The 144,179-nt window shown below is 36.0% G+C and overlaps 1 protein-coding gene across 3 annotated transcripts; it reads left to right on the top strand.

Moving 5' to 3' along the window:
* The first annotated feature begins 41,769 nt into the window (after window positions 1-41,769).
* On the top strand, window positions 41,770-137,452 carry CDH9 (cadherin 9). 3 transcript variants are annotated; one of them, XM_062617700.1, is made up of 12 exons: window positions 41,770-42,065; window positions 70,987-71,302; window positions 97,074-97,368; window positions 115,162-115,281; window positions 116,771-116,938; window positions 120,009-120,196; window positions 121,495-121,748; window positions 123,053-123,189; window positions 124,564-124,685; window positions 133,526-133,643; window positions 133,743-133,994; window positions 136,457-137,452. In XM_062617700.1, exons 2-12 carry the CDS (start codon window positions 71,072-71,074, stop codon window positions 136,942-136,944), a joined length of 2,373 nt encoding a protein of 790 aa, XP_062473684.1. In that variant the 5' UTR covers window positions 41,770-42,065; window positions 70,987-71,071; the 3' UTR covers window positions 136,945-137,452. The 3 variants fall into 3 exon arrangements, with proteins under 3 accessions (XP_062473684.1, XP_062473686.1, XP_062473685.1); XM_062617701.1 differs by lacking the exons at window positions 41,770-42,065; window positions 70,987-71,302 and adding an exon at window positions 90,470-90,595; XM_062617702.1 differs by lacking the exons at window positions 41,770-42,065; window positions 97,074-97,368 and having other exon boundaries at window positions 71,166-71,302.
* The last annotated feature ends 6,727 nt before the right edge of the window (window positions 137,453-144,179 follow it).

Genomic DNA, 144,179 nt, shown 5'->3' with positions numbered 1-144,179 from the left:
TCTGTCCCAGACATCTATACATAACTCACAGGGTAGGGATAAAAACTGTAGTCTAAATGAGTGATGAAATTTGTTGGTTTTCAAACAAGCAAAGCCAAAATTTGTTAAAGTATTGTTGTTAACAAAAAATTATTAAATGCTAGAATTTATTTTTTTTAAGCAGAGTTTCATAGACATTCCAGATCCATGTAGTTAAAAGGGTTAATGAATGTTACTTTCTATATAATAAATTTTCTTCATTGTCCTGGTCGAAGCAAATACTGAACATAAGCTATATTTTAATATATTACTAATAAATAATTGTTAAATCACACAGATCTTAAGAAGTAATATCAATCACAATTAAGAGATATATATGTAGATGTAAGCGGCGAGGAGAAGCAGACAGGCCAACCCAATATGGGTGATAAGCAACTTCTGGTTTATTTGTGACGCAGTTCACACATATATAGGAGTGGTAGTATTCAGCCACTCCTTCTTGGCATAACAGTATTGGTTAGCCCCCACAGCTTCCTCCACATTCTCCTCCCAGGTCCGGTCTCTGGCCACCTGCGGGGGCCACCCCCTGCCTTGCTTGCACAGTCCTCCAGAACTCTATGGTTCTGCTCTTAAAGTCATTCTGCAACAATTCCCCCCTTTTTCTTTGTGCAAGCAAGGCATTATGGGTTAACCTGTTCACCTGTTTTATCACACAACTATAAACAAGTCTAATAGCTACGATGATTAACCTAACAATGATACATAAGTGCAATGCTTCAAACAACAGTGTTTGACTCAACCTGTAATGGTGAAGACAACCATCTAGTTATTCTTAGGATATTGCTCATTTACTATTGCTGGGTAAGCTGAGCCAGGGTTCTCAGCTGTGCGTGCATCGAATTAGCATAATCAGAGAGACTCATACAACACATTCCATCAAACTCTTCACATCCATGTCCCTGTTCCAACAACAAAAGGTTCTGCAGTGTTGCATGTCTCACAGAGTCAACCTTAAAACAAATCAGAAATTGCCTTCGATGTAGAATTGTCTGCTTAGCAACTCAGCAACCCAGTCTGCTTAGTTGAGCCAAGGCCCTGGCTGAAGCACTTACAGTGATTTGGCATATTATGATTGGATACATGCTTTGAAGACCCTTAGTGACTAACATATAATTGGTTAAACACAGGTGTGAGAACTCAACCTTGAAAGCTTGCCAACAGTCCACAGTTCTCATTAACTTGGTGAATTCCAGCCTCTTATCTTGCTTGCTTAAGCTTCTTCAGGCCTCTCATGGCCTTGCTGTATCTTTCCGGACTGTTCAAAGTTTATGTACCAATTATGCATTCTCCTGTGAGAACACTGTCTCCACATCTCCCCGCTTTTGTTTTATCCAGTAACAAGTCGCTACTACAGCAAGGCACACATTTACATTAGCAGAGTAACTATTACAGGGTGCAGCAGCATATTGAAGATATGCTTCAATATGAAATTCAAAAGATATGCTTTTGGATATGAATGACTAGCCAAAGAAATTTCTTACCAGTGGAATTCTCCCCCCTCTTAATTTGTTCCATCACCTGCTTTATAACACTACCATTGTATTAAAATTTTTCTAGCTTTTGCCTTAGCATTTTCTAGCAGCTACTGCAAATTTCCATACTCTTAACATCTCTTTTACAAGTGACAAATCTATACAATACAAGGTGCAGTTTCTTATTAGCAACTAGCTAGTAAATACACAAAATCACAACCTCTAATAATAGCTACTTTACAAGCACACATATTCAGGATGTTACTTTTCAGTTGCCCCCAAGTGATGTTTTGCAGTTATTTGTTCTTTCTCTTCCTCTATCTCATTCTGCTTGGGGTAATCACGGTCAGCTCCTGTAGCTGAGGCATCAGGTTTATCCATTCGTCTGTCCAGCTCATGGCAGGGCTTCACAAACTTTGCACAGTCGCCATGGACCTGTAGGCAGGAGGGCACAAATATACCCCCTCCCCCAGGTTATCAGTTCTTCAGAAATAGACAGGTTAGACAGGTTAAAGTTAAATGTAACATCATTACTCTCTCTCTCCCCCCTCTTTTTTTTTTTTTTTTTGAGTCCCTGCAAAAGCCATCATTACTCCCACTACAGTCCCACGTACAGAACAAAGCACAAGGACCCTGTGGAGACTAACAGCAAACCAGCTCCGAGAAGCATCACTGCAGTGCGAGGTGGCAGGCTCAACCTTAGCGGGCATCCCTGCAGAGGCTCTGCCTCCCCCACATCGTATGAGGCTTGGGCTTTTATACTGACCAAAATGCACACTCATTCCGACACAGGTGGCCAGCCTGTGCTGGAAGAAGTGGCCAGCAGTATCTACAGAGGATCACCTCCTTTGGCCTGCTGCCTTATGTTCATTTTCTTGTCAAGCAATACCCCTAAGTCCTCCACAGGGCTGCTCTGAATCACTTCTCTGCCCATCCTGTAGCTGTGACTACGAATTGCCCTGAACCAGGTACAGGGCCTTGCACTTAGCTTGGTTGAACTTCATGAAGCTGGCATGGGCCCACCTCTCAAGCATGTCAGGGTCCCTCTGGATGGCATCCCTTCCCTCCAGTGTATCAGCCAAACCATGTAACTTAGTAATAGTTATGTAGTGCATAATAGTAATAGTTATGTAGTGCAGGCTATGGTGCTATGGGAACTGCCGTATGCTGTCATTGCCAGATCAATTCATCCATTTTCCAGCCTATTCTTCTGGCGCTAGAGGGGCAGAGTGGAAATATGTTTGGTGTATGTGTTCTTTCTGCTGAGCAAAGGCTAAGGCTAAATGTTGCATATCATAGCCTTTAGCCTTTAAACTACAACAGAGCGTGCAGCATTTCCATGGATTTTCTCTTTCAAATATTTTTCATGTGGTATCAAAGGAAAAATATGCTCAATTTGTTATCAACTTGAGATAAACACAAGGGGAAAGTTGTCTTCCAAATAGCTCTCTGTATTCACAGTCTGTGTCAATAAATGTAATTATAGTTTCTGCATATTATTAATTCATACCGGTAGAGGATTTGGCTCTAACTTATTTTATTAAACTTGCAAGATTTTTTGCATAAAATTCATATGAATATGTATATTATCTAAAACACGCATCTACAGGGAATGTGAAACTTTTCTCTCAGAAATGTAGACTGATAGATACTAAAACAAAACATTTAATTTTGAGTTTTCCAGAATATTGTAGAATATATGTATATTTAATAATTCTCCATCTAAATGAGAGACACCTGTTCAGGTCCACTTAGATTTTGTTTGATTCAGAACTAGCTGGATTTGGATTAAGAAGGAAAGAATTCAAAAGCAGTGCCATGGTTTAAACCCAGCTGGTAACTCAGTGCCATGCAGCCACTCACTGACCTCCCCCAATTTGCCACCCATCCCGGGCACAATGGGAGGAGAATTAAAGGAACATAAAACCCTCAGGTTGAGGTAAGAACTGTTTAATAACTAAAATAAAGTAAAAAATAATGGTAATAGAATACCAACAACAGTAGTAACGGTAATAGTAGGAAATAACAAGAAAAGAAATGAAAATTCAGAATATGTAAGTGATGCGCAATACAACCACTCAGCATCTGCCGATCGATACCCATCCCAGCCTGAGCAGCAATCAGCCCCTTCCAGGTAACTCCCCCCCAGTTTATATATTGGGCATGATGTGCTGTAGTATGAAATATCCCTTTGCCTACTTTAGGTCAGGTGTCCTGTCTCTGCTGTCTCTCAGCTTCTTGTGCCTCTCCTTACCAGCATAGCATAGGAAACTGGGAAGTCCTTGAGTTACGTTAAGCACTACTTTACAATAAGTAGAACATCAGTGTGTTATCAGCATTACTCTCAGACAAAAGCCAATTTGCACTGTGCCAGCTACTAGTACAAAAAAAAATAACTGTTACAGCTGAAACCAGGACAAGCAGCTTTTACCCTTAAATCCATGAAAAATTGTCTGCTTTTAATTTGTAACTAAATGCAATGAGCCTTGCAGTGATTTCTGAAAAGCTAATAACCACTGGAAGTGATATTCAGCTAGGACATATCTCCTAAGGCCAATTTCCACAGTGCAGATAGTGAAAGAAAAAAATCAGTTGTACTACTTTCATGATTATGCTTCAGCTAAAAGCAATGTGGACCTAGCCAAGTCTCAGAGCCCTGAATGTACAGGGTCCTGACCTGTTCTTCTGTTCAAAATGGTAACAGTCAGAAATGTTGTGTCAGCTGAGATATAGCAGCCAGGTGATGAATTGTGTTATGGAGACACTTGTGTTGCTAAACTAAGCGGTTACCTATCATGTGACTGGTGTTCATCCCTTAGAAAGCTTTATTCCTTCAGTAGCAGTGTATCAATTTCAGATTAAAAAAGGGTAATTCCCTCATGAAACATTTAATAGAAGTGTTAGCTGACAGAATTCCTGTGTTACGGAGACCCAAAAAGGCTATCTGAGAGATGATTGGAATTTTTACAAGGATAATCTCAGGATGTAAGGATTTAACCCTTTGCATTTTACAGCAGTAGCCAGTACACAAGTCCATGGGACCTGATGAAATCCATCCACGGGTCCTGAAGGAGCTGGCGAATGAAGTTGCTAAGACACTGTTCATCATATTTGAAAAAATCATGGCAGTCAGGTGAAGTTCCCGATGACTGGAAAAAGGGAAATATAACCCCCCATTTTCAAGAAGGGGAAAATGGATGACCCAGGGAATTACAGACCAGTCAGTCTCACCTCTGTGCCTGCCAAAATCTTGGAGCAGATTCTGCTGGAAGGCATGCTAAGGCAAATGAAAAACAACAGGGTGCTTGGTGACAGCCTTGAACACTGCCAGGGATGGAGCATTTACCGCTTCTTTTGGCAACCTGTTCCAGTGCTTCCTTAGTGGCTTCACTAAGGGGAAATCCTGCCTGACCAATTTGGTGACCTTCTATCATGGAGCTATGGAACTGGTGGACCGGGGTAGAGCAGTTGACGTCATCTACCTGGATTTGTGGAAAGAATTTGACACTGTCCCATATGACGTTCTTGTCTCTAAACTGGAGAGACATCAATTTGGTAGATGGACCAGTCAGTGGATAAAGAATTGGCTGGATGGCAGCACGCAAAGAGTTGTGGTCAATGGCTCCATGTCCAGCTGGAGACCAGTAACGAGTGGTGTCCCTCAGGGATCAGTGTTGGGACCGGTCTTGTTCAACACCTTTGTTGGTGACATGGACAGTGGGATTGAGTGCACCCTCAGCAAGTTTGCCAATGACACCAAGCTGTGTGGTTTGGTTGATATGCTGGAGGGAAGGAATGCCATCCAGAGAGACCTCGACATGCTTGTGAGGTGTGCTGATGCCAACCTGATGAAGTTTAACCATGCCGAGTGCAAGGTTCTACACCCGGGTTTGAGCAATCCCAGGCACAGCTACAGGCTGGGCAGAGAAGAGATTGAGAGCAGCCCTGTGGAGAAGGAGGAAATTCTTTCCTGTTAGGGTGGTGAGGCACTGGAATGGGTTGCCCAGGGAGGTTGTGAATGCTCAGTCCCTGGCAGTGTTCAAGACCAGGTTGGATGAAGCCTTGGGTGAGATAGTTTAGTGTGAGGTGTCCCTGCCCATGGCAGGGGGGTTGGAACTTGATAATCTTAAGGTCCTTTCCAACCCTCACTATTCTATGATTCTATGATTAAGTTCTAGTTGGTCTTTGGCCCTTCTAATTTGCTCCCTGCATAACCTCACCACATTTTCGTAGTCTTCGTGAGTTCTCTGCCCCTTCTTCGAAAAGTTATCAATTCCTTCTTGGTAATATTTTGTGTGTGTGTGTGTGTTTTATGCGATTGGTTGGGATTTTTGTTTGTTTGGGGTTTTTTGTTTTTTTTTTTGTTTTTTTTTTTTTTTTTTTTTAATTTTTATTTTGGTTGGTTGAGTTGGGGTTTTTTGTTTTTGGTTTGGTGTTTTTTTTTATTTTTATTTTTATTATTATTACTATTTTGTTTTCATTTTCCTGAGTTCCAACCAAAGCTCTTTTTCAGGCAGGTTAGACTTCTTTCCTGCTGGTTTGTCTTTCAAAACATGGGGATGGCCTGCTCCTCTACCTTAAGATTTCCTTCATGAACAATGTCCAGCCTTCCTGGACTCCTTTGCTCTTCAGAACTGCTGCCTAAGGGACTTTGTCAGCCAGGCTCCTAAACAAGCCCAAGTCTGCCCTCCACAAGTCCAAGGTAGCAGCTCTGCTGACCCCATTCCTTACTTACGTTCAAAATTATTATCATTTCATGATCACTCTGCTCAAGACATTCATCACTTCGCCCATAAGTCTTCTGTTTACAAATAAGGGGTCAAGTGGGAAATATTCCCTAGTTGGTTCATGCACCAGCTGTGTCAGGAAGTTGCCTTAGACACGCTCCAGGAACCTCGTAGACTGTTTCCTCTCTGCTTTGTTACATTTCCTGCAGATATGTATCAAGTGAAAGTTCCCATGAGAACAAGGGCTAACAATTGTCAGACTTCTCCCAGTTGCTTTTAGCGTATTTTTTCTGCCTTTTCATCCTGGTTGGGTAGTCTGTAACAGACTCCCACCATGATCTCTGCCTTGTTGGCATTCCCCCTAACTCTTACACCGAAACCTATCATCACCATCATCAAGAACTAGACAATGAAACCGCTCCCTAACATACAGGGCTACCCCACTGCCCCTCCTTCCTTGCCTGTGCCTTCTGAAGAGTTTTAGCCATCCACAGCAGCACTCCAGTTCTGTGAGTCATCTCACCGTGTTTCCATGATGGCAACTATGTCATTGCTTTCCTGCTGTGCAACGATTTCCAGATCCTCCTGTTTGTTGCCCAGGCTGAGTGCATTGGTGCTCATGCCAGGGAGTCAGATGTCATCAGATAATGCTCAGTATTATCTTGTCTTTGTTGTAGCAATAGTATTTGTTAGATTTGTGTGACTTGCCTGCAAGATTTTATATGATGGGCTTAGAATGCAGTAGCTGTATTTTTTTCAGACCTTTTTAGTTACAGTAATTAAATTTTTGGCAGGATGTTTAAGTCAGTAGATACAGTACTTTGTTGCAGTAAGTGGAAGCTGACAAACTAATGAACTAGACAGTGTGTTAAGGTAAATTTGTATAAAGACAAAAAAATTTATAAAGAAGCGGTTATGATCAGGTATTCATCTCTACTGCATCATAATCTAACCACTATTAAAAACTAATGCTGATTCTTCTTAATTACATGTGAAGGGAACTCTTGAGGCTGAACCATAATCCATGTGAAATAGTGACTGGCCTCTACTTGAAATACAGTGACAACCACTTGGTTTCATACAATATGGGCATTAATTTTGTTAATAGGATAACATAAAATTTATCTAAAAGTAATCTAGTTCATCTCACGGAAATGAAATAGGATTGCTGTATATTATGTAATTTCTGAACAGAAGTTTGTCCAGCCTGCTCTCAGTTTACTAGTGTCCTGAGTTCAGCAGTAGCAGTCATTTTTCTCCTTCGTAGTAGCTGGTGCAGTGCTGTGGTTTTGACTTTCATCCTGGGAACAGCACTGATAACACCAACGTTTTTAGTTGTTGCTAAGTAATGATTACTCCGACCAAGGACTTTGTGAGTCTCATGCTGTGCCAGGGAGGAGGAGAAGCAGGGAGGAAGCAGAGACAGGACACCTGACCCAAACTAGACAAAGAGGTATTCCATACCAGAGCACATCATGCCCACTATATAAACTGGGGGCAGTTACCCTGAAGGGCTAGATCTCTGCTTGGGTTGGGCTGGGTATCGGTCGGCAGGTGGTGAGTGCTTGTATTCTCTTCCCTTGTTATTTCTCTTATCGTTATTATTATTATTGTGGCAGCAGTAGTGGTTTGTGTTATACCTTAGTTACTGGACTGTTCTTATCTCAGCCCATGGGACTTACATTCTTTTGATTCTCCTCCCCATCCCTCTGGGAGGGTGGGTAGAAGAGGGGGAATGAGAGAGCAGCTGCATGGTTCTGTGTTGCTGGCTAGGCTTAAACCGTGATAACTACTGACAAAGATCCCCAAATATTCTAAATAATCTATGCCAGTGTTTAACCATCTTTACCTATATGAAGATATTTTCAACTTAAACTCAATTTAAACTATTTTGGGGAATTTAGATGTACTCATAGTTTGTAGATGGCTCTGACATCAGCAGTTATAAGCATTTCTTTGCAATGTGTAGTCCTAGATAGGCATCCTCCCAAATGTCTGCAGAAGGTTGTATCGTGAGTTTCAGGCGACAGATATTCACCATCTCCTTGACCATTTGCTGTAGTAAACCAGTAAAAAATGTATGATTTAATTATTTATGAAATTGATTTTAAGCCCGTGGACTTGAATACATAATTATTGAACCATCTTGGGCAAAAAAACTAATACTTTGGATTTGTGGAAAATATTTTTCTGTAGTTTTTATGAGCTTTAAGCAAATCTATTCAGAGGCCTGAAAAGCTATTGTAAAATCTGAATATCTAAATGATACAAAGATTAATTTTGTCTTAAAAAAAATTATTCTAAGTATTTTCCTTCTAAAATAAATGTTTGTATGGCTTCCATTCTTCTGGATTCTGACAAATACTGTCACGCAACTGCCAAAATTCTCATAGCTCCTCTAACTTAAAACAGATATATTAATTGCTAGAAATTTCCTGAGAGTCAGTTCTCATGAGATTTCCTATACATTTGCCAATTAATATGGATAGTTGGAGAAGCAGCCAAATTTTTGTGACGTTTATCTGAAGCAATTCACATAGCCTGTGGTGGTTCATCCATTGCTAATGAAAGAATTAAATTTCAGTTTATGTGTGTACTGTAGAGAATATTATGGATAAAATCTGTATGCTCAGAAGTTAGGGTCCAATTTATCATTAATTTTAATGGGGCCAGAGTTTAATCCATTGAACAAAAGCACTGTATAAAGCAGGCGGTTCAAAATGGCACTAAAGTCTGTTGCCTTTACCAGAATTCTGAAATCCTGAAAAAAGATGAAGTACATAAAAGGAACACAGAAGTAACAAAGATGGAATTCTGTATTACTTTACATATCAGGGAAGTTGTATACAATCTGTAGATCTGACAACTGCAAATATAAATAAAACCAAGATTTGGCCCTGCCAAGTACTAAATTATAAGCAAAGCTTTTTCTTTATTCTTCTCACATCAGTAATTTTTTGTCATTTTTCATAAAGATACAAGCCCCATTATTCAAACCTCTGGCATTTTGATTTAATTCTGGTTCAACATCACATATTAATTAATGTAACCAGCTGCTATCCAGGTTTTCATGAACATCCCAAAATTTCATCTTGGGCATTTAAGCCATTTGGCCTTGGATAATTTTTTGTCCCATTTTTGGTCATATTGATTTATATTTACTGTACTGCAGATTCATACAGCCTATTCTCATTATATAGTGATAATGTTGCTTCGAATCTCTTCCTCCTAACCAGTTTGATTCGACTAGTTGAAAGACTTTCAACTACTTCATGCCTTTGCAGTGTCCTTCTGCATGAGATCAAGAGCAGTGGGTTGACTATATTTTCCAGTCAAAATTAAAAACCCATTCGTTCAGCTTGACTTATGCTTAGTGACAGCTCTGTGTATTTCTCACTGTGATGTGAATACATGAAGAACACAGTATGAAGATGCACTGAATTATATTGCATTGTGTGTTAAATCTGATTGGAGTAATTACCAGTGTCCAAGTTTTTTATCTTTTTTTTTTCATTAAGTTGCTATTATGCCAGTGAGAGAGATAAATGATAAGTCAGCTTTAATAGCGTCTGTCATGCCTAAAATCTGAATGGCAAAAAAGCAATAAAGCGGGCAGTAAAAATATAGCATTTAAGAAAAAAAGCACTTCTTAACTGTGCAGGTGTAAGTGAAGTAAGAACAAGTATTACTGTTAGTTATTCTGGATTACTTAAGAGCAGGTGAGAATATAAGAAGTGGGGGATGCTTGTAAACAGGAGAGTCAGACAAGTTCATCATCATACTGTATCATTCACTCTGTTGAACACCATATTCATTTTGCTCTACGGTGTAGCAAATCCTGTATAACCCTGTTATACTGCATGGACCAACTTTGACTAAAATATTCCACATATATGTGAGATTATTTTTTTTCCTGTGGTGTTTACAGAAGGTGTGTTTTCAAACAAACCTGTCTGAACCAGTCCCAGGTAAACTGTGGGTACTCTTGCATTGTATATCACATTGATACAATTATCATTTATTATTAGTTAACATTACTTCTGGTGTTGTCAACGTTATTTTTCCAATGAGACTTTATTGGCTTAGCATTATTTCTGGTTTACTGCTTGCACCTCTGGAGGAACTAAAATGTTATGGTGTACTTGTCATTGACCATCCTACTTATCCAGTTGTTGGGTAAAACTCCCAAGTTTTGACTGTAATCTCAACAATGGATTCATTATTCAAGTCTGGAAATGTAATATTCTTTTAAAGGTATGCCACCATAGTTCATAACCAAGCACAGATCATAAAGTTTCATTAAGTGCTCTATGCACAGATGGTCTGTGTAGGGTGGTCACCTTGTTATTTATGGATGCAGCTATTTCAACGTATCATGTTTGAAACATGGTAATTCCTGAAGTTTTTCTTCCTTGCACAGAAGTCGTCATTCAGTAGTTTAGTCTGATTCAGCAAAGTGTTTAAATGAGATCTTTTAGACTTTTCCAAATAGAGGCTAGTGAGAAATTGAGGTTAGTTTTTAACTTGTCTAGCTCTATAGAAGCAAGTGGAGCTAGGATAATTTACACCAGCTCAGAATATGTCCATAATACTTATGGTCTCATTCACTAAATTACCATCGTATCATGTTGATTTTGTGGAGTGATTAAAATTGCATGTTAAGAAATTTTGATGAGAAATGGAGAAAAGAAACTTTAAAATGTTTTAAATCAGCATTTCATTTTAAAACAACACTGCAAGGACCACCTGCTTGGAGAAACCACCAAAAGCAGCTCTTAACCATACAAATTCATTTCCTAAGATGCACAAAATAGTCAATATTCAAAGTTTATTGTTCACTAATGTCATTGTTTAGTGAAAATGGCAATAATGAGTCACGTGGAATGCCCTTCATACTGAATGGCAGTAGCGATACCAGAGTTACAAAACAAAATGCTAAGACTACCAAAACATTAGAATTCTAACTAGAAGTAACGCTGACAGAGATGTTACTAGAACAGTGTACTTGGTGAGTGCTATATTTGGAAATAGCCAACATGTTTCTTAGACTATTATCACAGCATGATTGATTCAGTATCCAAACTCAGTTTAAAAATAATTTCTGAGGAAAATAATACTGCTAAATGTAGGAAAACAATGATTTAATATTGGTAACATAATAAAGTTTAATTACAATAATTCAGTTAATGTTATTTGGCTAATTTCTCACTACCTTTCAGAAAAAAAATGGATTCAATTTAATATCTCTCAACCTTGACATGGAATCATCTGACAGGATTTCAATATCCACATTTGAGCAACTGTTCACATAAGTCGATTTGCTAAGGTTTGAAACATTCAAAGCCCTATTATAGTGTTGCAAATGCTCAAAAACACCATTCCAAGATCATTTGGATGCATTAAATACAGACTTGGTTGTCAAATTAAGCACTGGTCACACAAAACTCCAAGATACTGACAGTAAAGTGTCAGAACAGTCGTAATGGACTTGCTCATGTTTTCAGTATTCTAAAAATAACATCACAGCTGTTTAAATTGTTAAACACCAGTAACATTTTTCCATTAAGGCTTATTATTAATTAGGAAGAAACGCTCATGGAAAGCTTAAATCATGTTTTTCTCTTCATTTGATAGGAAATGTGTGAAAAAGTAAAAAGATCACAATTCTCAGAAATAATGAAAAATGTAGAACAATATTTTAAATATACCTAAATAATGCTAGGAGAAAGAAGGTAAATTCTTTAGAAGCACTCCAGTAGTCATTTGAACATTGAGAGCCTCAGAAGTTTTAATCCCTTGCGCCTTTGAGAATTCTAGGTGTCTAAATCACATTTGCAAACTTCCCTTACCTTTAAGTCTGTTAATGAAAGTGAAAATCTGTTTCATTTCTAAATAATTTATATGTGTTTGAAAATGTTACCTCTAGCTAAAGAAATTACTGGAGCTGCTTCATTACAAAGATTTCTTCCTTAACTGTTTCTTCATGGTGTCCTCAGGTTAACAAAAGAGCAGAGGGAAGCTGTAATCTCAAACTTAAAAGGTGGATTTTCTTTTCCTTACCAGCTGGACACAAAAAAAAAATAATCTTTGACAATGGGTTTCTTTGAAGTATATTGGCAGTTATTCATTCACAGTAAAAAGAGAAAAGTACATTAAACCGTCACTTTCATTTTCAGTTATGTGATTCCGAATGCAGAACTCAGCCTTATAAAGATCTGTAGTTGCTGATAAGAATTAAAGGTGTGAAAGATACGCTTGGCCTACAGTTACATAGCCTTTTATATTTCATATAAGACAGACAAGTATACTGTATGTTCATTCAAGTATTTGATTGCTAGGCTGAAAAGCTGTTACTTTAATAAATATGGAAGTTAAACGATAAGATTCAGACTTTGACAGTGTACAGAGGAAAAGGATGAGTCAAAACAGCAGTCTGCACATCTCTCCAAACCAAACCAAAAAGAAAAAAAAAGCTACATCTACTTTAATCCAAATACAAAGTAGACTGATAAACATATAACCCCAGTAGACAAGATATAATGTTTATTTTAGGGTTAAGAATGCAGAAAAGGGAAGAAAAGAACAATAACATAGATTGGTGTTTATCATCTTTAGTTATACATTGCTGGAGTTAAGCAAAACAAATGTGAGTAAAAGCTGTTCTTTCTTTTCTGGCAGGCATATTTCCTTTGCTGATTTCAGACAAGAAAATCTTGTACTATCTGAAACTGTAAATCCTACTCCTAAAATTCAATTCACCAGAGCCTAGAGGATTAAGTAGGACTAAATTGTGAACACCAAAAGAAGCTCTGAAAAAAGATTAAAAATTAAAAAAGACAGAATGAATTGGTGGATGTTTAAAACATAATTAAATTTATTCTTCTCTCCTTTTCTCAGAAAGTAAAAACAACCTCTGCCCAAACATAGTAAAATCCTTTTTTAGTGACTTAACCCTTTTGAATGTTAGAACTGATTTTCTTTTCCACTGATCTGCATGGCAAACCAGTTTTAAATGATAGATTATCACTGAACAAACTACTAATAGGCCAATACATATGACGATGTCCAGCACTCAGCCCTTTCCCAGGCTGTGCTTCACACTGACTGAGCACGTACTCACTGTTACTATGAAAGTCTTAATCTGGTATAATTTCCTATTTTCTGAAAGCCCTGTGCCATCAGAAAGTAAACACAGTATCATTCCTGCAGTTGAGCAGGTGGTGCAACAGAAAGAGGAGGGTTATGTGTATAGCTGCCCTGACTAGTTACAGAAAAGAAGAAGCTGATGCCTCAGAGGAAAGCTCCAGTTTTCCCAGATGCTTCTTGTCTGGAGAAGCCAAACTCATCAGAAATGTTGAGCCACTGGGAGACAGTATTGGGAGACAATCAGTATTGGAAGACAACTTACCCAAATCTGGACACACAACTGACAAGGGCATAGTTCTTCTGTTTCAGAACATCAGGCAAGGAATGAAGGAAAGATAAAAAGAAAAGTTTAAGATATGAAGAAATCCTATATTCTTCAGTGTTTTTATTAATACATTGCCTTTTACTAAAGATTTGCCCTCCCAATTTCCAGAGGTTTTATTTATACTTAAGACAAACGTAACTGGTACAGGTTTGCTGTGGTTTGGCAGCTTGTGCCTTTCAATGACAAATGGAATGGTGGTGGGGAAATGTTCTTTAGTAATTAAGTTCTGACATATGGTCAAACATACTTTCATACAGGCACATAGAGTAGAAAGGAGAAAATTAAATTTCCTTCATCTTCCGTCAGTGCTGGGGGATTTTTTGCAGAAGAGGGCTATCATGAAAACCTTCCTCTGGACTGCAGTTACACCATAGAATGTACAGCACAGGAACTGAGTCCTCCCTACAGAGGAACTGAGTCCTGAATAAAGACTGATGGTAGATCTGTTCATTGCATGATGCATTCTGTCAATAGGTTCTTAAATGCAAAGGTTTCAAAGGTAACCAGTGAGTGACCAGACCCTCAAGGTGATGACTTCAATATATTTAAAAAATCAGATTTTCAGCAGGTGATAAACACTGTCCTTCAAAACCCTGGATCCTTTAAGGCCTCTATTTCCTTTTCTTTGAACTAGAAAACCAGAAAGACACACTGTAAATCATTGTCTTAAGTTTGAGGGGATGTGAAAATTTTGCAGTGGGGTATAACTGGAAAAATTTTGCTGTTGCATTATGATACAAAATGTCATGTGTACATTAGAAAATGAAGTTCAGGCACGGTAAGTATCTTACCAAAGTAAGAAAACTGTTGATTAAATAGATTGATAGTGCCTTCCCCACTCCCTCAGCTTTAAACATTACATTATGTTTCTTTTATGGCTGAACCAAAGCAATGAAATCATTGCATATTGAAAAAGCAGGAGCCCTCAGTTCGTAATTATTTATGACTGTAACAACAGGAAAAAAAATAAATCCTTGTTGTACTTCTGATTCATTTTCATGATCCATTGACCAGCTGGTATGAGAAGCATCATTAATGGAGCATGAGATTTCACGCAGTTTGGCCACCCAGCAGGCAATAGGTTTCACCTTATGCTGATTCTCTTTTTACTAGCTCCTACAGCCAGGAAAGTCAATGTGTTAAGGACACATTAAAAGTAAGATATGTATATATTATTCAGTCTTCTTTGGGTATCATTGACAACTATCATACTGCTTCTTAGAATGACAGCTTTCAGAAGAGCATTGCCCTGTGAAATAGAGTGCTGAGTCACACACTGTGAAAGAAAAAATGTAAAATCAAAGGAGTTTTGTAACAGCTGTTATTCAGTGAGGGTTTAGATATTTTTAATAAAAGCAAACCAGGATTTTTTCTTTCTCATAAGAAGTCAGTACTGGAAACAAATTAGATTTCATTTATCAAGTCAGTAACAGCATTGAAAACACACAGAAATATTTTTAAAGAATAGTCTCATATTTATATCAATGTGAATTTATGGGCATTTATTTGATACCTCTGTACAACAGGTATAAAATAATGACCAAGATCCAAAATCTAGTTCAGCCCCTGAGACACACTACTGCCCTCTGCATATCCTGGTCACTTAAGACAAAGGATGGACCCAAGAGTTTTGTTAAACTACATGTGAAAATTAACAAATGGTGTCAAAGTAAATTCATACTGAATTTTGACATTCATTTCCATTTTAACTTCCCAAACTTAAATTTTAAAAATGCTGCTGAATTACAGTTCTGAAATTGAAGTAAAAGAAATGACAGGGGAAATCACTGAGGTAGGACCAGGCATCTGGGAGACGTGTGGCAACAGTTATAGCTCTGCAAGATTATATGTCAAGTTACAAAGTCAAAAAGCCATAATTTTATACACTGTTCATTGCAAAGTGAAGAGAGGATGTTCATTACTTTGTAGGACTGGGTTTATTGGTTCAAAGAGGAATAAAAAGGTACAATTTGGTTATAATAAGAGGTAATAAATATACCTCTGGAATCAGCAATGAGTGTCACCTAGAGCAGGTTACATGGGAACGTGTCCAGGTGGGCTTTGAATGTCTCCAGAGCCAAAACACAGCACTGTACCAGCTACAGGGAAGAAAACTCTTTCCCAGCTGAAGCCAGGACAGTAGCCGTCCTCTGGATTCTTCGTTGGCTTCTTCAGCCCTTGTAACACAGATTTGCTTTCAGCAGTCATAGGAATTTCCTAGACTGTGTGTGCTGGGCTGTGTTACCCCTCCAACAAATATCTGAGTGGTTAAAGTGTCCCAGGAGAATAAGGGTCTGTGATCATGAGGCTATTTCTAGCTGTCCATAGAAGACTTCATCAGTTTCCTCCTCCTGATCAGGTGGCCTGGGATAAACACCCACAACAGTGTCCCTCATATTGGCCTGTCCCTTAATTCTCAGCCATAGACTTTCAACTGGTTCACCTGTCCCTGCATAGAGCTTGATACATTCCAGTTGCTCTTTCACATAAGGAGCAACTCTACCGCCTAGCCTCTAACCTGTTCTTACTAAAAAGTACATAGCCGTCTGTGACAACATTCCAGTCATGTGAGCTATCCCACCATAGAAACAAAGCTAGCTTCTGGGAAACTGGCTGGAATTCCTCTAACAATTTGTTTTCCTCTGTTTAGAGGTCTTGCTGATACCACCTGACAGAGGAGTAATGTTTCCCCAGGTGAGAAGTATTACAGTTTAAAATAACATGTATATTAGCACCAGACTTTTAGGATGATTGGGAATCTTCTGAGAGAGAATGTTTTTCATAATAACAAAACAGTGTAAAGGAAAGAGACCTCTTGGGCTGAAAGGACTTTATCAAAAGGCTTCACCTCACTTGCTAGCAGGTGTTATTTTCTCCTCCAGAGAGGAATGCTCCTTCTAAAGATAGACAGGGAAGTGCCTGAAAATAATGCTAACATCTAGAATTCAAAAGATAAAACTGTGAAGGAGGAGCAAGCTGAAGCGTGGGGAAGGTTCCCTTTGATGAAAAGAAATGCATACTGCAAGAGAGTGATGCAGTGTGTACAAGGTGGTCCAGAGGCTGTAGTACACTGGAGTCTAGAGTACAGTTCACAGGTGGTTAATAAAAGACAGAAATAGTACTCTGTCAGAGAAAATCTTAGCTTTCATGTTTTACAGAAAAGCATTATACTGATCTTCCTAAAAACAGTCTAGAAAAACAAATAAAGCCTGATGCTAATGCCATGCATGAAGGGAATAGAAGATTTTTGGTTTTGTGTCAAGATAATGGACGGATGTAAAGATTTCATCACAAACATGAATCAGATAAAGTCTAAAGTTTTGGGACCTTTCACCTTCTTCATGCAGGAAGGAATCTTGGTAACCCTCTCCCCGGCTGGAGAAAAGATTGAATTAGATGAACTTTGGGTCTCACCTGTTAGGGCTGTTCTTTGTTTCTTATTCTAAGAACTAAAATCCCTGGAGTTTTGACTTCCTTACAGCTTGGCTACCATAAAGGTCCACCAAGGCTATTAGTGAGTATAATGCCAGGGGGGTTTCTGCAGAAATAAAAAAATCTTTAAATTTCTGCTGACATTAAATTCTTCGTGTTACTTAAATGTCACAGTTCTGAATCAGTATCAAAGGAGGCAGTGCTGCGCTGATATAAAATAATTAAAAACTTGTGTAACATACAACTTGCACTGGTTATAAAACAAGAAGTATGGGGTGAGTAAGACAAAAGTTATGGAAATATGTTGCCCTAGCAGGCAGTGATTTTGAAATATTTACAGCCTAAATACCATAAAATTTCCTGTAGAAATTTTTGACAAATGAAAGAAGAGGGGTTTCACAAGTAACAGTGCAATTCCTGGACTTCTTTTATGTTAGAGGATAAGCATTATAAAGAATTTTGAAGCTGTTTATTTCAATGTTTAGGAAAATAACCATGTGGAATAATGGCTGATCTCACCAAGGGTTCCAGGTAACTTTTTGGTAGACAGTAAAGAGTGATAAGCAGAGTGATATGCAATTGTGATTGATGGTCTTAAAAGCAATGCCTTTTAGGCAAGATATAGAAAGATAAGCCAAAGGAAGGCGACAAAGAAAAAAAAAAAAAAGAAAAAGAGTCATTCATTTATGGCCTTGGTAACAGAGAATACAAACAAACTTTGCCGAAGTTTGCAAAAAAAAAGATTTGTTCTTTATTTATTTGTTAGGGGTAGGTAGGATGATATGTAGTAACTGAGGCAATATTTTAGCTTTACAGGCAACTTTCAAAGGAGTTGTCTTAGGGGCATTATACAAAACTGAAAGATTTCATATCTAGTAAATTTGAGAATTAATGATGTGTCCTGGGTTCAGCAGTAGCAGTCATTTTTTCTCCTTCTGTCGTGGTTTAAACCCAGTCAGGTAATTCGTTCGCTCACTTCCCCCCCTTTCTTGCCCTCCCCCTGCTCCCGGAGGGACAGAGAGGAGAATCGAAAAGAATGCAACTCCCACGGGTTGAGGTAAGAACAGTTTAGTAACTAAGGTATAACACAAATCACTACTGCTACCACCAATGATAATAATGATAAAGGAAATAACAAGGGAAGAGAATACAACACCTCAGCACCAGCTGACCGATAACTCGCCCCCCTCAGCCCGACCAAGCTCCGACTGATACCTCCTCCAACCCTGCCGTCTCCCAGCCCTTCCGGCTAACTCCCAGTTACCTCCTGGGCATGACGTGCTGTGGTATGGAATACCTCTTTGGTCAGTTTGGGTCAGGTGTCCTGTCTCTGCTTCCTCCTGGCTTCCCTTCCTCCCTGGCAGAGCATGAGGCTCACAAAGTCCTTGGCCAAACCAAAACATCACTATCAGTTCTGTTCCCAGGCTGAAAGTCAAAACACAGCACTGCACCAGCTACCAAGAAGGAGAAAAATGACTGCTACTGCTAAACCCAGGACACCTTCTTAGTAGCTGGTGCAGCGCTGTGTTTTGACTTTCGGCCTGGGAACAGAGCTGATAACACCGATGTTTTTAGTTGTTGCTCAGTAATCATTTACTCTTTCCAAGGACTTTGTGAGTCTCATGCTCTGCCCAGGGAGGAGGGGAAGACAGGAGTAAGCAGAGACAGAACACCTGACCCAAACTAGCCAAAGAAGTATTCCATAGCACAGCATGTCATGCCCAGGGAGGTAACTGGGAGGGACCCAGAAATGCATTTTCTTCTCTGTCGGGCTCTTTTCAGTGGGTGATATCGTATTCTCTTCTCTTGTTATTTCTCTTATCATTAGTATTATTGGTGATAGCAGTAGTGATTTGTGTTATACCTTAGTTACTGGACTGTTCTTATCTCAACCCGTGGGAGTTACATTCTTTCGATTCTCCTCCCCATCCCTCCGGGAGTGGGGAGGGGGAAGGAAAACAGGGGGGGGGGGGGGGTAGTAGAAACTGTGTGGCTGACTGGGTTTAAACCATGACATGATGATAGCCAGATGGAACTGAGTGCCATTCAGGATGATGATGTCAATGAAAAATAAGAATACTCTTGGTTGAGAAGAACAGTTCAGGGAAGCCTCCTGGATAAAGTGGAATGTGAGAAGACTAGCTCTGCAAAATGCTATGTATGCTCTGACTTGAATGGTGGAAGAGCAAATACAGATGAGATGGTTGTTAGAAAAGCAAAATGGTCACTGGAAGACTATTGGAAAGGGAAGAATGCATGCTTTTATCGTGAAGAAAAAGAATGAGAAAAGAACTGTCATTTAAGAAGATTTATAGAGCAAACCAGAATTGTCAGGAGAGAGATTCAGGGAAAGTAAGACGATGAGGTTAAAGAAGAAAATTAATTAATTGCAGGGAAGAACAGATTAGTAGAAGATGGCTGGGTGAATCAAGCTGCGTGAGCATTGCAGCAAGAGATAAAGGGAAAAAAACCCAAAACCAAACCATGAAGTAAGAGGGTGACTCAACAGATGAACTAACATTTTTCAAGTGCAAGTCTTTCCCAAAACACCTTCCAATTCATTCTATGCAAATATGTGACACAAAACCCCCTGTGCAGTTTTAAAGCCTTCTGAAATTTTCTGTCTTGTGGTCTTTCAGATTGTGTGATGGGCAATGTTGCCCATTATATCACTTCCTACAGTACCAAAACATTCCTTTGGTGACTCTGTCGGCATAGCTGACCAAACCCTTACTTTTAAGATCATTTTATTAGAGTGGCATTGCTGCTGAAGAGAAATGAAAATGCTGGAGGGCAAACTCCAGAGGCAGTGAGACTTTAATTAGTTAGATGCCTAGCCAAGGCTTACTTCATCTTTCAGTGAAGTCAAGAGAAAGTCCCCTACTGATTGGAGTGGAACTGGATCAAAGGTGCATAAGATGAAGATTCTGAGAGTTCTTTGTCCTCCATGCTTCTTAACAGGGAAGTAAAAATTCATAATTTTTCTTTGAAGGATATATTAAAGTTTGGACTTATTTTCATGTATTTTATAAAGAAAAAAAAACAAACCTGCAAGATGCTAGATGGTTTGTTTTTCTTTCATTTGCTTTGTCAGTTTTTTTTTTCCTTCTTGTTTTCCACTAGGTGAGAAAAGGCAGAAGGAAAGCAACTTGGAAGAGTCTTCAGAAAAGAAATATCCTTCTAAAAGAATATTTGCCTCTCTCCTTTATATTTCTCTTCTTCCAGTGAAGGGTCTATTGCCTGCTAGGAAGTTGGTTTCAATTGTTGCAGTACTTTTCTTGCTTGTAAAGACCTAGGGATGTTATGATCTCTCTACCTTCCTTCTTGGGTCAAGGAAAATGAAAAAAGTTCTGTATTCTCTGCTATTACTTTTTCCTGAAACAACCTGCTTCTGTTGGTAATTGGATATAAATGAGAGCAGCCTTTTCAAAAAACTAGTCTTAATCAGAAAATTAACACTTGGCAATGTCAGAACTTGCAGGCAGAAAATTTGCCGTTTAGGTAAATGCACTCCCTGACCAGCTGTATTGATCTCAAAAGCACATAAGCCAGTCATATATGTCAAAGAATAGTTGATTTAAATACAGCTTTAGGCAGTTGAAATTCAAAGGCTAATTAGTATGTGTGAAGAAATCACAGCTGGGCTACTAGACCTATGGGTATCTCTTAGGAAATAATGATCAAGCAAAATATCTAATATTTATTAAATAAAACTTATCTTTCAGGAACACACATTTTATATTTTTCAACATTTAAGTTAAGTCAGGAAATATTTTTCCACTTTAAATGAATGGTGTGTCAAATTAAAAAAAAATAACAAATTCAAGTTTGGAAAATAATTTAAAAAATAAACATTTTTACTAATTAATCTGTCCATTTATTTTTTTTTCATCTACTGCAAGGAAATGCTCTGTTCAATTCGCAAAATATTCAATTTCAGATCAATAATTTAATGATTTTTCTTCTGCCTAAACTTCAAATCACATTCAAAAAGAAAAATAATGTTCAATCCTAAAAAAATATTTTGACATCATTACAACAGTATCCTTTTGGGCAATTTGTAAAAATGCCTTGGTTTTCTTCAAAATGGGAAATTCATTTATACTATCCCTTTTACCTATAATCTTCAGTTTCCACAATCATAATTTTGTCAAAAAAACCCTGAACTCTAGATTTGGCTAAGTCAATAAGACATAAGTTTGTCAGCTGATCAATTATATCTGTATATCATTCCCGCTTTCCCTTTGTTCTAACATTCCAAGATGAATTAATATATTCCTTTAATTCATTCTTGTAAAACTGATCTTGTACTTACCAAGTTGAGGAGAATCTTCTGAAAACACCTCCACTGCCAGCAGAGGATGAAGTAAAAATCAGAGTCACCTGAAAGAGAAATACTCTTTAGGAATTAGTGTGCATCATCAATCATTAATAATGTTAGACACAGGTAAACTTTGACACACAGGGAAGTGTCCTTCTTTACAGAAATCCAGGGGTGAGTTAAATGACAACATTTTATTAATGATTTGATAAATAGTCATCACAGAATAAGAAGGAACTTTCAGCACCTTTTAGCATTACCCTACAATAACAAATTAAAAAATAAATTAACATCAGGGCAAACAATAGAGCATCACATTTCTATATTTGACATTTATGTAGAAAATGGTTATTCCAGTAAGACCTCAATCGATATGAAAACATCCATCATTGGAGAATGAATTTAAGTAAGGAAGCTGAGAATTTCCTCAAACTGGTTAATACTTTCAAGTTTACAGGTGTGTATATTTTTCCTCAGGTTTTACTGTCACAAAATGAAAAAACATACAGTGTGGAAAAATGTATACCTATATTTCAATCTACAAAAAGCACATTTGCCCAGCTCCACCATCCTAAGTTTTTCATTTCTTGTATAGTAATGAGGATTTAAAAATACATAAGTATGAAGCATTCAAGCAAGGTTGAAATAAGACCTGTAAGTAAGATCTACCAAAAAAAGGTATTCCAGAAAACTTTCTTACCTACAATCTGTTGTTGTTAACTTCAAACTCTGGAGCTAAGGAAACAGAGATGCAGTTAAAAGCAATAAGCAATATCAGAAGATTATTGTAGAGTCCTACAACATTATTGACAAAGTGATCTGTCAGCCTCATCCTATTTATACTTAGCTAGAAATTGAGCCACCTTCTTAAAACACCAAGAGCAATAACTGGTGAAATAGTAGCCTGAGAATCAAATTAAAAATATTTTAATTCCACTGAAATTATACATCTAAACCTTTCTTGTGTGTGTGTTTGGTTTTTGTTGCCTTTTTTTTTTAATTATTATTGTTGGTTTTAAATAAGTGAAAAACACTTTCAAGAATCTGAAGACTGTATGGTTTTATTGGTTACTGAAAATGTTATATTTTTCTTCTTGTTTCAGGTTCTACGTGACCAACTAGAAATGTAGTTAAAAAGAAAAAAGAATATCAGGTGTATTCTTGGATTTTTCCTTTTCCTCAAGCCATGGTGATCAAGAATTATGTAAAATACTACCTTGCAGTGAGTTTTTCCTCACAGCTTTTGCTTCATAAGAAGGCCCTCTGGTCTCCTGATTGGATTAATGGAAGTTTATTTATAAATAAATCAAAGTTGTGAATACTGATGATGCCTGTGGTCAAAAAACAGCTAACATGTGGAGTGCTGGAATTTGTAAAGATAGGCTGTTTAAACTGAAGTTTCTTGCCTATTGTTTAACTGTCTAAGGACCTAATGCTTCATTCTTATTGAAAGCCAAAAGCCTAGAAGAAGAATACCAGGTAGTCAGTTTGCTAGAATCACTTCTTCTAGCTCAAAAATTGAAAAAACTCTCAAAGCTATTAGATATGGGAAGAACCAGCATCTGTAGGCCGAACTAAGCATAATTACAGAAACAGAGGAATTTCAAAATGCCAAACCTAAAAATTCTATTTTTTCTCCAGCAAGCTGCATCATACTTTATATAACCCACAAGTACTTTTTTTTTTTTTTTTTAGCAAAAAACCTTATTTCAATCAATTATTTTCAAATGAGAATGAAATCTAATGTGAAGAATGATTGGATCTTACAGAATCCCTGCTTGTCAGCAAGCACTATGTAACTTTACTACATTATTCAACTAATCTGAGAACAAGTCAAGCCAACTTGTTATTTTCACATGAGTAAACGTCAGAGTGAACTCCTTCAAGACTTTAGCTTTCACTAGTAACTTAGATTGAATCAACAAACTTCTTTGTTTTCACTGAATTTTTGTTGTAGCTTGATTCCTCTGAACTAAAAAAAAAACCCATAAAACTTTTTATATTAGTTATTCAAAAGTTAGACTTTTTCTGAGTGCAGAGCTTCAACACTGTCTTAAACAAAAGAAACTTTCTTGGGTCAACTGTTTCTTGACTTTTACTATGCTTCCAGCCTGTATCTATCTCATTCAGAAAAAATAGTGTCATTTATTGCCATCCAAACAATCATAATCCTAAATTAAGCACTACAGCTTCACAAAAATAACAGCTGACATGAGCAGAAAATACTACTATAAAACATATTTAGTTACAAGATGGTGCTTTACAAAGTGCAGGTTTTCAGCTCTGTCCCTTAGACACATTTGAATTTGAAGAGAGCTCAAGCAGACAAGAAATTAGAAGGACAAGGTAAAAGTAGGTTAAAATAGGAACAAATACAGTGCAATCTACGAGTATATAGGACCAAGTGATTTCTGTCCAAGCCAAGCTTTTTCTCTAATATATAAGAATTATTTATCATAGGAGAGTAGCTTTTTAAAACTCTTTTTTTCAAGTGACAATAAAGTCTTAAACCTTGGCAGTACAGATAATAATGCCCTATACTTATTTAAAGAAATAGGATTCTTTCTCTAATCATCCTGATCTGAGACAACTGATAGCTGTAAACCCTTCTAATTACTTCCTAGAATAGGATTACTTTCACCTGACTGAGTAAACTGACATTTTAAATTCCTTTTTACAATATAATAGGATGTGTTCTGTTCAGTGCTGCATTTCTAATGTCCCAGTGTCTGGCAGAAGCATATTGTGAATTTCATTCTAAATACCAAGGCAGGTGTTTAAATAGATATCCCAAGCTCCAAAGAAAACACAACAAAGCCAGCATTTAACTTTCAATGAGGAAGGGAAGGCAAGGAAACATGTTAACTTGTGCAATCCTTAACACACAAGCTATTCAGACTTGCATCAAATTCATCTACTTGGTATGCAAACCTTTAGAATCACATTTTGCATGAAAAATCACACTTTGACTGCAGGGATCAGCTAAATGAATGTGCTTAGATGCAAATATTGATGTTACTGGAGTGGTAACAGTTAGAAGTCAGTAGAAAATAGAAGGACCAGACTTGGTAACATATGTTACAGCTGTTTACAGGTGGATATGGTATAGGTGAGAAATGCAGAAAACTTTTCCCATCTTCCTCGAGCAATGCAGATTATTCATAGTAATTGAAGATGCTCTTGAAATTTAGAATTTGGTCTGGTTACTCAAATACGTAAAGATAATGACTTTTCCCATCAAAGTCTCGAAGAATGAATCTGATTGAAAAACTTGGAATATAAAATAGAGAAAATATTTCAAGGATATCAGTTTAGCAAGGATGCATGTGAATAACTTCATACAGCTGAGTCATCCCACCAAGTCAAAGGAACAACTTACTTTAGCAGCCTAACATTTGAGATTAAAAAAGTTATTCATACGTATTTTAGCCAACTTCCCTCCTATAAATCCTCATTGTGAAGTTTATTTCAAAACCTTTTCAGGAAGAGATTTTGTATGAGCTCCAGCTTCTTCCAGTGGAACCCATTGGCTGCACATGATTGACATCAGAGAAAAAACAAAAGAAAAAAATTCTTTGGGGAAAAAATACTGTTTTCAGATGAGAATAGGCTGCCCTGAGAATATTTCCTGTGGTGATATACGATGTACATGTTTAAAGAGTGTAAAAGAAGCACTGATCAGTAATCTGAGATTTAAGTGAAAAAAGAAAAAAAGTAGCCAGACTTAAGAATTGGAGGTTAGTACAGCAGAAAGGGGTAAAAGCTTGGCTCTGTATCAGTCATTATATGATTTGGCATGAGCTCCAATGGATGCAGGACTTCAGTCAAGAAGTTTGACTGTTGTTCAGAAGGCTTTCAGAATTAAATGTGTAAAAAAATTAAACACATTATTACTTAAAAATGTACAATCAAGGCTACTAAATAAATTTAACTTTTACACAACATGAAATACGATGACAAATAATTAATAAGTTTATTGGCATATTTTCGTGAGACATTGATTACATTTTTTCCTCTCTAAGATTATTGAAGAAGAAATTTTTGACAGTTTGAGAGTCATGACTTGCATATTTTAACACTGGTTTGTATTTCTTTCAACTTAAATCTTAGCACTACATTTTCTTAATGTGTAGTGCTTGATTTTGTGAAAATTATATTACTATAATAATTTCTGCTCTGGCAGTATAAATATGTATTTCTAATTTTTCTACATTTCTTTGAGAAATTCTCATGAAAAACTTTAATCATAGACAAATACAAATCAAAGATATTCTTGAAGGAATTTTCTTATAAAATATTTATGACAATTTAAGGGTTTGTATTTTAAAACTTTAAGCTAAAATGAACATCAAAATGACCTTGCTGATTTTGGTTTTGGTTTACCTGTATCATCTGGATCTTTTGTTTACCTCACAAGAATGGAAAACAATGAAAGCATGTTAACCAAATTAAAATGCATTTGCATCTGATTTAGATTTCCAAGTGTATCTGTCAGTTCAAGGCTGAAAAATCTAACATAGTGCACTGGAAATCTCAGAAGTGTGTTTCTTCCAACAGTAGAGATTGCACTATGTGGCTTTTATAAGGTGATTTACGTTGTAAAGACAGGTAGAAGGGAGGACATCCCTCTTTTTACCTAGTCTGATGTGTTACACATAATTTAGACACAGTGATGGTCTCTGGTTCTAAAGAGACATTATTATGTGAGTTCATCAATGCCATCCCAGTTTTGAGAAGTTGTAATATGAAATAGATGGAGTTTTCCATGAAGAAATGATCAGCTGCTTTCCAGATTGATTATAGGGAAGCTGGGCTAATGAAATGGTTGCTGAAGGCAGTATCACAGATGTTGTGAGAGGAAACAAGAGGAAAAGTGGTTTTCTAGTGAGATGAGAACATTCATGCCTCTTTTATCACAGATAATTGGATTAATCATAATTCTATCGCCAGCAGAACCCTATATCCCTAGCCAGCAGAACCCTATATCCCTATCTCTTGATTAGTCTGTCAAAGATACTTGTAAGCAGTGGCCCATGGAGATGTCACACCAGAGGGAAGGGCAGCATCAGCACAAAGGCATCATGTCATTTGGTAGCATATTCAGGAATCTGACATCCCTGTAAACAAGATATTTTTATATTTGTAAAGAAGTTAACTACTGAATTGCTTAGCCAACCTAACCAAAACTTCAAAACATTGTGAAGATATATGGATAATCAGAATCTTGAAAACATTCTATGTTATTTTAGACCCTTGGGATGTCTCCTTGGTATGAACAACTGAAATTTTTTTGTGAGTTTTACCTGACATACAAAATTTGCATTAAATCAAAAGTAGTTTCCATGGAAAGTTTATGCCTTCTGGATTCTAATTTTACTTTTAAAGAAATTAAAAAACTAGAAAAAAGATACGTAGACATATGAATCTCTCCCTTGAAGAAGGACTAGATTTCCAGTTATCACAAATATCATGCTCTCTTAGACAAGTCATCAAGGCTTTGTCTGCTATCACTATGGTTCATTAGGGTTTGTATTCCTAACATTAGGAATATTATAGATGAGTTGCTCTGGTATTTAGTAAAAAGAAGGGGTGGGTGGTTTGAACAGGATTCAGTACAGGAATGTGATTACAGATGGAAAGGAGCAGGCTGCAACACTGGTATTTGAAGGAATATGTAACTGCTCTGCATATTGCAGTCACAGTACACATGAAAGTGCTTGAGAGATTTTCCAACTTTTTTTTACTGGAGAAGGCACTTCTTGTATCACCCTCTAATCCATGCAATGCTACAGGGTGCTAATGTGCTTAGATAATAAAGCATTAACCAATGCGTGTTCAAGAAAAAATTGGGTGTCAAGTTGCTCCTTTAAGGTTTAATGAATAAGGATCAAGTTTTCACTAATTCAGAAATAAAGTAATGGTTCTTGAAGTGCATAGACTACTTTCTTTACCCAGTAAAAGATGTCCTCCTCTGGCATCTCTCTGCTTGTTCTGTTTGCTGTATTTGTACTGTGATCTTGCTGAGTTATTTGGTTTTCTTTTTTTTTTTAATACCTTTTTGACATCCTTCAGGGGTTTTCTCACCATGAGCAGTAGTATACATCACAACATGGTAGCTTCAGACACCTACCCAGATGCTGTTTGAAACATGCCACCTTGATTTGATGAAGACTAAAGACTGAAAAACAAAACACAGAAAAACAAGCAACCCCTCCATATACACACATTCCAGAGCTTCTGAATTTTCTCGTTGAGTTCTGAACGTATAATGTGCTTGCTCACTGTACAGAGCACTGCTCAGTCTGTGTTCACTAGCATGCATTATTTCCTCTTTTGAAGCTCGTGCTGTGTCAAAAAGCTGCTTTGTGTGAAAAAGGGCAGTAATTCATAACATAATTGTATGTAAGAACACAATTTTATTATTATCATAAACAAGTAATTAAATGGGAAGTAATGATAATGGCACACTAGCAACTATGTATACAAAAAGAAAATGAGGTAATCTTTCAGTAGCAAAGAGAAATCGATTACTGTACTATGTTATCCAATAGGCTTAAATAATAACAGTTATGACATTAAGTTTATTCAATTTTAAGTACTTTATTTTTTTATTTTAATGCTTTTTATTTTAATAATACTAATTTTTATTAAAATGCTAGTTTCATTTTAATACTTAAAATATCATATTCATTTTGTATGAATATACTTACTCTTTTCTCCATGCTACTTTGAAAAATACTCTATAATACCCTGCCATACATCAATTTCAAAGAGTTGGAAGGGTATCTTAATTTACAGCCTGAAGTTATACAAATTCAATCATATTGGTACAGCTGTCAGGAAACAATTTTCTTATCCTTTAAAATTTTTTTAATTAGCAAAAATTTTCCTATCTAAAATGAAGCCAGAAAAAGTAAAAATGCTTCTTCCCTCCCCCAATAATGAGTGCTGACTAATCCTTCAGTCCATACCCAGTTTAGTTTCATATATTGTGTTTTGCATAAGCAACAACAAAAATAAAAACACCCCACCAATTCCTTTAAAATAAATTGTATTACTTTGGTAATTTTCTTTTTAACTATTAATTGACTATTATTAACTAATATATTAACTATTAATTAACTTTTAAGATATTTTGATAGAAAAAAATACGGTTAAAAATATTAATTCTGTTAGCGTTAGCTCTATTTACTAGATCCCCAAATCTGCACAGAGAGCTGCCATGGAAAACTGATTTCTCCTTAGTAAGGAGAGGTCTGAATCTCTGAATATGCTTAAAGGCAGCTTTTGAACTTAAGAAGTATCACACACAAACTAAAGATACAAGGGTTCCCCCAAAAATTTATTAAAAAAGAAAATCAGAAGATTGGTAAATTCTTGTCTGATTTTTAATAATCTGCTTTGTACAAGTTTTTGCAACCCAACTCATATTTATATCCTTGTTTTGTAATTCTAAAAAAATACATTCTGTGATAGATGGGAGAAATTATACTATATATTCAGCACATGACTAGCAAACACTAATCATGGTAATAGTAATAAATTTTGAATAAACAGTTTCTTAAGTGTGTTGTAGACGAACAAAACCATGTTATTTTTTAAAAATGTGTACCTCTGCTGATAGCTGTTTTCATGTTTACCCCATGTTCATTATTTATATTTGGTACCTTAAAAATTTGTTTATTAAAAAAAAAAATGAAAACAAAACTTATGGCAACATAGGAATACACCAGAATGAAACAGAAACTGTCAGAATAAAGCAATTTTGCCCTAAAGCCGTACTAATCTGAGGCTTAGCACAAGGCCTGCTGCTTGTGCTAAGATGTGAACAGCTGAAGTGCTGTAGGTTTGGGATATTTTTAATCTCTAAATGCAACAACCATCAGTCAGAGAAGAAATTACATTTGAGTAAATGAGTGTGGCTCTCCTTTGGGGTAAAGGGAAATGTGTCAGAGTTATCACAGCGAGCCTGGCATAGTGTCTGGGCTGAATTAATCTGTCACGGGTGTCTTTAATGTCTCAGGAACAGTAGTGCACGCAGATTGCATGCTTCTTCTGACACATTGAGCGATTTCCCAGAAGACCTTGCTTTGTTCTCCAGTACCACAAACAGTTTTAGGCAGCTTGATGCAGACTGAGTTTCAGCAGTAGTCTATTTTCCCTAGGATTTACATTGCCCTGAAAACAAACAACAGTGTTTGTCCTTGGGGAAAGTTGCACATGGATGGATTTCTTTTTTCCTTTTTTTCTTTAGGATTATGAATGGCACTGTGGGTAAAAACAGTGATAATACATAGTTTAAGGCTAATCCATGACATGTAGTATATCATCAAATTGTTTTCTCACACTCACTACATCCCTAACTTGAAAGGAGAGCAAATTCATTTTAATCTTCTAAGCAGCTTGGCAGAAGGTATATAAACTTAAAGACAAGACAAATAATTTAGAACTTATAAAAAAGAAGGGACTCTTGAAAAGTCTCAGAGAGTAGTTTTAAAAGAATGGAACTTGCACTCAAGGAAATGCAGCAACCACTGGTAAGCTAGTTCCTGCATCGATTCTGACGACAGGTCTGAGGGATAAAAGATCATTTCATTGCCATGAAGGACCCTATGGCTGCACTAATTTTTTAGTTTAGCAGGAGAGAATTAATTTTACAATACAAGCCCTTCAGAGTCATACCATAGAGGAATTTCTTTTTTACTCAGAACCTCCTTTTTAACAACCCTCCAACTGTTTGGTTTTGTGTGCTATAAGACATCCAGTTTCAAGCTAAAGGGCAACAAAGTGGAGTTTAGGGCTCAGGCACTGGGGAAAAGGACAAAAGTCCTGTCATTACTTCTCAGATGAAGGAGGAGAAGAGCAGAGCAGTAACAGGAAAGCAAGTGTTGAGGCAGGATCACACCAGGGCTCTGGTTTAGAAGGGACTAACAAAAGGGTGGCTGCTCCTTTTTAGTCTTCCCAGCAGGGACCATATAATTGTCTGAAGAGAAGAATTGTGACTGGAAATATGGTAAGATCAGGTCTGAATGAATCTGTATATTTTATACCTAGAGAATTGTTAATGGTACAGTGTGGTTCAAACTGAATGCATTGAGATTAGAACAGAGGCATGCATTTTATTCTGCTGAGTTCTTACACTTAAGGTAAGTATTACTCAGACTCATTTTTCTAAACAACATGGTAAGCTTGCAAAATAAGATTTGCAATAGAAAAGTCAGCAAACCCTACGCTAAAACAGTAAAATGACACCATCATAGAAAAGGCATTTATTCTTTGTTACCTATTTGATCATCTATGAGGGCCTGTAACCTAGAGGTTTCCTTACTAAAGTGTCCTCAGCTCTCTGGTGGACTTCGCTTCAGAGAACAGAAGAGAATTCACTGTATTAACAGCACATACACTAAGTAGCTAAACTTATTCTCGAAGCAACTTTTTGGTAGCAGCTGGACAATATTGTTACTGAAGGTTTATAACAAAAATCCGTATTGAAAACTGAGGAACAACAATTCTCACTCAAAAGTTTTGAATTGAACATAATTTATTTCTACAAGCAGAATTGCAGACTCAGTACTCAGAAATAACTATGGTTACTGGAAAATTATGTTCTCTTACTTAGAGAGTATATAAATTATTTGCTATCAAAATTGTGGAAAATTCAAGGAAAAAATGTTACTGGTGGCTTAGTTATTGCTACACATGATTTGGGATTTTTATTGCTTATTCCCATACTTTAACCCAGGCTTTCAAGAAAGGTGGTTTGATTTGGTTTGGTTTCTTAATTTTCCATACTGCCACAGCTGATGTAGCTATAATTTTAAGTTTTCATCTTTATTTGTTCCAAAGCAAATTTTTAAAAGGGATGTGCATGACATCTGAGCTCAGAAATGATACTGCTTAGTTTGTCTGGCTCATCTTTTCAGAATGATTTCTTTGAACGTGTTTTATGTTACTTCCAATATCTGGCTTCATGAATTTTGATCTTGGGGGGTGGGAGTGCTTCTGAGAACTCTTTTAACTCAAGAATAGATAATTGTCTCTAAGAGAGAAGGGATCCAAAGGGAAAGAAATGGGAAGCAGATAGGATTTGAATATGTTCATGGGGGAGCTTTGATTTGCAACTGACAAAAATATGCAAGCAGATGGAGCTGTGTTATCACTGCTTCAGCTTCCTGGACAACTTGTGTCACAGTTATTTGGCCACTGAATACAATGGTTACAGCTGAGAAATACTGAACATCTCCTGACAAGATAGAAGACAGCTCAACTTAGTCAAAGGCATGCTACATTTTCACAGATGACATTCTGATAATCTGTGACCATTTGAAGAAAATCCCTATATGTAGGAACATGCAGTCCATTTGATTGTATGGAACTGTACTTCCCCACCCCTAAACAGCAGCAACAACAAAACCCAGAAAAATCCAAAAGTTATAACTGGCAAAAGCTGCTGCTGCTGAACTGGCAGGCAATGCACTGCTGAAGTTCTGACTAATGTGTCAGAAAGCAGAAGGTGTATATTACATTCCCACTAACCAGGGCAACGTGGTGAGAATTAAAGTTTGAACAAGTTCCTCCAAAGTGGTCTGAGATAATCATTATAGTCTAAGGGAGACACAACACTTCAGGGTGAACATGGAGAACTCATCCTCCTGTCCCTTTCCTAAGCTGGTATATGACTGAGAGGAGTTATTGCAGCATACTTTGATAGGTGCTGTTCCTTTACTTCTCTTCTACTGACATTAAGAGGTTACATTAGGTTGGAGAAGACCTTTAAGATTAAGCCCAACTGTAAACCTAGCACTGCCAAGTCCACCACTAAGCTGTGTACCCAAGTGCCACATCTACACCTTCAGGGATGGTGACTCAACCACTTCCCTAGGCAGCTTGTTTCAGTGCTTGACAAACCCTTTCCATGAAGAATTTTTTCCTAATATCCAATCTAAGCCTACATTCAATAATGTAAAACCACAGTCCTACAGCATGCTTTCATAGCATCTAGTATAATGTTCCTGAAGTTTACCAAAGCCTTCTATTCACCACAAAAATAGAAATATATAATAATAATAAAAACCAAATGCCACAGTGTAGTGTTGGAGCATCATTCAAACACGAGTGTATAAATCTGGATATATTTAAACTACTGTGTTGTCAGTCTGCTGAACAAACCTGACTATTTTGCTCTCAGGGACGACTCAGTTACAAAAAGTACAAAGTACTCCATTACTCCATCTGGCCTTTGTCCTAAGAGGAAACCCATTCACTCCAAGGTAATATTTTGAAGCTTGATCTATTCTGTACCTCTTAGGATAATGCATTTTTGGAGCACTGCATATTGTTTTTCGCTAACATGCAAAGATCTTTTGGATTTTCAGTATCTGATTCTGAACTAATTTTGGATGCCGTACTAGGCAACAAAATAATCAGATGATCAGACCTCCCATTTGGATTCATTTATCTAATATATTTTCCTCTCATCTGCCTCCTTTCTTTTTAACCCTGAGTTATGCTCCCTCCTGAAATTTTTTCACATCCCCATACCTTATGTGCAGTAGAAAACAGTGACTGGTTTCAGGTTATGAAAAAAACCAATAAGTAAATTACAAGTATGGCATTTTTATGCTAATATCTGTCAGTTTAAATGTTACTTGCACACTTGCAGAATATGGTTATGGTTTTTCCATTAACCTCCTGGTAATATCAAGCAATGCAGTATAATCTAGACAGTATTGCTTCTGAAACTTATAAAGAATGGTTGATCTTACACAAAACCCCTCATAAGGGTGTCTCCTTTTAAATCATCCTGTTGCGGTTAGAGTAACATTTGCCAAAAATGAGTGTTGTTTAAGGAAACCTTATTACAGGGGACTTGAAGCCACTAAATGTTTCCAGTTAAGATAAATGCATGATAAAACCATCAAAGCTTTATAAAAATAAAGGCCAGGAAACTAATCACTCTGTAGATTGTAGTCCCATACAATAGAGCATATGGGTTTGCATAATAATAGAGATGGCTTATAAATTCTAGCATAATATTAGTTCTGTCTCTTCCTCTCCTCCTACTAGAGAAATAAATGCTATTAGAATTGACTTAAACAGAAATTGTTAAATACTTTAGGGTGGTGGATTGTTTGTTTGTTTGTTTGTTTGTTTAATCAAAATTAAAGGCTGAAATGCTAATGATGTTTTAAAAAATGATCAGGAGAATTAAATATTCTGAAGAAAAAACCTGAAAAACTTGGACTCTTCAGAATACCAAAATGGACTAATTTTTTTCAGAAGACATGAACCAAGTTGTTTCCCCATGTGCTTAAGTATATTGCCATTGGAGAAGCCTACACAAGGCACCAGGAAGATTTGCCTGCAGAGGATACTGCCTTTCACTCAAGCCACACAACCCAGCTCAAGTCATGGGATCTGCCTTTCACTCAAGCCACACAACCCAGCCTCAACACCACAGCTCCAGCCTGGGGATCTTAGACCTGACTGTCCCCGAGACTATTGTCAAGCCCTCAAATCTGAATCAACTACCAAAGCCCAGGAACTCTGATTGTCCTGACAACTAACCAAAGGCCAAAACAGGTTTCATTAACTTCTTGATTGTGCTTTGGTGAAATCTTGAGCAAATCAAAATGTTTCCTTGAAGTCTACTGATATTGCCAAACTGATTTTGTTGTTGTTTTCTTCTTTTTTCTACTCTAAAATACTTTTAATTAGAAACAACTTTATCATCTGTGTGCTTCTTGTGCATGCATGACTATTAGAATCTATCTATATATCCATTAAATCTAACTAGTTTGAGCAGGTCAAACTGCTCAATAGCACTGCTTGCTCTCTCAGTATTGCTGTATCTGTATGATATGTATAGATACCTTTTTCTAATTCAGGAGCATGGAAAAGCCAAGCTTTCAGAAAATAGTGAGAGACCATCATATTTTTGAACAAATAACATGCTAAAATCATTCTTCCTTGTTTTTCAGTTGCTCTTTCTTTCTTTCCCTCCAATCATGATGACTAGAAACAGGCTTTAACAACAATTTAGGGGAAAAGAGGCGCTTGAATAAATGGCATCATAATCATAGACATGTCAGAACTCCAGGAGCTGGAGCTTGAGGACAGGATTCACCTCACCTATCATCAGCAGCTGAAAGTTAGGCAAACAGTTGAACTTCTCAGCAGGGTTCCCTCCATAGACAGCTGAGAGAAAGAAAAAAAAACCCAGGTGAGGTTGCTTAGCAACTCCAATTTTCTTCAACTATCTTAGACAGCTATCTTAAAAAGGGATGAATCTTCCTCTGGAGACCTCTTTCTCCTTCCAATGATTGTAGATGAAATAGCTTAAAGTAGCTGTCTAATTTTTGGACCGGTAAAACAGGTGAAATTAATTCTATCTCAAGATCCAATTATAGCACAATTACGGAATCTGGTTGTGCTCCAAGGGCTGTAGTAGAAGGAAATTTGAGTATTACCATACAGAAGGTAAAGAAGTTTATCTAAATAACTAAGTAAACAGAATAAGGATTTGCCAAATTGATGGAGGACAGCAATGACATGTGCTGTGAATATTATGCATTTATGCATTGGTTTACATCCATAAGCAGAGAACAACATTGGAGAGGTCTAGAAATATTCTACATTGACAGACTAAGATCCCTGTTAATAGAGATATTTATGCATGTATATTTATCCCAATGTAGAAAGAATTAAAGTTGACTTACTCAGTTTTGGGATAATTTTTGTCATATCAAGGGGCAAAGCATCATCTGACAATTTTTTGTTTCTTTTTTAAAAAAGCTGCTTCTTCTGCTATTTTCGTTATTCTAAATCAGCTTCATCTTCAATGTGAGAGGAAAAAACCTCTCCTCCCACAACTTCTTTTCAGTAACTCTTCGTAACTGTCATATGTCACACACTGTAAGCAAAGAATTTAGGCATCAAGCTTCTGAAGCAACGACAGCTGAAGTGTTATCAGTTCATCGTGATAAATTTTTGAATGCACATGCAAAGCTCATATGACTCTAGCTATGGAGTTAAGGATGGAAATATCATGTGAAGCTGAAGTACTTTCTAGCTGTTCCTTAGTAAGTCAGAAATACCAGTATTTAATCTCTAGAAAATAAAGGGTGGGTTTTTAAAAATCATTATTTTTACTTATATTCTAAAATTCCACTCAAATTAAATATCTTTTTAAAAAATGTTATAATTTTATGTTGTAATATTTGCAAATTATTTTTAATACAATATAGCTCTACAAATCCTTGTATCTCTTCTGAACCACAAGGACTGCAGTCGTTGCCTTAAAACAGCTAGGTAGGTAGGTAGGTATTTTTTATGCATGCATACACATGAATGATGGTGGAGGCAGTTTCATATAAATGTGCCTGAGATGAGGGCTTTGCTGTGGCTCACCAGAGTGATTTTTCTGTCACAAGAAAGCGAAGGTGGGTTACGTCTGTCCATGGGAGTGGCACAGTTTTTAAAAGTAATTACATGCTTTGTTTATATTGTTATTTTCTCTCAAAGTACTTAAATGCCATTGTAGTCTTATTTTTTTGTAACGTTTTGAAGTAAAGATGATGTTTTGAATAGAAAGTGGATTTAGGGTATCCAAATTAAATTACTGCCTTAACTTTATTTCCTGTTTGAAAAGAATATTTAAGTTCCTATTTCACCCCTGAAGCTGAAGATAATTTATTCACAAGTACATCTTATAAAAATGTATTGCTATTGCAATTAATTGGGTAATTACTGTAAGGAGGTCAGAAATTTTCCATTCAAAGTGATTTTTCAAATTTCTGAGAAATAAGAAGTCCCATCCCCAAGTAAAACAGTTTCAAAATATTTTGCAGACTGAGATTCAGAAAACCATTTTCATTGGGTTGATCAAGACAATGCATTTAAATAATTTTGAGAGATTTCAATTCACGCAGGAATCATATGCTCACAATTTTATTCCAAAGGAACTGATAGATAAACAAGAAGCAACCAATATTTGTCAATAGCTTAAGTGAACCTATATATCCAAGAAAAAAAAGCATTAAAGATTGTGATCAAATTTAATTACTGAAGTAAAAATTTTTTATACAAGACTTCAAAATAAAGTGCTGAATTCAGTTTATAAGAGTTACGACATGAAACTCAGGCTAGCACTCACACTTTTCTGTACATGACTTTACTTTCTCTTCATATGTTAGTATCTTCCATCTAATACTTGTTACTTCTACTTAAGAACACTGTACTTTTTTGTGTATGTAGTAAATAATGCTTCTATGAATGTTTTGTTAAACTGATTGAAAATTAGAGCATTTTAACATTACATAGTTACATTAGTTACGATGTACTTTCAAAATCAGCTTTGAAGTGATTAAATCCTAAGAAAATAGTAAAGCCTTGCTGCTGTGAAATCTAGCCTTATGTTTTAAAATTTCAGATCAGCAAAAGCTAACCCAGACTTATTTTAATATTTCAAAACTGTATCTGCGGACCAAGGAAAGAAAGCAAGATAGAATTGATCAATAACACTGTGTCCTGGGCTCATCAGTAGCAGTCATTTTTTTCTCCTTCTTAGTAGCTGGCGCAGTGCTGTGTTTTTGACTTTCAGCCTGGGAACAGCGCTGATAACACCATCGTTTATAGCTGCTGCTTAGTAATGTTTAGTCTGACCAAGGACTTTGTGAGTCTTGTGCTCTGCCAGGGAGGAGGGGAAGCCAGGAGGAAGCAGAGAAAAGACACCTGACCCAAACTAGCCAAAGAGGTATTCCATACCACAGCACATCATGCCCAGGATGTAGAACTGGGGGCAGTTGCCCGGAAGGGCTAGTTCACTGCTCGGTTGGGCTGGGTATTGGTCAGCGGGTGGTGAGTGGTTATATTCTCTTCCCTTGTTATTTCCCTTATCATTATTATTATTATTGGTGGTAGCAGCAGTGGTTTGTGTTATACCTTAGTTACTGGACTGTTTTTATCTCAACCCGTGGGAGCTACATTCTTTCAATTACATTCTTTCAATTCTCCTCCCCATCCCTCCGGGAGTGGGGGAAGGAAGAGGGGGGAGTGAGAGAGAGACTACTTGTTTCTGGTTTACGGCTGGGTTTAAACCACGGCGCACTGATATATGGGTAGCAAAAAAAAAAAAAAGAATTGAAAACAAACTAATAAATTTGAAACTTCTAGGGAAGTCTAAAAATATTTTTCTACCTATCCAACCCATGAAATCAAGTTAATTACTTTTTTCACTTTATTGAGATAAACAAACTTTCCAGTAGGATTGTGTTGAAGGTGTGAATATATGCATATGCATGTTTGTGTGTGTGTATGCAAATAACTGCAATCATTCTGTGCCAACTATCTAAAAAAAAAAAATATTGGCTTTTTACCAAGCTGGGGCAAATTCAAATTTAGGGATATAATTGACTTTAAGATGCTGTAAACAGAATATAGAGATTAAGCTATGAAACTGATTATTGCATATATTCTTAGTTGAATCTTTTACTACTGTATTTCTCAAAATAGAAACATAAATAAGTCTGGAGGCATGTTAGCCTTATCCAGTGGTCTGTGTGGCACAGGTTTGCCTTATATATGGTTTAACTTTGCTTTGTTTTAAAAAGCTCAAAGTTTAGCAATTTCTAATTGTTCTTACCATCTTTGAGTCTTGTTACATGTTATTCCCCCGCTCCCATATATATGTTTTCCCTCCCCTCATGTCTTTACTGGAAGCTTGGAGCATATGCATAATGTAATTCTCCTTTAGACATCATAGAATTCCTTGCATTATTGTACCAAAGGGAGAGGTTCAAAAGTGGGAAATGAGAAGATTTCTTATTCTCTCTCTTATGCCCTATCCTTTGTATAACAAAAGGGGCAGCCAAAATCTACTGTTTATCAGGTCTGATTGGTAACGCTCTGACAGCCTTTCAAAGTCATGTAGTTCATCGGTCGTTAACAAATGAATCATTTAAAGTCTTTTACAGAAAAAGAGAAGAAAGCTTGGAAAAAAGCTGGAAAAGGAGCTAATCACATTCTTTTGAAATGATTGACTAAGTGAAAATACAGATGTGTTTAGAACTAGTCTTTGAACTAGTGGTAATTATTTGATCCAGTTTCTTTATGTTTCAGAATCCTAAAGGCTCCAGAAAATGTACAGAGCTGCAGTTGCACAACTGTTAGCTTTGTTCTTGTGAATTGTGGGAAGCTTTTCTTACTTATATGCTTCTTGATTGTTCTATTCTGTTCATCTGCTCTTTTTTTCTAGGATCACATCGACTCTCTTATTTGAGAAAGATTAAATACATATTTAACATTTCTGACAATGGAAAAAATTCATAAAAGGGGCATATGGAAGGGAAGTTGTTACTACCAAATCCCAGACCAGGTTTTCTTTAAAGATCCTAGGACATCTGTGGGAACACATATTTGTGAGAATTCAGGCTTGCCTTGCTTTATTAGAAGCATGGGAAGAGCTTGCATGAGAATCACACTGGCAGATTTCCAGACATCATCTGCTGAGTGTATATAGGTAGAAAAATCTGGAAATAAAAATAGATTTCTTCTGAAGTTTTATTGGCATTTAGTTCTGCCTAAACAAGTTAAGTGTAAACATGTCAGGGAGAAAAGATGATCGGAAACAGTGACTGAACTCAGACTGATTTAACATGGCAACCAGCCTAACTCTGTGTACCACTGAGTGATCTTAGCCTCTGTGAAATAAGGAAATATTCAGAATTTCAAGAAATATTAGGGATGTAATCACTGCTTCCATGAACACCAGCAGATAAATCTTTAGGAAGGTAAAGAAAGGAAGATGAGCAGGGGTCAAAAACAAGAGACCTGATTCCAAAAAAGACTTCATAAAACTGAAATACAGTCTATCTCGCACTGAAAGTAATTCCACCTTACCCTTTTCTGCTTTTCTCACTTTCTTACCCACTTTTCTGCTTTTCCATATCTCTTTCCACTACCCACTCTTTTTCAGAAGGAGCATTTTGTTTTCTTCCCCTATATGGAGTAGTAGCCTTCTGTGTGTTAAAGCACAGCCTCAGATTTCCACCCATCTCTCCCTATTTGCTGTCACGCCTATGCTTTTTGCATTTTTGGCTTACTTTTGATGTGTATTCCATTTACAGTGTGTATTGCAAAACTTTTTACCCCCAATCATGTAACACTGTTTGCATTAGAAGTGCTTCTTAGCTGTGAATGTGTAAACCCCGACAACTACACAATTGCAATATTTCCCCTGTAGTAGTAACTATGCTATATTTACAACACCATGGAAAATATATGTGAGATAGCAGGCATTATGCTGTCTAATATAAATAACGTTGCCTGGTTTACTACAAACTTGTAGATGGCATCAACAGAAATGGAGCCATTGCTATTTATCTGTGTCATCCGATGGTATTAAACAGAGCTATGCCTGCCTGTAAAGCAGAGGCCAGTCCTCCTGTTGACACTGAATAATGTTTTCTAGAGCTTAAGGAAGCATTGTGCAGTTTCAAGGGTCTCTCTGTACCTGGATGGTCTCCTAATACTGATTAGAGTAGCCACAATGTTCCTTAAGAGCAGCCAGAATGGTGAAAAAAAGCCAGTACAGTGATAAGCGTAGAGCCATTACTCATGCCTTTTTATCATCCAGCCATCTTCCTATTAACAAAATATCTTTTAGGATCCTCGAGATTTAAGGTTACGCAGAGACCATAGGGCATCAGAGATGTACACTTGTCTGTAACTTTTCTTTTCACTCTCCCCTATGATGACTGACGCAAAGACTATACTAAATATTTTCTTCCATCAGTTCCACTGATAAAATGGACCTCCTACGCAATGAAAGTTATTAAACCTTTGCATTATACATTTTAGCTAAGGTATAGTAATTGATATTGTTCTGGGTGTATATTTTGCTTTTTGATTTTCAAAGTATTAGACCAAATTCTGCAGTCTGTTACACATATGCAAATATTGATTTAATGGATGTGTAGCAATCTTAGAGAAGGCTTAGTTCATTCATGGCCCAATTTAACTGCCATTAAAATCAATGGAAGGGCTCTGACTGACGTCTACATGAATTGAATCAATCCTTTAATCATTTCAAATGGGATTTAATGGTGAAATGGTTCTCATTAGAAACAGTGTACTGCAAATATGAGCCTGCTGAGCTCATCAACAGTACTTTTAAAGCAATAATAAGAGCATAAAAGGAATAATTTACTTAGGTTTCTCAACTGGCTATTTGAGGAAAATATTCATTTTATTACAGCAAAATTTCTCCACCAGAATAAACATATTCCTCTGTTCAGCCCAACTGATGAACCCTACTAACCCTAATGATATTTCATAATTAGAAGTTAGCCTCATGATCCATCTTTATAAGAGGAAATTTTGGTACTAAATTGATTATGCTACAAGCCCAGAGAACTACACTCTGCAGCATTTCATTTTTCAGTTATTCTACTGATGTCCACAACAGACATGTCATGAAAGCTACCTTCAGGGTTTGTTGGTACAGAAAATGATTACAGTGTAGCAATTCCTAGAAGTCTCATTGCAAATGTTGATCTTATGCCAGTGGTTGAAATAGCCATTTGTACTCAGAAACCCACAAAAATGCACAAATAGCAGATCGAAACCCAGAACTTAAGATACTCCAGTTCTCTCATTCTAATAGGTCATGTCTTAAGCTTCAGTTGAAGATGCTAGTTCAAGCAAACCACAATATTCTGTAATATTGAACATCTGATGACACAGGAGGGAGGAATGGTTACTTGTATCCAAACAGGCTGCACTAGGAAACAGGAAATTCTATGCTGTTGCCTGCAAAACCCTATATTTCTGTGTAAGTCATGAACATTATTAGCTACAATTCCTGAAACACCCTTTGCAACTTTGTATTATGTCCATTTTCAGGTACCCTGACAAGTCCATCATTATCAATAGCTGTGACCCTAGTGTTTTAAACCTACTGAGTACAGGGGGCAATCTCCCACACCTTTCATTCTTTCTACTTAAAATAATTTTTCACTGTAGTGCTACAGAATATTTTTTCATTCTTTGACTATTTGCAACTAATAGCACTGTACTGCTAATGTAGATAATCAGGGTAAGTTTTTTCTCCACGTAATTCATGGGTTATGAACATGCCTTTACCCTTACTATTAAGACTGAAAACATACCAAACTGAGCTGGTAGCATGCGTCTCTGTATTTAAGCCTTAGTTAATAAGAGGGTCCTCAACAAAGCCCTCCTCTCTGAACCCTCCCTCTGCATTCACTTGCAAATCACTGCATAGCTGTCAAAGTCGTAGTCCTGCCCCCCCGCCAGCCCCAAACCTTCTCATGTTGAGCACTGCGGTTCTATCGGCAGCAACATTTCTGTCTGTAAGGGACGTTTCTGATTAAGCAGGGGCACTGAATAGAAACTAATCAGATAGAGAGTCCCTTTGGCTTCAGCTCCCTGCCTGCCTGACTTAAAAGTGATGCTGGGAGAGAGGGAGATGTAGTTAGATGCAAGTGCATATAATGCTGGAGATACAGTAACAGGCAGAAGGGAGGAAGCAGGTAAAGAAGCAGCATTGAATGGAGAGAGCTAGGCTCATGCTGACAGACACGGTGAGTAGATTAACTTTCTTTGGCACTGAAATTGCCCACAGCAGAAGAGCAGATGATTTCTTAAAAAGTGTCTAAAATGTTAAAGGTGCCTTACAGATACTTTTTAGGGAGGAAGGGTGGGGGGCAGGGTGAGCAGAGCACTTTGGGGAGATTTCAGTTCAGAAAGAAAATAATTGCACTAAATGGCTGAAATATAAACTTCGTTGCTGTATATAAGACAACCCCTTGTTGTCTTATATGCAGCTAGAAAGCTAACAATGTGTATGCTATTTGGCAATGCCATTAGACATTTTTCAGGTTTTACTGCAATGTAGTCTTAACCATATAGCCTAACTTTTGTGCAGGATGCTTTTTCACATGTCCAGATAGAAGCTATCTTTGTTTTCTTTCTTTCACATTTGTTTTTATCAAAAATATCTAATCAAAGCAAACCCAATTAAAAAGGGTGAAAAAGGAGGAAGTCTTTACTACTAATAAGAATGAAGTACTGGTGCTTTGTTTAGTTTTTCTTTAGTGGGAGTAGAAAAATGGTTATATTTTTAATATGTGTTAGAGGGGGAAGTGGCAGCTCAGGGTTCAGAAGGATTAAGAGCTGAGGAAGATGTCCCTTTGGATATTCATAGCAGTAAGTCAAAGTCAACAGGCTTTAATGTGTAAGGCTGTTTTCCAGAAGTGCTACCAAACAACCAACCTTATCATCAGCCTAATATGTATAATCAGAGACTAGCACAGAAAGGCAGAAAGCGTAAAATGTAGAACTGACTACTTGATTGTGAGGTAAAAAGCAGAAACTAATTTCCCAATGAATGACATTTTGCTTTTTCTTTTCACATGCAAGAAACATGTGGTCACATCCATGCACATTCACTGTATGAGCTTCAAAGAAAGAATGATGCTTATGAACTACAAATAAATTGATATCTCTTACAGTTGTGTGTCAATGTGCATACAGTAGCCACTCACTTTTTCACAGATCTAAGTAGTAGGTCAGAAAAACAGAATGGTATTTTCTTATGATAATTTTAATTTTCAGTAAACAAATAATACAAGTGTATCAGTCTTGCTCTGATTAAAGGCAGCGACAAACTCATGTATCACCTAAATCACACCAGGTTTGTGCTTCATTGCTGATTACTGTAATAGTTTGTCTTGCTAAGGTCAAATATGGATAAAAGAGGCAAGTATTTGTACTTTCACTACTTTCACTAATGGGCTCAAAAGCTTTGTTTAATAAAAAATATTGGTAGTAATGATAGGAATTGCCAATACCTTTAAAAATCATTGGTTGCAATACAATTTTCCACATCTAAAATGTTAATTTCTATTTTTAAAAAAATGAGAATGGACTAATTAAATATTTAGAATGTTTCTGTTGTGGTTTTTTCTCATGATTATTAAGAACTACATCAAGAACTTTTTAACTTTAAAAAGGACGGGTTGTTATTTAAATGTCAATTTGACAGGAATTACATTGTCTTGTCATTTTTCCTTCATGATGTAATAGTATAAATTCAAGATAGAATTAAATCTGTTTAGAGTTACTGTAATATTATGTTAGGAAAAATATAAAACTTTACAAGGTCACATTATACAATCAATCAAATGCCTATGAAAGAAAGAATTATTGGTTTCTTTCCTTAAGATAAACAAAATTAATTTTAAATGTAGGAATGTAACTGTATCAGTGCTACATACTAAACTTATACCTAAAACAGTTGTAAAGTCTTCTTAAACTTGATGGGGTGATTTCAACAATCAAAGATTTTCATATGTTTACTTGTGTGAACAAAATAGAGTATTTAATTCCAGAGTCTGTCTTACAGACATCATTATGAAAAATTATGTTGTATAAGTAACCAGTACATCTCACCTAAGCACAAAAAGCAGACTGGAGATGCATTTGGAGACAAAATGTGGAGAGAACCAGCTCTGCCATATGTTTTGTACAGGTCCATGGTAAAATTTTCAGGCTTTCAGCATTTTCACACCTGTCTGCAGAAGTGACCACTGCGAAAAGGCTGTTCTCCTTTTCGGACAGCAGACCATTCGCAAAGATCTGTTTTCTCCCCTCATCTGGCTGCTGCTCCACAAAGTTCACCATCCTCTCATCATCGGATCAACCAATGAGTATGATTTAACTGTGTGACTAATCTATGAAATAAAATGTAGAAACCTAAGTCCATCAGTTTAAATGTTATCAACCATAATGCTGCAGAAAGAACTGTATAAATTAATTCTGACATTTGCTTCTGCCCTGGCATTAGAACATAATTTCTGAAGCTGCACAACAGAGGTTGCAAGGAATCTACTAGCAGAAGCTTTGAGAAGTAGAGATAGAAAGTAACAGGACTGACAGTTTCCTCTGAGGATGAATTTGTTCAGGAGATAAAACAAGGTAGACTGTTGTCTTCTGCTGGATGTCCAAACCTGGTGATAATAGGACATATGAGGTAAAAAATGATACTTCAGAATTTTAATTTTTTCATGTAGTAGCACACACACAGAATATTGCACCTATTTTCAGAGATTCTCCTTTTCTTCATCCTCCCCCTTCTTTTCCCAATTTAAAAAGCTGTTCTGGAAATACAGCAAGACCTTACTGAAAATTAAAACTCAGTAATGCCCACTGTCTAAAAATTCTCCCAATTCCTGCACAAATCTTGTACTAACAAGAATGTTGGGCTGTATAAACCTGGATACAAGGCAATATAGATATATATACTTATATGTGTTTCTTTTGTGCAGTCAGTGCTATTTAACTGCAGAAGGCAATTGGAGCAAAAACCTTGAAAAAATGCATCTCCTACTCATATCAGAATGCCTTCTGAATTTCTAAGGCTTGCAGCAGGTGTTACATGCAAATGCTATCTGCAGAAGCACTGATATTTGAGCATGAATAGGGATATCTGAGTGAAAGCTAACTACATTCTGCATGTGAGTGAGTTTATGAAAAGTCATTTGTAGAAATAAATCAAAAATTTTGTTAAAAGGGGGTGGGAGGAGAAGAAAAATAAAGCAAAGAGAAATGAACAAAAAGAATCTTTGTAAAATCAGTCAAGTGTAATTTCAATAACTTTCTCCTTTTGCCTTTTAAATAAACAGGAAATTGCTGAATGGCAAAAGGAAAGTTACTGTCCTGACTTTCAGCGACTGATCGTGATAAAAAACACCCCAGTAGCTGAGACCTACTTGCCAAACATGACTGAACAGAAGAGACATGTCATGATCAGATCATACCATGTGTTTGAGGTGCAAAATCCTAGTGCAACTGGGATTTGATTACTTCAAGGAAAATGTTGTCAATGACTTCAGGAAAAAAAGGAAAAATATTGGATGTATAATACAGATTATAGAAAAACTCTATGTTTTAGAAATATTTTTTTTAATGTATAGTATGTGATGTAATTATTGAAAAGATAGGAAGTGAAGTATGTTATTTATAATCATCATTCTGCAATGTCTGAAAGGTTACAAAAGGAGATGGGTGGCATAGTCTCCATCCCATAAACAAAAATTATTGCATAAAGTTGAACTGACTTGGTCTCAGCCATGGAGTATCTGTGTTAGAGCCAGGGGTAGACCAGGGCTTCCACTCTCCCTGTCCTCCAATTTCTTCATCCGAATGCATCAATATTCATAAAAAATAAATGTGCCTCAAAACACCCATGAATGTTTCTCTGGAAATATATTTCTGCAACTGCAAAATAGGATGTCTCAAGGGATGGGCAGTATATTTTTTGCCAGTTAAATGTAAATTTCTATGTTTAAATTTTACACATTTTAGTAGTAATAGTAGCATTAAGACAACATCACATTAGATTCAGTTTTCCATGTCTCATCCAATGCGGCTTTCATATTAGAATCTCCTGATATGAAAGTGCTAATGTCAGAGAGGCTTATGTATGTACAAATATTCTAGGTGCTAAATGGTGTTCAAGTTCCTTCATCCTCACAAACCCTATTCAAGGGCAATAACCACCAGCTTCTTGGATCTTTTGCCTGGAAGAATACTGAAGCATAGGGCCATCAATGCCATTGCTTAGAGACTCGAGTTTTTGAAAGCATTTTCTCATTGTACATAAGTATGTTGAGAAAGAGCTCCTAAATTACTTGTCCAAATTCAAAATATGCTCTTTATAAATGATATCCAAGAAAAGGTTCTGTGAAATAGAGAAAATTGTGGTTAATGCTTTTATGTCTGAGTATGGAAACAGAAGGCCTTTCTGTCACTAGAGACAAGCTACACAACTGTCTGAAGGAGATTATCTCAATTTGTATATTTTAATAGTTCAATATAAGGCAATTAATAATATATGCAAGCCTATCTAGCAATATATACAGACATCAATAGATTTAGCCATTACTTTCAGAAAATGATGATCAATTACATTGATAATCAGTGGTGCAGAATTCAACATTTATATTTTGGTACCTCCTAAAAAAGAATTCAATAAAATATAAAGTTGTATAAGAGTGTTCAGTAAAGGAAATTGTAAAAGTATAATAATGTAGCACACTCAGTTCAAGATCTTGCCTTGAGCTTACTCAAGACCTCAAATAGTTGTTCTTTATTTCCTCTGTATTCTATCATTCAATATTTACTCCTGAGGAAATGATGAAGAGGTAAAGTGAGAAAGGTGTGAGTTGAGGGTAAGGCTGAAGTTAATCCATTTACTTCTGCTTTGAAGGAAAAAGTAGGTAAAATAGAAATGAAAATTAACATTTAAAAATCCAACAGTTATAGGTTATACATAATTAGAAGGTATCAGGAAACTACTCACATCTGAATTTAATAAATCAAAATACCCCTAGTTCCTGAACAAAATTATTATATACATGCACATACATCCATGCACACATATATATACATATATCTATAGATATAAACTCAAGCACAAATCATGCAAATTCTAAGAAGAATGATAAAATTGTTTAAACAGGAACAGATTAAAATAGGTTTGCTTAAATTTGCAGTGCTACTTTTTAGCTGAATTTTTTTGCCTGCTTACTTTGTTGTTTATCACAATACTTTTACATCATTTCCATTGTTCTTTATCATAATACTTTACACTTATGGATTCAAATATGAAGTTCTTACTATTGTAAAGAAGTTTTTTCTTCTGACTTTTAATGTATAGGTGCTGGTTGTGGGAAATTATTTTGCCTGTGTAATAGCAGAAAAAAATAATGAGGTAAACACAGTAATTTAAAAATGAAATTCTTGAAATTGTTTATATTATTTGTCAGGAGAGCTGTTTGTGATTGTGCCACATTCTGGGACCCTTATTCAGAATGACTAATAATTTGCAATAAGACTAGTCCCACTGAAGCCAGCGAAATTGCTTTTATGCGTTTTCCTTAGCCAGAGTAAAAATGGCTGCTGAATCTGTGTTTTTGTAATGCTTCTGTCTGATGAAAAAATATATTTTTCTCAGAGTAAAAATAAAAATACTATGTTGCAAAAACTATTTTCCTATTTCCTGCAAGATTTGCAATAATCCCTACATTTGCTTCCCAAATGTGAAAGGAAATTTCACCTTTGATGAGAATTTAGACTTGTGGGCAATTGGAAATATAAAAATTAATATAGATTCTTAATTCCTTGTTGTTATCTGTATCCCATGGATTACCAGAAATTGAGCCGGATCTTGCTTTTAAAGTTTTTAAATTTGTGCGATACATGCCTTCTGTCCAAATGAAGGCACATTTCTGAATTTATTTCTGTATTTATATCTTTTCTAGGAGTAAGATACTAAATGAAACCCATTGTGTCCTAAAGAAAAATCATTAGTCTCTTCATTTTCCTTCATGCAGCTAGATAGAATTTCTCTATCAATGATGCTGAAGATACTGTTTGCTGCTTAGTAGTGGTAGCAGTAGTAGCATCATTAAGGCTGAGAACCCACATATCACTTCAAGTAAGGGGTCTGTAATGTTTTAATAGCATTTGTCACATTTTAAAGAAATATGTTTTCTGGTAGTGCCTGCTCTTCCAGTCATAGTTCTACTGAAAAATCCTCACTACTCATGACGGCAAACCATCCCTACAGCAAGGTACAGGACTTTAAAACCAGAAAAGTATGCCATATATTTAATGTACCTCCAACTACTTTTTAAGACAATTAAAAAATTCTCCAAAAATGTAGTACAGCTGTTTTCAGCTGCAAGTGGCCAAAAAAACCCTACTGGTTGAAAACATTTCCCTGACACTTTCATTCAGGAAAGGAAAAAATAGCACTAGCAAAGTAAAAAGGGGAGTAAATTAGGAACAAGCTAGACTCACCACAGATTAATTGTTGGTTTGTTTGTTTTTTTTTTTAAAGTAAAATAAAAGATACTCATTCATATTGTCTGACATAGATCTGAAAAGGTTGAATCTAGGAGATAACAGCTTAGGGAAGTACCTAGGGTTGCACATTCAGAAGCATAACTGCTGGTACTGCTAGAAGAAAAGATTTAGCACTCCTGCCAATGGTACTCACTCATTATTTATTTTCCATTTTAATTCACACTCATTCAATTCACATTTAAATTTTAGAGCAAATTTGTCAAACAGCCCCGTACAATATGAACCCACAAAGAATAAATGTTTCAAATATAGAAAGGTCCTCTATGTTTTTTTCCTGTCTACAACACGTTGACTAGTTCATAATATTTTCCCAAAACTGAAACCTACAGGAAGAATAGATTAAATTTTAAAACTACTTTAAGCATTATATTTACTAAGAATTTGTTTGATTAAATAGTGAACTGCACTGCTATACACAGACATAGGATCACGGTTTACCTTTGATTACTCAAGATGGACATACTCAGTAATACCAAGTAATACATAAATGAGGATTTCAAAGATAGCATACATCTGAAAATTCCCTAACGACTGCATATGAAAGAGACTAGAAAGTTCTTGTGTAGTCCGAATCCAGATTGTCATGGTTTAAACCCAGTCAGACAGCTTGTTCACTCACTTCCCCCCCCTTCTTGCCCTCCCCCTACTCCCGGAGGGACAGAGAGGAGAATCGAAAAGAATGCAACTCCCACAGGTTGAGATAAGAACAGTTTAGTAAGTAAGGTATAACACAAATCACTACTGCTACCACCAATGATAATAATGATAAAGGAAATAACAAGGGAAGAGAATACAACATCTCACCACCAGCCGACTGATAACTCTCCCCCCCCAGCCCGACCAAGCACCGACTGATACCTCCTCCAACCCTGCAGTCTACCAGCCCTTCTGGGTAACTCTCAGTTACATCCTGGGCATGACGTGCTGTGGTATGGAATACCTCTTTGGCTAGCTTGGGTCAGGTGTTCTGTCTCTGCTTCCTCCTGGCTTTCCCTCCTCCCTGGCAGAGCATGAGGCTCACAAAGTCCTTGGCCAAACCAAAATATCATTGTTATCAGCTCTGTTCCCAAGCTGAAAGTCAAAGCACAGCACTGCACCAGCTACCAAGAAGGAGAAAAATGACTGCTACTGCTGAACCCAGGACACAGATTTGTGTGTTCAAAAGAACTAAAATGGGTTTTAAGGATTAACCAGCACGGGATTAAAGTTCTTGTTCTCATGCCATAAAGAGGATCTCAACTTCTATTAAAAAAAAATGTAACTACTTTTTAACTGGCAGAAAATTTTATAAACTCAGTATAACTAAGTGATATTTTCTGGAAGTGCAGTATTTTGAAACATATGTGCTATGCATGTCAGTAGGAACTTTCTGAAGACCTATACATAGGGGTCCGAAGCAATACAAAGCCAGGGCAGAAACATACATTGAGTAACCTGATCTAATTATTAAAGGACATGCCTAAAGCCACTGGAGGAAACCCTCACAGTCTGGTAGAAAGAATCATTAGCTTTCTGGAGAAGAAAGGAAGGAAAGGCAGGCTTCCTCTTCAAAGCTTCCAGAATGGATTCACAAAGCTGAAGCAGCCTAAAGATTTGTGTAAACCAGAATAAGATTCTGGATTACTTGATTTATTTTTAAACACAGTGCTATGGGCAGCTACACTACAAACAAGACGAAAATGCATGTTGTAGTGTTTTTCTGTCCTTTCTGTGCAATTAGCATCAGAATCATTAATTTATACAGACTGACAACTGAAATCTGAGAAAACAGTCTTTTAAAGAACATAAATAGAAGGACATTGATGTAGAATTGAAAAAAAGAAATGAGTCACATTAATTTTCTGCTCCTTTCACCTCAAGTTGATTAGCACTAATTAGATTTCATGTCAGTCAGCCTGTGAGTTGAGTAGGCAATAAAAAAAATCCTGAAATTTTATTTCTTGTGGTGAAAACAAACACATGTATACGTGCATACATGTATGCACATCTGTATTGATGTTATCATTTTAGAGGCAGAGGTGAGAAAAAGAGATCTAGAGATATCTATTTGAATATACCTCTATCTCTACATCTACATAATGCTATCAATATATTATTTTTAGGTTTTTTTATGTTCACAGCATCAGTTTCATTGAAGCCATGCGTGCACTTGCATTTTAAGGTCTCCAGTGTACATGCTCTTGCCAATATGAAGTAAATAAGATGCTTATGTGCTCCGAGCTGAGGAGATCTCTGCAGGCCATTTCAAGTTTCTTTTCTTTAACAGCAGGCCCAGACTGGTCAATAATAAAGGAAAACACAGCAAATCAACTGCTCTGCCTACATCATCAATCCAGAATCATAGAATGGTTTGGGTAAGAAGGGACCTTTAAAGATAATCTAGTTCAATCCCTCTGCCATGGACAAGGACATTTTTCACTAAATGAGGTTGCTCAAAGCCCCATCCAAACTGTCCAATATTTTATTCACCGGTATCACCAGGTCCTTCTCAACAAGGATGCTCACAATCCCTTCATCCGCCAGTCTGCAGTGATACTGGGGATTGTCCTGACCCAGGTGCAGTACTTGGACTTAGTACTGTTAAACTCCCTGAGATTGACACAGGCCCACTCCTCAAGCCTGTCAAGGTCCTTTTAGATGACATCCCTTCCCTCAGGTGTATCAGCTACACCACATAGCTTGGTGTCAACTGTAAATTTGATGAGAGTGCACTCAATCTTACTGTCTATATCATTTAGATATTAAGTAGTACTTTTTCCAGTTCAGCCTCTCAAGGTGCACCACTCATTACTGGTTTCCACTTGGACATTAACTCACTGACTCCACTGACTCCACTGACTCACCTATCTGTTCAGCCAGTTCCTTATCCATCTAATAGTCAAACCATCAAACCCATATGTCTCCAATTTAGTAGCAAGAATATCACGGAGAACATACAAAGGCATTAAAGAAGCCCAGGTAGATAACATCTGTAGGTCCTAGTGCACTGATACAGTCAGTGCATTGTAGAAGGCCACTAGACTATCAGACAGGATTTGCCCTTGATAAAGCCATGTTGGCTGTCCCTAATCTGTCCCTAATCTGTCCCTAATCACATCCCTGCCTTCAATATATTTTGACATGTTTTTCAGGATGATCTCTTCAATGATTGAATCATGCACAGAGGTGAACCTGACTGACTGGCATTTCCCCAGGCCCACCAAGAAGTCAACCTCAGTTTATTCTTTCAAGATTTCCAGTAAATAATTTTCACTTTATTCAATAACTTTGTATTGAGGGAAGAACTCCCCGAAAGAGGAACTGATGACTAAATCACCTTAATAAAATTATATGGCATGACTGATCACTTTCAATGAAGCACCTGTGTTTAATATCCATACACTTTCTACCTGATTACATATTTTGATAAAATTCCTACTTTCAGAAAATTAAAGCAACTATTTCAAAATGAGGCTTTCATTTTGTCTCACTGTTTTTCACCTCAAAAGACAAAGATTCAGGAAACATGGAATCTTGTTGCTACAATACAGTTTTCAGAATATCTTCACCCTTACTGTATTGGTATCTAAACAATCATCCCCAAGGTAGACAAATTAGTACCTTTGATAACTTTTATAAATGTCCCTCTACAATGAAAATATAAAGCTGACTTCTTCCTACTTTACATAATTGTTCCTGAATTTTAGCTTTATCCAGATAACTGATGGGTCAAGTGATGTGGGCATGCTCATTTTCAACAGAAATTTCTATTCCAGTAGCCACTACCACTTAGCTGAAGAGCAAGAAGGACAAGGAAAATATACATGTTCTCTTTTTTCCAGGTAGTCTGTAGTGGTGAATTCTAAGGCACACTGAATGAAGTATGGGGTTTTCAGGATTGCCACATAGCATCCATAATTTCTTCTCCTATTTTTTAAAAAAAGAGAATTGTAGATATTAATATTTATATAAAAAGGTAGCCATAGAAGAAAACAACAACTTCCACTTACAAGCAATTGTTTTCTCAAATGTATCTATCCTATTCAAAAGGTGAAAACCTGTTGTTTACCCTGAAATATAATGGTGTTCATCTTTGGAAGTAGGATGTATTGTAATTTTCTTTTTTTCCTCAAGAAATGGAATGGTACATTAAGCTGTTGTGTCTGAGAATTGGTGTATCTTAATACTTTACTAGTCATGTTCATTAATGCTAGGAATAGATGTTAAAACTTGCAGTTTATCTCACTGAGAATTCAATAAGAAGTACATGTCTGTGTTCGTTAGGATTATTGTCCACAGTTTTATGAAATTACATGTGAAAGAAATCTAAATGTAACCAGTACAAAACCCTGCAATATTTAAACTCATAAACATACATATGCTTTACTTACGTATATATATGCATTTAAAGGCATAAATAAGTGTAGTTAGAAAGCTGGAACTTACTAGTGACATTCAGGTGTATTATAATTTCATATTGTGCATCTGTTAGGGAGCAGGAATACCTCAAGATCCCAGTAGAATCTAAATTTACATTATGCTAATTAATAAAATTATTATCTGCAGGAACAGCAGAGGTATAACAACATTTTAGCATTTATCTCTTCTCATACTCTGTAGCCCTTCCTAGGGTCTGGTCTCACTGATTTCTGGAGTAAGTTGCTTTCCTGTGTCCTTCCTGTGGTTTGAGCCAGAGGACTATTGAGTTTTGTGGGATCAGACAGACTTGCCAGTTTGAAAAGAGCACAGTGAAGCAGACAGAGTGGTCCTCAATTTGAGGGAAGTGAGGGAAAGGGGGAGGACACCCTCCACAATACTGTGATGTATCAGTGAAAAAGTTATTTCCCTTTACTCTGGAGACCAAACTGGTTTAGCAAATGGAGGAGAAGATCCTTCCCTTCACTTGACGTCTCACTGACCTCTTCTCCAAAAGAATGAATCTTGCCATCATGTTTGTTTTAATGCTTTATTGATATTCAAACAATGAAAAAAATGGAAGAAATTTACAATCACTAATGCTAATGTCTGTACTGCATCATTAAGAGACCTCCAGCAAAGGCCAGGAGTGAGCTAAAACATAGGATCCAAACTAAGCTACGTACATCCATAGTTTGTCATCCTATTATGGTGGGTTTGATAGGGCCATCTGCAAGTTATATATTCTTCTGTCATATTTATGGCCACTGATAGTGTCTGCCTGGAAAAAAATCACAATTGTTAACTAATAGAAAAATTAGTAAAACTTCTGAATTTCCCAGTACGAAAAATATTGCATATTATTTAAGTGAAAGTCAATTTATAGTTTGTAAATTAAAGACACTAAACCCAGGTCTCACATGACAGCAAAACACTACCTAGCTCACTAAGGATACATTGTTTTAAGTGAGTAGTTTTTACTTTATGAGTCTCCAGACTTCTAAGGAGCCTGTTCCTAAGAGACCCGTACAAAAAATATATATGCCAATTGCAAGCAGCTTTAAGTTTGCTGTACAGAATCCCACTTCCTTGATGGAAAATATTTATAGTGTCTGTAAACCGCAGCAATAAAAAAAGAAACTTGGAACAACATTTGTCTGCTGCATTTTCAACTGCTTTGAGGTTCATAAAAATATATGTGGCCTAAGTAACCTTAGGCCACATATGCCACAAATACTGGAAGCACACAAAGAGAGAGATTGTGAAAGGATTTGAGAGTGGAGAATTTTTTATTTACTTTGCTGTGATTTTGATATCACTTATAAGTCTGAAGGACAAGATAATAGACAGGAAGACACAAACAGTGCATTTTAAAAATTAGAGCTATTAACCAGTCAAGTTTCAATATGAAGCTATTTACAAGTTCAGAAAATTTTATGGATATAAGTCTGCATTGCTTAAGTCCAAGTTTTATCTTTGACTCCAGTTGAGAGAAGAATAACCAAATAATTTTATTTCTGAATTTAAAGTCTTGTTAAAGTACTAATACAAAAGGAAAGCGTAAACAGTTGTTGCTTACAGTTTAGTAAAAAAACATGCAGTAACTTGAATAACAGGTTTTCTCATTGAGCACAGAATAAAATACTGAAATTAGATCTTGAAGAAGAAATAATAGAACCTGACAAAATGATACAAATAATATTAGTGTATCATATGTAATGTCTTTGTAATGATATGGTTTTATCCTTCTATCAGTGAACTGAAATATCCATGTTATGCTAGAGATCAAGTAAATCACTATTCATGTAGTGGCCCTCAGAAATTACCAAGTAACAGCTAACAATTACAACAAAGTATTACAGTGTTCTGTGAAAGCAGAGAAGTAGAAGCTTCAGGTAAGCATCAGAAGTGTACATAGTCCTGATGGAAAGCTCAACATGATCTAGCTGAATATTCACATGGACATTGGTAGTATTTAGATCCAATCTTTATAAAGGGAGGAAATACTGTCATAGTCATTGATAAGACAAGCAGAGGAGATGAAAGTTGTAAAGAGACAGGAAGGGCAGAATTTGCACACAGCTGAGCACCAGCTTGTTCAGGAATGCCTGAAGTGTCTGACCCACACCGGAGCCCACTAGCTGGAAAACAGCAACCAACAAAGGGGAAAAGGGACAACTGTTGTGTGTAGTCAGGGCTAATGTTAAAGTATAAGAATTTTTTAATTTCCAGCCTCTTCATACTCTTTAACAGGGGTTGTTATGTGTAGAGAATCCACATTAGTTTATATAACGTTCACATGAATATAATTTGAGTAGATATATAATATTACATGACAAAGCCAATTGACATACAATATCTGACGAAAAAATTCAATTATTTTTTAAAAACATAGTTTCTTCCGCACATAAAGCATCAGTATTCAGACAAACAAGTGAAATAACTCCCTTTTCTTTGCAAGCTAAATGTCATGAAATGCCAACAAATACTGATTTTGGATACATCAGAGAATAGTTAGAGGAAAATTCAGCTTCTTGCTGCACAGTCTGGGAAAGAAAGGGAAATTATACCTTTTTCAGCTATTATAATGAGAGTGAAATATAATTTCAATATAACTTAAAACAGGATAAATGGAAGACTGTGAACATACTGATTATAAAAATAATAAATTATTTTATTCAATAAAACAAATAGTTATACTTGAGTACCTTATAATTAAAGCAATTGATAAGCACAAAGCACACAATTTTAAAAATTGTACAGGGCTAAGAAATCTTTAGTTAAAAAAAATCAAAATCAAATTTATACATTAATAACATGTTGAAGAAGCCGTTGCTTTAAAAGGCATTAAAATGTATATATTAAAATTTCATTAAAAGACAGAGACGCTGACTTATGCCAGACAAAAAGTAAAAAAACTTACAGAAATGCAATAAAACCTAGCTGTAAGCCACTGAAGTTAGCAGAATATTTTCTGACTTATGCAACTTGGAAGAAAGAGCTAAAAATTCCTGCAAAGACTAGAACAGCAAAAACCTGAACAATACTATGCGTACCTGAACAGGGCAAATACTGTTCAGGGAAGGAAGAGGAGAAAAGAAAAGATACACCTTGTTTATTGAAATACTGTTCTGTGTAAGTGGAGAAGGAAAGAAGAATAAAAATAAAAAGTGGCTTACCACACTTAAGCTTTGAATGCATGTGAAAAGAAAGATGATACTGAAATAAATACATCAGAAAAATCCAGAATGCTTTGGCTTTCAGAAAGAAAAAAAAAAAGAAAAATAAACATTATATGTTATAGAGAAATCACCATAAATTGGGAATTTCAGCTATGAAGACCATCTTTTTTTAGTGATAGGTGCAAATACAACCTGAGTTAAAAACAAACTGTAATTAAGCATTAAATGTAATTCACTCTATGACAGAGGACTCACATGATTAAAACAAAACAATAAATAGAAAGTATGAGTGGTTTTGACTTGGTAATGGAGTATTTGAAGTAAGCCTGATGGCACATAAAAGAACTTCAGTGAACATAATTGGAGAAAATGTGTGCATATTTTCAAATGCCAGCAGGGAAATCAGAAAGTAAAAATATGGCTGGAGTAAGCATTTCTATTTTTAATTAACTCATAAGGCTCACACCCAAATGATGAAAGTTTCACTTGTAGTATATTTTTCAATGTGTTGTCTGTTATAATTTCAACACTCAGAAGCTGATGTTAACAAGTGTATTTTCTTATGTATTCATCAAGACCAAAAGGGAAAGATAAAGATCAAGAAATAGGTTTAACCTCAAGCTCCTAATTTCTTTTATGATGGCTTAAAGGCAACTGATAACACCTTTTTTATTGTTTTATTTTATGAAATTAAGTTATGTTCAAAATTACTCACTTTCATTATAACACAAGTGTGTGTAGGGGCTCAATCTGGAAATTAAGATAAAGTATTTAATTCTGTATTAGATAACAAGGTCTTCAATAATTATAGTGGTTTTATTATTGCATATGAACTAGTAAAGCCTACTATGTCACAAAAGAAGTTGTGAAGTGAAAAGCCATTTCATGTGGTGAGGCAATATAATAAAAGCTCCTGAAATATTGATATTAAATCTGAAAAGCATAAACTTTAAAATACACCAATTAAAGAAGTTCTCTTTTACAGGAAATTTGCATGATAGTAAATTCTGAAAGGTGAACACCTTTTAACAAATAATAACTTGTTGAACATAAATAGCTGTAAACATCTTTTGTTCAAGTTTTGAGTTCAAATGTATTGGAACAAATTATTGAGAAAGCAAGTCACAAGCTGTTCTGACAAGGCATGTCATAGACTGTATTGACCTTATGTGGAAAGGGATATCTCCTAAGCAAAACTGATTTAAAGTATTTCAAAGTGAAGAAGAAACTGCTTAGATGCTTTGTTCAGCTGAACTATTTTAAGGTGGAATGTTTATTCTGCCGTACTTTATTCAGTTGATTGCTTTTCTACTTAGTCCTACTTGTCTACTTTGCAGTAGAATAATTCTTAAAATGTATCATAACCCCAATAGCAAAGAAGTTTTTCTAAAACTTATTTATATGTTATATTTTTAATTGAAACAGATAGATGACTTCAGGTACTACTGTGGTAGACACTGATTTCCGTGAACTATGCTTATTCCCAGGCATGTGTACCTTTGAAGTTCCACAGAAAGCAGCAGAGGCTCTTAAAACACATGTAGAAAGTACTATTATTGCATATATTTTCAGTAAGGAAAAGGCTAGGGGCAGAAAATTTTAGTGGATTTCAAAATAAATAAAACAGTAGATCCAATGTAACATAGACTGTTTTCATACTTTCTAAGCATTTATAAAACTAGCTTAATTCCTGGCACTCAGAAGCTCTGAAAAAGTCAAATCCATGTTTCTTGAACCGATTAAGTGAAAATAGTGATTCTAATGGACAGCCAAACTTTATCTACTGAATATGCATTATGGAAACTTGCATTTAAATTTCTGTACTTTTTGAAGAACAGTTGTCCTCCTTTCCTGCAGCTTTTTTGTTCTTAAGTGTTTGTATTCTCTCTCTTCTTTCCTCTTCTTGAAACACTTTCCCTTTCCCTCCCCTATACTTGCCTTCATCTTTTCTTATTTTAATACTAGAAGCAATTAAAAAAAAAACACATTCTATACAAGGGGTAACATATTTTCACATAAGTTTCATGTATGTTTTCATAAATATTTCAACACAGGTGCTTTCAACTACAGGAATTGCATTTGACTTGGATATCTAGGGTTTTAATTGCCCTGTATTTTCTTCTTTACCAAATAGGTCTGTAATATCAATATTAACATTACTTTCTGCCAATTATGTCACTACCAAATAATGAGATATGGTCACAGCCAAACCAGCAAGAGAGCTTTTTTTGTAAAGCAACAGGCAAATCAAACCTATACTTCAATTAAAAAAATATTAGAAAAGGATTAAATAACTATCAATGTTTGTCTGATGTCAAAAATACCAAAGTCCCTCCTCACAATAGGCTTACTGGGGTGTGCCTGTCTCCCCATGAGGTATGCAGAATATCAGGGAGAGATAAAGAGAATGCTCTAAAGAAATTACGAGAGCAAAGCAAGTACTATTTATCACTCTCTGTATTTCTATTCTAATTTCTACTCTTTTAGATATATGCTAGTCTACTGAACTTTCAGATATGAAGTCAATCCAGTCCATTCTTTCCAAAATATGAGTAATGCCTTTATGAGTGCTGTGTTCCTCCAAGCGAAGTTTTCATAGAACTGGACATCTCATCAGTTATGAAGAGTGATATGTCAATCTCACTTCCTACAGCAACAAGCAATAAAAGTATGTTTAGCAAATGCCTCAGCACTCTTCTTTAATAACTATATATTTTTTCTATTTCATAAGGTGAGAAATGAGTATAGAGAGACTCAACTTTTCTCTAAATTAGCAAAAAAAAAAGCATGTGGTGGAATCAAGAGCAAGGGAAATGAATCAGCATTTTTTTATGACAGGATGTTTTTCTCTTACAGAATCATAGAATCATAGAATAGTTAGGGTTGGAAAGGACCCTAAGATCATCTAGTTCCAGCCCCCGTGCCATGGGCAGGGACACCTCACACTAAACCATGCCACCCAAGGCTTTATCCAGCCTGGCCTTGAACACCACCAGGGATAGAGCATTCACAACCTCCCTGGGCAACTCATTCCAGTGCCAGTAAAGAATTTCTTCCTTATATGCAGCCTAAACTGTTTAAGTTTAATCTAAATCTGCTTAAGTTTTAACCCGTTACCCCTTGTCCCATTACCCATTATAGTCCCTAATGAATAGTCCATCCCCAGCATCCCTATAGGCCCCCTTCAGATACTGGAAGGCTGCTAGGAGGTCTCCACGCAGCCTTCTCCAGGCTGAGCAGCCCCAACTTTCTCAGCCTATCTTCATATGGGAGGTATTCCAGTCCCCTGATCATCCTCGTGGGCCTTCTCTGGGCTTGTTCCAACAGTTCTATGTTCTTTCTATGTTGAGGACACCAGAACTGCACACAATACTCCAAGTGAGGTCTCACGAGAGCAGAGTAGAGGGGCAGGATCACCTCCTTTGACCTGCTGGTCATGCTGCTTTTGATGCAGCCCAGCTCTTGTCTAAACATATTTATATTTAGTAAAACCATTTAATTTAGCTACAATAAGATTAGAATGTACTATCTAGTTGTGTATTCATGTGAAACAAAAATCAAAAACCCAACAAAACAAAAACCCAGAGCAAACATCAAGTACAATTAAGAAAAAAGAACAAAAGACTGGATGAAGTTTCATTGTCTCATAAAGTGGAAAGATATAAAATAATGTTGTGGCTCCCTCTCTTGGACAGCATATATCTAGTATTCAATAATAAGAAAACTCAGCCTGTCCTTAACACCAAAAAATAATACAAGGGGCTCTGTTTTTCCCCCATATCTTGATTAGCAGTGATAAATGCAGCCAATAAAACCATTTTTTTTGCAAAATACAATTATATCGCAGATATCTAAACTCTATAAAAGTAGGCATGCATTTCCCAGCTAGGACTGTAGCTGTAATATTTTTGAAATATGGTAAATATTAGTCTATCAAGGACCTATAAAAACTGGAACATAAACTTCTCTTATGGATTACTCCTTAGTTTAGCAGTGCTGTTAATACAAAATGAAGGAGAACCATAAACAGAAGATTGATGGAAAACACTTACTGTCTGGACAAGTCACCAGAAAGGAACAAAATTTGTTCCTGCACTGTTATTACTTCATTAGGAACTGTGAGTGAGGCATAAAATAAACGGTCATTTGGGTTGCTCTTTGAAAATTTTCAGCATAACTGTGACACAGTTAAAAGTCCACAGACTTCCGTGTGCATTGGCTTCATGAAATTCTTGAACATATCCTAGAAGAATTAAAAGACATATAACATTTTTAGAAGAATATAAATTATGTGTGTAAAATATAAGGTGTTTTATGATGTGTGAAATGTGATGAAAGTTTTAAACTATCAAAAGTAATCAATCAACAAAAAGGAGTGAATCCTGACAGAGCCTATGGTTTAAGATTTTTTTCCTAATATAAGAGTAGTAATCAAATAATGTTGGTTTTATAGATATATTTAATTCTGAATTTAGATCATAGAATCATAGAATCAATAGTTAGGGTTGGAAAGGACCTTAAGATCATGTAGTTCCAACCCCCTTCCATGGGCAGGGACACATCACACTAAACCATATCACCCAAGGCCTCGTCCAGCCTGGTTTTGAACACTGTCAGGGAAGGAGCACAGGAACCTCCCTGGGCAACCCATTCCAGTGCCTCACCACACTAAAAGGAAAGAATTTCCTCCTTATATCCAATCTAAACTTCCCCTGTTTAAGTTTTAAGCCGTTAGCCATTGTCCTATCACTACAGTCCCTAATGAAGAGTCCCTCCCCAGCATCCCTATAGGCCCCCTTCAGATACTGGAAGGCTGCTAGGAGGTCTCCACGCAGCCTTCTCTTTTCCAGGCTGAACAGCCCCAACTTCCTCAGCCTGTCTTCATATGGGAGGTGCACCAGCCCCCTGATCATCCTTGTGGCCCTTCTCTGGACTTGTTCCAACAGTTCCATGTCCTTTTTATGCTGAGGGCACCAGAACTGCACACAATACTCCAGGTGAGGTCACACAAGAGCAGAGTAGAGGGGCAGGATCACCTCCTTTGACCTGCTGGTCATGCTTCTTTTGATGCAGCCCAGGATACAGTTGGCTTTCTGGGCTGCAAGCGCACACTGCTGGCTCATGTTCATTTTCTCATTGACCAACACCCCCAAGTCCTTCTCCACAGGGCTGCTCTGAATCTCTTCTTTGCCCAACTTGTAGCTGTGCCTGGCACTGCTCTGACCCACGTGTAGAACCTTTCACTTGGCATGGTTAAACTAATAAGGTTGGCATCAGCCCACCTCACAAGCATGTCAAGGTCCCTCTGGATGGCATTCCTTCCCTCCAGCGTATCAACCGAAACACACAGCTTGGTGTCATCGGCAAACTTGCTGAAGGCACACTCAATCCCACTGTCCATATCAGCGCCGAAGATGTTAAACAATTTTGCTTTTTTAGCTATTGGAAGCATACTATCATTCTTCTACATTAATATCTAAGCATAAATCCACATTGCACAGCAAGTTCCATTTTCTCCACATCACGATGAATGCTGCTGTATGACAACTAGAAATAATTTTTTTGGTAAAAAATGTTCATGAAAAATTCAGTAGCACTATTCAATTACTTCAGTTGTTTTATCTAGAAGATAGAACTTAATTCACTCAAAAATCCTTCCTATTGCTTTCTTATTACCTTTATATAAAAGATTCATGAATTTATATATTATTATATGTTATATATAATATCCAAATAGTTATATATATATTATTACATATTCATATATTGTTATATTCATTATAATATAAACAGCAAAATTAAATTATTAAATGGATATGAAGATTGCATGTTTCCCCACCTTCAGACTCAGTTCCTGATGGGTCTGAAGTTTTCTGAAGTTGCCTGTCGTGGTAGCAACAATAATCTTGAAACTTCAACTGCGGAAAAAAACCCCAGCCAACCCCAAAACAATTGCTTTAGATGAATTCTTTCCCAAGTGAGCTTTAAAACTTGAAGTAAACAAAATTTCAGTATGAAATTGAGCATGGAAGACAAATTCTGAGCTACTGATCAGAGTTCTTGGTGGGCTTTTCTGTAGGACTGTCAAACACCAGAGCGGGCCTGACTGACAGCATCTAGGCTACTAGCTCTTGGAGGGAGCATAAACATTTAGGATACAAGGAGCTGAAACAGGCTCCACTAGAACAGCATATACACCCGACACTTATTGCCACATATCTGTGTGATACATTTTCTGTCATTTCATAAGAGGCTGTGGAAACATTTTGATTTTAACAAACTATTATAATTAAAAAATGAAAGCTTGTTTGGTAAATTCCTTGAAAAATTTTACCATCAGTGATATGCTTGTGGCTACCCAGTATTCTGTGGTTCATTTGTCACAGTTTTCAGGAGAAAATAGGAGTTATAAACCTTTAAGTGTTAAATACCAGGTTGGGTGTTTTTTTTTTAATTTTTTTTTTTTTTTTAACCAGGGACTCATCAGAACATCTAATTTCAGTGTCGTGGTATTTCAGGTGCAGCTATTTCACACATAAAATCAGGAAGCTTCGAAATCTCAGTGATGAAACTGCTGAAACAGTTCTATCAGGGACAAATTGCAGGGACAATGTCTGAGGCCTAAACCAGTGAAACTTATCAGCTCATAAAGAATACCACTGTTGGACGTACGACATACTGGAGAAAACTCAGTACAGCCTTTGGAAAGAGAAGTCCTGCCTCACAGATATATTTGAGTCCTCTGAAAAAGTTATCAAGCATATAGATAGCTTTGACCTCTTTGATATGAGCTAGTTGTGCTTCTAGAATGTTTTTGACACGGTCACTCACTGAAGGCACTTAAGCAGGCATGACCAGAAGTTAAGGTCCCCGCATATATCAGTGACTGATTAAATGACAAGAACTAGGAGGAAGAAGTGAATAATGAGTTTTCACATTGAAATAAAGTCTGCTGTAGTCTTACACAGGGATCTGTATTAGGGTCAGCAGTATTCAACATACTCATAAGTAACCTGAAAATAGGTTTGAATATCAAAGTGAAAAACTTTGTGACATTCTGTATTTTCTAGTTTTGACTGAAATAAAATTAATTTTCTTCATAGTAGCTAGGATGAAGCTATCTTTCAGATTTGTGCTGGAAATAGTGTTGATAATACAGGGATGTTTTATTTACTGCAGAGCAGTGCTTACAAAGGGTCAAGGCCTTTTCTGATTCTCACACCACCACACCAGCAAGCAGGCTGTGGATGCACAAGAAGCTGCGAGGGGCCACAGATGTGACAGCTGACCCCAGCTCACCAAAGGGTTATTCCATACCATATATCCTTAAGCTGGCAAGGAAACTGGCTTTTCCAATGCAATTGTCCTTACCATTTCACCATTATTACAGTCCCTAACGTAAGTTTAGCCTGTACAAATTGGCACTCTCCCAGAAAATTCTTGTTAGTGTTTGAGGATGAAGCACAGGATGATTTGGACATGGTAACGCAGCTTTGGAGAGAGACAGGGAAGAGAAGAAAGTTCAGCCATATGGGTTTGAGCCTTTCCATGCAAATCCATCTCTAGCTAGCAATGGGTATAATAACTATAGTAGTTTTATATATATATATATATATATATGTATATATATACACACACACACAGTTGTGGTCTATGCAATGCAGAGAGTGGACACCAAAATTATCTATGGTGAAATTGTTACAGAATTATATAAAAACACACATGTGGTAACCCCCAGATTTTACATTTAAAATTATAAAGTCTGACAATTGTCATTGAGTAATAACCATAATGCCACTAGATAATAACAGGAAAACTTTAACACAGAGCTCTGAAACAGAGAAAAAAAGCTATGTATCATGATGAAATTAAGTAGAGAATATGATTAAGCTGCTGTCTATACATGCATGAAGTTCCTGCCGCTTGAATACTACAACAGATTATGATCACCAGTCTCAAAAGATTTTGTGATCCCATTGGAGATGGTAGAAAGGCATAAAAGGGGTTGAGATCTGATAAATGGTAGCATTCAGCAGCTGCTTAGTTACTTCAAGAATGAAGCAGCAACTATGGTCTGCAATTACCAGTCTAAATCTGCCAACTACATTTAATTGGTCAGCAACTGAATTTTTTTTCCAGTCCAGGGAAGTGAATGCCTATTTCCTTGTAGGCAGTAATTAAGTCTGATTTTCACGATCCTTTGCTATAAGAAAAGAAATTTCTAATGACTCAGATGCACTTGAGAAAAAAAAAAAAAAAAAGGACGATAGGAGGCACTAATAGTTGTGAAAAATCTAGGAAATACTGGCTTAAAGAGGTTTTTATTCCAGGAAATGCTGGCTTGTAAGTACCTCTTAGGCCATTATACAAGCTGTGGACTCAGAAAGTTCAGAAAGCTCTCATCCTTGCACGTGTTATGCTTAGGAGATATGCAGAGGTATGAGGCACCTGATATGGAGTCTCAGGCTGCTTCATTAAGACCTATCTGTGTGACTAACATGGACTGCTTCAGAACGAAGCAGCAAGAAAGAGGCATTTGGCAAAAGTACTTAGTCCTAGTTATCAGGACTATGTGTTTTCATAGGATATACCAGGACATTTGGTAAGTACATCCTGTCATTAAGAGTGCTGCCATAAATGAATCTCATCTGCTTCATGCAGAGAGACTGATGAGAATCAACACACCTGGAAAACAGGAGTCTATGCCTACAGATACTGCTTGGTTTTGTATCGGGCAGATAGAGGGCTATGCTGTTTGAGAAAAAACAAAGCAAAGCAAAGAACCACAAATAACAACCAAACAACAACCACCACCCCCCACCCCAACTAAGCAATAAAAGCCTTAAAAATATTTCAGGGTATCAATATCATAGTAGAGCCATCCAGTTTATGAGTGACAGAACTTGAGTCAATCATAAAGGGGAAGTGAAGAACAGAATTTTGCTTTGATGACAGCATTTATTTGTCTTCCTTTTTCTGAAGGCTATTCTTTAAAAACTGTGAATGTGATGAATATGCTGCATTTGTAACTAAGATGTGATATAAAAACATATAATATAGCTTCATTATATGGTGAGTGAAATATGTTCCCTGTGAAGAAAAATTGATAGTAAAGATCAAAGTAGTATCTTCAAAAGGCCTTGTGTTAAGGGTTTACAAGCGCTATATTTCCTAGTTTTTCTCATGCTGATGAAAAGTAGATCCTGTAGAAATTTTTATTATTGGATTAAAAGGTTGTGGGTTTGTTTTGGGGTTTTTTTTTAATGTGAAAATACACATTTCACTTTTGTAATCCAGTGGCCTGCTGCCTCAGGAACAGGTATTTTCAAAGTCTCTTTTTAGCTTGATTGAATACTGTTGCTAACAAGTGAGAGACTCTTATACAGGATGGCTTGGAAGTGCTACAGGCTTCATTTGTTAGCTGAAGGGAGGATGGTTGGGGGAGAAGCAGTCGAGAAACAATTTCATCTGCACCTTGGAAGAAACTTGTTCCAGGGAAGGGCAGATGGTATTTTCACTGCCCAGGGACAGTTGCTTTAAATCACAGCTCTGTCTCTCCAGAGTCTTTGCCAGTGGGGATTGTCCAAACATGAATCAATACATTTTCTTGCCAGATCCGCCTACCCGGAGAATTGGTGATACTGTGTGTGCTATAGAGAAGATGACTCAAGCCACGTTGAGTTGCATTTGGGCCAGTGACTCCAATATACATACCCTAGAGTCTGGCAAAACACTAAAATAAATGCTAGCTCTCTCTTGTCACAGGAAGAAAAATGTTGCTCCTAATGAACCTACAAAACATAGATTCATTTGCCTAAAGGCATTAATTCAATAGACATTCTAATGCAAATTGCTATTAATTCACTTTCCCTAAAACTCTATTTATATTAGCGTGATTTCCTGACTCATGTGGCTGAGAGAACTTGCAGTAGTGTCCCAGATAGAAAGAACTGCCTTCAGGTGTTTCCTGACAAAATTTTCAGGTGAGTTTATCTCCACTGTATATACTGTTGAACAGATCAGCAACCCAATGGGAAAAAAAAACTTTTCTGAAAATCTGTTCTAGAAGGTTTTCAGGAGGAGCTGCTGAATGGGAAAATGTTTCCTTTTTCATGTGGTCCATATTTCTGTGCCTGAATGGGAACTGAGTACTTGTACTCAACAAATGGGTGTTCATCAGTCAAAAATCTGTTCCTTAAATTTTGGGGATCCCTCAAAATCTACGTCAGCTCTCATAGAAATAAATCAGAACACCTTTCTTCATTCTCCCAGGTTCAGCATGGGAGATCAGTCAATATGCACATTATCTCTTTTCTTTTCATCCTTTCAATGTTACCCCTGACCCCATCTTTACCTATGAAGAGAGGAGAGGGAAGGAAAAATGTTAGGAAGATGAAAACAAAATGATTCAGCTATCAGTGATACATCCATAGTCTATATTCCTGTTTGTACAATGACTGCACTCAGAGAATATTTGAGCACTGAAGTCAAAGGGAAGCATGTGTATGCATACATGGACTATCTTCTAATTAGTTTGGGGAGTAATAAAAGTGAACCTACAGTGGCACAGACCTAGCCTCTACTTAAGTCTTAGTGTTACTGTTGGCAGTGTTATTCATAGCATAACTTTTTACTGCCACATCTTCACCATTGTGACTATTCAGTCTAGATAAATTAAAGCTACATCAGATTGGGTTTTTTTCTTGTTTTCAAAAGAAACACAGCCAAATTCAGTAAGATCACTTCCACGCATGCAAGCTACACAAGTTTTATACTTGCTATGCCTTGTTTTACAGATTTGAGATATCAGATGCATCTTTCCTATTTAAAGATTGGTAAGTGCAGTATGAAGAACTGCTGCTGCAATTAACTCTGCTAATTTTAGCTATACATGAAAATTAAAGCCTGTTTCTTTTAGAACAGAATTTTACTTCACTATTAACAAATGAAGCAAGCTAATGTAGGACACATTATCAAGTTGCCGAAGGTTAGCTTTTCTTCATGTCATGCTTGTGAGTGACTGTGCTGTACTAATTAAAAACATTGCCATGGCAATTGCTATAGAAACATTTAAATTGGCATCATTGCTAACAAATCACTGCTATTGATCCCAGCAGGGCTTATTTCACACTACACCTGAAGAATGTAAATAGAATATTTTACATTCAAAAGGACTTTAAAAGATGCATTTTTTCCAGTTGCTAATGTGCTGAGGAAAATAATGTCTTTCATACAGAGAAGATTAATTTACCTGGAACTGTTGCTGATATCAGACTTCTTACTGCAAGAAGAAACTGTAATGCTTCCAGGCTACCACTACAGATCCTTTAAACAGTAAAAATAAAAGACATTTATAGCCTCCACTAAGATCCTGTGCTTTGCAAAGTGGGGAAAGAATGTAGGTCCTCCACAATCTGGGGCATTGAAAGGTTTAAAACATTAATGCATCATCTTAAGAGACATTCCCAATGCAAGTAGGAAGAAAACCATTTTCCATTGTTTGAAAAGAAGCTGAATGTTGTGCAGATTAAATAGTGTAAGCAGAAGTGGAATAACAGAGATTATGTGTATAATTTTGATCAGTTACTTAGGAAAAAAAACAACATTAAAATCATTCTCCTTTGTTTCAGACTCAAGATCTTTGTTCCTTTTAACAGAAATAATTTACCATAATGTTCAGTAGATCCAGACTGATCCAGAACAATAACTCTTTACACTTAATGCATCCAACTATTGTAAAAAACACCCCAAAATTCTGTCATTCCAAAATCTGAGTCATATCCTCCCTGACATGAAGGATGTTATTTTTCCTCTTAGTAATAATTAAGTTCTTCTGTTAATTTGAAAATCTGAAATCAGTAGAGGGCAGTACTATACAGAAAACCATACACTTGAAACCATCTCAGATTAAGTTCTGCCCTGGCTGAGACAAAATATGGGAAACTAGATTCCTTCAAGGAAAATAAAACCGATGCACAGTGTATTTTGGTCTCCTGAATAGCTGCGCTTGCTTTTCCAGGCTACACCAGAATGCTTTGTTTCAGTATTAAAATAAAACTCAGACACCTTCTGAGTCTACCAAATGCAACTCCTGACCAGCTTGAACAGCTGACTCAGAGACAAGATACCACCTTGAAGTATTTCTTTGAGTACAAAGAAGAGAGTCATAAAAACATCTTACGCATTTGAATGAGTATGGCAGATAGTGTTTGGACAGAATGGAACGAGGACAATTTCAGGAACTTAAAAATGTGTCATTTTGAAATGGCAAAAGTGAAGTATTTGAAATTCTATTTCCATTTGAAATTACCAAAAAACTGAAGATGTAATCACACAACTCCAAATGGCCAAATGAAAAGGTATTGATACTTCCCCCATTTCAAAGAAGAGTAAAAATAAAAAAGACTAAATCATCTGAGTGTTAAATTTGTCTAAGTTCTGAAATGATATTTTGAAGAGAAAATTTAAACTGTTTGACAATTTTGGACAACCTATTTTTCATAGCCTTTCCAAGGCCTAGAGTTTTTGTAAAATATAATTTTAGGAATTTTAGTAGTGTCATAGATTCAATGCATGTTAATATTTTGCCAAATATATGTGCAGTTTTTCAGGGCTTTTATTTTTGTTTTGTGATTTATCAGCAGAAGAGCAAGTACTGCAAGAAATTGGAGAAATAAATCAGTCATTACATTAAATGCATAAAACCATGATTATTTATAGGAATATTTGTGTAGCAACACTTCACTCATATAAAAAGTAAAAGCAATCAAATCCATAATTTGATAAGTATGAATATTTAAACATACTATATTTCAGAATGTATTTAAGATGAATTATTGAAGTATAGTCCAACAAAAAATACTGTAAAACAGCTGTGAAAGATCACTATTTGAGGACACATCAAGCAAGAGTTTCTCAAGAAAAGAGACTTCAGAGCCATTGGACAAATCTTGATAATCTACCTTTGCAGGTTGTTTTTTTTTTTATTGTCAAAATTTTTTCCTGTTGCTGTTTATTTTCATTTTCCAATAATTTAACCAGGATCTAAGTTATAAAGTCTGAGGAGGCTCTGCAATATACTTCGGTAGGTGCAGTGGGTTGGATATGAGTATTGAGATGATATCTTATGCTCTACATTGATAAATAGTTTTATTTAGTGATAAAAACTAGTTCATTCTATGTTATACAGGAAATTAGAATTACCAAAGATGATGGGATAAAAGATTGGCTGAGGTTTGGGTTTTTTTCTACCTTTATCCAGGAAAAATTTCAATCATAGGGCAAGATCATCAGTTAATGTCAAAAATTATTGGTATTAAATTAGCCACAGGAGAGTTCCCCTTTGCCCCTCTGCATGTAACAGAAACATACTGAGAATTACAAGGGAGAAAACAAGAATTTAAAGAAAATACATGAACTAGTGTATGTCAAGATCTATGTACATTCATGATCTTATGCAAATAGAATTAATGTACTTTGTGTTTTGATTCTTCAAATCAAATAAAGAAATAAAAGAAAAATAAGGCTTTTCCTGCATTATATGCATGGTCTTCTGCATAAATTTGACACCTATTAAATTGTTTTCTTTTTGAACATTATGTTAGAATGTGATAAATATACCAAGCCTTAAATTCTTGCTCAGCTAAAACTCTGTCTGGAGTTGTTAAAACACTAAGACTTTGATCCTCCTTCAGGACTGCTAGTTAAGACCATACAGAATATCATCTTCTTAAGGAATCCTTCACACAAGGGGAAAATTCTGTCAACTTTACCATTAAGGTCTTTACAGTACAATTCACTGAATGTTTTCTGTTAAACTGACTAATAATTTTCACAAAAAGCATCTTATTTAAAAATAAACCTATCATTTTTATACAGAAAAAGTCTTCATTCGCCTCCCCTGAATAAAACAAAGTAAAAGTAGCTGCTGGTAATGTTGGTTTGTGAGACAAAGGAGGATAGGTATGAATGTTTATATTAAATTTCAAAATTTCAGTATCCTAAAACTTCTGGAGAGTGTGGCTTCATACTTCTATCACTGTTTATGGACTAGGATTCCCAAAACAAATGATGCTTTTGCTGCGGAATTGTTTTCCTATGCTTTCTATAATAGAAAATGGCAGCTCAGCTAAAGATATCCTAAACCAAAACCAGACTTGACAGGAAAACCAAGTTATGGAAAAGACTGGGGCATCAAGCATGTTGGTTATACTGCCAAAAAAAAGAAAAACTTATCCCCAAACCCTGCCCCAATAACCACACAACACCTTTGGCTTTGATTAAATGCTGTTTACAAATTTCTACACAAAACATCAACTCCATAAAAATAAAAATAAGCATAATATTCTATATCATGAAAATTCCTGCTCATTCAGTAGGGGAAAAAATAAAATAGATTCCAAATTCAGAATTCTGTCCCAAATGCAGATGTTTGTTAACCCCAGGAGGGTTTCTATGAATCAAACCTTATGTAACAAGTACTTTTTCTTTCTTGAACAAGGAATCTGTTGAAGTTATCAATAATAATTTAAATTTCAGCTAATATTTTGAGTTCCTTTGCGCAGAAACAGAAGCAGATCCCCTGGACCACCGGGGGGCTAGCAAAGGGGAAGAAGGGATTGTGTTAATCATGAAGTAACAGAAGAAGCAGACTTGCAGCAATTCTGAACAGACAGTAAGAAAAGATAGCATCAGGCTGAGATGGGAGAGAATAGGTTGGAAGGCTTCTTATTATTTGGGCTGTTTAGGTGTGTCAGGAGGCTGCTGGAAGCTGAAGTTTACAGATATAGTAGTATTTTCCTCAGATTGTGTGTTAAATTTATGTCTTTATACAATGTGAGAGAGTGAAATAGAAGATGCAAAAGGAAATATTACAGAACTCGACTTAAAACTCCCTGAGTAATTTTTATGGTTATGTGCAGTTCCCACAGGTTATTGTCATGCTCAGTAGGCTGTTGGTATTGCAACTTACTCAAATATTTTCTCCATCCCCTAGGTCCTACTTACAAGAGGAATATAATATTTTTAAAAGTTCTTCCTGTGAATTATTAGTGGAGTGGAAGCTAACAGCATCTCTGTAAATGATGACGACTTACTCCTTCTTGATGGTCTTTCTTTGGAGCTCTATGTTTCATGTGATTCATGTGATGCCATCCCAAAAAAGGACTAACAAGCACTCAGGCAGTGAAAGGCTAACAGGATTGTCAGATAATGATGGAAAAACACTGCACCGCACCAAGCGTGGTTGGATGTGGAATCAATTTTTCTTGCTGGAGGAGTACACAGGTCCAGATACTCAATATGTGGGCAAGGTAAGCCTTGTCTTTAAAGGATTCCATTAAAGGTAATACATCTGACACCGTTGGTATTTTCTGTCCTTCTCCACAGTTGTTTTGCTTTTTATAAAGAAACTGTCCCAGTTTCTCATTTAAGTCAAACAAAGCATGTCATGGACTGTCCGAGTCTTCCTTAGTTATTCAAAGTGGTGGGACAAATGAAGAAGCTGTGAGGGAAAAAAAAAAAAAAAAAAAGAAAACTATTCAGACTAAAATGTTCTGATTTCTTATTACATATGCCCATGCAAGTTTTTTCACTGAATAATTTCCAGTTTTCAACTGTTAAACATAAATATTAGATAAGGGAATAGAGAAGTTATGCCTTAGTTCATCTACCTTGTGTGATTTCTCAGTGTACTGGGATGTGTACTTCCTCAAGTAAAATACAGAATTCTATTTATTAATAATAAAATTGCTGTCTATGCATAATTCCAAGTATGGATTAAATGCTTGAGGAAAAAAATTATATGTTTTTCATCATTTCTGCAATAAAGCGAGATCTTTACTTAATGGCTTGAAAAACTATCCATTCCTTGAGACCTACCTGCATCAGCTGTTTCTGACAAAGCCATCTCTTGGTGGTGGTAGCTCTCATATTCTGGTGCCTAACTACCAAATGGGTTGAGACAACTCTAATTCAAACACCTCAAAATAATTTTTAATATTTGCTAAAATCTCTGACATTATCATCTGGAAAATGTGGAAAATATCTCTCTTTATTAAGAAACAAATGTTAAAAAAGCCAACTCTGGTTAACTATCAACTTGATTGATTCTGGCCTCATGTATACCAACACTACAACCATACAAATCTCTTTTCGATTAAATTAATTCTGACTCACAATAGCTGAAATAAGATGACAGCCATAATCCTATTGGTAGATCTGTTTATCAGTGTGTAAAATAGGAAGGTTTGTTGTAGATAAAGGGGTCTTCTGTAAGGAGTGAACTAATTGTATAGAGAGATTTCTAAAAAAAAATGGTTGTAAATAGTCTTGAGTAAACTTGCAAAGAAATGATACCATAATATAGCTCTCCATAGTCACAAGTTATACCTACACACAGAGAAATATATTTTTTTTAAAGAGAAAGCTGTCTTAGAAGAGAAGTAAGTAGCAAACATAAGAGTTTATTCCAATTTCATTCCCACTGCTACAGATGAATGGAGTCCAAACCATTTATGTCATTCTAAATCTCAAATAAATTAAGCTTAAATCAAGACTATTATCAGCATCTCTTTTTCACAGAAGGAATGCCTACATGATACACTGCAACAGATGCAAACTTTGCACTTATTCCAAACCAAATAAAAGGTATTGGACCTTATGACTGTGAAGCTAAGTCCAGGAAGGAAAACAAATGGCTATACAGCAGCTGGATCTGAGATGATTCATTTCTTACAACTCAGATAATATGCTGAGATTTTTCACATTTCACTGCAAAATATTGTACAAAGGCCCTGAGGGAGAGGTCAGCACTACTGAGTCTCTAAACAGATGGAAATCACCCCATGTATTACCCTATGTTCTAAAGAGGTGGAGTTGGATCGAAGTGATAAAATCCATGTGGTCGCATTAACTCTAAAGCTGTTTATGATACGACAAAATCATAGTTCTGTCTTCAGTGGTATAAAACCACAGTAAATCCATTTGAGTTAGTTCAAATTATCCTACGTTCACATGATATACAGCACCAAGAGGGAACTGCTACAGCGGGAAGTCAAGTAAGGAATTTCTCAAAAAATGAAAACAGAAAAAAAATAAAGAAAACAACAACATTTTTGAACAATTGTATTCTGAGAAAGGCTTAAAGCTTAGGTTTAGTATTCTCCTGTTCAAAATGATGTTAATTAGCAAACTGGTATGTATGAAGAGAGAGCACTTTTATTCCAGCCCATGGGGACTAGTTCATAGCAATTATTGTTGTCCAGTCCCTCTTTAATATGGATATGCACAGGCAGATGGATTACTGGGGTAGAATAATAACTACTGTACTAAAAAATTAAGTAAATTGAATTAAGAAACTTTATCAGGAAATAAACTTCTAAAGGATAATAGCCATAACACTGTTTGTGTTTCATTAGTGATGCTACTCTGTTGATACTTGTCATAGTGTCAGACAAGCTGGCAACTAAGCACCATGCAGCTACTCACTCACTCACTATCCCTCCACCCTGGCTGGTGGGGAACAAAATAGTTTAATACTTGAAATAAAGTAAAATATAATAGCAACAACAACAAGAAGAATAAGTTTAAATAAAGAGACAAAGGAATAAGTACCCCCCCCCCCAAAAAAAAAAAAAGACTAGTGATGCACAATACAATTCCTCACCACCGGCTGACCAATGCCCAGCCCACCCATGAGCAGCAATCAGCCCCTTACAGCTAACTGTCTTCAGTTTATATACTGAACATGACATTCAGTGGTATGGAATACCATTTTGGCTAGTTTGGATCAACTGTTCTGGTCATGGTCTCTCACAGCTTTTTTGTGCCCCTCTTCACTGGGAGAGCATGATAGACTGAAAAGTCCTTGACTTAGGGTAAGCACTAAGCAACAACAGCTAAAACATGGCTCTAAAAAAACAGACCTCATAGCAGCCTTCCAGACCTCCTAGCAGCCTTCCAGTATCTGAAGGGGGCCTATAGGGATGCTGGAGAGGGACTCTTCTTTAGAGACTGTAGTGACAGGACAAGGGCTAACGGGTTAAAACTTAAACAGGGAAAGTTTAGATTGGATATAAGGAGGAATTCTTTCCTGTTAGGGTGGTGAGGCACTGGAATGGGTTGCCCAGGGAGGTTGTGAATGTTCCATCCCTGGCAGTGTTCAAGACCAGGTTGGATGAGGCCTTGGGTGATATGATTTATTGTAAGGTGTCCCTGCCCATGGCAGGCGGGTTGGAACTAGATGATCTTCAGGTCCTTTCCAACCCTAACTATTCTATGATTCTATTATTCTATGGCTGTGTTATCAACATTTTTCTCAGACTAAAGCCAAACCACAGTGCTGTAGCAGCTACTGGGAAGAAATTTAACTCTATCCCAGCTGAAACTGGGATAATGTTTTATTTTGTTACGAGTGAGTTCTGTTATTGGCAGTAGGGTAGGATCACTCGGTATGACATAAAAAGGTAAAATTAATTTACTAAGAAGGATGGGTTCATGGGATGGAGAGAAATTCTGTGACATCCACACACCTCTTATTTTCACTGCTCAGACCCCCAGCCCAGTTTAGACCAGCATCTGGGACCCAGGAGAATTGGACTCTTTGTCCACAGGACTGTCCAAGTCCTGGCTACACTCGGTGTCATGGGTCCCTGGAGAGAGAATTTTCACCCCCATATCTGAGGTGTTATTGTCTTAGGCAGCTCTTTTAAAAATTAGGTTGTTGGTAGCCAATGGCTTCACTAGTCAAGCAGATCCAGGACAATCTCATTCCCTCTATCTGAGGTCAAATAACAGTTGCTACTGGGGTTACTCTCACCCTGTCATGTTTCCAAATATCTTCCAAGAATGGGAAGTGATTAACAGATCCATCATCCCTGTTTTTTGTTCTTTTTTTCCTTCACATACCAGGCTAATTAAACATTTAGGGTTGGCAGATGCAATCATGGTCTCATTTATCTCAGTGGTGTTTGTGGGTAGGCTTCGCCCTTTGACAAGAAATTACTAAAAATGAAGTTTGGTGTACCTGTAAAGAAGACAAAAACCAAACTCCATGCAAACCTGGTGCATGTCTTTCAGACTAATAACGGATCTAACCTGGTGTAACAGACTTTGAACAGCTAGAACAGAGCTTATGTTCCCAATTATATTTAGGTAATTTTTAGACAAAGGCAGTGACAGTGAGGATAGGTGATGTAAAATGGAGACTGCTAACTGCATTTAATGCACTTAGCAGAAATAGAAAATATTGTTTGATGAGCAAAGTTAACATTCAACAGCTGCCAAAAGGCTTAATGTCCAGAACAATTGTAATAAGGAAATTACTCAAAGAACAGACCTAAATCACTGTCACCTTCAGGGACAGGGCATATATGCATCTTGTGAATGAGAGTTTTCAAGGCCAGGTTGGACGAGGTCTTGGGTGGCATGGTTTAGTGTGAGGTGTCCCTGCCCCTGGCAGTGGGGTTGGAACTAGATGATCTTACGGTCCTTTACAACCCTAACTATTCTATGATTCTATGAGAGTCATCTCCAAACAACTTAGAATATATTCGTCACACATCTTTCTTTCCTCCTCCCAACTCAGATGACTCCTCTTACGTACTGGTGCATGCATTAAAAAAAAAAAAAATAAAAAATGCATACAAGATCTTTACCTATATTAGGTCCTGTTACTTGTACCTGCAACAATGCAAGAAGTCCTTATGGCATTCTTTGATTTCTTATCCTTTAAAATGATATTCAGGAAATTATAAGAGAAAAAAATGGCTCCATCATTGTAGATGTTTTGTGGAAAAAAGTGCACAGATATAAACTTTACTCTGGAGAGTTTGCAACTGAAATATTCAGGCAGACATAAGTAAGGTAAGCAGTATTATAGGATCCTAGTTAAAAAAATACTGAAGAAGAAAAGAAATTAGATTTCTAAAAACTACCATAATCCTTCAGGTTGCCTATTGTGAATGTTGATACCTCTGTGAGATCATCAACATCAGGCATTTTCAGAGGATGTAGTGAGAGGAGCTGCAAAGCTCATGCTTCCTACCAAAAATTCACAAAAAAAGAAAAAGAAAAAGTGAATTACACTATAACATTCAGAGTTATATGAAGGGGTTGAGAAAACGAAACACCTGACTGAATATCATGCTGTGGCATTCCTTGATTTCTGGGAATTGCCTTTTCTTTCAATAGGAGAGAGCCACAGTTCCATCTTCTCAGCTCTTACTAACTTTAAGCCACAAGAAAATCCTAAAAAATTAAATCTAAACCACTGATATAAGTCTGGCAAATTTATCGACTTCCTAAACAAACAATCCAAAGGGATAATCTTAAAAAAAAAAAAAGTTGATGGCGTGATGTTCTTTAATTAAAGAAAAAGCTAATAAAATGCACAGAAGGCTCTAAGCAAGTAGCCCTTTGGGGATAGTTTTATTTCAAAAACTAATATTGATTCTATGTCTCCACTTCTAAATAACTCATCTGATACCATCTGAAACGCATCAGTTGTGCAAAATGTCAAATATGCTACCTTTTTAACTCCAGACCTTATCTTTAACTCTAGTATCTATGAAATATCCACTGTCAGGAAGAAATGGGACTAATCAAATTCATCAGCCATTTTGGAAAATGCTGTCCTTTGTGCTTTACAACAAGATACTTCAGGGATTTCAAGAGACAAGAGATTTTCCCTCCTTTAAGTCACTCAATTACATTTTTTTACATGAAAACTAGTCTCTCCCTATATCAAACTGGCACTTTGCTAATCAATACTGCTAATCTTGATGGGCAGGTGATATGTGAAATTCCATGCAATGTATGTCAGACCCAAACAGTTGTCATATCCCACAATTTAAAAAATAAATAACAACAAAAACATTTTTGTACAGCACCTGCAACCTTTCTTTTTCACTTTAAGAGAGGAAATACAAAATCAAATAAAAAAGAACTGACACTGCTCAAAATTAGCTGTCTCATGAATAACCTCCTTTTCAGTAACTTCCATAAATATAAATGAAATAGGCTTTGCATGACATAAAGCATCAGTTAATTGGATGCAAACTGAAGAAAAATCTCTGTTCAACTCCAGTTAACCAGTGAGTTTGATTCATGACATTTGTCTGTGCACCTGAGTAAGAAGTATAAAGAAAAATATTCAGAGGATGAGGTTTTTTTGAGGGAAGTTTTCTTTTTTCTTTTGGGGTGGGGGGAGAAGCCAGGTATAACATATAGTTAAATTCAACCATTTATTTCTTGTTGTCGGCAATTAAAAATATTCAGATATCTCCAAATGAGGTTGCCTAATATAGCAGTCCGCCTTATAAGAACAGAGTCAAGATCAGAACGTTATTTAACAATATAAGAAGTCTCAGTGAATTACTAACCTTACCAGACTTGCTGTTATTTAACATGAAACTTCATTCCGTTGCTTGATTATATATACTGTGTGCTTCCCCCCTCCCCTTCCCCCCCCCCCCTTATTTAACAGAATTGGAGAGTATTTCCATGCAAATAAAGACTGAAAATATACTAATGCTGGGAAATATGTTTTCACATTGTTTTGCTGGCTGCCTTTAGTACACCACCAAAGTCCAGAGCAGGCTCCCTGTTAACATGCAAAGCAGGAGAGAAGTCAAGAAGTGGGATCGGCGAAGCCCTTTCTCCATTAGTCTTATTCCAGTTCATCCATCACTTGTGCCTTTAATCAATTTATGCAATTAATCCACAAGGATTTCTTTACAGCAGTTATTTTCCCTCCACAGAGCCAGTTTAAGAACCACTTATTGTAAGGATGAGAGAACATACAACTGCAATATCCTTTCAGTGTTTCAGGTGTGCCTTCCATTTTGTTATAGATGAATCCCACTTGTCTTATTTGGAAAACTGCTGCATTTAGTACAGTACATAAATGCTGCTAAAGCCAGCATGTTTCTTTGACATCTTTTGAATTAACAGCATGATATGTTTCAATAAAACAACAGAATCATCAACAATCATATGTTACTGACATATAAACATGCAGAAGTGTAATTCAAGTGGGGAAGATTTCATCACATTCTTAATGTGTTCCATTTAGCATGCTCTGTGTCCCAAAGCCATCTTTTAAAAAATAACTCTTGAAGATTTAATAATATATTTTCATTAGAATATCTGCTCTCTCTTAACAAAAGTATTTTCAGATTAAATAAAAGAAGAAAAATTAGCGGGTCTCCTGGGTCTTCTTTTATCTTGAATTTCCTCTCTCAGACCCCGAGTTTTTCCTTGTCTTTGAATGAATACTGCAGAAATAATTATGTATCAAACAAGAAAGGAAAAAAACTGTAACAACAGAAAAGATCAAAGAAATAAGAAAAAGAGTCTGACTAATAAAAAAAAAAAAAGGAAACCCTATCTGGTTCCAAAATTAATAAATTATCTCCACTTATATTGCATTCTTCAGCTAGCACATTTTTTCAACAAATATTTGGTCTAATTTCAAGCAGCCATATCTCTCAGCAGATGAATATCCAAAATCAAATTAAAACAGAAACAAGCAAACAAATAAATACCAGAAGTCCCTCTCTGCAGATGAATGAGTAACTTAACTACAAGTACCAATAAAGACTCATAGCTTTACTTGTTTAAAAATAACTTATTATCTGAACGCTTCCAACATGAACCATATTGAAAAACTGTTGCAAAAAAATATTATTTTTGACAAAAAAATAGTAAAAAACAAGGTTCTCAATAAAAGTTGATTGCTATTTTTAAAAAGAAGGATGGTGAGCCAGGGACAAAAAAAAATTGGTAAAAAACAAATGCTGCATCTTCCAAAAACAATAGGACTCATTTCCTTTGAAGAGGGGACAGCAACTCATTTCTGTTAACCTAAATAATTTTTTTTATTGGAAACTCAAAGATAGTGAAGAGATCTACTCACATCAGGCATAACCTAAGTATAAACATTTTAAATACGAAATGTCTACAATGTTACATTGTAGTGATAGGTCTAAGCTAGAATTTTACAATCTAATTTGGACATCATATTTCACAAAACAATCACAGAATCATAGAATGTTTTGGGTTGGTATGGACCTTAATGATCATCTAGCTTGATGGTAAATACAGTCAATACAGTGAAGTAGTAGGTAAAGATCACTCAGAGAAATAGGATTATCTTGATACTGGGGCTTTTCATGTCAAACTTTTTAGTTTGTCACACCAAATGCCAAGAAGTCCACACTGATCACACATGGAAGCAGGAGAATGGCACAGGTCCGTCTGTTCTGTTTTCAAGGATTCTCTGTGTGTTTTTCAAGTTCAAATGCTGAATTAGTGAAACTGCTTGTGAAAAACAAAACTAAACCAAGAATAAACTCAAGGACACAAAAAAAATTAGGAAAACTTCACAATGTTTAGTAAACTTTTACCTTGCCCCTTTTTTCCTTTTTACTTTCCTCTTTCCCAAGACAGAACATCCTGTATGCAACAATTTTCAAGTAAAAAAAAGAAAAAAAAGCTAAGAACTACTGCATGCCAAGGAGAAATTGCAAGATATTTTTTGAGAATATAGCTAGGCTAAATGACACCTTCATCCACAGCATGAATACAGGCATATGAAGAACTACCCAGATACTTCTGAAGGCAAAGCAAAAAAAAAAAAAAATTATGCTTACCCAACATCCAACATAGCAGCAAAGGCTACTATGTGAAATCTAGTCTATTGTTCACTATGCTTATTGCTTTTTGCTTAATCCCAGTTCCTCTTCACTGGGGATCTCCTGAGTGTTCTTAGACAGGGTTTCGACTTGGACAACAGTAAAAAGGGTCTTGGGGTCTGCTCAGTGGAGGACTCCTATGTGGAGTTTTCTGGGATTGAGGGTGTTCGCAGCCTAACAAAAAACAAGGCTCAAAGTAAAACTACCTAAAATAAAGAAAGTGGGCATGGAGAGTGGAGAGTGTAATACTATTCTGTCTCAAGTGGTAACTACCAGTTGCCACATAAAATACCATTTTTATTTCAGTAACAATTGACTTTTCTGGGTTTAAAAGCGTCTTAAAATCATAGAATCATAGAATAGGGTTGGAAAGGACCTTAGATCATTTAGCTCCAACCCCTCTGCCATGGGCAGGGACACACCACCTTAAACCATGCCACCCAAGGCTTCTACCAATGTGGCCTTGAACACTGCCAGGGATGGAACATTCACAACCTCCCTGGGCAACCCATTCCAGTGCCTCACCACCCTAACAGGAAAGAATTCCTTCCTTATATCCAATCTAAACTTTCCCTGTTTAAATTTTAACCCGTTGCCCCTTGTCCTGTCACTACAGTCCCTAATGAATAGTCCATCCCCAGCATCACTATAGGCCCCCTTCAGATACTGGAAGGCTGCTATGAAGCATCCACGCAGCCTTCCCTTCTCCAGGATGAACAGCCCCAACTTCTTCAGCCTATCTTCATATGGGAAGTGCTCCAGTCCCCCCTGCTCATCCTCGTGGCCCTCCTCTGGACTTGTGCCAACTGTTCCATGTCCTTTTGATGTTGAGGACCAGAACTGTACACAGTACTCCAAGTGAGGTCTCATGAGAGCAGAGCAGAGGGGCAGGATCACCTCCTTTGACCTGCTGGTCACGTTGCTTTTGATGCAGCCCAGGATATGGCTGGCTTTCTGGGCTGCGAGTGCACACTGCTGACTCGTGTTCATTTTCTCATCGACCAACACTCCCAAGTCCTTCTCCGCAGGGCTGCTCTGAATCTCTTCTCTGCCCAACCTGTAGCTGTGCCTGGGATTGCTCCGACCCAGGTGTAGGACCTTGCACTTGGCATGGTTAAACTTCATGAGGTTGGCTTCAGCCCATCTTATAAGCGTGTCAAGGTCCCTCTGGATGGCATTCCTTCCCTCCAGCGTATCAACCGAACCACACAGCTTGGTGTCATCAGCAAACTTGCTGAGGGTGTAATCAATCCCACTGTCCATGTCACCAACAAAGATGTTGAACAAGACTGGTCCCAATACCGATCCCTGACGGACACCACTTGTTATTGATCTCCAGCCGGACATTGAACCATTGACCACAACTCTTTGTGTGCGGCCATCCAGCCAGTCCTTTATCCAGCAAGTGGTCCACCGATCAGATTGATGTCTCTTCAATTTAGGGACAAGGATGTCCTGTGGGACAGTGTCAAACGCTTTGGACAAGTCCAGGTAGATGACATCAACTACTTTGCCCTTATCCAAAGTTCTGTAGCCCCATCATAGAAGGCCAACAAATTGGTCAGGCAGGATTTCCCCTTGGTGAAGCCATGCTGGCTGTCACCAAGCACCTTGTTGATTTTCATGTGCCTTAACATGCCTTCCAGGAGAATGTGCTCCAAGATTTTGCCAGGCACAGAGGTGAGACTGACTGGTCTGTAATTCCCCGGGTCATCCATTTTCCCCTTCTTGAAAACAGGGGTTATATTTCCCTTTTTCCAGTTGTTGGCAACTTCACCTGACTGCCATGATTTCTCAAATATGATGGCCAGTGGCTTAGCAACTTCATTTGCCAGCTCCTTCAGGGACACGTGCATGGATTTCATCAGGTCCCATGGACTTGTGCAAGTTCAGGTTCTTAAGATGGTCTCGAACTAGGTCCTCTCCTACAGTGGGCGCAAAGTCTTCATTCTCACAGTCCCTGCATCTACCTTCCAGGTCTTGGGTGGTGTGGTCAGATCCTTCGCCAGTGAAGACCGAGGCAAAGAAGTCATTAACAACCTCAGCCTTCTCCAAAATCAGGGTAGCCAGTTCTCCTGATAGCTTCCAGAGAGGGCCTACGTTGTGCCTAGTCTGTCTTCTATTCTCTACACACCTATAGAATCCCTGTTATCCTTAACATCCTTAGCCAAGTTTAATTCTAACTGGGCCTTAGCTTTCCTAACCTGGTCCCTAGCTTCCCGGATAACATCCTTGTATATTCCCAGGATGCCTGTCCTTGCTTCCACCTTTTATTAGCCTCTTTTTTCCCTCTAAGTTTCCTCAGTAGCAACTTATCCATCCAAGGAGGTCTCCTGGTTCTCCTGCTGCACTTCCTTCTAGTTGGGATGCAACACTCCTGAGCTTGCAGTTGGTGATCCTTGAATATCAACCAACAGCCTTGGGCCCCCTGCCCTCTAGGGCTATATCCCATGGAACCTTACTAAGCAGGTTCCTAAAGAGGCAGAAGTCTAACAGCCAAAATCTGCTCTCTAGTCTTGATGTTGGCAAGATCCTTATGCCAAAAAGATCTGTCTTAAAGAAGGAAGTTGCCATGATAGGTAACTTGTTCACAGAATATCCCCATCTTCTTATTACAACTTTGTAGGCTGGTATTTCTCAGCCTTGAATGTTTAACCCGGTGGGAAGAGAAGATCTGCTTAGTGGCAGTCTGCAGAGCTATCATATCTGTTACTAGGCAATCATTTATTGTGCATGAAAAGATGGGAGTGTGAGGAAAATGTACTTCACAAGATACTTTTCAAGTGTTGTATATTTATTGCATTTATGACATAATGGGAGTGATTCTAAAGAGGGGAAATGTTTTGACTATATTGTGGTTTACTGGTACCTGCTAGCCCAGTGCTAAAAAGTGCAAAACCCATCAGAGCAAACAAATATGTGACTGCTTAGAAATGTCAATTTGACTGCAACAGAGGGTGGTATTGTGCAATATCTTGTCTGTCAGAGAAAGGTTTATGAATAGTCACCTTAAAGACAAAGAGAGGAGCTGTCAACAATCAGCTGTCAAGTATATCATATCTTTTTTTCCTGTCCAATACACCAAATCCTGTTGATTGCAGGAATCATCACACACTTCAGCCTTTTTGGAGACTGAAAAATATGTTAGTATAGACAATGTAATCAGTGAATATAAAGCTACGCTGGGTATCAATCAAAAGAGGAACCTGTAGTCTCAGTTACAGAAATAAATAATTATGGCCAAATCCTTGCTGTATGTATTGCTCTAGCAACACAAACACACGGGGCTAGCTTCTCTCATATCAATCTATGATCAAAAAACTCTGTTGAAATATCTCTGTTCTGTTTTTACACAGCAGAGTGTAATAGAAAGAGTGAAAAAGCATTCCAGCCTCCATGAAAATTTCAGAAGTTATAAATTCCTTCCATCTTGCTTCACATTTCAGAGACAAGTATACCCATTTCACATTGAAGCCATCATATCATTTTTGTCAAATTGGGAGTGTGAGGAAATGATAATCAGGCAGATAATATTAAATGAGTTTTAGTTTTAACTGAAGATAAAGTGTTCCTATGTACTCTATTTCCATAGAGGAAACCTAAGGAGAAATATTTAAGTTATATAACTCTTAACAAAATCTCCAGAAGCTGTTTGGAATGATTGATTTAGCTATGAGAATAAAGTTTTAGCCCAAATGTTGCCATAAGTAATTGCTGATTGTGGAAATAATTACATCTATAAAATGCAATTCCTAACAATTATCTAACGAAACATTTTCTCAGAATATGTCTATGTATGAAGTGTTTCCACAAAATATCATTAAAAAAAAAAAAAAAAACAGCTCTGGAATATCATGAAAACAGCCATGAATCAGCCATTTGATTGAAAGCAGGGCTGGGATGTATTGGGCTAAATGACAACACACTATAAAAAGGAGGAAAAAACAGAACCAAATATTTAATAGGTACCTACCCGATGAACAGTGCTTGAATGCTAGAATTTGTGATATAAATGATTGTTTTAACTTTTTCTGATGCATAAAAAAAAACCCACAGAAGTATTAAATAAGATATTGTTACTTTCTACTCAAGCATTTATAAAATACATTTACCTCACTTAAACATTAAATTTGTGGTGATTGTGACCACTTGTAGGCATTTTTGCCTCTTCAAATTTTAGCTGTTCTTACATATTTCTTATTAAGAGCTGAAATAGATTTAGTTTCTACATACTGAGAAATAGTTTGTTCTTATAAAAAGTTCTGGTTTACAACTTGTATGCAGCTTAAGTGGCATTAACATTACTGTATCACACTGTTAAAAATGTTGCAAATCCTGTTGTAAGTTTTAAAAATGGTGCTTTTCTGATAGTTCAGTCTTACAGGGATTGTAAAAGTAAGCATATTTTTTCTTTTTAATAAGCACTTGTGATGAATAAATGCTGTCAAATACCAGGAGGTAACAGAGCCGTAAATGTTCACGTGTAACTGGGTCATGTAGCTGACTGAAAGTCTTGAATTAACACATGAAAAATAAAACATAGAAAGTATTTCCTTACCTTGTCTCTCTACCACTATGTCATTTGCATTTAAAGTGCTGACACTAGAGGTCTTTTAAATCAATAATTAAGAAAAAAAAATGAAAAAGTTACTGTATGTTTTTTGTAACACAAATGACTAAAAGAAATAACCATGTATATTTATCTTTAATTTTAAACCTATATTAATCAGATATAAACAAATTATGTGGCCAATAAAATGAATATAAAGAGGAACTTCTCATGGAAGCCAGCATTTCTGTATATAAATAGAAGCAGGGGTGTTGCAACAAAACAAAATAAATTATTAAGGGTTTTTAACTTTCTCCACAAGTTTACAGAACATTAAAATGCATTAATCTCTGTGCATGTTAGTAATTGTGAAGTGGAAGAGGTCATAGTCTGATTCCCACCCATTCCATGTGAAAGATTTAGAATCACATGCAGAAAGGCATTAAGTGAAGGGCAAAATGTGAATCTACCCCAGAAGAAATTAGTCTTTCAAAACACTGTTAAAGGAGGGAAACAGGACTGATCCATTCTGTATTCATTCTGTTAGAGGTACTGCAACTAATTGTGTTTGTAATTCAGGTGGCTAAATCTGATCTAACTTAGAAGTCTGTAAAAGAAAAAAGATAAAATATTTGAATATGTGTATATATTCTATATGTATATATATTTTGTCTGTGTATATATATATGCATGCATAAAACGTTTTACAGTAAAGAAAATACGTTGATCTAAAGGGTAAAAGAGAAAAGGATTAATAAAACTTTATAATGATGATGCTATGATTATTAATAATAATTTTAATACTTTACTAAGGATCATTCAACAAAATCAGAGAAACACAGATTTGTGTTGTAAGGGACCTTAAAGATCATCTTGTTCCAACACCCCTGCCACAAGAAGGGACACCTTCAATATGAAGGTAAACGATATGATAAAATATATCAAATTATTTTATATTAAATGAGACAGGCAATGACATAATATCTGTTATTCTGAGGAGAAAACTGTAGCAGAGTTGCTGAAACAGTGATTTGAGGTCACAAAGCTAGTCAATGACAACAGCCAGATGAAGAACTGAATAACCACTGCACAGGGAGAACGTAATGACAGGGCTTATCTATTCAAAAAAAATCAAGCAGAAAGAATAGCACACATCAAGAGTGAAAGCCGTTTGAAGAAATCCCTTATTTTGAATATTATCAAAACCTGAAGTTCTATCATAAACCATCTCCAAATGGTCAACAAGACCGTGGTCAGCATTTAAGCCAGCTGAAATCATAAAATAAACAAAAAATAAGTTTTACTTTGTGTACTGTGTGCTTCTCCAAAGTACAGAGTAATTCTTTAGTCATCATTGAAGACTCCAGTTCTCCCAAAAATCTCCTTTTTATCATGAAATTAATACAAAATTATCATTGATACATTCAGATCTTTATCTGCTTTCACCAGAAGCAAATGCTTTGACAACCTGAGTTGTTAAACTAACATGAGTTTAACTTAGTTTAACTCATTCTTTATGCACTTCCTTCTGGGCTTCTTTTTCATTGATATTTGGTCTGAGAGTCGGAAAAAAAAAAAAAAAGATGAAATCTCTCTTAAGTAACTCCCACACTGTCTAATGTCTCCTTATTAATCTGACTTCATCTGATCAGCTTGCAGATTCAGCTATTGAGTTAAACATACCCTCAATGAAGCAACACTCTTCAGGGCTTTATACTTGGTTTGTGCCTTACATTTTGGCTATTCTAAGCACTACTTCTCTATCTTGGAATTTTCATCTGAAGCCCCAGGCAGACTTATCCTTGCTCTCCTCTGAGCCATAGTCTTCATGCTTAATCAGACAGGTGCAATCAGCCTGTGGTTTATGCAGAACGTGAAGCCCATCTCAGGCCCCCTCCAAATGGCATTACACTTAAAAGATTCTGTTGTGCCAGGAAAGTAATTATGTTGTTTTGATAATTATTACAGCTATGGCCTAAATAACCAGTATCAAAGGACCTTAGTGACTCTTCAAATCAAACAGTGATTTCACCTACCTTCAACAACTGTTAATTTGGAAGTTTAGCTTTAGATAAACATTTAAGGTATTTAAAGAGTTACCATTTAAAAACCACAGTCTGAAATGAGTATTGAGGAATTAACAGATTTCTTTTTGTGAGGTCTGTATGGTGTTTACTTTATTTATCAGATTGCAAAGCAGGGTCTTAAGAAAAATGCATCTTTTAAAATGATGATTTGAAGCTTTGTGGTAGAGATCATTGTGATTCAATAAGCATGGAACTCAGAATCATCACTTCTTAGGTTTGAGATCCATTCATATAAAAGTAAATATGTTTTAAGGATAGTAAATATCTTAATTTTTTTTAATATTACTGGAAACAAAGAATAGTTTAACTGCTTAGGACTTCCTGAAAAACATTCAATCCTGATCTGTAGAAATATGTCTACAAGTATACATATCTACATGAATATATGCACATAAAATTGTGATTAAAAAGAGTAAAACACTCCTTTTATTGATGTATTTTTCAGACCATTGTGGATGACCCACAGCTGGAAACAGTTCAGTATAACTTCAGTCAATGCAATACATGTCCAAAGTTAGGGCAATGGGTAACCAAACATGTACAAAGACATCAGATTTAAAAAACAAAAGAAACCAGACCCTCCATCCCTGTTCCCCCCATCCTAGTCCCCATCCGCTTCCCCAGTCCCTCTAACATTCCTATTCTAATGTGGCAGTTGTAGATGCTGGGTCTGGGAGGACATGAAGTGTAAAAGAAGCAAAAATTACAGTGGCCAGACTTGCATGCCTTCTCAAACCAGCACCTCCTATTATCTCTGAGATAAAGTACTTGCCTATACAAACCATTGATCTCTTTTACTAGAGTATTTCTCACATGCCTATTAATGTAAAGCTGAGTCCAGACCAATTAGTTGTGTGGAGGTTAAGACATAATTTGTCCATATGATGAGCTCTTGCTGCTTTTATTCCTGCCTACCTCTGTGACCATCTTTTGGAACAACACTACATTTTGAGTGCCTCTGAAACAGAAAGAGATACAGCATACAGAAAGAGATTTCAGTCAGAAGATTTTAGTGAGAGAAAAATACCCTTTCTTATTATGAAACGTTTAAAATAATGATGGATTTGCCACCTGTTCCAGAGTTTGATTAAAGTGACAGTGTTTAATTTTATAATGTGCTAATTTCTGACCTGTGGACATAATTGATGACAATAGTCCCTTCCTGAAACCTGTATCTTGTATTGTGGAACAGCCAAATGACAGGGTACAGCAAAACATGAAAATCCCAGTTTGGCTTTTTTCATCAGGCTGGAAACCTGCAACCCAGCTGTTGATTTGGAGAATAGAGAGAGGAAAACAAACAAATTATATGTGCTGTGAAATCCAGTTCTTTGTGCAGAAGTAAGAATTTAACTACTGTTTTGGATTTAATTAAACTAGTAAATGGGGCACAGAAGATGTAGAAGGTATGCACTCGAGAAAACATCTCTGGTTTCCAGTACTCCCTCATGGCAATGGGGAGAATTATGTCGAATTAATTTCCCTATATTGCGTTTGTATCAGCAGAACCAAAAGACTACTGAGAACTCTGCTGAACTCTTCCTGAATGAAAACCAGATTTACCCTTACCTACTAAGTCAAAATCAGCACCTGCAGCTGATGTCAGCAGTGTTTTTCACAATAACATTCTCTAGAGAATTTGTAACAATAGGCGGCTGAACACAAGGACCAGATGCTGCAAAACAGAAGATAAGAAATGTAAATGTCATTTGCCTTGTTTAATATACAGTCACTTAGGTTACCAACACACAGAGTTTTGCTGTTTAATTAAGAAGTTTGTGCTGATGTCACAAATTCAAGTCGGGTAAATAAATTGCCATTTAACACATGCATAAAACTTTTGATTAAACACATATAAGTAGGAAATAAAAGCAGTGCAGATACAACTACTGCAATCCACACTGAAGCACTACTGCAGTTATTGATATCTTTTGAGTTTTTAATTATTTAAAATGCTAATGAAGGAGAATAATGGCTGCCATTTTTGCTCTATGCTAGCTTCTGTAAATGTCAAAGGTCTGAAATCATATATTGGGGGCACTGTTTGATATCCTACCTGTCACTACCATTCAACATATTTTCTGCGAGATTTTAAGGTTGGTTGGGATGCTGCAAGCTCTTATTTCAAGTACACTTCTTGCATTTTAGGGATGAATTAATTTGTTGTGGTTTAGGTAATACTTCACAATTACTACCTTCTTTCCCACCTCTGTATGCATAACCTTCTTTATTTGGAGTAAGCTTAGAGTGATAATTACGGTCATTTCCTGGGCTCAGATCAATTTGTGCTTTAATACATACTGGGTAGAATTGGAAAAGTCAATCTTTTTTTCTCTTCCACAGCTTCAGAATAAGTAGCACAGTAAAATCACCATATATAAATAGAAATGAGATGTAAATAGGCACATGGATTTGCAAAAGTAACATAAACATGTGCTTGTGTTTTCTTGTATCTATCTTGCATGATTCCTCCCTCAGCCCAGGAGCTTTATCTAGAAAATGTGATTAAAAGCTGTTTGAGGAATCCTAAAATAGAAAAATTTTCTTTTTCCCCTTTCATTTCAGAAAGGGTCACTTTGGACACACCTGAATAGCATATGTTTCCCTGTTCTTTCCCATTGCTTACTATTTATGCTTATTGTTTTCACATTCAAGAAGACATAAGCATGTTTGAAAGAATCATGCTATAATCAGTTAACAACATTTAGCCAAGTTGATTGTTTATGCCAGGTACAGTCTGTTATAGTTTTGGCATATATTTTCCAGAGTCAGTAGGTCTGGCTATATTACAACCGAAACTCAACATTTTCTAGCTGACAAACTATTAATATAGCACTTCATTGTGTTAATTTTATGGAAAAGATTTCCAATCTGAAATTATGCGTGGCTTTAGTCTTTTGCCTTAAGCCATAAAGCAAGCAGTGGTACGAAAGGTAGTCTGGCATGTGAGAAAGCACCTTAGCTGCACCAGGAGCTATGACTTCAAATATACAGTGTTTTGGGGGAAAGAGGGAATTTTTTCCATCTGAAGCATAAATTACAGATCAAATATAAAAGAACAGAGATGTCCTCAGATAGCTGCATTAAGGTTTAACAAAACTTGAAATAGAAAAACTTTTAGTATAAAAAGACAATACCAATGTAACTCTTGGTTCGGCTTTCATTTTCACAGGAGGGCAAAAAAAAATATCTTTGTCTTCCTAGCTTCAATTTTCCTCTGCTGACTTGTGATAGTCTCAATCCAAAATAACTGGCACCATTTGCAGTTCATATTTTTATTGTTTTGGCTCCAGGAACTGGAAGATAAAAAAACCCCAGCAACCAAACCCTAATGTCCTATTTCTTTGAGAAAGACCTTTGAATTATACACATTGCAACAAAACCCTATCCAGCCAAAACTAACAAAAAGCATGCAGTCAGTGACTGTTCCAAGCATCTGATATATATATATATATATATAACTATACACAAATTGACCATTTTAATTTTTTTTTTGTGTACATACAGATGCAATCTAAATTTACTGGTGAAGGTGGAAATAAATAAGAGAGAAGACTGCAGTAGACTCCTGAGAAATTGCTTTACTCAACTATAATGTGAAAAAGGAGCTAAACCCTTTAGATTATCATAGCTATGATATAAGTTAAATTTAAAAAATGCTGTAAGGACATTAAAATTTCATAGTATAATATGTAGGAATTTTGCTCAAGAACTTCTACTTACACACAACCGTAGAAAGAAAGGATGAAAACCCAGGTTTCTGGAATTTGGGCCTGGGCATGGGGATGCTCATGTATTTACTTGGCCTCCATGTCAGATATCAATCTAAGTTTGTTACACATCTGAAAAAAACAAATCCAAAACCAAAGAATTTCTGACTTTAAAACTCTGTATTTAAAGAGGCACCATTTGTGCCTGCCATGTGCACCTGCATTCTAGGTGTGAACACAGCTCCATGCAGCCCTATTCCCTTGAAATACCCTTGAAGAGGTTCTCTTGTGTTCTGATAGTAGTTTCACTACAGCAACTTCAAAATAAGCATGGCCTTCATCTTCCACTAACAATGCATATGTACCAATTTAGTGATTCTAAAAAAAAAAAAAAAATAGAGTTCATTTGACCACGATAACACCCTAAGTTCACTTTAAAACTAAGGAAAGAACATTGTTCATTATTTCTAGAAGGCATTTACAGGAAAACAGGGTCTGAGACAGAAGACCATGGGATATGAAGATTCATCTGCTGGAGACAGCTCTGTGGTTGGAGGCAGCTGAGGTAAGAAGTCTGTGGGTTAGCCGTTTTTCTATACCATGATACAGAGGCACACTGTAAACCATCAAAGTTGTGAGTTCTTATTACAGTACCTACTACGATGTAAAATTGGATCTACCCTCTCCTGGATGTGTCTTCATCCTTCATTTCCCCTCATCCTTCTCCACAAGAGAGAACACACCTCTTTTCTGAATTTAGGAAACCAAATAAATTTTTTCATTGTATTTATTCATAACGATCTCAACAGTCATAAGTAGTTCATCTTGCTCATTTTTCCCCTTTTCTTCTGCAACAATAGTTGTACAGAAATAAATTGCAAATGAAATCTAAAGTCTGTCTGTTTCTTACTTCTAAATGAGGAAAATTCATTCATATAAATATATGATTTGTTAACTGCGTCCATTGATTCTCCCCTTTTCTACTGATTATATGTATGCCTAACTTCAAAATATTACTGTCTATTACAAAGAGCTGAGAACCAGATCAGCTTCATAGTTTACAGGAAATTTAATAAATTATAATTGAATTAATAAGAAAGTCTTTTAAACCAATTTTTAACATGCTTTTAAACATATAAGAAACTCTATTCTAAGGTTATGTGGACCACTTGCTGGATAAAGGACTGGCTGGATGGCCGCACACAAAGAGTTGTGGTCAATGGTTCAATGTCCGGCTGGAGATCAATAACAAGTGGTGTCCGTCAGGGATCGGTGTTGGGACCAGTCTTGTCCAAAATCTTTGTTGGTGACATGGACAGTGGGATTGATTACGCCCTCAGCAAGTTTGCTGATGACACCAAGCTGTGTGGTTCGGTTGATACACTGGAGGGAAGGAATGCCATCCAGAGGGACCTTGACACGCTTATAAGATGGGCTGAAGCCAACCTCATGAAGTTTAACCATGCCAAGTGCAAGGTCCTACACCTGGGTCGGAGCAATCCCAGGCACAGCTACAGGTTGGGCAGAGAAGAGATTCAGAGCAACCCTGCGGAGAAGGACTTGGGAGTGTTGGTCGATGAGAAAATGAACACGAGCCAGCAGTGTGCGCTCGCAGCCCAGAAAGGCAACTGTATCCTGGGCTGCATCAAAAGCAACGTGACCAGCAGGTCAAAGGAGGTGATCCTGCCCCTCTACTCTGCTCTCGTGAGACCTCACTTGGAGTATCGTGTGCAGTTCTGGTGTCCACAACATAAAAAGGACCTGGAACAGTTGGCACAAGTCCAGAGGAGGGCCACAAGGATGATCGGGGGGGAACTGGAGCACTTCCCATATGAAGATAGGCTGAAGAAGTTGGGGCTGTTCAGCCTGGAGAAGAGAAGGCTGCGTGGATGCTTCATAGCAGCCTTCCAGTATCTGAAGGGGGCCTATAGTGATGCTGGGGATGGACTATTCATTAGGGACTGTAATGGGTAATGGGAGAAGGGGTAACGGGTTCAAACTTAAACAGGGAAAGTTTAGATTGGATATAAGGAAGGAATTCTTTCCTGTTAGGGTGGTGAGGCACTGGAATGGGTTGCCCAGGGAGGTTGTGAATGTTCCTTCCCTGGCAGTGTTCAAGACCAGGCTGGACAAAGCCTTGGGTGGCACAGTTTAAAGTGATGTGTCCCTGCCCATGGCAGGGGGGTTGGAACTAGATGATCTTAAGGTCCTTTCCAACTCTAATCCTTACATGATTCTGTGATTCTAAGGTGACATTTTTTTCTATTTCCTCTGTGTTTTTTCTGGCCACCCCATAACAATTCCTGACGTTGATAATCTATGAGATATCTTTTCCTTCCAAAGAATGCTTCAATCATCTTCTCTACTGTGTATAATAACAGCAGTTTTGAGAGAAGTTATGGATTAGCCTTGGACATAGTAAGGATGCATATTCAAATAAAATACTTTCTGAAACCAGGGAATTATGTCTTATAACCGCTATTTGCTGATAAATATTGAGCGCTACATGAGAGTGAAGTGTAAGCTAAAGGAGCAAGATACTTAATTTAGAGGAAATAGGATTATGCTACATAATGCTGAGACAATCTGTTGTTTGCTTACTCATTTACTTACTGGAAATTACACTAACAAGGACTCACGTAAATTTATGTCAAGACTTCTTTTGAGAACATCAAGATCTCTATTATCACATCACATAAACATTCAGTTTCACAGAACTGGACAGACAAACTAATTTGAGATGCACACTTTTCTTACGTAAATAAAGAAAAAAGATTGAAAGAGCATTTATAAGTAGGCCTATATTTAAAAGATGTACATTGTGACAGAAATAGCCAGTTCTTACTCCCAATGTCTTATTGGGGACTCCAATGACATTACCAATGTCTTTGTCTCTGGTGATTCTCAGGAAAAAACATGTTGAGAACCTGTTTAACCAGCCACACAATAGACTACAGAAAAAGAAATATGTGTAAAGGAATATTAAGAAATCAAGATACTCATCATTGCATCCTCTAAATTATGTCTTCATTCCAATGTGTTTCCGTTGAATTGATGCTTGATTTTGTATGGAATTGGAATGGCATTCATTAATGATGTGATCACTACATACTGAGAAATCTAATAACATATTACCTGATTTAGGGGTTTGTTTGTTTACTTTCCCTTAGGTGACCTGGCAGCTCTTTAAAGATATTGCAGAATGAACAATTTATGATATGAGAAAGGACATGTTTGACAAGTTCATTTTTCCACCCATATATAGGTTTTGCTTCTAACATACCCTACCCTAAATAGAGGAAAATGATCATGTACAGTAAAAGAAGATAAAATATTTCAAGAGGAATTGCTTTCTGCTAATAGTAAATGGTAGATCCCCCAGAGCTGCTGAGTCAGCAGAATATAGAGGGGAAACTACAGCAAAGACTACTTCAAATCAAATAGATGGTTACTATTTTTCCAATGTGAATATCTGAGCCTTCTTCACAGTTATGAACAGTTTGCTAATAAAAAAAATAAAATAAATCACAAACCATTTTATATATGAAACTCTTTAACTGCAAATAGGATTTAGAAAATTGTTCTTGTTCCTTGGTTTTAATGAATAGAGGGCATGAGATTTTGTAAACTTATTATGAATATTTTTGCATGTGATTTGCTGTAGGTTTTCTGTAGAACAATTAAAATTTGAAAAGCTCAAGCCATATTTCATGTTATAAGTTAAAAATATTTGAGCAGTTTCTAGAAGTTTACCAAACATAAAGAAACACAATATAGATTGGTCAAAATTAAATTACAGTATCCTTTTTGAAAATATTTATGTCCCTATAGTTATTTTGCATAAACATCTGGAATCTTATGTGGAGTTTTTCTGTCTCCTATGTTAAAAGCATAGTTTGTAATTATATAGTGAGACAATGCTATGATTATTCTGTTTTACACAGTTACTGTTTTATAAGGTGCTGGACAATGTTTTGTTTCATTCATTTGTTCTTCATTATGAATATGGTCCCTTCTTTTTTTTATATAAGAATCTTTTATATATATAGGAATTAGAAGAGGAATTAGAACATGTAGAATAAGCTATAGTTTGCAAGTGTACTTCAAATGAGCTTACCTACAGTAATTTAGCAATAGGAGGTGGAAATCTTCATTGCTAGGAAATCATGTTCTACACCAAATTTACCGTGCTTGAAGATTCTGTTTATCATTTAGTTGAAATAGGAGATCAGTAGGAAGCTTCAAATACCCATCGCAATATGAGCTACTTGACATCTTTTTAGATAGTTTATACAGACAGATAAACTAAACCTATTCTCTGAGGTTCTATGTATAGTTGAGAAGCAGGGTAAGGGACTAGCAATGGAGAAATGCAATTTTTTTTCCCAGAACTACTTGTTAGTGCAGAAAAGATCACTGGTCCTAATGCTTGCTCATCTTCACCCCATTTTAAGAGGTTGCTGACCCTGGACTACCAGCAGAACTGTTCATATGAGCAAAGTGAGGTTGGCAAGCTAACAGTATTTACATTCAGAGCCTGGATCTCTGTTACTCATCTGCATCTGTCTTCTTTTATTATACAGGACCTCTTCTCAGCAGATGACCAGCTCTTCAAGTCTAGAAAGAGTTTGAAGGAATTAAAAAAATTAAATAGTAAAATTTGCAATCTTAGTATGTAATGTGCTAACTTTAAATCAGTTTATAGTCTCTGAAAAACTCTTTAGTGTAGCAGAATTGCCGTGAAAAAGCATTTAGCAGGTCTTCAAATATGAACTACATTATACCACACTTTTAAGTAACATTATAATAAAATAACATTCCAGTTATATTTTCTGATAAAATGCATATTATGTACTTAATATTTCTGATAAAGTTCCACATATATAATATATCCCTGTTTAAACTAAGAAGTTTGGTTTCTGCTCTAAAACATGGTAAACAATATAAAAATATCCTGATCCATGGGGCTGATCCCTCACCAAGTTCCCAGACACAGCTTTTGATAAGGCTAGTCCCCCAGGCTAGCTGAGGATGTTAAGGAGGCATGTAACAACGCAGGGCATCGTAACTGGTACTTGGACTTTTTAAAGACTCAAAAAGAAGTGGACCTGTCTTCATGAGAAAATTAGGTTCAAGTGCTAGCCATCAGTCCTGACATCAGATCCTCATTTGCCATATTTTAAATAGCTTCTACCTCAAGAAAAAATTAGGAAGCTATATTTATGCCACAAGGTAAGGAATATCTCAACAACAATGAATGTGCAGTTTCTTAGGGACAGGAAATTGTGCTGTGTTGCTTAAGACAGAATCATCTTACCAAAAGAAATAAGCTATGTTTTGTACTTATGATACGAATCAGTCAAGCCTTTTTTTGATAAGAATCAAATGCAAAAATAAGAAAAAATATTTTTAATGAACTTTGTATATTGATATAATGCTCCACATTCTGTGTCAAGATACCCATACAATATTTATTTTCTCTGTATTACCTGTAGAATTGCCAGGTTGATGGGGACTTTTTTTTTTTTGAGCCTGTGTGCATGTTGTATGTCATTCTTTCAACCCACTGTATGCAATCGTTAACAATTTTCACAGATATATATTACAGATATACTCAGATACATATTACAGATATACTCAATATATTAAGTGCTAAAACTGTTTGGATAGTCATTTTGTTCAGTCTTATCTCTAGAAGAGTTAACAATGCATAACATATCACATTTGGTGACTAATGTTAAACTAGAGGAAAATATCTAAGAAAAAATATCTAAATGAAGAAATTTAACAAAGTCAACCACAATCACCCTTCATGCAGGGGCAGTAAGGGAGAGATGTAATGGGTCTGCTACAAAACATGGAGAGAAATGCTGTTAGGAATACAGAAGCAATGAAACAAGGAACAGAGGGGCATAAAATATAGCTTACCTGGCTCTAGTGACTATCTAGAGTAATACTTTTACTGATACTGAACAATATTTTCTCAGGTGGGTGATATACTACATTTTTTCTACTCAGAAAAATTAAAAAAGCAATTAAAATGTTGGGATAGCCTTCCTTTTGTCCACATTTGAAAAACACCCAGATCACCAGTCTGTGGCCAGATATGACTGTAAGTATAAAGCATATATCTGGGTAAAACATGCTGCAAATGCTAATAAAACTGAACTGGGGTTCCCTGTAAATGAAATTAGAAGACGAGACTTCCGAAAAAAAGAGTATTATGAGAGAATTTCTAGTACTTGGATCAACTTCAACGGCTTACTTTGGCTTTGGTTTTAGGTACTTTTTCAAAATGTCATATATGGCAAGCTAATCAGTGCCTGTAAGTTCACAAAGAAAGAGTTTTGAACTCTTATAAAGTGTAGTAGGAAAAAGACTGTTAAACCCCACTCAATGCTTTGAAAATTTACCACCTAGTGTTCTTGAAAATTATTTCTTCTGCATGAAGAGGACTAGAGGACTAGAAAGAAGTAATTAACTGAAGAAAGATGTTCCTTGAGGTACAAAAAAAAATGCACAAAACCAAACAAAAACCCCCAAACAACTAGAAACATAAGTTTCTTAAATCAGAATATTTATTGGTGATTTTGGGAAGTCCAGAAGCTATAGTCCTTAAACCCCATTTCTTCTCTGTTGTTAAACTTGTTGTCTTATCAATCGATAAATGGGAAGACAAATGCTATTTTACAAATAGAAACCTGGGAATTTTACACCCCCTGTCATCTTTAAAAAGGAGAGTTCTGGTAGTTTCTGGAAAGACTACTCAAAGAAATACCATTTTTTGTTTCAAGGTGGTAATTTTAAGTACTAGTACAATATCTTCTACATCCCCCTGTGCCCTTTTGAGTTTGTTTACAGCTATTTTTTTGTGTATGACTTAGTTTCAAATTTGCAATTTTTCTGACAGTGAAATATAAGATAACCACTACGGACCCCGATTATAGTCAAGATTTTACAGACTTATTCATATATGCTGAATGATTTTGCTCGTAATAACAATACGTATATTTATAGAATTCTTCTTTTCTACCTCCCTGAAGCTACACACTGACCAAGATAAAGGAGATGGGAATTTAAAATACATATTAACAGGAGATGGGGCTGGCAGTCTGTTCATTATAGATGAAAATACAGGAGATATTCATGCTGCAAAGAAATTGGACAGAGAAGAAAAGTCCCTATATGTGCTACGTGCCAAGGCCATAGACAGAAAAACTGGAAGACAAGTGGAACCAGAGTCTGAATTTATCATTAAAATCCACGATATCAATGACAATGAACCAAAATTCACCAAGGACATATACACCGCCAGTATTCCAGAGATGTCTAGTGTTGGTAGGTAAAAACTTATTATTATGTAAAATACCAACGGGTTCGAGTTGATTTGGAAATTTTAAGTAATTCATTATTTGAGGCACGTCATATTTGAGGCACTTAATTCTGTGAATATCCATGTAACTATTTTTGTTGCCACTAATATATCATAAATTATTAATTCTGCTTGTATGTTTCATCTTCACCTACATTTTCATCCTTTTTCTACACTATAGGCTATTCTTTACCCTTTTAACCCACCACAACCATCCAGGAATGCAGCATATATTGTTGTCTTATAAGTTACTACATAGTTTTACTACAGCTGTGAATACAACTTGCGTATAATATGTCCTCTTTGTATTTGTAATGTTTAATTTAACAAACCTCTCTGTACCTTTAAACAAAAACATCTTTAAACATGTAAGTATGTAAATCAATTAAGGTCTCAAAAATCTTGCAAAAATATTTTCCTGAAAGCGCAAAAAACCCTTGTTTGTTTGTTTTGTTGTTGTTGGCTTTTTGTGTCCGTTTGGATGTTTTTCAATTATTTTTTTCTCTTTGGTAGCAATATTAGTAGTTGCTGGTGTTTTGTTGCTTTGTTGTTTTTTTTTATGGGGTCATTTCTGGATTTTTTAAAGTAACAAACATGAACCCCTTCCCCAAAGAAATAAGTATTTTTGTTTAAAAAAAATGTTTTTCTCCATGGATAAAAACTTGCAGCTGTTCACAACAGCCACAATGAAAAGTAAAAATGTGGAATCACAGTAGAAGATAGGTGAGAAATATAGCATCAAAGGAAAAAAATTCTCTGAGTTTTTTTAAAATAATATAAAGTCATAGATAATATCAGCACACATTCATCAGCAGTTATCATGATTACCTAAATGTTCTGCTGTTTTATAGAGGAGACAGTGTCTCTGATGAACAAGCATAAAATACATAGGCTATGGGAAACAACTGACAGAAAAATTCTTAAGAGTTATTTATGAATTGCTGTAATGGTACACAAAATCAGCCCTGTATGATGGCATTGCTAAGAGACATAATAAAATACCAATCAACATTTGTGACTAATACGTATCTTTGCAAAATAATTTCCAGAAGCTAATAATTATCTCTGAAAGCAGTAACAGAAGTATAATGGAACAGAAATCTATTTTATAACTCCCTTTTATAATCATGAAAATGGAATACCTACAATAATATGTATAATGCAAAGAGTCCAAGAATGGTTCTTTTAAAGATACATGGAAAATAGAGCAATCCTTTCCATTCAGAATTTACTTTGGTGATAATCTGTGAAGGAAAAATGTTGGCAGTGCACTTGTCATATTTAATTTGAAACATATTTGTAAGGAGGGAGCTCTATAGGAATAGATAGGGTAAAAAGCATGATGTCCATGCTTAACCATGTCACTTAGCTCAGCTTCATCAGAGTCAGTGGGGAAGCAGGAATAACAGACAAGAGAATAAGATCCAGTGCTTTGGCAATGGATGTGAATTTTTAAATCTATGAAATGTCTATGTTTGATGAGGATGGTGATAGAATAAGTACCATCATGCACTTTAAGATGAGAAAGTGTCCATAGAAGACCCAAGTAAAAGTGAGCATTAGAGGAAAATGATTTAAACAGTAACAGGTGTGCCTTAGATTTCAATTTGAAGACATAAAAGGGATGAGTGTTACTCTTTGCTCTGTTTAGTTGACATATGCATTTGGGGATATGAAAGCTACACTGGAATGGCAATTTTTAGCATTTGAAATATGGCCAAATTTTTTAGTTGGCTCTGGATTGTTTAATTTAAAATAGAATTTCAGATCGGAGGATTGTGTAAAGTCATAAAGGAAGAACAACTTGTAAAATTACTGATTAAGCAATATATATTAGAGTTATTGCTGCTGTGAAAGTAAGTGCATCTGAAAGGACACGACAGAAAACATATTGAAAATTTAAAGAAGGAAGGAAGGGAGGAAGGGAAGGAGGGAGGGAGGGAGGAAGGAAGGAAGGAAAGAAGGAAGGAAGGGAAGGAGGGAAGGAGGGAGGGAAGGAGGGAGGGAGGAAGGAAGGAGGGAAGGAAGGGAGGGAGGGAGGGAGGAAGGATAGATAAGGGGAGGGGAAGGGGGAAGGGGGAAGGAAAGGAAACAAAGGAAAGGAAAGGAAACAAAGGAAAGGAAAGGAAAGGAAAGGAAAGGAAAGGAAAGGAAAGGAAAGGAAAGGAAAGGAAAGGAAAGGAAAGGAAAGGAAAGGAAACAAGGAAACCTGAGATCCAAAAGTGCAATCCAGAAAACCAGAAGACTTCAGAACAAAAAAAAAAAAAAATAAAGGCTCCTTAAGTCTATGTGTTTGTCTATAACAAATGGAAGAAAGCATGACTAATGAAACAAAACCAAGAATCCCTGGAGAAAGGTGGTCATCTTTACTAAAACTACATAAAATGAAAAATGAGCAGGTCAAAAATTTGGGGGAAAATCTCAGTTTCTTCCCATCTTTCACTTCCTCCCAATGTTGTGCCTTTTTTCTTAGCTATTATATTTATGTTTGCCAAGTTCAACAAATATGACAGCAGATATTTATGAAAGCTCAGGAAAATGTCACTAAGACTGAGAAATTGAAGAGGAATCACCACTAGCAATCTTTCCAGCGGTGTGTGTATCTGTTATTCAAATGACATATCATACTAAATATTTCTCACTGTGTTACTAAATGTTTCTCGGAATAACTAGATCTGGAGCACACAAGGGAAAATAATAAGTCAGCACCACTGACAGAATGTGTAATTTTCAGTACCAATATGCAAACTTCATTCATGTTTAACTACTTTGACAGTAAGAAAAGTGAAAGTGTAACAGGGATTTTCAGCACAACCTATCCAAGCCCAAGGGAAAATAGGAATGCTTATTTGTACACTTGTTTGTGCATACCCAATCTTATAATATCTACACTGCAGCCTTCAAGCTATACATCAGTTAGCTTTGCTTTGCCTGAATAAGAGCTGGTCATATCTCTGGGTACACCTAAAATGCTTTGTAGCAAAGTTAGTACGGGGAGCAATCAAAGCCACTGAATTGAGTTGGCTGCAGTGCCACTTCAGATACATAACTTTTATGGAAATAATCACGCTAAATGTTCACAGTGCTATTAACGTAAAAAAAAAGGATGAAAAAAATTAAAGAGATTCTGAAACTCACTAATATGGAATTTGTCATTAAAATCAGCTACTATACTGAAGAACTGGAAGATAATAACTGCGGTAGCTATATTTTTAAAGAGTGCTTGAGTTGACTGGAAGAATCTTGAGATTTATGTCAGAAAAGGTAAATTGATTCAACAAAAAATAATACTGTAAAAAACCCAACAAAAAACAAACAAGAGAATATGCTAGACAAACCCATAAAGGTTAAACAAAACTTAATATAGAAAGTAAAGGAACAATGGACTTTCAACATTTTTAACCTGATGGAATGCCAAAGCTGTAAAATATAATCTTGACCACACTGAAGAGCAGGTGGATTTGAAGCATCACCTGTTCTGATTTTGTTATATTTTATCAATACTACAGGAAGAAACCAGGTAAGCTAAATACATATTATGCATCTTGAGAATAATCTTTTCATTTCCTTTTCATGTAGAAGGAAAAGTACAGCCCTGTTTGTGCTTAAAATGTACTCATTTAAACTTCAAGGCTTACACAAATAGAAGCTATAATCCAAGAATTTTTTCAAAGTGAAAGAAGATGGCTAAAAGAAACTAACATAAAATTAAATAAAAACTAACCCTATGCCTCATTATGAAAACAACTTTTCTCAGGATATAAATCAAGTTATTAAAAAATTTTTTAAAAAGGAAGTTAACAATGAGATATCCTTTGGAGATCCATCCCTTTGACACCTGGTTCAATATTATTACATTCTCCCATACTTGCCTTGCTAATTTTAATGAGCAAGACTTACTATTTTTTCTCATTAAATATCTTTAGCATGCAGATGAGTAATATTTCATAACATATTTTTAATCTTTAAATTGATTCTATTACGATAAAGGATAATGCCTAATTTAGGATAATGCCTCATTTCGTTATACTTAGCGGCTACTTTCTAGATTTATGGATCTAACCAGAACCACCTCCTGGTTCAGAATTTCTTCATGACAAGATACGTATAAGGATAGAGGACCATATTTTAAATGTTTAAAAATTTTTTTTCATTGCTTTTATTGCTAATATAGTGATAATAAAAGTTACTCTTTAGCTGAATACTGAAGTTTGATAGAAGGACATTATATATTAAATGTATATATATGTATATATATGACCATTTTCTACTCAGGAATACAGGATTACAGCATGCCTAAGCCTGCTTCCTGTTTAACAGCTACTCTAAATTATATATATATATATATATATGTATATATATAAAATACATAAACAAAAAGAGAAAAACAGATTAAATTGCAGTAAACCACACAGGATAATGCACATTATTACAACCAATTTATTACTTTGCTGTTGTCTGTGAGTGCAGTGGAATATGCTAAACATCAATGACACAATGGTTGCGTCAGAAGTTCCATTATCATTGTTCACTATTTATATAGTATCTCTTAAGAATCTATAAGCATCACCATTACTACTGGGTTTAAGGCTGCATTCTTATATTTATCTTTAGTTACATCACATTTTCAGTATCAGGATCATAAACATATATTTGTCATTTGGTATAGAAAACTCTTAAAAGAAAAATAGGAACAAACTGGCTTTATGGTAAATTAAAAAAAAAAATAAAGAAAGTGAGGGAGGGAGGGAGGGAGGGAGGGAAGGAAGGAAGGGAGAAAGAAAGAAAGGGAAGGGAGAAGAGAGAGAGAGAGAGAGAGAGAGAGAAAGAGAGAAAGAGAGAAAGAGAGAGAGAAAGAGAGAAAGAGAGAGAGAAAGAAAGAGAGAAAGAAAGAAAGAAAGAAAGAAAGAAAGAAAGAAAGAAAGAAAGAAAGAAAGAAAGAAAGACAGAAAGAAAGACGGAAAGAAAGAAAGAAAGAGAGAGAGAAAGAGAGAGAGAAAGAGAGAGAGAAAGAGAGAGAGAAAGAGAGAAAGAGAGAAAGAGAGAAAGAAAGAAAGAGAGAAGGAAGGAAGGAAGGAAGGAAGGAAGGAAGGAAGGAAGGAAGGAAGGAAGGAAGGAAGGAAGGAAGGAAGGAAGGAAGGAAGGAAGGAAGGAAGGAAGGAAGGAAGGAAGGAAGGAAGGAAGGAAGGAAGGAAGGAAGGAAGGAAGGAAGGAAGGAAGGAAGGAAGGAAGGAAGGAAGGAAGGAAGGAAGGAAGGAAGGAAGGAGAAAGAACCAAATACAGTAACCATCATATTTTTTATTTTTGAATTCGCTTATGTCAGTAAGCATTAATCTTCAGATATGTGTAAAAGACTAAATGGAGACAGCTATCATCTTTCATATTTCAGCAGGAAATAATTATATATTATTCCTGCATGTTTTCCGTGCTTTCAGATGCTTATAAAAAAAAAAAAAGCTAAGAGTGACTGTCTTGACTTTGCCATGAAAGCAAAGCTTATGAAAACTACTTTCCTGACTTGCACAATTTCAGAATGCTAATTGTTAACATATACTCCATTTTAAAATTAATTTTTGAATTAGCTTTAAGAAAAAGATATAGTTCTAATAAACATTTTAGCCACAAATTCATATTTTACATTCTGCTGCTAAAATGAACTATCAGAATTCCTTTTAGTCAAACTAAACATGATAGCAGAAATTCTGTAGCTAGAATACTTCTAACAATTCTATTTCAATTTGCCACCCTAAGTAAAGAATTTCAAAATCTCTATAACTGTCAGAATCTGCATATGGTTCTCTTTTTAAAATGCAATATTTTTAGCCTTTTTAAATTTATACTTAATTATTTTAATGCAAATTTTTATAATGGAAAAAAATCCTTTGTAGGAAAAAGATGAAAATATAAAATAAGAGTTCAATGCCTCATAATAGTTTCTTAAAATAAACCTTCAATGTGAAAAAGACAAAAGCTTCTTTTCATTTAACAGTTTAAAATGTAAAACAATTTTTTTCAGTAAATTTGAGGTATTTTAGGTTTTTTTCAGTTTTGGACATGCGTTCTGTGAAAATAATGCATAGCATTTTTATTTACAATAGGCTTCCTACATTTTTATTGGAAAAGTATATGGAATGCTTTATAAAATATTTGTGTTTGGCATGGGGCAAAAATTCTTCAGAAGAGTATGAATGGGTACTTTAAAATTTTGTATTTCCAGTTTAAAAAACAAAACAAAATAAAACCAAACCAAAACAAAACAACCAATGCAACAGACTAGATCAGAATTTTTCTTTTTTTCACTTAAATTATTCTATCATTTTTATAGTTATGGATATAATATGGCAGCATATATTAGCTCTTCAAGAAACAGAATAAAACCATCCTCAGAGGAAAATCTGTGAGTTTACAACACTCCCAAATAATTAAGAGATATCAAGAAACAAATAATCATGCATTCTGACCCAAATGAAAAGCAGTAGTTTCCTTTTAGGATCCAAAGAATCAATGTAACTGACTTTTTAACAATAACATTTGGGGATTATTGTAATTTTACAGCTCTATTCAACATCAAAACATAACATATGGAATCAAAAGTAAACATTAATTTGTATATTATATTTTCTCCTTCAGAGCTTTGTTAATTTTTATCTTTACATAAATCATTTTAAACATTAGTGATACTACAACATTCTTTGTTACTGACTGAGGAAAATAACTTAAAAAATATAATACAAGCAATCACATAAAGCTAGTATGCATATATTATGCATACATATTTGTGAAGGCAAAGAGAAAATTGCAATAAAGATGTAATGTTTAGAAAATTTGGGGAATTTCTCATACATCATCAGAAATACCATAGTTTCCTGAAAGTTTATGCAGAATATATTAATCTCACACTTGAAAAAAAAGACACTGCACATTCAGAGAAATAAGGAATAAAAAATAACCTTAACAAGATTCAAAACAGTGTTTCTGAAGAATTTAAATCTTTCACAAATTTAAGCTTTACAGAAATTTTTTAACAGTTCAGATAAGCAGACCTCATGTTACAGCCAAAAGGAGTGACGCTCTTCTTTTGGCATCTCTGCTCCTAGTTGTGATGCTTATGCCTTACCCACTGTCCATCTAAACCCCAAAGAGAAAAGTTTAAGGACCTAAATAATTAGAAAACAAATATATTGTATAAGTCAGTATTCTTTTTTTCACTATTTTTGTTCCCTAGGTCAGATCATATGAGGTTATATTTCCAGAGCTGGGCTTAGGGTAGTGACAGGACCATGCAAAATATAGCAAGTAAAAGCAGGAGAGACTCTTTCATCCAGCAGTATCTAACCTCAGCTAAAAATTCACTTCAAATACTAATTTTTCTTCAGCTACAAAATCCTCATATTTTCTAAACAGGACTTCTCACATTCTTTCTTGTCTTTTTTTTTTTTTTTTGGGGGGGGGGGTGGGGGGAAGAGGAGAAGACACCACAAGTCTTAAACCAGACTTGTCTATTCACCCCCAGTGAGTAACTGTTTACTCTTGGTGTTAGGAAAAAAAAATAATAAATTTGGATTTTGTAGAAGTGTTGTTGACAAGTAAAGGTAGCTAGCACTTGCTGTAAACACAGGAAGGTATAATTAATTCTCATATTTCTGTCCCATGGGAACTGAGCCCCTATCAACTCACTGTTAGAAGTTTGTAACCTCTTCTGAGCTCCCATAAACCTCCATTTGCTCACCGTTGAGATTCTGGTCTGAACTATTTCTTGTAAGGAGAAATAAGATGACAGAAGTTCAAATGTTGCAATTAGTAAACAGGACAGGTTACTTTTAAAGCATATGGGACTTTAGGCTTTGTAAACTTCAGAGATGAAATTTTAAGGTGACTACAAACTCATTTCATCTCTGTATGTCTCATTTTTCCCACTAATTATTAGGAGATTAGGACAGCTTTACTCCATACATTTGTTGAAATGTATTCAGCTACCACAGCAATGGACATCACAGCACCTTCGGGCTGGTAGTCTTCCTACCAAGTGGAATTTTCAGACCCACGCTATGTTACATGTGGCTCCCCTTCATATCTCTGAAACAATTCAACGGAATGCTGTTTCTCTGGCTACTTTATTGCAACAAATTTATTTCTTATGACCTCTATACAGTGAGAAAAAAACAAAACAAAACAAAAACCTGAGACCTGGACCTCTCCAGATCAAAGCTTGAAATTAACACTTAAAGTTCCTATATCATATTTACACTAAAAATTGTTTGTTGCATCCATTTTCCTTCCTTTTGTAGATTTTCAGCTGTAACACTATAATCACTAAACAAAAGTGTAATGGGCCTGGATTCTTTACTTAGTACTTTCGCTCATACTTTTGCAATGCAGTGCAATGGGATATATTCTGCATGGTTGGAGATGCTGTCCTCCTGGTAGGTCCTTTCATCTTTTATGGCTTCACACCTACAAAAGTAAAATTCTCACTGATATTCTGAAAATAGGAAGGAACAGCCATGCTGCTTCAGCCAGTATATATATCTCTTGATACAAACATACACCCTTCAGTATAAATGTTTTACAATTCACACCCATGTGCAACCTATTTTCAGAGCCACTGTAAATATTAAGTTCCTATGCATGATGTGAGTTTACAGGCACCTAATTTATTCCTTTGTGAGCTCTTGCAGCTACCAACCACCAAATAATTTTGCTTCTTTTAGACAAGCTACAGTATAAGAGATGTGATGAGCTCCCTCTCACACTTTTGCAGCCATGTTGAAGCCGTGGCAATTGAGCTGCTGGTACTAAGGACTGGAATAGCTGGGACTAATTAACATTAGAAATATTAGGAACATCTGTGTCTTTATCAGAAGGAACATTTCAAATAGAGGCATACATGTGTTATATCTTTTATTAATACTAAAACATAGTTAGTAGTAGTAGTAGTGGAGGTTATCTGTTGTCGAAGTACAGACCTTGCTCTTAAGGGATAATGTTAGTGTCTCTATATCATGCAATTGCACAAGATCCTTTCCTGACACCATGTAGTTAAACTACTTGTTTAGTTTTAGGTGCCTGAAAAAAATCCTTTTCTTCCGTGAAATTATTTTTGAGAATCAGATTTCTCAAATGTAGGCTGGGAAGACTGGATACACAGATCTAAGTCAGGAATTATAATTAATTAGATGTAAGTTAAATTTTCTTGAGAACAAATTATATTGAGAAGTATTATTTCTTTTTTTTTTTTATTCTGGTAAAACAAAGCACATCTAAAATGCTTATTTAGTCTAATCTTCTAAAGATATAAGCTTTTCAGTTTTAAAAAACAAAGGCAGCTTTCTCAATGTCTGAATAAATGTTTTAGTTGTTAATGTTAGGAAGCTGAATGTTAGGTTTATATTTTTAAATCATTCTAACAAACACATGCATACATCTGTTTTGAAAGTAAAACACAAAGGCAGGTACGTTTGAGGTTTGTTTGGGTTTTTTTACCATATTTCTTTATAACTTCTAGGTATTTCCAGTATGTGTAAGTGATACACAACAAATTTCAGTGTACATAAAGATGCTTTGACATAATTTTCAGTCTTCCAAAGAGGCAACAGGTTCATTAAATGAATCAATTTATCACAAAACAAAGGACAAGACTCCTGCACCTTTATTTTTCCCATGTACCACATTTCGTGAGCTATCCCCCTTCACTTCTATCCCTCAGTTTTAGTAGAGCTACTGGGAAATGAAAGCTTTGTCTCATGTGAATCTGAATGATTAAGACTACTTCTATTACAAAGGATTTAGCAGTAGCATATGGCCAGCCTAAGAGTAGCAAGCTCAGGAAAGGAGCATTACCCCTGGCAAAGAAGTCCACTGTTCTCCCTAAAAGAGACCATCTAATGGCTCTCTATTGAAGTGGAAAGACTACAAATGCCCAGAATGGATAGATTATTGTTAAATAAGTAAATTTCTCACTTAAAATGTGCCCATACATATATATGTATATACAGTAGATATATATGTTTATATATATTGCAGAAATAAAAGATAACATTTCTTTTAATTAGATAATGAAAATAGGTGTAAAAATTGACAATAAGTTTCTGGCAAGATAGAAGTTTAATTACAGAAATGGCAGTTGCTGCATGTATGGTTTTCATTGTTCAATTAACAATTCAGCTCGAAATCTATTATGCATCACCATTTTTACTTCTTGACAATTGTATAGTAAGTTTCTAAATTTTATGTGTCATACTCAGACTTCATAGAGTTGAGAAAAAGAAGGTAAGAAAAGTCTTATCCTGGATTATCTAGTCTAACGCCTGATTATTTGAAAGCTACTTCATATTATTCCACTGAAACAAATTTATATTTTAGTAAGTACATGGAACAAGATAAGTTGCATCATTTCTCATAGTAATCACTGTATTTCTCTTAATACCTTCCAAAATTCACATCTGTAAGTTTTCACAATGATACCAATCTTGATGTACATCAAAAACTCAAAGTTTAGCCCTAAAAGTTGGCAATTATTAAAAAGTATTTCTTTTTTTAAGCTTTCTTTTTTGCTCTTAAGTAAAACCTTTAGAGATTGTAGATAGGACTTCAGGTAACTACTTTTGAGAAAAGGGCAAAGCAGAAAACTTCATTTAACAGCACCCTGAAAATAGCGATGAAATAACATCCTTATGTTTACTTCATTATTTTAGAAACTAAAAATTACAAATAGAACTGAAAACTTAGCTGGAACTGTTGGCTACGCATTGAGATATTTAATCAATAGATAATCACATTGCAGCCTTTACAAACTTCTACTTCTCTTACCAGTGTCAATGGGGACAAGCTTTTCCTAAGTTTATAAAAAACAGCTAAAAGGTTTTTCCCTCTTTTGGAGTATTCAAGAAATTAAGATCAGGCAAAGGGTCAAGATCATGAGCTCTCATCTTTATAAAGAAAACAAGTGGCAGAGTTCCTGTGACTGACCTGCCGTGGATGGCAGCTGTCAGTCCATAAAACTGGCCTAATTCCACATACTCCTTAAAAGCATTATAGGCAGAAAAAGTGTAACCAAGGTAATTAGCTGCCATATTATGGTGTTATTTGTTGCTCTTTCAGCATACTGGTTTCATTAACAACTAATTCTAGTTGGTACAACTTTATTGTATGCATAGAACCTCAAGGCCCAGAAACATGCTACTGGTGAGTTTCATCGCTATTCTGAATGGAAATTTTGAGGATCATTTTGTAATTAATTCTTTCCATTTTTTTGTTTCCATTTCTTTTTTTTTTTAAATAGACTGCAGATAATTGCCCTGCCTAAAAGAAGTTTTCTAATTTTAAGTATTTACACCATGTTGAACAAAATGAAGATTTCTAAACTGAAGTTCATTTATGATAGATGGCAGATCATTTTATACAGTAACTCTTTAGTCACTAAGAAGCACAATGTAAAAGCTAGTTAACATTAACACTTAAAAAAGTCTGATTACTTTTTTCTCTGTCTCAGCTCTGCCATTTGACATCACGAGTGTTGTATCAGAAGTGACTTTCTGTATGGTGAGGAAGTGAAAAAGAGCTTCCCAAAAGAATAAACATACACAGTTGTTCACTTACCAATACTTCAAACTAATTCTCATTCTTCTTGCTATTTCTCACTTGCTACTGCATCCATAATGCTTTTCAAATTCTCACACAGAGCACCTGATGCACTTCACAATTGCAATTGCTTCCAAAAGAAAACTAAAGTTACTGTGTCAAGGTCTTGAACAGCTTGAAGGCAAGGGCTTGAGGTTTCATTCGGCTATAGCCATTCTTTCCTAGTTCAGTTTCAGACATTATGTTACAATGGTGTACGCATTGTTATTACTGGCAATAATCTCTACCCCAAGAAGCATTTCAGGCAGATTAAAGACAGAGTAGTTCAGTTATATTTCATCTTTCTATGTGGTGAGACAATCATTAACGTATAACTTACTTCCTCAATGCAAGATCTAATAACACAATCTAAAACGTGACATAATCTTGTAATAAAAAAAAGAAACATTGGACAAAACTTCAAAACACCAAAGCACAACACACACAAGAAATTATCAGAATTATTTCCCAGTACCCATCTACAGGAGCTAGCACTTCTAGACTGACTTCTAGACCAGTCATTATGTGAGACTATATACAACCAGACATAAGAGACAGCATGTTTTCAAATGAAATTTGAGACAGCATGTTTTCACCTCATACCTATACAGCAGACTCTTAAAAATCATCAATTTTGTATAATGTGATTTATGAACTATTACATCTCCTGTTTTATGCCACCTTTTTCTGTCCTATATTTTTTCTTCTTTTTTTATATATTTTTTTTCAATATATATGGCTGAACTGCATTTTAAGCACCTTCTTATTTTTCCAGTGTTATTGCTCCTTTGAGTTAGGTTCCTTTATCAAATTGTGTTTATATACAAAAGAGCAAACTTCACCTTGCAGTTCCCTATTCCTTAAGCTTTCTGTCAAAACATAATAGTCATATCTCAACCTTATTTAGCCCTACTCTTTGTATTGAAAGCAATCTGAAGTCATATAGTCCAACTTAGGCAGTAATGAGATCCTTGTTGGTGAGTTTTATGTATTCCTAAGCATTTCAGGCTTAGGTAGTGCCATGTGACTGCTCCTAGTTCAGAATTTCTCCAGTTTATCTTCCAGGCATAGATTCCTATCCAGAGAGAAAAACCTACTCTCAAAAGCAAAAGCAGTTTAATAGCTCTCAGAATTTCTGAAAATCACTTAAACTTTCACTCATGTCATCAGCAGGGGCATCTCCATAGTATCTCCATGTGAAAATAATCCTTGGAGCCATGTTATCTATCTGAGCTAACTCTCTGTCCACTTATCTTCCTTAGGCTTTTAGCCCACAGAATTTTAAATTTTGCCTCCAGAGGTTTTCCAGAGCTCTCCCAAATCTTTTCAGCTTGTAAACATAATCCACTTCTAAAATCTTCTCTTGATGAACAAATTTGATGAATGGCAGATTGTCATTATGCTTGAAAACAGGAAACAAGCTCAAGAGCTTCTCCTTTAGAGAGATAAAGTCCTTCCTACCTCTCCACTTACCCCAGCTGGCCTTCTATTTCTGAAAACAAAACAGCCTTTCTGCTTTGAGTGGAGCCCTCTCTTAAATCGAGCTAGATATACATACGTACACACAAGTTCTCTGTAAAAATTAGAACTTTTCAATAACTGCCAAGTTTGACAGAAGTTGACTTGAGACAAAATAGAAAGGAAGTTGTTTGGTAATGTAAAAAACATCCTGTTTCAGCATTCCTGATCTTTTTTAAATTACTGAATTACTTCTTGAAAACTATATATGAGAAGGCCAAAGTCTAAACCAAGCATTTTTCTTTAAAAATCAAAATTTTGAATTGATCAGAAATCCTACTTTTATAAAAATATGTCAAAATCAAGCTCAAAATGCATTTTCAAGTTACAGAGTTCCCTTTGGAAAAGAAATGTCAGGATTCTGAATGATATTTAAATCACTACATCATTTTTCATTCAACATTCATGGTGGAATCTTGAAACACACAGTTCTAACAACATAATCTGCTCATTTTCTTCACCCAAGATGTAGAGTACTGTTGAAAATGAAGGTTACAGAAAAAGTTATCAGTAAAAGCAGCATTTTCAAAAAGACGCATATATATTCTTCTAACTGTCAGAAGCTGTTCTAATTCATGTTAGCTAAAGGAGCCAAGTAAGAGCATGAGTTGCATGCTGAAGAGTACGACTTTAAGTGAAAAGGCAGCAAAATGTACATCTCTTCTAGTAGAAGATCTCTTTTCCTCTGTAGGGTATTTACTTCAGCTTTGCAATGTACTCTGATATGCTATAAGACCTAATTATAACAAAGGAACTCTTTCAAAGACTGAATTGCACAAAGAAAAATGAAAGTATTTTAAATACAATTCAGAGAAGAGCTCTTATTTTAAATTCCTTTTCAAATTTATGGTTTACTCCTCATGATTTCTAGAAATCTGTCTTAGTGCGACTCAGTTCTGACACTGAGTTACACTTCCTAGGTATGGAGCAATGTTTTTTCTAATTCAATTTTCCTTTTTTGACTCTACATTCTTACATGCACGTACATGCCTACATACACATACTCACACACAGACACACATACAAAGACACTACTTGAACAGATTTAGTCGTCTTCTCTCAGGTTATCTTCACAATCATGCTTCTGTATTTTTCAACCCTTATATTAGGACTCTATCCACCATGAATGTGTTGTCAAAATGCTTAAGCTTACTGACACAAATGTACATCTAAGCAAACAAAAAAAAGAAAAAAACAAACCACAAAACCAAACAAGTCCCCTATCCCCAATGTTTCAGCATTCATAAAGCTTGGCAAATTCAATGCTTTTAGCAAACTGCTGTTTCTTGATTATTATATACAGACATAGGGAAAATCTTTGAGAGACAAACAAGTCAATCTCAATGCTATATGAAAGAAGTATTAAGAATTCATCTAAACAAAACCCAAAAAATAACCTCAAAACAAACAAAAAAGAAAATTAGACATACCTCTTGAGAACTCTGAGATTCAGTTCACATTTTGAGATGGAATAGGCTTGTTTGGTAAGCTTGAATTGAAGTTCACTTTATTTTGTGATGTTTTCACTCCTTAGACCGCTATTGTACTCACTGCCACATTTTCTCTGTCATCTTTCACACCAGTTTGCCTGTGTGGTATATTAGATCATGGTTTGCTGCCAGAGGCCCACCCTGCTGCTCCCTCCTCAACAGAACAGGTGAAGAAAATAAGAAGGAAAAGCTTGTGAACTGAAATAAAGACAGGGAGATCACTTGCCAATTACCACTGGGGGCAAAACAGTCTCAACTTGGGAAAATTAATTTAATTTATTGCCCATTAAAAATAGAGTTGGATAGTGAGAAACAAATAGAGAAAGTAAAACGCCTTCTCCCCACCCACAATTCTTTCCAGGTTCTACTTCATTCCTGCTCATGTTAGCATCTGTGGAAGTATCTCAGAAAAACGCTACTTTCTAACATAGCATCCCGATTTGCATTTTAAAATATGCTGACTTCTGCTGACTAATATGGGATAAAAGCTGCTTGTGAGGCAATCTAGACTATAAATAAACAAATGAAAAAAATGCACCCAGAGTCTATGGGTACTATTCAGGTGACGGTAAGGAATTGGCATAGTTGTCTTTAATTTAAAAGATCCAAACTAGTTTTGCATTATTACCAATTATTTCATTATTCATTACTGAGTTCCTTTGTTTCACTGCCTTTTCAGACCCCAAAAGCTAACATAAGTTTCTTTCCTCATAAAAAAAAAAAAAAAAAAAGCTGCACAAACATTGCCTATTGTCCATGCGGATCCTATTTTATAATACAGCAGACTGTTGGCAGAGAAGAGAGTGAACTGCATGCTGACAAATTTTCTGAGTATATATGTGTTAATTGTTTTTCATGATTGTACCATTAGTTTACTAGGAAGCAGTAGCTGTTATAACACTATTTTTTCACCACTGTACAAAGTTTAACAAATAAAAACATCAATAATTTGTAAACTATAATAAGATCTCATTCTATAAAGATCCACTTGAATTATCTGATAGTAACCTGCAAAGTTTCTGTAGGGTTACAGCTTCTATGCTCTCCTCAGGAATCATAATCATATGGCACTTGAACCTCAAGAAACAAAGATATACGTTCCTATGTATATTTTCTTTTAAATCAAATCAATATGTCAGGAAAAGAAACTTAATGTGCATTCAGAGTTGTTACAACAGCACTCGAACATCTGTGTCAGCCCAAAAACAGTGCCTAGATCAGGAGGCCACAGCAGTAAGTTTTACTCATGAAAATATTTTGAGTTTTTGTTTTTTTTTGGGGGGGGGGGGGCAGGAGGGGGTGGACATATCAATTTCCCTTGATTCTTAACTTTTAGATGATACAGTGGCACATAATGTAAGCGAGATTCTACTGACGACTCCTATGGTTTTTTATAGGATAGGAAGTGATATTGACTCCCCATTGGATTTAGTTTATTAGCCTTTTTGAAAACAGATAGGACTCATAGAACATTACATTACTCAAGAAAGAGTCTTAATTCTTTTGTCCATATAAGCACTTTTTCCAGACACTGTTATTGATAGGTTGTTCTTAAGGATTCATTTCTTCAGTATTTTCTTTACATCTCAGCTTGGCACACAGATGACCTTCAATTGTTTAATCTGGCAAAAAGTAATCTAGATTGCCAATGGCAAAAATCCTCCTCAGATTTTGATGAATTGTGACAAAGCTTTTCTACATCTTTGTTCTGATGGTTTGTTGCAGAGAAAGAAGTAATCTTCCCCTCTTGTCATGCTGTTCAGATAACCTGAAATATTTGGAATCGTTACTATTATGTAGGTAAAGCTATTATGTATAAAGTGGTATCATGTACTGTGAGAAAATAGATGCATCTAACAGGACCTAATAGTAATGTGAGCGTTCATAAATCTATTTTGATTACTCTGGGTTTCTACTTTCCCCAATGCCTTGTGCACATGGAAGAGTGACAGGAGAGATTATTCACTTTAGTTCCATTAGTCACAGGTAAATGAGTATCTTAAATTTACAGTCAAGACATATTTGACTGCAAGTTATCTGGGTGAACTTCAATCTAGAGGAATGTAAGTGAAGCAAAAAAAAAAGAATAGGAAATTATATCACTTAAGAGGACAGTGCTCACTAGACCTTTGTCTTATAAGGAAAGTATAACATAAAAAGTAAAACATAAAAAATAGCCAGCCAAAAATAGGGTAAAGAGCTTCTCAGTTGGCCTTCTGTCCTTGGCAAGGAGTTGAAGAACATTTACCCTTCTAGTTATTGGGCTGCCTGTGTTTATCCATACAGGCTTTAGATTGTGTTAGCAAAAAGTATCCTGACATCTTTAAAATTGCTTAGAAAGAAAAGCTTGTGAGGAACAGTTTTGTCCTTTCATATATTTTATAAAGATGTCTTTACAGAAGCTTTTATTTGCTTCTAAACCATAGACTATATCAAATGTATTGGCTCACAATGCTGTTAATCCCATATAGCCTATATTCTTCTCATTGTGACCACAGGACATGGGTGAGGCATTTTCATACAAAATAATTGAATGTTAAGAAAATGTAATCGTAGTTTAATGGCAATTATTTGCCAATAGGGGAATAACTTTGATCAAAAGAAAAACAAAATAAAACAAATTCCAGAATTTCTTACTGTAAAACCAAGCTATTTTTTTTAAAATCATCTTAAAAATTAGTTAGGATGAGACAAAATATTTTCTTCAATCTGACTTCAGATATTTGGAGATGGTCATCTAAGCAAAAAATTAGTATCGGGAAATTTGCTTTAGCTTAATTGACTAGTAAGCCAAAGTTAAGAATCATGATGGTACTTTCCACACAGCAGTTACCTATCTTAAAGTGAACAGTTTCAAATCTGTTTGTCCCCCAAAACACCCAATGATGTGTTTGGTTTCAGACACGTCAGTCCCTCCTGTGTACTTGAAGCTTGAGTCTTAAGTGATAATGATTTAGTCACAAGGAAGAAGAGATTTTATTTTATTGTCTGCTTGGGTAGGATAACAGTGGATTTGTCCACCAGTTGCTATTCAATTTTTGGTTAATTCAGTACTGAAACAACGATATGTGGTTTACAAAAAGTAGGTGCTGTCATAAAATCTGCTGCTTGTTTTCTTTTTTACCCATTTAGGAACATCTGTTATTCAAGTGACAGCCACAGATGCGGATGATGCCAACTATGGAAACAGTGCCAAAGTAGTGTACAGCATTCTCCAGGGACAGCCATATTTCTCAGTGGATCCAGAAACAGGTTAGCAATTCATTCTTACTTTTTGCAATGACAGAGGTGTGATGCAGGGATCAAGACACTTTTCATTTGCATTTAAATATTGGAACAAGTCTATGGTATATGGCTTGCCACAAAGCTGATACGTATTTTCTAAATGAAAACAAAAATCACAATTAAAGTGTCAAAATAATATTATTGCAGAAGAAAAAACATTTTACTTAGCATGGTAGCATCTGGAAGATGACTGGTAAGTGTAAAAGTCCACAGTTCAGAAAAGGTGTAGGATATTGTAAAGGATACAAAGAGTCATGAAAGCATTTAAGATTATTTTACACCAATTTCTGGGAATTCCATCTGTTTCTCCTTAAGAAAACAAAAGGGGAGCTGGATAATTTCAGAATGTAAGGCTAAAAAAAAAAAAAAATCCCCAAAGGCAATTCAATTATTTCTAAAAGCTTGTGATACATTCTTGACCAGTAACAATTTTAAATTCAAGATGCTTTTTGAAACTGTACTCTGATCCCAACAGCTATTAGAAATGAAGCAAAAAGCATTAATGTTTTTAAATTGCAAGGCATGCCTGGAAGTCCATTTCATTGTTTTACAGGAAATCAGATGAGAAAAAGACACAAAGAAGAAAAAAACTTGTATGAATTTTGCGTATCTATAATCCAAACTTTAGTCTCAAAAAAGAAACAACAACCACCACTCTTCCCCACTCCAGATACCTAATCCTAAAGCGCATAAGACTTAACAGACATTGCATTAGGTTTTTCCTGCATTTTATCAAAATTCTTCAACCTTGCAAAGCCACCACACCTCTAAATAAAAAAAAGTTCTTCTGGGCTCTGGATCCTGGGAGGATTTAGGTAATTTCTCTGTTCAGGGTATGGGATTTTTAGTTTTCTTACCTGAGGATCCTACACTCTGTGTGTTGTACAACTGTCTGATACATTTAAAATACATTTATGAAATTCTTGAGATCAGCCACCCAAAAAAAGATTGTCTAACACTAATTTTACAGTCTTATCCAAATCTTTTATTATCTATAGCCCTAGATGATTTACAGTGGCCATCACTGGGCATTAAAATATATGATCTATTGCAGTCCAAAAGAATTAAGCTAGAGCATAAAAGAGTTCAGCCTGTGCTATAATACCAAAACCTCACCAGGACTGGAAATTACATAATCCATTAAAATAATAACTGGGCATGATAGCTAAACAATTAATTAATTCAACAAATATGTTTATATTTTTGTCATTAAAAGAATAACTAGATTGATTTAGCACATCACAAACAATGAATAATATCTCTGTTACATTTAATTCCCTTTTTCTTAAAATCACATTATATCAACCACAGACTGAAAGGCTTATTTAAGTATACCTTGTGTTGATGGCTGCATTAACATCTGTGCTTTTATTTATATCCATTTAAACCCACTGAAATTAAAGTGGGTGGTGCTTTGCCTACTTCACCTGTCTCTCTTTTTTCTCTCTTCTCCAAGGCATAATCAAGACTGCTTTGCCAGACATGAGCAGAGAAAACAGGGAACAGTATCAAGTGGTCATCCAGGCCAAAGACATGGGAGGCCAGATGGGAGGACTGTCAGGGACCACAACTGTGAACATCACGCTGACTGATGTCAATGACAACCCTCCTCGCTTCCCTCAGAGTATGGAGCATCTAATAGTTCTGTTGCTTTCCAAGAGCCCCTCTAAAATCAGCTGTTTCACTGTCACCATCTGGGATCTTTTCTCTCCCCTTTTTAAAAGTATAAATAGAGTCATATAATGATTTGTGTTGGAAAGGACCTTAAAGATCATCTAATTCCAACTCTCCTACTATGGGCAGGGACATCTTCTACGAGAACAGGTTGATCAAAGCCCCATCCAACCTGGCCTTAAACACTTCCAGGGATGGGGCATCCACTGCTTCTCTAGGCAACCTGTTCCAGTGTCTCATAACTCTCATATTAAAGAATTTCTTCCTAATTTCTAATCTAAATCTCCCCTCTTTCAGTTTGAAACCATTCTCCTTTGTCCTATCACTACTTTTTGTGGCCCTCTCCTGGACTTGCTTGGGCAGATCCGTATCCCTCTTGTGTTGGGGTCTTCGAAGCTGAACACAGTACTGCAGGTGGTGATTTAGAAAACTCTCTCCTGGGCTTGAAGAAACTTGAAAAACACTTCAGTACCACAGCAATAAGTACACTCAGAATAGTAGATAAAGGTCAACCTAGAAGAGGTTTTTAAAAATATGAGAAAACTCTGACAGTGTGGAAGAAAGGATTTTAGAAATTGCATGTACCTTTTTTATCTCTGTTCATGACAACAGATTGCTTTTAAAAAAGAAGGTAGAGGAAGTACTGCAGTCCTCATAAAATATAACTTGAATTCACACTCAAGAGTTTATTTGCTGAGAATCACCTTCATATGGGAAACTCAAATAACAATTTTTACCTGCCTTCCTGTTTGACTTCAGGAGGAGATACTGCTTAAACACCTATAGCATGATATAGCCATAATATTTTGGCAAATAAGAATTCTTGAACCCAAATTAAAATGCAGTGTGGAACATTGCATTATGAGCTTTGTTGCTGAATTAAATTTTTAACACTTCCTAGGAAATCAAACATAAAGAAACATCTGGAGGTTTTGATTTCTTTTTAGATTAGTTATGAAGAGGGTCATACCTTCAAAGACCTATCTAGTTTTGGAAGTTTGTTCCTTCCAAAAATAATTATCTTCCATTTTCTCTTATGTGAGGCAACAATAGGTGAAAATGCTGCCCAAAGCTGAGGGTGAATTGCAAATGCAAGCAACAGAATTTAATGTCAATTAAAAACTCAAGATTGATTTCTTGGAGGGACAGAAGAAAGCAAAATGGCAGTGAACTGTGAAATACTGGTTGTTCCAACTGCATTAAGAAGAAACAAATTTTCTGTTTAGCTTTGTTTCTTGAAAGGAATCTTGGATAGTTAAAAGTGGATAGCCTGAACTGAATTTAAATGGCAATGTAATAAAAATCTCATACATTTTTAATTCAATTGTAATTTAAGCCAAAACAACTATCTCTCATGCCAAAAATGTGTAGCATCACAAAAATGAGGAATGCTTTCAGATGTAAAAACACTAGAGATAGTTATTTATCCTGGAATAAATCATAGGTAACATGATTGAATCTGTTCTTACAGTATTTCTGCCTCACTGGCTGAACCCTTGAATTTGAGAAAGCCTTCAAATTTACTATTTAGCTCCCAGGAATACTTACTATTATCTCATTTTCAGCCTGGTTTAAAGGAATAATATGCATTTTAGTCTGGGTGGATTGCAGCCAGTCTACTGTTTTCACTTACAACCTTGTAACAGCAAATGCAGTTTAGCATCAAGTATTAGCTTCCATTTTGTTACACAACTATTTTAATATAAGGTATTTACAGTGACACTCTTTTGTACCTAGTCTGCACAAGTGGAGATGGAAACTCCTTCTGAACTTAGAGGTTTGGTATAGTCCTCGCACTTAAAAGGAACCTTCAGGACCCTATATGTGTCTTATAAGAAAGCAAAGGACATGTAAATATAGGAAACAGGCTAGTTGCAAGAAAGACACTTGACTATACTTCACTACAGGCCAAAACAATTTATACAGCTTCTTAGAAGACCCTTCAAACAAAGACTGTGAATTTTAACATATGCTACTTTTCAGACTCTTATAACGTGTTTTTTTCAATGCTTCTAGCTTACTCGGTAAATTAATATTAATTTACATAAGAAAACAGATGTAAAGAAACATTAGATTCTGGAATGTCCCATGTAAAAATGCTGAATATATCATTTGTGGGTTTTTTACATTTTTCTTGGTAGCAAATAACTGAAAGTATTTATTTAGAAACATTTGTGTCTTGATAGTGATGAAAGCTCTTCATTGACTAGTTCTGGATGGTCAAGAAAACTATTTTTTCTGCAACAGCATGTCTTTATATTTAGATTTTTATTGCATATGTTGTCAGAAAATATGTATACATTTCTTTTTTTTTGTCTGTAATCAGATTTCTTTCTAGCAAGCCCTTATTATAAAAGCATTAAATGAAATCAACCACTGAAAGAGCACAAAAAGTATATACAGGGTAAATTAAAGAAAACCTGAGTGAATCTCCATTGCAATTAACTATAGTGATTAACATGAACATGTATCCACACGCTCTTTATCCTCTTTAGTATGTGTTAACAATAATGGATGAATGAATTACTTTCACACAGAACACCTACAAATCTTGAATATATTTTTTCAAAAGAATAAAAGAAAGCCTGTTTTAGTTTAGTGTCTTTCGAAAAAAAAAATCCACACTGGTTTCTACAAATCTCGTGCCTGGAGAAAAGAAACAAACAAACAAACAAAAATCTCTTACTATTTCTAAATATATATAGAAACATTTCTAGAAAACATATATACATATATAGTTAAGTAATGAAGGTTAGAACTGGTGTCCCACAATGACAACAACAACAAACCATTAAAAGCACAGTAGTAAAAGGCTTTGAAGAATCACTAAAATTTTTTGTGACAGTTTGTCAATCAACTTCAAACCCTGTTTTAAAGTTTAGTATGATGACTAACAACATTTTTTTAAAAACGTTTCAAACTTCAAGTTACTTAAAAAAAATCCAGGTGAAACAGAAAATGTTTTTTATTCAAACGACTAAGCTTCTCAGAACAATAAATACATGATTTTGCTCTTCTAGGTACCTATCAGTTCAGCTCTCCTGAGTCTGCACCGCCTGGGACCCTTCTTGGCAGAATTAAAGCCAATGACCCTGATGTAGGTGAAAACGCAGAGACTGAGTATAGCATCTCCAATGGGGATGGATCAGACATGTTTGATATTGTCACTGACAAGGACACACAGGAAGGGATCATAACTGTCAAAAAGGTTCATTTTTTTCTTCCTCTCTTTTATATGAACTTAGCTCTCCAGATGTTACAGTTATTTTCCCTTTTCCAGGGGAAGGAAAGGTAGATCTCACAAGGGGTCAGGCTGCCAAGAAGTTATTGTATTAGTTTTGTCCTTTTCTTTCTTCAGTATCTGTTATTTTCAAGTCTTGAGGGAAATTTACTGGCATGTCACTTCACATACAGCAATATTTCAGTTGCTACTTGCTACTGTCTGTTCAGTATATATACTCTCATACACAGTTCTTTAAAATTAGGGCTGTGAAAACCTGGAGGAGTTCAGTGCACAGTGGGGTTTGCCAGCTGAATGCTGCTGTAAGGCTCACAAGGCTTGGAGGCTCACCTGAAGTTTGATGAACTTACACCTTCAAGGCTAAACCGCCACTTTCTAATCTCTCCAACAGTCAGGTATCTCTGGTACCTAAATTCTGTCTTAAGTCCAAGCTTGGTGAAACATAGTGCTACATATTATGTCAATGGAAGTCTGCAGAGTAAAGACGCGTGCAGAAATTTAATTCAAAATACCATCTCTGACACATTTATTGGTTGCTTTTTAATGTTTAGACTGTTAAGCTCTGAACACTATTTTTGGTTCTATTCTGACTGAATGTATCAGAAACAACTGATACATATATATGTCTCTAATATAGATTTATACACATATATTTGAAACATGCATATATTTATGTATGTTCATGTGTATATGTGCGCATATGAATTTATACATCAATATGCATATATGGATCTTCATAACATAAATGTTATGAAGATAGATAGGAACAGATAGATAGGAAATCAGAATTCATATTTTTCTTTTCACACTGGAACATGGGGGCCAAGGACAGGTCTAGGTATGGTAATGGGGGAGGAGTAAGGAAAAGGGAAACAGAACATAGAGCATTTAAGAGCTGGGATAATTGTTATTACCAGTGGCGTGAGACAAATAAGACCTTTAGCAACTCCCACTGTATACTGAGTCCAAAGTCTCTGTTTCTTTCTCTCTATTTTCCTGTGGGTTGGTTTTCTAGGGGTTCTCCTGGTTTTCAAGGAATCGGAACAAATAGTAGGCAGAGAGATCATAATTGCCTTGCTGCTTTATAATTCTCCATACATTTTCATAGCTAGAATCCATTCCTAATATACTCCACCTTCACCAAGATACATTAAATTTTAGAGCTTTTGCTCCTAATAATGCGTACACTTCTCATTCAGCATTAAAAACTTAAAATTTCTTGTAAAGTGATTCAATTTTCTTTACTATTATTATTTGCTTCCCAGCATCTGGATTTTGAAAGTAAGATGTTATACACCTTAAGAGTGGAAGCCACCAACACGCATCCTGATCCTCGTTTTCTTCAGCTGAGGCCGTTCAAGGACACAGCTCTGCTCAAAATTTCTGTGGAAGACATAGATGAACCTCCAGTGTTCAGCAGACCCTGGTATTTAATAGAGGTAGATGAAGATGCTAAGGAAGGAAGCATTATTGGACAAGTTGTAGCCCAAGATCCAGATATAACAAAGAATGCTATAAAGTAAGCCATTACATAACATAAAATGTTTTAGATGTGGGTCAAGTCTCAGGCACAAAGAGTAATGAGAACACAGTGTAACAGGGAGCCACTGAAGTGATTAAGCACATAAGGGCTACTAAAAAGGGTCACACTGAAATATCTATGGGAACTTGTGAAGTCAAACACAGTTAACAGTGCAGGGTATGCTTTTGAAGGCCAGCCAATAGTCACTAGGTGAAAAGAAAGGAGAGTTTGGCATTTAATTCGCATCCTGTTCTAGTACTTCCACCAAAATTTTCATAAGATTATGGTTTTATACCATGTTTCCAGTGGCAAAAGTATGCAAAATACTCAAAATGGTAGTGTATTTCTAAACCCCCTGCTGGTTGATGGCAGTCAGCCTTCTGTACTTTCATAATGACCTAGACATAATATTGTCTACCATGTTCCACAGTTTAATTATTTAATTATCACATTATATTAAATAAGAAATATTTGCAATAAAGTCATAACAATTACAGGTAAGAGTTCAGTGCTCCAAAATTGCTGTAATTGTTAGCCACCTGCCATTGTTATCTGCAATGACAAACACAGAACTGAAATTCATGTATTTACCATGCAACTGATTATGAAACCTGATTACTGCACTTCTGAACAAGCCTGTTCTGTCTTGCAGCAGTACAGTTTTAGGTAGGAGGTGTGAGAGGAGGAAGAAAAAATATTTTTAAGTAATCTATGTATAAAATCTCAACTGATATTGACTGGTAACTAGTAGACTAATTAAAACGCACCTGTAAACCAAGTTTTTCTTTGCTGAGAAAAAGCAAAGCAAAAAGCAAGTGTCATAAAATAAGATTTTTAAGAACTTTGATCTTAAACAACAACTAATCCAAACATTTTTCTGATGATTTTGATGGTTCTTGTGACATCTTGAAAATATGATAAATCGATACTTAATTGTATTTGTAATATGTATCCTTTCATGACTGACTTCTCCAAGAAACAATTAGAAAAAATATTACCTAAGAATATCAATTTTTAGTTGTTATTCTGGTATTCACTTTATAAGCTAAAATGCAATTTCAAATATGAATCTAACAACTGCCAACATAAATAGTTTGCTTTTCATTCCACTCACTAGTCTTAAAAAATTGTTTCTCAGTATTTGTAAACTTCTCAGGCAGCTATAAGGAAGCTTAGGTTAATTCTAAAGGACTGCAGTTCTTAACCACAGTTAAAACTGAAAAAATTTTAGAGGTGGTTGTGAGCTAAACTAGAAACTGTAGCAGGAGATAGTGATGCTCAGTTGTACTGTGTCTTGACAGATACTCTGTGGATCGACACACTGACCTTGACAGAGTATTCAACATCTATTCAGGAAATGGATCCTTATTCATCTCAAAGCCACTTGACCGGGAAGAAACTCCCTGGCACAACATCACTGTCATAGCAACTGAAATGAGTAAGTTGGAGATCATTTATCTTGGTAGAACTGAGGAAAGACAAATTTTACAATATCTATGATATATCTTGTTTTGTTAGTTCTGCTCTTATTAAGATATTATCAATAGCCAGAGTATCTTTAAACGCACATCTAGAAGTTCAATTTAATACTTCAGGACTATCTTTGCCCATTTATGGAAAGACAATTAGGAGTTCTTGGGCTCAAGAAAACCATGTACATGTATATTAGTATATAACTGGTTCCCTGAGAATTCCCATCAAATAATTCGGTTCAAAGTGATGCTCTGACTTTATTGTAAGGTAAGTGTTTGGAAAGATCCTTGGGAAAAAAAGATGCGCATGAGAGAAATATAGCACATTTTCAGAATTAGCACTTTAAACAGGGGAAGAAATTATGCTTTACCTCAATTGCTTGAACTTATTGCAGAAAATGGCTTAATTTGAAGCCAGGACTAGAGGAAATTCTTTCTTCTCCAAGTCTGAAGAAAACCCTGGCCCTGAGTATTTCATCTGGATTCTTTACTGTTCTGTTGGACCCTTTTAAAAGACTGGATGTCTATTTTTTTTTTTCCCACCAACTGATAACAGTCATCAGAGGGGAAAAAGAGACACTGATTCTGGCGAACAACTTTTCTTCCTTCCTTCATCCTCCCTATAGATTCCCCAGGGAGTTATGTGCTTAACAGTTTGGGACTCAGCCAATATGGACAGATTAATTATATCTCCATCTTCTGAAAGACTGATGCTCACCCTCATAAATATTTTTTTATTGTTTGGTCAAATTATGGTCTCCATTTTTGATGTGTGTACTGTGAGATTCATCTCCAGTGAGAGCTTGCCCCTGGATATCAAAATATATAATCCAGTGGATGATAAAATCTACATATCTCCTTTTTTTGGTTTGGGCATTTTTTACATCTTGGTTAGAAAAGACAAATTTGGTTTGCTGGTTTTGAGGTCTTTTTTGTGTTGTTGTTGACTGACACTGTTTAACTTCTTTACCGACTTGAACAAGTTAATGTTCTTGACAGCTTGCTATCAGGAAATAGCTTTTGCAATGAATAATTTACTGATGTATGGAATGCAAGTCAATAATATCTCAGTGACCTCTTTTTAGTATAAATCAATTTATAAACTTGCTATTATTTCAAAACATGTATACTAAAATAGAATAATTTATATCAAATATAAATAGTACTTTTATGCATATAGGATGTATGTCAGCACAACATAAGATATAATTGGTTTAGTATAATCAAAACAAAACATTTATAATGTCTATTGGAAAAAATATATTGGATAATTTCAGGTCTTTTCATAGACATAGACTGTAAAGCTTTCTATTGTAATATAAATAATTTTCTTGTTTCAGATAACCCTAAGCAAAGCAGCCAGATACCTGTCTTCATCCGGATTTTAGACATAAATGATCATGCACCAGTATTTTCCAAATACTATGAAACATTTGTTTGTGAAAATGCAAAAGCAGGACAGGTAAACAAATACTTATGTTACTGAAGAACTTCTAATGAAACTATCGTGGAATGCCACCATGAAGATTTCAACATATCTTAATTCGAACAACTGCAAACCAACCCAGTCTCTTTATTCCCTACCTTCTACACAAGCTACCAATTGATTCAAAAAAGTGGGAGATAAAACTATTTTACCCTAGTATAATAACATATCATATAATTAAAAATTGTACTTTAAGGGTTTTTTCATTCCAAATATCAAAAAATATTTTTCAGAACTATTTATGCATAATGCTACAAAACCCCTTATATTGTTTGATAATTACATTTATTTATGGATTTTTTTTCAAAACCTTAGTTAAGGTAACCACACCTTCAAGTACACAAAGCAGGAATATCTTTTATTATGCTTCAGTAAAGATGTGAAAAATAAACTGTAATGCAACTCTTTCCATTGTAAGTTTAACTTCAGTTTGGAATTGGGTTGAATTTGGTCAAAGTTCATGTATATCTTTTTCTAAACTATCTGTCTCGGCATGATCTAAAAAGACAATAAGTATTGTAGAGAAATTAAAGTGATAATTTTGAACTGAGAAAAGAGGCAGATCAACAGAACAAAGAGCCAGGATATTACAGAAATCTTTTAATATTACTGCCATTACAATGAACACTTATTTGTGTTAAAGCCAGTCAGCCTTTCAGTTTTAAATCCTTTGGAGAAGGGTGTAAGTTTTGCTGATTTTTAATTCTGAATTTACCAAAGAATTGGATATAATAGCAGATTGGGTACCTCAAGGTTGTCTTTCAAGCATGGGCCAAAGTCCGTAGACTCTCAATAGATGCATTTTTGAGTAGAAAGAAAGTCTTGAGATCATTATTATCACTAGCACAAATCAGAGTGGGTTCCTACTGTAGTGGAGAAAGGCCAGGGTGGTATTCTAAACACATCTTAGGTCTGTCCTTGTGCATCATTGTTTTTATGCTGACATCATCCAACTGATGTCACTGAAAGTATATGGAATGGCTCAGAATGTGGGATATTTCTTTTATCCTTATAGCATAGTGACCATACAACACTCAAAAGCTTTACAGGGCTGGGGCATGTGGATACCCATCAGGAAGCATGCTCATCATTTACTTTGCTTTTTGTCCAGTGTCATATTCAACACTGTCAAGGGGCTGCACTAAAAGTAGTATAGATGGTGTCTGAGATGAGTCTGGAATTTCAGGTCTTGCAGAACTCTAGACAGAGCAAGAAAATGACATTTTCCAGTTGCAATTCAAATGATGTTTTACGAATGGTTTAACTTAAATAAAAAAAAAAGAAAAAAGAGAGAGACCAAAAAATGGAGAAAAAGAGGATACAGGGGATTGTTGTAGTTGCATTCAATTCTACTTATTGTTTGTTCATTGCACCTAATACTGGAATTTAGGTAAGTAGGTTAGAAAGACAGAGAATACTTTGAGTGAAATCACTTGGCTTTGGAGAGGTACTTGACCATTCTTTTAACGATTTTTTTCAATAAAGTCTTACCAGTTTTCATGCAAATGACATAAATAGAGTCAGGAGAGAGAGGATGTGCATATCAAAGGCATTAAGGAATTAAAACAGTAGAAAAAATTATTTGAAAAATTAACAAAAAACATTTTTCAAAATAACTAGGGTTTATGGTGTCTTAACCAGAGACATAAATTGTCACATAAGAATACAGTTCAAGCCTTATAGAATGAGAATGATTTTCCTAAATTTCCATTTATTGTACCCTCATAGTTTTGTTTTATGATTTATAAGTTGTTTTTCCAGGTGGAATGCATTCAGATGATTCTAGCCATTAATTTCAAACAGCTGCCATATCAACAAATTCTACCTGTAAAAAAAAAAATAAATCTCTTTGAACAAGGTGAAATTCAGACAAATAAATCATAAAATTTCATTATAATAACTGATAAAAAGGTGAGCCATGCACTTTAATTACATAACAGAAAGAAAGGTTCCAAAGCTTACAAATGAAAATTTCATTGAAATTAATCATGTGCAATTTTATCAGCCAGCAAACACAGGTTTTGCCATATATTTAAACCAAGTTTAATCCAGGCATACTGCTTGTCAATTTCCTTAACCCAGTCTCCATCTAGCATACTCGAGGAAATATCTATTTACATATAAAATTTCGTTTACCTTTCTGGTAAATTCTGTGCTTTCCTAACCATAGAGGTGACAGAGGCCCATTAGGTAGGCATATTGATGTTCAGAACTCCTTTATATCGAGCATACTAATGTAATCTCAGGATTTATTTTCTTTAATTGAAAAAAATCACAAAAATACTGCAAAGAGAGTGTGCACAATGTGTAGCTGTAAGGCATCTAGACTGTTCTGTCTCTTAACAATTGGATTCCTTAAGACAGGCATCTGAGTTCGATCTGGACATTTAGATATAGTTGACTTAGTATTTCAGAAAATAAATTAACTTTTGTATGTAAGACTACTTTTATTTTGGTGTCTAAAAATAGCGATGAATATAAACATACAAACTTGATTATTTTGGCCTAGGATGCTAAGTTCCAGATTGCTCATGTCACTCATGTTTAGCAGTCCCCCTAGAATACAATAAAGATATAGGATCATGCTGTGTCCATTTAGTACTAGTCCTCCTTATTTTAACAATCACCTAAAGCAGCTGTCTTACTAGAATCATTATTGTTTCTTCACACGTCATAGCAGTGCTTCTTCCTCTGGTGCCCGTAGCAGGAAAAACAGACTGAAAAGATAAATGCATTTAGCTAATTTTTCAAATTTCCTTTATTTAAATCAGGCCCAGCTATTAATCACACCACTCTCTAAATCTCAGGTACACCAGTAATCAATCAAAATGATCAACTATTGCTCTCTGCCATAAAGTGGCATTACTCATTCTCAACATCAGCTGATAGCAGAGGCTGCATTTGTTGTTTTTCAGGTAGCTTTAGGAGGGCCAGAGGAAGAAAACATTCTGGGTTCTCTCCTTTTCCCTGCTACTCTTTTGTCTCCAAAAAAAAATGCTATGACTGGGGAGAAACATTGTCACTAGAGGTGCGTAAATAGCTACATTCATTAGGCTGGAACAGATTTGTCACCATGCAAGTGATGGCTAATACACAGGCTAAAGAGAAGTATGCTGCAGCCTTCCTTTGAAACAGTTTAGAAATCCTTAATCCTTTGATGGCATGCTAGAACCCCAGGGACTGTTGTGGGGAAGGCTCTGATATAAGTTTTCTCATGCTCTTGTCAGGGAATTAATTGGGTCTTTTTTGCTGGATTAGAGGATGAGTCCTCTCCATGGAAACCGGGAAGATTTACTTGAAAAGGAGACTGATTTAACTGAACAAGTTGCTAGAAACAATTTAGCTAATTTCAACACCCCTCAGTAATAGTATTTAAGAAAATAACCTGTGTCACTTCTTTTGATCTGACACTATATTTTCCTGCCATACAGGGGCTCTTAGACATCAGAATAGGGAAAGAGTTTGCTTTCTCCTGAGAGAGCTGGCAGATTTTTCTCTTCATTAGTCTTCATACCCTCTTTTTTTTTTCAGATGGAGCAGAAGGAGATCACATTTTCACACGGCCTTTGCTAATTATCAGTTATGAGTTGTTGCTCCATTGTAGCTGCCTTCTCTAGGTAGACACGTATTGGTTTCATTTAGTGAGAGACCCATGCTAACGTCTTTTTTTTTGAAGTAAGAACTGGAGCTCAAGGGAGAATTTTCCAACTTCTGGTTAAGCATTCAGTTCTGCTTCAGCACTGCCAACATATTTGTGGAACAGAGCCAAGACTTGAAAACCAAACTGTTTTGTTAAGCATTCAGACATTTTAGAACTGCATAAAGCATCAAGCAAAGGTTTATTCTGCCACACGTGTGATATTTGTTAGCACTATACAGATATGCAAAATTGTGCCTTAACATGTGTTGACTTGAAAACCAAACTGTTTTGCATTACCAAATTCTACAAAAATCTTTATCCCACGCACTTGCACTGTGCTGTGTTATTAATACATTCAAGATTAGTGAGAGATTTGCCCTAAGAGATCATACAGGCAGGAAAAGAGTTAAGAGCAAGAAAGTTTAGGATAAATGCAAATTTGTTCCTTAACCATTCCCTCAAAACATTTCCACACTACTACGTTCCGATGCCTGCAAAAGCACGGTCTCTCTCACAATATGTTTTTTCACAGTTTATTGCAGACAAAGCAGTGAGGTCTTTTCAGATTCCTTGAGATATATTTGTAGCACAAAGCAAGTTCAATAAATTTAAAAAATGACAGGGCCAGTGCTGTGAGATCCAGGGTTTGTTCTGCCCTCTCTTATACCACTTCTGAAAAAAGTGTCAGACAAAACCAAACAGCAAAATATCCCAAATATTCTTCTCTCCAGTGCCTGGTGATACTTTTAAAGTTCTATCTCAGAAGCAGCTGAAAGTAGATAAATGACATTTGAGAATTTCTCTGTTGTACAATATCTAGGTTTAACTAAGAGCATAATAAAACAAGAACAAAAGCCCAACTGATTCAAGTGGATTGAAGGTCTACCCCTCTGCATATCTATAATCATGTTCAAGAAACAACAAAATTCAGCAGCTTAACAACGTATGTCTCCAGTGGTCTTACTTCTCTGAGACTGGGAATCTGATTTTCATGCTATATGACAATTACATTCTTTTAAAACTTCTACCAAAACAGACCATCTTTAAATTCCCATGAAAATTACATTATTTCTCATTGTCCTTTTTACAATGAGTTTTAAAAGAATGAATTTAAAAAAAAAAAAAAAAAAAGTTTAAAAGTATGACGGCAACCGCTGATATGCTGCTGTTTTAAAAAGAAGCACCAGCAGATTACATGACATACATTGTATTTGTCTCAAATCTTGTTTTATTAGTAGGAATTTTCAATCAGCAAATACATCTGTCCACCCATAGACCTCATCTTGTTCAGCTTTCTCCAATGGCCCTTTCAAGAATCTTTCTGAAGCATGTTGCTGCATTTTTAAATTTTGAACCCTGAATCCAATGTGCAACTGTACTTTATTCATATGACATGCCAAGCTAGCACAGCCTGAAAAGCCCATCTTAGAAGTGGCTAGCTGATGCTGACCACTACACTGTTAAACAATGCACTACTAGTTTAATGTTTATTTCACTGTTTCCTGTATTCCTTTTAGAGGCAGTCCCAAGACTGAACCCAGCCCAAGTCTCCTGCTTGTGCAATTCTCTGTGTCCACAGGTGCAGCCTCAGAAACAGTAAGGGCATGCTCTGAAGCACACAGGGACCCTTGTTATTTCAGAATGCCCCCACCTAACATTTATTCCCTTTCTATCTTTAAAACAGCTTAAAGAATACTGAAGAGCAGGCTTCATCTAGGGATGTACCAGATATGCATAAGGAATCTGTTACTGGACAATTTGGTCTACTCCAATAATTTTTTCAAAGATGAGTATGAATAACTAAAACATAGCCCAAACATAAGCTACAATCACAATTTTGTCCGTGTTGTAAGTCATGGCCTTAAAAATACAGTATGCAGGAGAAAAACCAACCAACCATCCAAAAGCTAGAAAGCAAACACCACCTGCACACCCCCAAACCAGTATATAATTAAACCATTTCCATATTTGACAAAATTATGCCAATGGAAAATAAGTCCAACCCCCTTAACAGAATCTCTGGCTTGATCATGAATGAAATTCTTCAAGAAATTTTTCCAATGGGAGTAATTCTTCATTTGCAACTCATCTTATATTGTAGAGCTGTTACAACCAGTTTGTCCTGAGTGCAAAAGAGAAAACTCTATATAAATACCTAAGTTTAAATTTTCAGTACCCTCAAAAACAAATGACCCCTAAAAACTTGAACTTTCTCAATATGATCTACTCAGCTAAGAGACTATTACTGAACATGTGAAGTGCACAACCCTCAAAATAATGACAATAATACTACATTTCCCAAATTGTGCTCATTCACATGGGAAACTATGGAAGAAAGAAAAAAAAAAGGGGATTTGTTTTTCTCTAAGCCTGATATGATCTAAATATGTTTGAGTAAAGGCAATTTCTTGAAATAATTCTTCCCTTATAAAGTTTACAGTGTCAGAGATATTTCTCTGAATGCCTGGTGAAAAGGGATCATAACTCAATGTCCATAACTGATTCAAGAGGGAAGAATATATTTCCAACATGAAAGTAAAAAATGTACATTAAATGGTACTATTTTTTTTTCATGTAACTGTAATACTTAAGAAGAACCACATCTCTTTCATTTCTGCAGTGATTGTCCTTAACATCATTCTTTTTTTATTTACAGCTGTATAAGTGGGAAAAAAAAATAATCCTTAATTAGATAACATTTCTTATTTTCTTTTACTTATTCATCATTTGGAAAAATTCACCTGCAATCATTTTCTTATTGCTCTTCTATTCTCCAATCTTTCCTTTGGGAAGAACAGCTGGTTCTCAATTTATGCAGCCAATAGTTAGAACAGGTAATAAGCTTGAGGGTTTTGTTTGTTTGGTTATTTCTTTCCTTCTTCTCAGTAAATTTTGAATGTAATTAGATTTTGTTTATGCCTGCTATTATTCTCCTCCATGTCAGTAGCACATAAAGGGAATCAAATACAGATCCTACAAACATCCCACTGATTACATCTCAAAAAGCCTTAAGATACACAACTGCTATTTCTGGTAGCTATGATATCAGGATGTTTTCTCCTTGAGTTTTTCAGCAAGTGATTGTTCAAACATTGTCACTCATTTACCTCTCTGATACTTTAATAATTTTTCATTTTTTTTCAAATGTGTAAAAATGTGAGAGAAAAAAATTCTCATTTCAATTTGGTATTTTAGTCCTATCAGATTTTTTTTTCTTTTTTAGCAATGTTAAATTTTTGCATTAAAAAATGCAAAACCAAAATCAAGCACTATCCTTGTCTAGCTCTCTGTATTGCTGCTCTCTGTACTACTACTCTCAGAGGCAGATTACAGCAAAGACAAATGCAATGGGACATTGGAGAAAATGTCATATATACTGAAAAGTCTACTTTGCCATAAACAGCAATTTGGCTAATCTTGGGGAACAAATAAAAATTTAAAATATGTAAAATAAATCTAAAGAGCAACAATCATCAGATGCTTGGAAAAAATTAAGAAACCTTCATATGTAGATATTATTCTAATCATATTTAGAAAAACTGCATAATCCTGCCTTCAGTATAGTCACATCTTCTTGTACATGGCTGATAGTCACAAATTACCCTTCAAGACCTTAATATGCCACAATTATTTTTTTAATAACAACTTAATATTATTAGCTTTAATAAAAGTATTCTAAGATTAATTAGAAAATAAGAAGGCCAAATACTCATTGTGCAGCACAGGATTAGCAGCAGCAGTGTTCTGAATGAAACAGTAAGAAAAAAAAAAATCCATATTTTTGGTAGCCCTGTAACTATGTTTCTCTAATACAGAATTTCATCCTGAGTGATGCTGGACACCCTCCAAAATTTAACTGTATCTTCAAGTCCCACTCAAGCTGATGCTCAGAGAAAGTACATAAGGGAAAGCCGTTCTTGATTGCTACAGAGCTTAAAAATTGTATTACTTGTCAATTACTGTATTTCTTGAAGAAGCCATGCTGCACTTCCCCTGGAAATATCTGAAAAACAAGGCTTGAAGTCTTTGATAACAAGTAGCTTTGATGTCTGTGGAATTTCAAGGCACCCTACAAGGAAATACTCAAAACCTCAAGACAGGCACTGACTTTCGCACGCCTTTGAAAGAAAGAAGCCTGCTGAGATCTTTTTGCCTTAAAATTTAGGTGTCATAGGAACTCAGCTGTACAGCAGCATCCTCAGCTGAAGCTTATTCCCATTCTTATGCCACCAGCCTTTGTCATATTGTGATTGAATGCAAAGCTGTCTTTGTAAGTCAAGGTGCAGTGTGGTCACTCTCTAGTGCAATACCCACTAAGGAGTGCAAAGGACATAGCAGTCATTTATATGTCTCACTGGAGTTACTACATGCAATCTGGTATGGTGTTATCTGCTGCAAGTCATTTCACAAATCACAGCTATTCCCAGATATTTCCCTTCTCAGTTCTGCAGCTGTTTTTCATAGCCTCACCAAGTCAAATTGCTAGCATGTATGTGTGTCTACATATACATAAATACATATCCCTACACATTTTGATGCAACAGGAGAGCCTGTGTAATCTAGAACTACTGATGAAGCCTCTTTTTTTTAGTCCACTCTACTCTGACCATATGATGGTATCATCATCACTAGTTCCCAGCTGAGTGGCCTTTTTAGGGCAGCTATAAGGCTCCACAGCCAGAGGTTTCAATTTAGGAGGGAGTAAAGCATCTCTTTTTATTACCTCAGGAGAACCAAGCATCCTGCCAGTGCAGTACGCTAATTTATTGCGAAGAGCAGATGAGGTAGACTGGGAATTAGACAGACTTAACAACTGGTTTATACACTGCTCCGTGTCATTGCTACATGAAGCCACAGGAGGTTTATGGCTTATTCACAAGGGCAATTGTTTCTGTATCACTGCAATATACTGAGTAAAAACCAAAGTACAGCACTGTCTTGCAGTAAAACTGGTCCCTTTTTCATCCTCCTTTATGTGTTTAAACAATAAAACAACAGTTGGCTTATTGTAACCTCTGCTGTGTTTATGTGGGGTAAATTTGGCTTAGGATATCAGTTTGTGTCTTCAGACAGAGATTCACTGAATTTTTACTGGACATGAAAATCAGAGATCTTATTTCAAGTCCTAGATTTCTAAAATACCATGAAATATTGTTTTGTTTTTTTTTTTTTATAGCTAATACAAACTGTGAGTGCAGTTGACAAAGACGATCCCCCTCGAGGACATAGATTTTTCTTTGAGCTGGTGCCAGAATTTGCTGTTCATCCAAACTTCTCCATTGTAGACAACAAAGGTAACTGCACACCAGTACAATCCTCCTCCTTGCCCCAGCCCTAATACCACATAACACTTCATCTAGAAACATTTACTGATTTATGCTTTTCTGTTCTAGATAACACAGCAGGAATTATGACTAGAAGAAATGGATACAGCCGTAGTAAGATGAGTACCTATTTCCTGCCAATCATAATATTTGACAATGACTACCCAATCCAGAGCAGCACTGGCACGCTGACAATTCGAGTGTGTGCCTGTGACAGCTGGGGGAACATGCAGTCCTGCAACACTGAGGCCTTGCTCTTCCCTGCTGGACTCAGCACAGGGGCACTGGTTGCCATTCTCCTCTGCATCATCATCCTGCTGGGTAAGTTTTGTGACAAGATGTTTAATTGACTAAGCAAAGGTCTGGTCAGTCCTAGACCCCTGTTATTCTTTAACTTTAATTTAGACACGGGACTTCTCGTAGCTGAGTGACAAGTTTTTCAGTGATAAAAAAATATCAATTATACTAGTTGTTTAATCATTAATTATTTGTGATTTTTATACTCAGGAAATAGCTCAAGAGTATAGAAGAGAAATCTTCAATTGCTTGCAAGTGGTAGAGAGAGCAGCTGATTAAATAAAGTGAGCACAGAAGTTAGATGTATGTTTGGAGACATAAGGTGATATATGAAGAAAATAGAATAAATGCTAGCTCATAACCTGGTGTAAGAACATAAAACCTGCAACTTGCATGTTTTGCTTACAAGAGAAGTGCCTCCTTAAAAGTTCCATCATCTCTACATTCCAGTCAAAACCTGTGGAAAACCTCCTTCCCTTTCCACCTATCCTAGCAAAAACAGATTGCTACAGGAACAGTGGCAAAGATTGTAGGTGTCAGTTCATATAATTCTAAGGCGATCACTTTTTTTCAGCTTTTAGACTGGACTCAAACTGCCTCTGGTAAATATTCAGAAGACCACAGAGGGCAGTAGGAGGAAGGCAATGTGTAGGAACTACACCTGTATTGCTGATCACAGGGAAGCAAGGCTACTTATCTCTAACAAACTGATTAAACATACTGGACATTGCCCAGAAACAGTCTGAGCAGCAGAACTTGAAAGATACCATTTCCAGCAGGCAATTATGTTTCAGATGCTGCCAGATCTGGCTCTACACCTTACATAGTTCTTAACACCATGTCAGCAGGCTCCTAGTCTTCAGAGCCTTCTTTCATGTCTCAACAAAGACCATGAAATGTGTACCAGGAAAAACATAGCCTTACTCACTCACTAGGAAAACATCACTCTGATGGGCTGCAGTGCTTCGGCACATAAACATTGAACTGAAAACAAAAATCAAATTGTGCCTTAGGACCATGACAGCACATGAGACTGAGAACAGACTCAGGGACCAGTGCTATGCCCTGTGCAAAACAAGTGTGACCACTTCGTGTCTCTTTGAACAGACCCCACTGTACTTAGTCCTTACAGTCCTATCTGTACTCCAGTACAGATACAGCTGAAGCCAGAGTAGCATAAGAGTGAAGAGTATCTAAACAAAATTGTTAGTCTACTGCTGGTGTGATTCTTGGCACCTTATTTAGTTGTTCAACAAGATGTAGGATGTTAGAATAGTAGACTAGTGTCAACATGCCTGAAGTAGGAGAGATATATCTAAGTACCTGGCTGTGAAAGACAGATCTTAATCTTTCAGTGATCTAGCCTACTGTTGTATATGAAGCAGCATATGTAAGTGGGCTATTATTTGTCTAGCATCAAGAAAATATGAAAAGAATGGTTCCTGTACAGATACAAAACCTGCAAGTAAAACAGATGAGCTTTTACACTCACAGGATTGTGCCATGACATGTGGAAGATCTGAAATACCCCCTCCCTACCCTCAGCATGTCCAGTCTTCCCTTTTATTTGACAGTACTCACATCAATCAAAATAAAAACTTTGCCTCCTAAGACTCAGCAAAAGTGCTCAGCACTGCTATGTCTCATTTGCAGGTAACCTTGTTGGCCTCTCCTATTTACTCCAGATGTTGGGGCTACAGACAGATTTTTCAATGTATTCAAGCATTGAATTCCTACTGAAATCAATAGCATTTAGGCACCAGCATGTATTTACAAACCTAAACTTCAGTATTTCATCTTCCTCTGAAGAAGTTCACTTCTGTGTCAATCCTTACCTCTCCAGAAGTAAGAGTTATTCAACTAACATTCCTTAAACTAGGGGGATCATGTTTTAAAAAGGAAATATTTAGTATCAAAGGCTGGATTTCAATTCTTGCAGTCATTGAAGCCAAAAATAGTTTTGTCAATAATATTAATAGCTGATGGTCTTCAGGTTCTTATATGTCAGAAGGACAAGTAGATCCTGTTTTCAAAGGTGACTTGGCACTTAGGAATACCTTAATTACTAGCTTTCAAGAATGCAAATTACTTTTGACAAGGAGATTCAACTACACTTGATGAAATCGCTCTTAGTGACTGCCAGGAAGGTGGTACTTCACAAAACTAAAATCAAAGTCAAACCCTAGTAGGATGATATATTTTAAGACGTCATCTGCTTTTCAACTTCATCTTAAGCATACATTTATTTCAAATAAATATTTTAATAATTGCTCCCACAGTTTTAAGAAACAAGTTTTTGACTGCTATAAAATCATTAATATTTTTTTCCATATCAACTTCAACTTGGAGATAGCTTTTATCCCTATTTTTCCCAGTAAAAATCCCATTCCAGACTTAAAAATTTTCCAGTTCAAGTTATTGCAAAATATTTTATTTTTTCAATTTCAAACTTCTAATTTCTTCAATCATCTTTTGTTTCCTTTCAGTATTAGTTGTCTTGTTTACAGCCCTCAAGAGACAGAGGAAGAAAGAACCCTTGATCATCTCAAAGGACGATGTTCGGGACAACATTGTTACCTACAATGATGAAGGAGGTGGGGAAGAAGACACCCAGGCTTTTGACATTGGCACACTGAGAAATCCAGAAGCAAGGGAAGAAAGTAAGATGAGAAGGGATGTTATCCCAGAAACTATATTTCAGATAAGACGGACTGCACCTCTTTGGGAAAACATTGATGTCCAAGATTTTATTCACAGAAGGTTAAAGGAAAATGATTTAGACCCAGCTGCCCCTCCTTATGATTCACTAGCAACGTATGCTTATGAAGGAAATGATTCCATAGCAAATTCACTCAGCTCCCTGGAATCACTTACTACGGAGGGCAACCAAGACTACGATTACCTCAGCGACTGGGGCCCTCGATTTAAAAAACTGGCAGATATGTATGGTGGAGAGGACAGTGATAGAGACTGAAAAAGTAATCTGTGACCTGGTCAGTGTTAGTGGAATTCATGTCTATGTTACTAGATAAAGTGATCTACTCTCACTTGGGAATAAAAAAATTTACAAAAAAATAAATGTTGTCTTAGTAAGGGTTTGCTTAATCAGTAAGTCAACGTGAATGAATATGAATGATTTAGATTTTAAAAAATCTATAATTCATCCTCTTTGCCTAGGAACCTCTGATGAAAGGTTTTTATTGACAATGAAAAGACAATAAAAGGCTTTTTGTGCCTTTAATAATGAGATGGAAACTTGATTTTTTTCTTTTTAATTGCTTTGCGTTACCTTTCCTACTACCTGGGACATTGTGCACCTGCATTGTAACATAGTCTCAAAAATATACTTTAAAAAATATTAATGTTACTGCCATATTTATTGAGTTAAAGAATGTCTGTGTGCTGATTCATCATGATATTTTTATATATGTATATTTATATTTTTGTATTTTTATTAAATAAATTAGTATTTATAAAAACAATACTCACGTACTTTATTAATTATAAGGCACTGTCCAATCTTTCTGAAAAATGAAGCTTCATATTGTGAAATAATTAATTTTTTAAATGCATCTTCTTATATTGGATTAGTGGTTGAAATGTACTGTGCAAGAACAATATGGAGAGAGTGCTCTTTAATGGGAATGCAGTGTAGAAAAAAGAAAAGTTATATTGAAAAAGTGATTATAAATAAATGATTTGCAATGTGTATTCCTATATGGCATAATAATATAGTTTCATAGTGAAACTTGCTCCCACACACCTTCTTATATGAAGTAACCAGAGAGAGGATTTAACAGATATATGCCTGGGGATTTAAGGAACCATGAAGGTTTGTTTATTCTTGTAGATATGAAAACTATTTTGTAATATTTTTAATGGAATAATTAAGCAAACATCAATAATGAAAAGAAGCCTTTTGTATTCTAATCTTATTTTGGGTTTTGAGGCAATTAGACAAATCAGACATGTTACTAATAGGGTTTTTTTTTAAGTCAAAGTGAGCCAAGCAGTAAAACAAAGTCCAACTAATATTTTGTCAATGTTCTCTTTCTTCAACAAAGTGCATACATTTGCATATTTTCTAAAGCCTTAATGACAATCTTCAAGTATATATATGTGTTTAAAATCCATTTTCTGGATCAGTTTTTATGCAATGCACATTTTTTTTTGAAAGCACAGGATAGGAGGAATTTACATAAATCACGTGTCTAACTTGAAAAGTTGCAATGGTTTCTATGCATGCATTTAAAAAAAGGAACACAACAAAACAAACCTCAAATGTATGAAAAAGAATCAAAATTGTTAATAATACAGGATGTACAGTATCCATAGCATTTTCATTTTTAATATCAACATTAGGGAAAACCAAGTGCATATAGATTTCCAAAATGATAATGTTTTAAGGTTTTCACTAGATTACTTAGTTATTTTTCAGACCTTTTCAAAAAGAAAATTAAGATGCAGATTAGCAATATAATGTGGATCACTGAGACACATATCTCTTACCAAAAAGATAATAAAGAGGTCACACACAAGGTCACTTCACCCAGACAGAGGACCACATGCCTGCCTAATGTTTTCCTTTCTACAATGTTGACTTTCATACTATTTGTCTAAAATATCTTTGCTATTATTTATTTCATCTCTCTACCATATTCTTCTGTCTTCCCCAGTGATGCATCTCAAGTTTTCTGACACTGAACTACTTTTGGGGGTGAGGCATGTATGTGAGTGTGAGGGGATTGGGATTGCAAATAAACGCCTGACACAGCCCACTGTGAGCTGTGTATGGGATATGCAAACCTACATGGCAACCAAAAAATTTAAGTGACACAAAAAATTCAAAATAACCCGCAGCCATGTGGCAGCCATGTACATGATCTGATGTAATAACAAGATATTGGTGTATAGCTCAGTGGTTTAAAAATGCATATTTCTTTTTTATATCTTTTGAACGTCAGAAGAGAAATGACCAGGTCAAAAAAACACTTGTGACTGCTAAGGGCCAAGATAAACTTACTCACTCCTGAGGAAATACTGTGGGATTTAGTCATCATTCCAAACAGACTTAAATTGATTTTGAATGTGCTCTCCACAGGGTTAAGAGCAAATAAGCTGAAAAAAAAATTGTGAAAAGGAGTGTCTTGGGTTCAGCAGTAGCAGTCATGTTTCTCCTTCTTGGTAGCTGGTGTAGTGCAGTGTTTTGACTTTCAGCTCAGGAACAGAGCTGATAGCAATGTTTTGGTTTGGCCAAGGACTTTGTGAGCCTCATGCTCTGCCAGGGAGGAGGGGAAGCCAGGAGGAAGCAGAGACAGGACACCTGACCCAAACTGACCAAAGAGGTATTCCATACCACAGCACGTCATGCCCGGGAGGCAACTGGGAGTTAGCCGGAAGGGCTGAGAGACTGCAGGGGTTGGAGGAGGTATCAGTTGGAGCTTGGTCGGGCTTGGGGGGCGAGTTATCGGTCAGCTGGTGCTGAGGTGTTGTATTCTCTTCCCTTGTTATTTCCTTTATCATTGTTATTATTGGTGGTAGCAGTAGTGATTTGTGTTATACCTTAGTTACTAAACTGTTCTTATCTCAACCTGTGGGAGTTGCATTCTTTTCGATTCTCCTCTCCATCCCTCCGAGAGCAGGGGGAGGGCAAGAAAGGGGGGGAAGTGAGCGAACGAATTACCTGACTGGGTTTAAACCACAACAAGGAGCAAAAATGATCACTGAAATATTCTAAGTGAATTTTCCAAGAAAAAAGAAAACAACCCAAAAGTAAATCCACTCCATCTCAAAGTCAGGGTTAAAAAAAAAAAAAAAAAAAAAGAAAAAAAAAAGGAGGAATAGATGAACTTGTTGGGTTTTAATATTTACGTATTTTATATTTCTTTTCACTTTAAATGATTTTTTCTTAACATCCTCAGAGTTACAAGCTTATCCAGACAAACTGTCTTATCAGTAAAAAATAATGCTGGAAACAATCTCCCACAAAAGGTTCCATCTTTCAATGAAATGCTGAAACAGACTCATTACACTAGGTTAAACGACTTAAGTGCAATGACCACCATACACAAAGATGCCTATTTTTTTTGTCATTTCATAAAATGGTTGTTTTCAGAATAGATGAGCCTGCAGTGCCTTTTCTTATGCATTCATGACAGCAGGCATTAACGCCTTCTGCTCTACCAAAAGCATTTCAATGTCTAATGGTCTAACATACACTGAAAGTTGCATTTTGAACTCACATTCACACTTCACTCCTCACTTGTGCTAAGTAGACAGATAGAACGTGTAAGTGTTTGGGTCATTGCTTACTGGAACCTTTTTACATGTAATGTAAAACAAAACAAAACAAAACAACCCAGAAAACAGGATCTGGAAGTCAAATATTTCTATCTCTTCTATGGGAAGAGGAATGGGAGAGAGAGGTAATCTAGAAGAATTTTCCAAGAACACAATATGAATATTACCTCTATGCACATGACTGTCTATACATATGAGTGAATGTGTATACATGCATATATTAAAAAAAATCTGACTTTATAAGATTAATAAGCAGAAACACTTAGGTACCACTTCTGTTCAGATACCAGTCTAAAACAAAAAAAAAAAACTATGGCAGAGTACAAGACACTTTCAACTATATGCAAACGAAAGGACAAACCAATTTGATATTTTTGTTATAAGTTATATTTCACTCTTTGGTTCAGTTTCAGTTCATAATTCAAAGTAGGAGGGATCTGGCTTGAATTTCACTTAAAAATGACTTCTAAATTTGGGATTTTGAATCTTCATTAACATTTCAGAGAAATGGAAATGCAGAAGAGAGTGTTGCGAATATCACTGCTCTTGCATTCCAAAGAAATGTTGACATTATTTCTGTAGGGAAAGCAAGTGCCTCTGCAGAATCAGCCTACCCGCTGTCACAGGGCACCATGAAGCGAAGAAAACCAGGAATATTTCCTTCTTTGCTTTTACTCCCTGCCCCCCATCACTCCCATTCAAAGCAAAGCACTCTGTAACATCATTCGCCCACTTCAGAAAAAATTATTAGAATACTTTTTAGCAAATTCCAGATCACCAGTAAAAGCAGAAGTGACAATGTTTTCTTACAACTTCAGTGTATTTTTTCTCTTTGCTGCTGTGCACTGTTTTAACGGGAAATACATTTTCAGAGCAGTCCCGTGATTTATAATATGAGCATAATCCTAATTTTATCTATTTTAACTTGGAATTTGACATAGCTCCTGTCATAACACATATTAATATACCTTCATCAAGCTTGGAATGAACTGCATAGTCTTAAAAAAAGCTTTTTCTTTTAGAGTCAGCGTGCCAAACACTTCTCCCATCTCTTCTCAAAAGGGAATGACAGGCTGTATAAAGTAAGCCTGCACAAAAGCATGTTTTGATCTTTGGTGGAAGTAAAATGATCATAACTTGTTCACTGCGTATAGTTCTGTCCTTCAATTTACTTTTTAGTTACTGGTAGACATTTAGACTACATTAGAAACAATTTATGATCTTTTAGAGCAGGGCAAGAATATCTTTGGAGCAGCATAGGATCAAAAGACCAGTCTAGAATCCTTACAGCCTTCCTTTCCCTGCAGCAGCAGAAGGCAAAATGACCTTACGAGACACTGCCTCACAGAAATACATCCATGGCAGTTACTACTGGAAGAATAAGTGAAAGCTAGAGTTTCACAAGGGAAAATGGTGAAAAGGAAATTAGGGCTGGGATTTTTGTCACTTGAGAGTTACTCTTGCAGCTGTCAGGAAGCAGGCTGCTGGTTGCTAGAAGCAACAATAATAATCTATAATGCTCTCCATCCCCAGTTTTTAAAGCTTTTTACAAAGAAGGTCAGTGTCATTATCACCATTTTACAGGCAGGAAAAGTGTTTGTGCACGTTTCCCCTAGGACGACCAGCAGGACAGTAGTGAAGGTAGGAGCAAAATCCTGCTCTTCTCTTCACAGGCCTTGAGGTCAGCTAACCATTCAGGATGCTTTTGTTTATGTACCTTCACTGCTTAAACTGTTGAGAAATTTTGCTTTTAATTAGTTTTTACTGCTTCACAGATTTTAGATATCTTACAGGAAGACGCCTTTCCAAGGGACATCATAAGTCAAAGATCCTTTCCAAATTAAGGTTTTGCTTTGGACATGTGCTTCTGAGACAAATCCAAGGTATCTGCAAAGCAGAAGCTGAGGTGCTTCCCTCGGGTTGCTTCCTGCAGGAAAGAGAATGACAGAGGATATTGATTACAAATGGAAAGTGAAAAGGAGAGACAAACCCTAAAAAAAGCCCTAAAAACTACAGGAATATGGCCAGATTTGGAAAAAAAAAAATAACTTTAAAAAGTCAGTCTTTCACTGAAAGCAGACAACAGTGGCACAGAAGGGGTGGATGGTAGAAGAATATCAGGTTGCAGTTCCCAACAAGAGCTGGTCTCTTCTTCTTCAGAATTAGTTTTTGTTTCTAAGGACTCCATCAACAACTTTCCATTTGATTTCTTGATGAGAAGTGATTTTTTGATTGCTGAAAGAAATTGCTTTTTTCCCAGTTGTTCCAGATTCGTAATTTAATGACAGATCTTTAGGAGCAAACCTGACTGGCACTTAGCAAAGATGCAGAGAGAAAACAAGACATGAAGAGGCTCTTCATTCTTGTCCCCTGTGTAAGAGAAGGGATTTGTTTCAACTAATGTTCAAATTAGAATACAGGATGTACACTAGGCAGCACAGCACTATCCAAGGATCCAGAGTAAGAGCCAAAACATGTAAGCAGCTTCCCCACCTGCTAACACATATGCTGCCATCTGCAACTTACTGACCAAGGGGGAAGTTTGATCTTTTCCAAAGCAATGGCAGCGTGCTTTCGTCTGTGCTATGGCTGAAAGCCTTCAGCCGTTCTGTGCTAGTGCCAGAATATTGGTTGTCACTGATGTTCGGCCAACCCTGCACTGTTTTACAGCCAGGTTTTGCACAACACTACCAGTAAGGGCCAGATTTCATGCACAGTATATTTCTTCCAAAAATGTGATATGCTGCTGCACTTAACAACACCAAATTCATTGCAAAGTACTATGAGAGATCACACTGTATTTTTTTTTAGAGGAAACAAGACCCTCGTTAATTTTTCTTGATTTTATGAAAGTCCTTAAAAACTAAATGAAAATCAGTTTTCCATTACATCATTAGCACAAGCACATGCCTGCAGAAGTTTTACATAATTTAAAAGCTTGATCTTAAGAAACCTATAAAGCGAGTTTAAGTAAATATTAAAGGGTTAGATAGAATTGTATATAATTTATATAATTTCTGGAAAAATTCTTCGTTTTTTAAATAATCTTGCAAAAAATATGAATCTATGATGTCTTACATAAAGTGAAAAAAATAGAAAGGGATAAATTTCTACTGAGCAAATAGGGGCTTTCTCGCAAAAAAGATTTATAAATTTGTAACAGAAGGAAAGTCTGAGGAAAGCGGTAGCATCTTTTAGCCAACCATAGAGGCTGCTTTAATGAAACCAGACAAGATTTTAGACTTATAAATCCCTTCTCCTCAGGACTGACAAAGACTAGAAAAATCTCCAACACCACTCTGCAATGTAAGCTTTTTAAGTCCAAATGCCAAATTGATTTTAATTTTTTTATTAACATAAGTTCTCATTTATAAATTGTACATTCTGTGTATTTTGGTAAGAGAAGATTTGCAAGATGATTGTGCTGACAAGTCCTACAGCTAAATTTAGGAACATTTGCCAATCAATACTTTTTTTAACTTGATTTTATCGTATTTGCATACCTATAGCAGATCAGCTCATGAGGAAACATTCTTCTAATCTCACTTTTCAGCCAACAAGGCCATACACTGTCTGAATTTTGTAAGATAGGACTGTCAACACACCCAGAGAGAAAGAATAATTTCAAAGCAGCTAGTTGAAAATTACTATATAAACCAGTTTGCAACAAAATAGTTCACAATGCATATGCATAATATATAGATATTCTAAGTAAAATTTGCTATATAATTAAATACCTGTTTATCCTGCAGTTGTTGTAAGATATGCAGTCCTTTACAGCAGCACACACAACTTTTGTGGAGCTAAGTAATCACAGCAGACACTGGATTTTAAAAATTTCCTGCCATATTGTGGTTATCCTGACAAAGATGGGACCTTTGAACTGTTACGTTACAGCCCTGGATGGCA

This window comes from Pezoporus occidentalis, unplaced genomic scaffold (genome assembly GCF_034315485.1).
Source record: "Pezoporus occidentalis ecotype Australia unplaced genomic scaffold, CSIRO_AGI_Poc_V1 ctg2, whole genome shotgun sequence".
Classification (NCBI taxonomy): Eukaryota; Metazoa; Chordata; class Aves; order Psittaciformes; family Psittacidae; genus Pezoporus; species Pezoporus occidentalis.
This window is presented reverse-complemented; position numbering and strand designations above follow the sequence as displayed.

What these genes read in the sequence shown, in the direction of transcription:
- CDH9 (XM_062617700.1), top strand. Translation starts at nt 71,072, where the DNA reads ATGATGACGACTTACTCCTTCTTGATGGTCTTTCTTTGGAGCTCTATG. An exon ending in ATACTCAATATGTGGGCAAG is followed by an intron (nt 71,303 to 97,073) that starts GTAAGCCTTGTC and finishes ACCTCCCTGAAG; the next exon opens with CTACACACTGACCAAGATAA. An exon ending in TGTCATAGCAACTGAAATGA is followed by an intron (nt 123,190 to 124,563) that starts GTAAGTTGGAGA and finishes TTCTTGTTTCAG; the next exon opens with ATAACCCTAAGCAAAGCAGC.